Raw genomic sequence first — 140007 nt, forward strand, 5'->3', positions numbered from 1 at the left:
ATGCCCAAGAGTGGTATAGCTGGATCTTGGGCGAGATTGATTCCCAATTTTCTAAGTACAATGGACAAAGAAGCTGTGAAGGAAATCAGAGATACATCACCCTTTACAATAACCACAAATGACATAAAATACCTTGGGGTGACACTAACCAAGCAAGTGAAGGACCTATATGACAAGAACTTTAAGTGCCTGAAAAATATAATTGAAGAAGATGTCAGAAAATGGAAAGATCTCCCATGCTCATGGATAGGCAGGACTAACATAGAAAAAATGGCAATTCTACCAAAGGCAATCTACAGATTCAATGCAATCTCCATCAAAATACCAACACAATTCTTCACAGACCTGGAAAGAATAATACTCAACTTCACATGGAAAAACAAAAAACCCAGGGTAGCCAAAAGAATCCTGTACAATAAAACAACCTCTAGAGGCATCACGATCCCTTACTTCAAGCTCTACTATAGAGCTACAGTAATAAAAACAGCTTGGTATTGGCATAAAAACGGACATGTGGACCAATGGAATCGAATTGAAGACCCTGACATTAACCCGCACACCTGTGAACATACAATATTTGACAAAGAAGCCAAAAGTGTACAATGGAAAAAAGAAAGCATCTTCAACAAATGGTGCTTGCATAACTGGATGTCAATGTGTAGAAGGCTGCAAATAGATCCATATCTGTCACCGTGCACAAAACTTAAGTCCAAGTGGATCAAGGACCTCAACATAAATCCAGCTACTCTGAACCTGCTAGAAGAGAAAGTAGGAAGTAGTCTTGAATGCATTGGCATAGGAGATCACTTCCTAAATATAACACCAGTAGCACAGACACTGAGAGAAACAATCAATCAATGGGACCTCTTGACACTGAGAAGCTTTTGTAGAGCAAAGGATATGGTCAACAAGGCAAAGAGACAGCCTACAGAATGGGAAAAGGTCTTCACCAACCCCACATCTGACAGAGCACTGATTTTCAGAATATATAAGGAACTCAAGGAATTAGACATCCAAATGACCAACAGTCCAATTAAGAAATGGGCTATAGAACTAAACAGAGAATTCTCAACAGAGGAAACTCAAATGGCTGAAAGACATTTAAGGAATTGCTCAAAATCCCTAATCATCAGGGAGATGCAAATCCAAAGAACTCTGAGATACCACCTTACGCCTGTCAGAATGGCTAAGATCAAAAACACTGAAGACACCTTATGCTGCAAAGGATGTGGAGCTAGGGGAACTCTCCTCCACTGCTGGTGAGAATGCAAGCTTGTACAACCACATAAATAATTCTTAAATTTATGTGGATGAAGAAAGAGACATTGTATATCTTTGAAAAACTCAATATTCTGGTTCAAGAGTAATCTAGCTTGTTAAATTCTAAGGAGTATGGCAGAAGAATGCTCTTACATGGTTCTGTTTGGCTATTGTGGTAGCATCTTGAGGGATGGAGTGAATAATTCTCTTTTATTATTTTAAATATAGAGAATTGTCAAAAATTATGATTATAGATTTTTGTCTTCCATAATTTTCTATCTACATTTTGTGGTCTTAGTGGTCTATGGCCTCTAATACGAGATAATCACTAAAATTTTCCTATGGACAGTTTGGAGGAGAGGCTGCACAAGTCTTGACCAGGTTCTTCTTATTTTAATTTTTCCTAATCTATTTTATAAGAAAAAATACCCTGACGATTATTTTCCAAGAGCTTCTCCTATCCTGAGCCTTTCACATGACTAAATATAGTAGAGACTTCAAGAAAAGAACATAACTAATATCTAGAAGTTTAAAAAATTCAAAAAACCTATGTGAAAAGTTAAATGTTATTTATAAAGATAAACTCCAGAGCACATTACTGTTGATACAAGCAAGAATTCCCCTTGGTATGTCCAGAATTAGCATTTTTCTACAGAACATTCTGGTGAAACTGTATGAAGAAATATGCCTTGTCTCAGATATCATCATGAGCCAAAGCAGTCATGTTGGAACAGGCATACTGAAAACAGTGGAGAGTTTCTGAGTGAAACAGAGTGTGCTGCTAGAGAGAGTGAGCTCATGACTTTTGTACTGGACAGAACAGCAGTCTTCTTGTTTTCTCTGAATGGAGACTGATTTGATACTGAGAAGGGAAATTTCATCCTGAAGGAAACTAGCTGAAGCTCTGAAGACCAACCCTGATCTAGAGGAGGTGTTGGTGATTTGTTGTTTAGAAACTTTGCTGAACAACCTGAAGTCACTGAGAATATTTGAAGGGCCAGGAAAGAAATTCTCTCTAGATTCTCAAGCTCAAGTAAGTGATTTGGGTGTGGAGAATGGTTGGAGACAAGGGTATTTCCCTCCTTTGTAAGTCTAAACTTAGAGTTTCACAGCTTGACTATCTTCTCATTACAAAGTGATTATATGTTAGGACTAGAATTCTGAAAGGCAGTGAAGTTCTTCAAAAAGAGGATTTGCTTTCATATCTCATTATGCTGATAGGGTCCTTTGTGACCTGGGATTCAGGAACAATATCATATCCACAGTTTCCTTCCTCCTTCTTTTTGAAAGCTACTTCTCTGAGAATTCTACACAATGATCATATTTACTCCCTTCCCTCAACTGCTCCAGGATCCAGCCCATTTCCTGTCACCATTCAACTTGTGTCATTTTCCTTAAAAAAAAAAAACAACCCACCAAGTACAATGTGTGCTGCCTTCTACCAGAGCATCTTTAATCCACTGTGTAGGGGCCACACCATGAAAGGACTTCCAACAGTTATAAATTGCCAGCAGAACATAATACTGTTTTAGACTTGACAGTCACCAATGTAGGTGTTTCCAGTTTCTAAGATTCTACTCCTGAGATTGAAGTTATACAACTAAATAGCCACTAAAAGATCACAACCAGTATTTTATGTTTATCTTACAGTATTTATATGGAGAGATTTGTTGAGGGATAGCTGACATGCAACAAACTCTGCCAGATAATTAAGGGAAATAATCTGTAAAGTTTTAAATATATATACTGTCATGAAATTGTCACTGTATTTCATTTAATAAGTATGTATCTCTGATTCCCAAAACTGTCTTTGTGGGCTTTGGGGCCATTCCTTTTTCTCCCTTTCTCTGTCTCTAGAGACTTACTAATTTACTTGTGTAATTATTAGCATTTTTACAACCATATATTTGTGATCATAACATGTGAATCATCTTTATCTGACTCCTTTAATTCAGCCAAATCCTCTAGAGATCAATATCTGACATATATAAAATGGCTCATTAATTTTTTATTGATTTTATTTTTATTGATGCATATATTATTGGGCTAGCTATAACTTGTTTGTCCATTCTACTGTCAGTCATATTTTGAGTTATTTCCATCAACTTTTAATATACTATTATTACTAGATACAAGTCTTCTTGTACTTTTATTTCTCTTGTAGTTTGTTTTTAAGAATAGCATATTTAATAAATTCAATTTTGAGTTAATTGTTTTGAAAAAGTGGGTGGTATTGGAGGGAAATACCAGAATCATAGCAGTCATTTAGTGATTACAACTCCTATTATGTCTCTTTGTTGACTGTAACCTGCTTTTCCAGGTAGTAAGCCAATCAATACCTACCAACATCATGTGTGCAAACCATATGCTGGAACAGTGTTAGAGAAAATCGCTCATGTTATTTGTCAGATATGTAGAAGGCATGCCATAGCCTTTAAGTATTTTCACATTGGCTGAATAAAGACCAAGTAGGCCTCACACAGCAGGCCCATGTAGGAAAGTAGCAAGATGAGAAGAAAATCCTAGACACAACTTTCTTTTTTAATTAAGAATTTTTTTATTCATTCCACATACCATCCACAGATTCCCCCCTCATCCCTCCTCCTGATCCTCACCAGCCTCCCTACCCTGTGGGGACAACTTTCTTAGTGAAAATTTAGTTTTATCTATCTGGCCCATGAAATCCAGTTCATTCCTACAATGCCTAATCAGTCTCAGAAGAGCTTATCCAGGCTGTAGCTATATCCTGATTTCTTAAGAAACACAATATATACATTTTTTATGATTTTGTATTTTATCTTTTTATTGGTTCTGTTCCCTCTTTTACAGAGGAAAATGTATGAAATTTTCTAAATTTCAATTGCTTATTTTTCAAAAAATCATGCATTTTGCTTTAATTGTCATACCAAAGAGGCTTTGACTTGTCACATTTTTTGCAGATTTTGTTTTTTAATTATATAAATTTAAATTTATATCTTTGATACCTTTTGAGATATTAATGCTGGAAAGTTTATAATATAATATTTTTGCATATGAGTTCCTCACTACTTAGGCACCATATTTTTCAAAAGACAAATTTTCACTTGAATTTCTTTAGTACTGAAAAAATTGCTTAGGCTAATGTGCCTCCATTTCTGTGTTAATCTATTCCCTTGGAGGCCCATTACTCTTTTGCCAATTCCATAATATTTTCATCAGTGAAGTCTTGCATAAATCTTGAAATTGATAGCATGATCTCTGTATTTCATACTTAGAATTATTTAGATGCTGTCTAGCTTTAAAAAATTATTCTTTGCTTTTCTATACACATTGCATATAACTTTATGATATATAAAATCTTTTCTCATGTCTTAGAACATTTTAAACTGCTATAATAGAGTACTATAAACTGGGTAATATATGAAGAACAGAAATTTCTAGATGATGGAAAATCCAAAGTGAAAATACTATCATCTGTCAAGAACTTTTTTATGATGCTATCTGTGACTGAAAGGTAAAGGGTAAGAGATAGAAAACAATATGGGGATGGTTTTGTCCTGTTATAAAGATTTCACCCATGATCATAAATCCACTCTCATAATAATGACATTAGTTCATATATAAGAGCAAAGTCTCCATGCTCTAATCACCTGTTTAAACTATTTACACCTCCCTCCTTAATATTGCACCATCATGGCAATTAAACACCAACCTAGAAGTGAAAGGAGACATATAGGTCATCGCACCTGAGAACAAGATTTGTCTATACCATTTCAAGCTTATTTTCATTCAACATATAAAATATCCACATAATATGATAGAATTATACCCAATCATATAGTTCTAGTATCATCATAAATTGCATTGTTTTAAATTCAAATTCAAAAATCATCATGACTTATATACAGGGATGTAATTTACTTTTGAGTTTTAACGTAATTTATGAGTTTTCTAGACACATTCTTTCAGATTATTCATGGGTCTAACCATTCATACTGACAGTCACATAGATATCAATTCAGACAGCTTTCATTCTCAATGTCTTTTTTTTCAATTTTATCTTGTATTTTGTATTTTTTATTTATTTACTTATTTTTTATTTTATTTTAATATTTGTTTGGTGTAACTTTATTTATTTATTTATTTATTTATTTATTTATTTATTTATTGCTTTTTTAAAAATTTTACAATACAATTCAGTTCTACATATCAGCCACGGATTCCCTTATTCTCCCCCCTCCCGCCCCTCTCATCTTCCCCCCAGCACACCCCCCATTCCTACCTCCTCCAGGGCAAAGCCTCCTTCTAGGATTGAGATCAACCTGGTAGACTCAGTCCAGGCAGGTCCAGTCCCCTCCTCCCAGGCCGAGCCTAGCGACCCTGCATAAGCCCCAGGTTTCAAACAGCCAACTCATGCAATGAGCACAGGACCAGGTCCCACTGCCTAGATGCCTCCCAAACAGATCAAGCCAATCAATTGTCTCACCTATTCAGAGGGCCTGATCCAGTTGGGGGCCCCTCAGCCTTTGGTTCATAGTTCATGTGTTTCCATTCGTTTGGCTATTTGTCCCTGTGCTTTATCCATCCTTGATCTCAACAATTCTCGCTCATATAAACCCTCCTCTTTCTTGCTAACTAGACTCCTGGAGCTCCACCCGGGGCCTAGCCATGGATCTCTGCATCCAGATCCCTCAGTCCTTGGATGGGGTTTCTGGCATGACTATTAGGATGTTTGGCCACCCCATCACTAGAGTAGGTCATTTCGTGCTGTCTCTCGACCATTGCCAGCAGTCTATTGTGAGGGTATCTTTGTGGATTTCTGTGGGCCTCTCTAGCACTTTGCTTTTTCCTATTCTCATGTGGTTTTCATTTACCATGGTCTCCTATTCCTTATTCTCCCTCTCTGTTCTTGATCCAGCTGGGATCTCCCGCTTCTACAGGCTCTCTTTCCCTCGACCCTTGCCCTTCATTACTCCCACTCATGTCCAGGCTGTTCATATAGATTGCATCCATTTCTCCATCATTGGGAGATCCCAGTGTCTTTCCTGTTATGTTTTAACAATGTCGTTATTCTTGTGTGTTTGTGCATTTTTTTATATTTTATTTTGTTTTTTATTTTACAATACTATTCAGTTCTACATAATAGCCACAGATTCCATTGTTCTCTCCCTTTCTGCCCCCCTCCCCTTCCCCCCAGCCCACTCCCCATTCCCACCTCCTCCAGATCAAGGTCTCCCCTGAGGACTGGGATCAACCTGATAGACTCAGTCCAGGCAGTTCCAGTCCCTTCCTCCCAGATTCAGCCAAGCGTCCCTGCATAAGTCCCAGGTTTCAAACAGCCAACTCATGCAACGAGCCCAGGACCTGGTACCACTGCCTAGATGCCTCCCAAACAGATCAAACCAATCGACTGTCTCACCTATTCAGAGGGCCTGATCCAGTTGGGGGCCCCTCAGCCTTTGGTTCATAGTTCATGTGTTTCCATTCATTTGGTTATTTGTCCCTGTGCTTTATTCAACCTTGGTTTCAACAATTCACACTCATATAAACCCTCCTCTTATTCACTAATTAGACTCCCAGAGCTCCACCCGGGGCCTAGCCATGGATGTCTGCATCCAGATTCCTCAGTCCTTGGATGGGGTTTATGGCACAAACATTAGGGTGTTTGGCCATCTCATCACCAGTGTAGGTCAGTCCCGGCTGTCTCTCGACAATTGCCAGCAGTCTTTTGTGGGGGTATCTTTGTGGATTTCTGTGGGCCTCTTTAGCTCTTTGTTTCTTCCTTTTCTCATGTGGTCTTCATTTACCATGGTCTCCTACTCCTTGTTCTCCCTCTCTTTTCTTGATCCAGCTAGGATCTCTTGCTGTCTTTCCCTCGGCCCTCGCCCTTCATTGCTCCCACTCATGTCCAGGCTGTTCATGTACATCTCATCCATTTCTCCGTGTCTTTCTTGGGGTCCCATATTCCAAGTAGCCTCACTGGTGATGGGAGTAGCAGTCCAGTCATTCTTGTTCCACATCTAGCATCCTCCTATGAGTGAGTACATACCAAAAGTGTACAATGGAAAAAAGAAAGCATCTTCAACAAATGGTGCTGGCATAACTGGATATCAACATGTAGAAGGCTGCAAATAGATCCATATCTGTCACTGTGCACAAAACTTAAGTCCAAGTGGATCAAGGACCTCAACATAAATCCAGCTACTCTGAACCTGCTAGAAGAGAAAGTAGGAAGTAGTCTTGAATGCATTGGCATAGGAGATCACTTCCTAAATATAACACCAGTAGCACAGACACTGAGAGAAACAATCAATCAATGGGACCTCTTGAAACTGAGAAGCTTTTGTAGAGCAAAGGATATGGTCAACAAGGCAAAGAGACAGCCTACAGAATGGGGAAAGATCTTCACCAACCCCACATGTGACAGAGGACTGATATCCAGAATATATAAGGAACTCAAGAAATTAGACATCAAAACGACCAACAGTCCAATTGAGAAATGGGCTTTAGAACTAAACAGAGAATTCTCAACAGAGGAAACTCAAATGGCTGAAAGACATTTAAGGAATTGCTCAACATCCCTAATAATCAGGGAAATGCAAATCAAAACAACTCTGAGATACCACCTTATGCCTGTCAGAATGGCTAAGATCAAAAACACTGAAGACACTTTATGATGGAGAAGATGTGGAACTAGGGGAACCCTCCTCCACTGCTGGTGGGAATGCAAGCTTGTACAACCACTTTGGAAACCAATATGGCGCTTTCTTAGAAAATTGGGAATCAATCTCCCTCAAGATCCAGCTATACCACTCCTGGGCATATACCCAAGAAATGCTCAATCATACCACAAGAGCACTTGCTCAGCTATATTCATATCAGCATTGTTTGTAATAGCCAAAACCTGGAAACAACCTAGATGCCCTTCAACTGAAGAATGGATAAATAAATTGTGGCACATATACACAATGGAATACTACTCAGCAGAGAAAAACAATGACATCATGAGGTTTGCAGGCAAATAGATGGATCTAGAAAAAATCATCCTGAGTGAGGTAACCCAGACTCAGAAAGACAAATATGGTGTGTGTGCATTTGGATGTAGGTTTTTAACAGAAGTTTGTTTCCATATGACTTTTTGAAGGTTCCTTAATATTGTTTATTCCAATATTATCCTTCTTTGCCTTCCACCCCCACCTCAATTTAATACCCCCTGCTCTATTGACTTTTGATATCAATGCATTCTAGCTCCTCTCCCTTGAGTATCTTTCCCATGGCCCCTTAGTATTTTTCTGACTATTACAGATGTCCCAAATGAAATACAAATACCTAAAAATCCAAAACCAATATTCAAAAATAAGAGAAAACATGTGATCTTTATTTTCCTAGGTGTGGATTACCTCATTCAGAATATCTGTTTCTAGCATCATCTATTTACCTGTGCTTTATTTTTCTTAATAGCTGAATAATATTCCATTGTGTGAACATGCCATATTTGAATATGCCACATTTCATTATCTGTTCATTAGCTGATGAATACCCAGGCAGTTTTCATCTCCTGGCTATTGTGAATAGAGCAGAAATGAATATGGATAATCAAGTGTCTCTGAAGGAGGATGTAGAGGCCTTTGAGTACATGCCCCAGAGTAGTATAGCTGGATCATATGATAGCTCTACTTTTAGTTTTTTGAGGAGCCTCTACACTGATTTACAGAGTGATTTCAGTAGTTTTCAGTCCCACCAACAGAGAATAAGTGGTCCTTTTTCTGACACCCATGCCAACATTTGCTGTTGTTTGAGTTTTTATTTGTTCCTTTGTTTGTTTTGTTTTTATCTTTGCCATTCTGTCTTGGATGAGGTGAAATCTCAAAATGGTTTAAATTTGCATTTTCTGATAACTAAGTATGCTGAAGACTTTAAAAACATTTCTCAGTCATTTGCATTTTATCTTTTGAGAACTCTGTTCATATCTGTAGCCGATTTTTAAATTGAGTTGCTCATTTCATTGACTCCTTTTTATGTGTCTTGGGTCTTTATATACTGGTGCTGGGCTTTCTTTTAGGATTGCCAACTCTCCAATAATGACAGGATACTTTTTATTAATCATGAAAGCTTAGCCTTACCTTAGGCTTGTTACCAATTAGCTTTTATAACTTAAATTAATTTATCTATATTTATTTGCCTTCTGCTGTGTGGTTCATTACCTCTCTTCCATTATGTCTGTCTCCCTCCACATCTCACTGGGAAAATCTGCCTTCTACTCATTCCAGAGTTTCTATCTCTGCTCAGAAGTCCTGCCTATACTTTACTGCCTAGCTATTGGCCGTTCACCTCTTTATTCAACCAATCAGAATAAAAAGCATCATGTTTTCACACAGTGTGATCAACTATCCTACAACAATATACTCTAGAAAACAATTCTCAACCAAAGATTCTCTCTCACTCTGTGGACTTCTTTGTTTAATTGCTTTCTTTACAATACAGAGAATTTTAGTTTGATGAGGTCTTGGTTGTCAGCTCTTGGCATTAATTCCTGGATGAATGAACTCCTACTCAAAAGTCCCTTCCTACACCCAGATTTTATGAGGTACTGCTTGTGTTTTATTCTAGAAATTTCTGTGTTTCAGATTCACATTGAGGCACTCAGTCCATTTGGAGCTGATTTTTTTTCAGGGTGATAAATATGACTGTAATAACATTCTTCTACATCTTTCCTCCTTTGCACCATTTGTTACAGATTCTGTTTTTTATTCAGTGTGTATTCTTGGCATCTTTGTCAAACATCAAATGGCTGTAGTTACATGTACTTATTTGGTGGTTTCCTGTTTTGTTCCATTGTTCTATGCTTCTGTTTTTCTGCCAGCATCACATTGTTTTTATTACTATTGATCTGTAATACAGACTGAAACCTGGTATGGTAATCCCCAAAGCTTTTTGCTCGGGATTGTTTTGGTTTTGTAGGGTCTTTTGTGTTTTGTGGTTCTATATGAATTTTAGGATTTTTCCTTCTGTTTCAGTGAAGAACATCACATAAAATTATTTTTTCCTTCTCTTCTCTACAATGTGCCATGCATTTTTATAAGTCTCAATGACTAGATATCTGTTTCTCCTTCATCTGCATTTCAGTGACTGTTTTTTAATGTAGGGAACTTAGATGATTTAGGAGAAACCATAAAAAATGGTACATCTTCTAATCAGTAATAGAAGAAAAGTTGATTCTTCATGCTTTGCATCCTCATTTCTAATTTAGGGAAAAAAGAAAGTCAGATAATGCTAAGTTTTAATATCTGCCATCTTGAAGGCATATATATATATATATATATATATATATATATATATATATATAATTTAACAATTTGCTTACAAGTTGTAAGTGTGATTAATCTTATTACAAGTGTATGTGGCACTCTTCAGTGTTTTTCCAAGATTAGTAAATCTCAACTTTTGTTTCTTTATTTTTCCCAAATTTCAATTTAAGAAATTGTTCTTGATGTTTTTTTCTGATAGGTTTGAGAAAGTCATTAGTGTGTAATTCATGCAGATCTTTTCTTTTGTAAAGTTATGTCTTTGTTTTCAATTATCACAACATAGTCACAAAACATTTTCACATTTTAAAGTATAAAAGTTATCAGTAAAATTATTTTAACAGGTTTTAGCAATATTCTACAGATTAAAAATAATATATATAATTCTTAACAAATGACATTAGTTCATCCACTATTTGATCTCAATATATTTTTTTAGTCTCATGGATTAAAAATATTTTTTTCTTACATTTCATTCACATTTACACATGCATGCTTTTAGATTGTCTGTTTTTGTTCCATTAACTTGCTTCAAATATTTTTCTTATGCTGTTTGTTAAATACAACTCCTGGGGGTACTGCTCACTTAGAAAGTTTGGTCAAAAGGTTAAAGTAACCACAGAGTATAAACTAGAGTGATAAAGGAACTGAGAAGTCCTCCTCTGATCAGAACCATGTATTAAGATTGTCTCTTTATAAAATTATGAATCAATTTTGTGTATCTAGACAATCTATACTTCATATCTCATTGATTCTTACTGTGTTCTATTGTCCTTTTCAGATATGATGAAGTCTACATACTCCTATTTTTCTGGGTATCATATATGCTTCACTTTCCTGCAAGTGATAGTAGCATCAGCATCAACTTCTCGTAAGAATACTCACTTTTTTCTTATCCATTGTAATTATGAAAAGGATGCAAAATAGACTTCTACTGTCCAGTTTGTTATTGAAAGAGGTTAACAGCATCACTTCTTTGCAATATTAAGTTAAAAGGTAAAAAAGTTGTCAGCAACTCTTCTTAGGTTCAAGGAATGAAATTACAGAGTGCACTACTGTCCCACAGGGTAGAGAACCAAAAAGTAGCAGAAATCTACAAGGTAGAAATCTCTGAGGAGAGAAGAAAGATCTGAGAAAATAAGAGGTAAAGCAGGAAAATGTAAGCTGAAGCCACTGAGTTACTAGAGTCTCAATGTACAATGGTTTGAATCAGAACCACCACATAAGCCCCATCATTGGTAGGCACTGAGCGGTGCCTTTTACTTTCTACATTTCTACCAGTTTCTTGTGATGGGAATGGAGAAATGGAGAAAGCAAACATTCTGAAACAGGTTCACATTAATTAGTTCTGCCATCAAGATGTACTGTTTCCTCACAGTATCACTGTTGAGTGACCTGACTGACCTGACCTGGGAGAAGGAAGGGTAAAACTGAGCTCAAGCCACCTTTTTCTATCTTGTCCCACTTAGGAGACAGAGACATTGAGAACCCCTCAAGAAGGCCACAACTCAAAGGCACAGGTTCACTAAAAGGCTGAATCTAAATCATACAACTGCAGAATGCTCATTCTTTCTCCCCCTTACACATTAGCAATACATCACTAAAACATGACATCTGGGTACATTAATTGTAGTGTATTTGCCTTCCAACAAAACTTTCCAAGAAACATCGAGAATCAAAGCCAGAATCCATAGGGACAGAGCAAGTAAAACCACACAAATAATCTGGAATTGTCAGGCTAGAAATTTAATACAATCATAATTAATATTGTAAATGATCTAATGGCAAAAATGGAAAAGAAGGAAGAACAAATGGATACTATAAGAATATCTAGAAATTCTTATAAAGTAATGAAAGGAAATCTGATAGATATGAAACACCATAGTAGAAATAAAAATCTTCTTTTATGGGCTCATGAGTAGACAGACTGAAGGGACAAAACTTGAGAAAAAAAACACATTTGACTTTGAGCATTAATCATAGAAATGTATAAAGAGAAGAAAGACTAAAAAATTGGAGAGAAAATCAAAGAACTCTGAGACACTCTTAAAGATATGCAGACAATGGTAATACAAGGAGAAGAAAGGCAAAAAGGAAGAGCGATACAGACAAGGCAACCATGACTAAAATTCTCCACAGAGTCAGGAATCTCAGAGAACACCAAACAGGGTAAGAGACAAAGCAAACTGAAAAAAAAAAGTGCACCTCTGCACATAGTATTCAGAGTATAATGAAAATGGAAGATAAAACTTAAAATACCAGTAGTCATGGGGAGGAATCTGTCTACCCCCACAAAAAGAAGATAAAATTACCTTCAATTTTATAGAAACCACACAAGCAAGAAATAAACAAAATAAAATATTTAATGCATGGAGGGGGAAACCCACAATAACTTAGGATTATATATCACAATAGATTAATTATCTTGCAAATATAGAGGATAGAGAGACATTATCATAAACAAAAACAGAAGAGTCTTTGTGATTAGTATCTCTGAAAAATATGTTTAAGATTTGTTGGAGAGAAGGAAAGTGACAAACACAAATCATCAAACATTAGGGAAGGAAAATGTGATAGTAAACAAAGCCTAATTTTATTAAATGTTCTAACATAGGATGTGATTTTCAAAACACTAAAAGCATCTTATTTATCAATTATGAATTATGTAGCAAGGGAAAGAATGGCAGTACTAGATGGAAGGATAGGGATTCCAGTTCTCCCCATATACACAGTTGCTTTGGAATGCCCTCTTTCAAAAATAAAATAAAAATGATAAAAAAAACCTTGAAAACAATCTGGATGCTGCCATAGTTAGGAAAGGGTAAGGTTTTAACTTTAGGAGAAGCTACAGATATAACTAACTACCTTTTTGTCTACATTTATGTGACCAGAGGCAATAATCAAAGATCAGAGCATAGTGCTCCAGTCATTGGAAAATGGAGTTGGTTTTGCTCTTCCTAACTCTCAAAGGCTACCCAGTCTGCCCTGAACATGAACAACTTCTTATCAATAAACTAAAGGTTTTAGGGGGTAGTTGGTACTGTTGACTGTAAATGACAATTATCTAAACCTTCAGTTGAAGTTGTAGCTAATTACGAATTGATTTTAAAGTTTCTCCTTAAATGACACACATGTGCTAAAGGGTTGTATAATTGTGAGATTCAATAATTGAGAATTGATGAGACTGGATTCATGATATTATGGCATTATGAGAGGGGAGAGATGGTGCATAGTTGGAGAAACTGGACAAGTGGAGAACACCATGGAAAGACCCTATCCTTGTCCTTTCTACTCTCTGTGCTTTCTAGCAACAAAAAACCGTGCTTCATATTCTCCAAGTTGACACTGTTTCATCAGGGCTAAGAAACAGTGGAAAAACCTACCATGAAGTAAAGCTTCTGCCACCATGAGTTAAAATAGTATCTTCTCATTAAAACTATTTTTCTTAGGTATTTTGTTATAGATGGTGTCACAGAAACCAACAAACAGCCTTCAATAGATTCCAGAATTCCAAAATAGTTATGCCAGATAGATTTTTCCATACAGTTCTTAAGTAACAAGACTTAAGATTGGGGATTCCTACTTCACCAGAATCTATTTTAAAGATAAGAATAACTTAGCATTAGTTTCCAAAAAACATTGAAAGATGAAAAGGAATGTAGTTAGAGTTGAATATTTAGATAAGGTAGACCTTATGGGTAGGATTTGATATGTTCTTCTCAGCACTGAATGGCAGCAAAGTCTTGTTAATTTCAGATTTGTTTTCATTTTCAAATTTTCCCCACAGAGAATCTGATGGTGACAACTCCCACTAGACACATGGTGGCTAGAGTAGGAGGCCAGGCTGAGCTCAGCTGCCAGGTGTCCCCACCACGCAGTGTGGAGTCTATGGAGGTGCGCTGGCTCAGGAGTGACAATTCCAAACTTGTTTACAAGTACGGAGGTGGCCATGGAGTGAATGGAGAAGCTGCACCTGAGTATGTGAATCGTACAGAGTTTGTGAAAGAGGCCATTGGGAAGGGCAAAGTGGCCCTCAGAATTCATAATATCAGCATTTCTGATGATGGACTTTACCAATGTTCATTTAATGATAGTGGCTTCAGTGACGTGACCAGCATGAACCTCAGTGTGGCAGGTAAGTTGTTTAGGGAATATAGTATACCAGTGTCCTTGTGCCCAACAAACTGAAATACATGGAAATTATCTTGGTGGTTTTTTATGGCTTTTTCATATTTCAAGGTTTTAAAATAGCCAAGTAGTGATTACAAGTCACATATCTATCTCAAAAATACATATAGACATCACATAGCAATAAATTAGTCTAGCTTGAAAAGAAAGTATAGAAGTCAGTACACTCATGTTATTAGACTGTAGGGCACATGCTTGAGACTCCTTTTTTCCCAACCTGACAGTCCAAACTCAGTATAATTACTGTGCTTTTATTTCCTCATCATTTCCATCAGCATTTGGATTGAAGATGCAAATCCATGTTGAGAGTCCTGGTGATGATGGATTCATTGTGGTGTGCTTGTCAGAAGGGTGGTTCCCACAGCCCCGAATGGAGTGGAGAGGCAGCCAAGGGGAGGTAGTTCCATATTCTTCAATATCACACTCACAGGATGGAGATAGATTTTTCCACACGAAGATGACACTTCTCCTCAGAAACCAGTCTCAGGAAAGTATCACATGCTGTGTTCTTAACCCTCTAACTGGTGAAGAGAAGCAAACAAATCTCATCCTAGCAAGTGAGTACTCTGTCATGAGGGATTGTCAACTTGAAGCACAGAGAATAAAGCTGGGAACTAATAACTGTCAAAGGACTTATTGCATTGCAGAACATCCTTTGCCTGTGCCTTTTTATCACTGATACTGGTTTTGGTAAGACAGATGCTAAGTGTATAGTATGAGAGGAAAAGTGAACAATGGAAATTTATAATTAAGCATATCTTAGCGTTCTAGAGACATTTAATGTTATTGCAATAAATGTTTTATTTGTGTGAAGTTTGACAAGATGCTTTCTCAATAACATAAAAAATAACCATACTCCATGGGTTTTTATGAATTCTAAATCATTAGGACACATTGATTACTGTCATGTGGTATTCAGTGCTAGAACTAGCATTTTCAATTCCTACAAATTCAATATGTAGAAATTGTTATGACAGTGAAGTGTATAACAACAACAGATGAGAATATAAGTTCAAAATGATCAGTACCATTTTTATGTTATTGAGATAGCATCTTGTCAAACTTCACATAAATAAAACATTTATTGCGATAACATTAAATGTCTCCAGAACTCTTAACAACAGAGAGAGAGAGAGAGAGAGAGAGAGAGAGAGAGAGAGAGAGAGAGAGAGAGAGAGAACAGCAGTAAGAAAAATATGTAAGTAAAATGCAGATTGTGTGATTATTTGTTCATTCCTCACTCCTAGAAGACATGATGGATGAATGAAAAAAAATCAGGAAAAGGTTGTCATATGTTTAACAAAGCTACCCTGTGTGAACACTCATAGGGAGAAATTAAGTTTCTCATATGAACAGACTGTGTGTAGGTGGGAAGAGAAGGGTTTACACTCTTAGACACTAGTTCATGTTTTTCTACATTAACTAAAAGTACAGGTTTTCTCCCTCTTTTAAAAACCCTGCAGCACATGAGAATTAGGGAACTGACTGAAAAAAATGTGTTGCTGTGACTAAATAGGGCTCTCTAGCAATGGTTTTTGAATATCATAGTTCACAAGAATGAGTAGTAATCAGAAGTTATGAAGGATGGCACTTGAAAGGCTGAGGCAGGATGATGATGGAATTTGAGCTCAGCTTGTGCTACATATTAAGACATATCTCAAATAGAAAGTGAATAAGATACTACAAATATTTTTAAAGTAGAGATGAAGGGATGTACTCATACACTAAAGAAATGGTGAAAGACAGTCTTTGAAAAAAGAATAAATAATTCTAAGGTCATAGAACTGAGTCATGAAAGATGAATTTTCAGTCAAAAGAGGGGACTTTTTGGAGTGAGCATATCTTAGAAAAAAAGCTAGTAAGCCTCTTGAGTGAAATAGCTGTAAAAACTTCAGTTGCCATATGAACTCACAGTGGCTGGGAGTGCATCTGCAAGACGTCCATCATGCTCAAGCCATGCACAAGCTCAGGCCACACACAAGCTCAAGCCACACAAAACCCTAGTAAAGAGTGAAGGAGGTTCCCCTACCTGAGGAACTGTTGGCAAATAATAGCTGCTGAGAAGGGAGAGTTAACTTCTTTAATGGTGTTATTTGTGGTAGGTCAACCATGTTCCAGTGGAAGGTCCTAAGTCCAGGAATACATAGGGAACACAAATTGGACTTAAAGAGTTTATTTTGACAAGGGGGGCACAAAATTGTGTTGGTAAAGAGGGATATTAATGTGGGAGAAGTTGGAGGAACAAATTTTATCTCCACGATGAACTTTAGTGCTCAGACTTTCTTGTAGTTGACACAAAATCAGGTCTACCAATGTGCAGTTCTGAGCCAGATACAGGAAGTGGGAGAGGTAGGTAGGAAGAAAAGGAGAAAGGGAAGGGGAGAGAGGAAGGAGGAAACAAAGGAGAAAAGAAAGGAATGAAGAAAAGAAAGAGAGGAGAAAGGGAAAAGGGAGAGGGAGGAAGGGAGGGAGGGAGATGGGGTGGGAGGAAGATAGGGAGACAAGGAGGGATGGAGGGAGATGGGTGAGAGGAAGATAGGGAGGGAAGAAGGGAGGGAGATGGTTAAGGATAGGAGGAGTTGCAGAACCTGAAGGGGAAACCCGCTCTAACATCAGCTTCCTGGTCTGGTGTGGCTCTTTGATATGTGTATTTTAAAGATGTTCTCTTCTTTTTCCAGATGCCCTGTTTGATGAGAACAGCATGAAAAAAATAATTTTCTGTTTCTTCACAACATCAATTGTTTTATCTTTATTTTACCTTTTAACTTTAATCTTCAAGAAACAAGGTAACTGACCCAAGAAGGATAGAATTATTAAGGGATTTTCCCCCTAACTTTATTCTAAAGTCACATGTAGAGTTTAGTTAAAACTAAATGACACTCATTTCCCACTGCTATGCACAGCTTACTTCTTACTTTACAGATGTTGGATTTATACCTTTCAACTCTGAGATTTCTAAAGCAAATTTGGTTTTAGGGATGAAGGTCACTATGAATATTTTCTGGGCTTTTTCAGTTCTACAATTAATTGCTATATCCATTAAACACTACACACTAAAACACTAAGAGGAGCACTAATCAAAATACTGAAAATTAAAGGATGTCATTCTTTTTGTAAGAAATATTATTTCCATCAAAGTAAAGTAGAGTCACCTTCTGTCCCCTCAAACTGCTGAGTGATTGATGCATGTGAGTCTTATTCTAGGTTATATTTAATGTGATCACAAATTCCAGAATATAGTTGTTTGGGGACAATGTGTGTGTGTATATGTGCATATGGTATAGTGTGTGTGTGTGTGTGTGTGTGTGTGTGTGTGTGTGTGTGTGTATGGGATATGCACATCTGTGTGTGTGCAGGTGCTTGGACCTGTGCTTTCACTCTCACAGGCCAGAGATGAACTTTGGATTTCATACTCTATCACTATCAATTTTATTCTTTAAGAAAATGTCTTTCCCTGAATCTAGAGCTAGGCTGGCAGCAAGACTTTCCCTGAATCTAGAGCTAGGCTGGCAGCAAGAAAGCCCAAATGGTCCACATTTTTCTGCCACACACAGTGCTGGAGTTATAGTTGCATATGCAGACACACCTAGCGTTAGGGTTTTTTGTTTGTTTGTTTGTTTGTTTTTACATGGGTCCTGGGATTAGAACTCAGGTCCTCATGATTGCACAGCAAATGCTTACCCTCTGAGCCATCTCTTTAGCCCCTCAAGTATTTTTAATATTGCAGTTTCTTAAGTCTTAGTTTTGAATAAATTAATACGAAAAAGAGACACTTATATAAACCAATAATTCCTTTACTATTAAATTCTTTTCTTTCATTTTATGTAAACTAAATGAATGTACCATACTCTGTAATGATACAGGAATCCAGTAGCTAAAAGAACAATGGTTATTTATAAGAATAACCTTTGGGGCTAGAGAGATATTTCAGAAGTTAAGAGCACTCGCTGGTCACCCAGGGCCCTGAGGCCCTGAGTTCAATTCCCAGTACCCACATGGTGGCTCACAACTGTCTGTAACTCCAGTTCCTGGAGATCTAACACCACTTTCTAGCCAGGATGGGATCATGCATACAAATGATGCAAGACATACATATAGGCAAACACCTGCACACATAAAATTAAAGAAAGAGAAAAGGTCTTTTCCAACTCACAAAACAAAATTTATTATTTACTATAGAACAAAATAAAGCTGCAATATGGAGACACAAGAATTCATAGGCTGAGTTAATAATAAAGCAGAGAGTAGCAACTAGATAACTCACTAAGAAATCTAAGTCCAAAGTGATAGAAGGCTACAATTTAACATTAATTCAAAAATAATGTGACTCAAAGGAGAAGTTAAAATCTATTCATTCTATTAGTTTATCTAATCCATAGACTCCTAATTAATAAATCATATTTAGAGGGTACTTCCTTATGCCAAGAATTTTCATAATCACTTCATTGAGTTTATCTAAATTATTGCTAAAAGGTAGTTCTGTTACTGTCATCTTATTAGGGATGAGGATATAGTGGATTACACAGATTATAAAGGACATACCCAAGATGGACCTACAGGTATGTTTGGCTCCAAATTTCATGCCATATTTCTATGCTATTACTTTCAGTACTTGGTGTTATTTTAACGTTAGCACAGTGGCTGTGCCTTAATCTACTGCTATTTCAGTCAGCAATTGAGAATTCACAGTTACCAGCCTGATGCTCTGGCAGTGGCCTGGCGGGAATGCTTTTCCTGCAGGCACTGGCTCTGTGGCTGCCAATAAAGATAGCTTTAACTAAATCTTTATAGTTCTATTTATAAATTAGACTCAAGATTCAAAGGCTAGAATGCAATCATGTTATCTTTGAGAAGTTGATTAGCAACTACCTAACCTTTTTTCCTTGCTGGTTTCTCCCCAAAAGCACATCCTTCTGTTCCACCAAAACAAACAAACAAACAAACTAACTAACTAACTAACTAACTAACAAACAAACAAACAAACAAAAAACAAAAAACTCTTGCCACTCCAAATTTCTTCCTACTACTTCCAGTGCATCTCTATCTCTCCTGGATGCCCTCTGAGGCTCTGTGATTACTTTCTGTCAATTAGTTGCTAACTCAGCCTCCTGACACAAGGTTAATTTTATTTAGTTAATGCAAATACAAACTTGGGGTTCACAGTGTGATCAAATACCCCAACAACTTGGTTTCAAGTTTCTTCTTTTGCATCTTCTATACTATGGAGACCACTTAGTCATTGAAAGAGTCTATTGCAAGGTGATTGTGGCAAATTTATTCTTTTTTGATATCAGATAATTTTTACACGATATGTTCAATGGTGATTTTGGAAACACACACACACACACACACACACACACACACACACACACACACACACACACACACACACAAATAAGTAAATAAGTTCTGGTTCCCTGCCTTCCAGAGACTAAAAGTCAAAACTGTGCTATCTTGTCTAAAATATATTTCTAGTTACTTCAAAAATTTCGTTCATCTTTTTCTGAAAGATGACATAAACATTAACTATCCTATGGATACATATTCAGTAATCTATAGAGAAACACTTGTGTACTGTTTGTTTAGCTTAGGAAGTGAGTCTCTGAGCTGGGTCCTCGCAGGTCAAAGGTAACAGTGTTTATTGACACTGATGAAGGGGCCAGCCGTGTCTGTTCTCATAATCTGTGGATGGAACTCAGTCCCTTCACTGCAGCTACTGCTGTTCTCACAGCTACTCTTGTCCAAGATTGAATCTGATGAAGATTCCTATGAGCCGAGCTGCCTCCAGTCGCTACAGCTACTGATTTTGTGCTAGGTTAGGTTGTTAAGGTCTAAAAAGGAAATTTCTCTTAGCTCTGGTAGTTTGAGAAGTCTAACTGAGATGTCCTAGTCACAAAACAAGCCTGATGCTTCAGTTCTACTTAGAGATGATCATGAATGGGATAACAGTGCCTAGCTTTTCAGGTGGTTGTCTTTGGGCTGCTGTCTCATGTACTCCTAAGCTCCTTTTATTAACTCTAACTCTCTCTGTTCTAGATTGTGAATCTACATGTGAACCATGTTTCCATAAATTAGACATACTAGTGATGGCCTTACAATTCCTGTGTTTCATAGCCTTCTCTATAACAATCCTTCTTAAGTATCTGCAATTGCGGAACAAAGGTAAATAGCATTAATGGTGATAGCATATCTTTAATTCTCTTGTTGTCCTAGAGGTATCTCTCTTTGGAATTGTTTAGTTATGTAAAACTTACATCATCCCCAGGAGGATCTAAGTAAAGTATCCAGTGTTTTCAGCTTGTTGGGGACCAGATCTTTTTGCTTTGTCACAAGAAGAAAGAAACATAGCTTCAGGAAATATTGTTGAATCAACTCTCATTTACTTTAAATATTTTCTCACTGTTTAATAATAAATATACAGATATGATTATGGGTTAAAAATTTTAACAATTTGAGCCGGGCGGTGGTGGCCCACGCCTTTAATCCCAGCACTCGGGAGGCAGAGCCACGCAGATCTTTGTGAGTTCAAGGCCAGCCTGGGCTACCAAGTGAGTTCCAGGAAAGGCACAAAGCTACACAGAGAAACCCTGTCTCGAAAAACCAAAAAAAAAAAAAAATTTAACAATTTTTATCGTATCATAGAGTCTGTACTGAAAATATATGAAGTATAAAGAATTTCTATTTAATTTCAATACAGATATTTCACATATATGCAATTTCACGAGGCTTTTTAAACTATGGAATCTTTCTATGACTCTATTAAGTATGAAATATGGTAACTATGTAGTAGAGTCCACGGTGAGAATAACACTAAATAAATATGATTTTGACACTTGACAATATATTATTCTTTAAAAGCTTATAGGGGAAATGTGTATACAGAATTGTTAGTGGAAATCAGTGCAGAGCAAGATTGGGTATTAATATGCACATTTTTCCAAATCACAAAAGAGAACTTCAGAGTCACAGTGGTCTCCAGAGGAGATTTCTTTCTTCTATTTTTTTTTTCCATTTTTCAACCTCTTGCTAAATAGGCTTTGGCTCATAGAATCCAAAGACCTGTACACTTCTATGATTCCCAAGAAAAATTCTTCCTTAGAATTTATAGAACTGAGAAATCAATTTTCCTATGCTTTTTTCACCAAAGGCAAACAATTTGCATTTATATTTACAATCAACCCAGAAAGTAAAGCAACTAAGACCAAACTGTGAACACCTTTTCAAATATGTAGCTAAAAGTTTCTCTGGATCAATCTCTCCCACTTGTGGTCCTACAGATACTTATAAAATAGTCACCCAGAGGCTTAATATTAATTACAAGTTGTATGACCTATGACTCAGGTTTCTTGCTAGCTAGCTTTACAACTCAACTCAACCCATTCCTATCAATCCATGTTTTGCCACGTGGCTTCATGGCATTACCTGTTCTCTCATATCTTGCTTCTTCTGGCTGCAGCTCATAGCATCTCCCCTAACTCAGCCTTTCTTCTCTTTCTATATCACTTGAATTTCCCATGTGGCTTGATCCTACCCTGCCATATAGGCCAATGCAGCTTTATTTATTAACCCATGGGAGCAACATATTTTCACAGCATACAGAAAGACATCCCACAACACAAGTAACTTCTTGTTATAACTTCTGAAGATTCTGCAGGAGAAACATAGGTGGCAAAGACACGATACAGATCATCTCAGGCATTTCAAGAGCCACCAGTGTTCAATTCCTCTTTATTATAGGAAGTTGGACAGTTTTATTGACTACATAACTGTAGTCAGCTGTTGTGGATGGATTAATGAGTTGAGCTGGTTCATATGTTGGTACTCAGATACCTTTATAATCAACTGATCATCGTATCAATTTGCATATTCCTAACATTGAATAAGAAAACCCTTCCTATTGACTTATGTAAGTGTTTAAGTGTGTGTGTGTGTTATTACTTTTTTATCAGATCTATGGTTCATACTGGCATTCTGAAGGTCTTGGTGCCTTTACACTTTGTTGATCATTTTTATGTGTTGTGCACAAGTATTTTAGTTTCCTGCAGTTCTGCTTAATCTTTCTGCTGTCTACAGTGCCTTTGAGGTCATCTTTAGGAAGTCTTCACCCATCTTTGCTCCTATGTTTTCTTTTGGGAATCTTATCATCCTAGGTCTTAGTTTTACGTATTTAATATATTGAGTTGATTTTTGTATAGGTTACAAGACAAGGCTTTACTTTCACCTGTGTGGACACCCAGTTTTCCCAGAACTGTACACTTAAGAGACTCTCCTGTTCCATTGTGTGTTCTTAGTGCCTTGTCCACTTCAGTTGAAAATATATACCTGCATTCAATTCTGTTATCTCTACTTTTTCCCTATAGGTCTGTTTTAATGCCAGTTTCATTCTATTTCCATTGCTGTCACTTTGTATTTGGACATTTAAGAAGTGTGATTTTATTTAATTTAAATGCCTTAAAACTTGCTATTTGTTTACATAATTCTTTTGGCATTTGGAGTAAAGTCTCATAGATTGATGAAATTTTAGGATTGTTTCCCTCTAATATGGGGGCTTCATTTCACTACTGGGTATGATTATAATATAAGACTACAGCCTGTTGTACAAATGTGTTGGAATGTTTTTAGACTCAGACATGGAAATGCACTAGGACTTCTGTCCATGAAGAATATGAATTCTTAATGTTTATTCATTCTAAATAGTGCACTACAATGCACAAATATGGGGTCTAGGGCTTGTAGAAGAGATCATGTAAATTCCTGCTTTGAAGCAAAGCTCCTGAACAGAATCAAGGCTGCTACATAATTAAAATCCAGGACTATGGTGAATTCAGAGCACTCCCATAGTGGAGACTGACAGTGTTTATGATGGGTTTACTTTGACCATGATTTCTCTTTCCACTATTTCCTCAATACCTTTTATTGGGGAACCAGAATGTTCTGTACCTCTCTCTTTGCTGCTGTTTTCAGTCTTTGTGTCTTATGGGGTTCATGCTTTTGCTTCTTTAGTTCACATGTTCTCTTTTAGTTACTGTAGTACAAATCACCATTTCTTGCTTTGTTTCTTAATTTTAGAGGCACTGAGAACTGATTTTCTCTGTTCAGCCTTCTTTGACTGTCTCTTAAAATCATCATAATTATCATCATCGTCATCATCATGATTATTATTATTATTATTGATTTTTCAAGACAGGGCTTCTCTTTGTAGCCCTTGCTGTCCTGGAATTTGCTGTGTAGATCAGGCTGGCCTCGAACTCAGACATCTACCTGTCCCTGCCTCCTAAACATGGAGATTAAAGGCATGTAGTAGCACACTGGACTAACATTGGTTTTGTTTAATACTGACAATTCTATGATCACAGATATTCCTTGAATGTCATATTCTAAATTGTATATTTGTGTCTCCCAGAATTTTCTCCAGTTGTGTTTATTCACATCCTCTGTATGTACTGCATTCTGTGTTGTAGATTCATGACATAGTCATATTTTTTTCCTTAGGTAATATTACCTAGATCTATTAAGTGTTCACCATTTATTGATTAAAAATGTTATGACAGGTGCCTATTGTATGAATAGGTATTCTTTCATTTTTGACAATTTGTATATAGTATGTCCTGGTGACAGCTTCCTTGGGTTGAAAATCACTGGACTTCATTGAGCATTGTGTAGCCTGATGCTTCTATGTTTTCCTAGAGTTGTGAAGTTTTTATTCATTATTTCTTTAAATAATCTCTCTTTTCCTCCCATAATCCCTATTATGTAAAAATCCACCTGTCTGATTATGTCTCCCATGCAATATAGACTTTATAAATTCTTGTTATGTTTTATTTTTCTCCTCTGTTTTGATAATTCTAAATAATCTCTCCTTCCTCATGCCCCCTCTTAGTTTAAGGGTTGGTTACTGTGTTTGGTCAAGTTTCTTTTGTTGTTGATGCTCCATGTTGCTTTGTGGTTTCCTTCATTATGCTCTTCAGGCCAGGATTCCTGTTTGTCCCTCTTTTATGACTTCTCTCTACTGAACATCTCATTTTCTTCACAACCATTTCCCCACATATCAACATTCTTTTGTAGTTCACTTTGCCACCTTAAAAATTAATGTGAATTATTAACAGGAAATTCATATGTCCTCATTTCTACAGGCTGTATTTCTAGAATTCATTGTGTCCTTTCCATGGTACACTTTTTCTGACAAGCACAATAAATTGAACTAAACATAGTGTCAAATCTAAATATATTTGCTCATATAATTCTTGTCATCAGAACCCTGAAATGGGGCTCACTAGACTAAACACTGGGTTTTCTGAGAGTCTGGGAAGAATCGAGGTACTTGCCTTAGATAGCTTCTAATTGTATAGATTATACAATCCTATTGGTTATTTTTATTTATTTTCTCTAATACAATACATCCTGACCACAGCCTCCCTTCCATCCCCTCTTCTCAGTCCCCCTCCCACATACCTCCTCTCTCCCCCAGATCCACTGTTCCTCCATTTCCCTTCATAAAAGATTAGACCTCCCAGTGATATCAACCTCACATGGCATAACAAAATACAATAACACTAAGCATAAATTCTCATACCAAGCCTGGGTAAGGCAACCCAGTAGAAGGAAAAGTGTCCAATGAGCAGACAAAAGAGTCCAAGGCAAGATACCACCACTCCCATTGTTAGAAGGCCCACAAATACTCAAGCTAAACTACCACAGAATATATGCAAAGAGCCTAGCACAGACCAATGCAAGCTCTGTGGTTGCTGCTCCCATCTCTGTGAGCCTTTTTGAGTTTGCTTACTTGTTTTCCTAGTGCCATTGAACTTCTGACTTCTACACTACTTCATGCCTCCTTTTCTGCAGGCTTATCTGAGCTCCACCTAATGTTTGGCTGTGTATCTCTGTATCTGCTCCCATCAGCTACTGGAGGAAGTCTCTCTGATGATGAATGGGCAAAGCACCTATCTATGAGCATAGCAGAATATCATTAAGAATAATTTCATTGACTTTTTTGTTTTTTGGTCAGTCATGTATGATTCTATCCTAGTTAGAGCTTGGTTTGTGCATTCCCAAGTTTTTTAATATTGTTGGATAGTTTCTTACAACTGCGGTTATAGTGCCCTATTTTCCTGCTGTCATGTGGAACCTGAGTGAATTACATCATAGTCTTCCCATGAGACTTGGCAAACAATAATGGGTCAGATGTCTTTCCGTCTTACATCACTTTGTGTCTTCTTTCTGAATCTAGCTGATGAAAGTCTTTGCTTTTAAGAGTTTATTATATTATTATAGTGTTCACTAAAATAATCTTCTTATTTTAGGGTTTTTAGCTTTAATGACATCAGAAGACTCCTTTTTTTCCATTTAATATAACATGTTGCAAATTTTCAAGGAGTGGGTGTGAATATTTTGGAGAACAATTCTGCTTACTACAGTATAGCCTCTAAATATTTATATTTTTCTTAAACACAAAATTCATTCAACTCATTCTGAGGTTCCTCACATTTTCATATATTGCTGCATCAAATAGTAGATACTAATAATAGGATATAAAATATCTATTTCATATAGTTGTGAGAACTGGTTGAATCAGTCCATTTAAGCAGAAAAACAATGTCTCTATAGATTAAATTATTTTTCTCATCTTCCTTCTTTTCTTCCTTCTTCCTTCCTTCCTTCCTTCTTTCCTTCCTTCCTTCCTTCCTTCCTTCCTTCCTTCCTTCCTTCCTTCCTTCCTTCCTTCCTTCCTTCCTTCCTTCCTTCCTTTCCTTTCCTTTCCATTCTTTTTTTGATATAGTATTTCTCATGTAACAGAGGCTGGAATCAATCCTCTTGCCTCAGCCTCCTGAATGCTGATTAGGCATCTATCACCACATTCATCTCTGAAGAATCTTAAGATGTAGTAAAATGATATTAAATTATATCATTTAACTTCTCTTTGTCTAGTACACAGCTGTAGATGGAAGTTTCTGTCCTGTCTGGTCTTGCAGACTTTCAGTCCTAAATAAACACACAGAGGCTTATATTAATTATAAACTGTTTGGTCTATTGCTCAGGCTTATAACTAAGTAGATCTTATGCTTGAATTAACTCATAATTATTGTCTATGTTTAGCCACGTGGCTTGGTACCTTTTCTCAGTCCAGGATTTTCATCTTCCTTTCTCTGTGTCTGGTTGGTGACTCCATCTCTGCATTTTCTCTTTCCAGCCTTCTCCTGATCTGGTCACTCCACCTATACTTCTTGCCTGGTTACTGGTCAATTAGCATTTTATTAAACCAATAGGAGTGACAAATCTTTACAGTGTACAAGAGCATTATCCCACAGCACACAACCTCATTAATTTTCTAATTTTTTTAAACTTTCTTAGTTTCTATTTCAGATCCCCTGTTTTCTGTATACAATAGTTGGATGGCAAATATGGCAAATGTGGTAGGTTTTCTGGTGGTAATTTTCACTATTACAACCATCCCATTATCATGGATACATGTAAGAGGTAAGTAAACAAGAAGCATCATTATGTTAAGATCAACACAGACTTTTCTTCTCTTAAAGTTCCTGCTTTATAATTTATTATTAACCAAGATTCACTCAGTTTCTCAAGAGAAGAAAAATTAATTCCTAGGCTCAATTTTTACTATATTATACATTATTAGTATTTGAGGTCAATTTGTATTTTTTTTCTGCTTGAGTTTCTACTTCAAGTGTGCAATCAAAAAAGAAAGATGGCTCAGTGGTTAAGAGTACTGGCTACTCTTCCAGAGGACCTGAGTCTGATTCCCAGCATTCACATAGCAGCTGATACCTATCTGTCATGCCAGTTTCAGGAGATCTGATGCCTTCTTCTGACCTTCATAGGTCCCATGTGCTGCACAGACATATATGGAGCCAAGCACATACACATAGAATAATAAAATAAATTTGAAGACATTTTTAAAGTACTAAGCTTATTTTGTTATCTTACTTATAGCATGCAGAATCCTAATTGTATTGCTCAGATTTTATTACCTCATGCTTCAATAAGTGAACTAGTTTGTTTGATGACATTTTTATAATCTTCCAAAAATACAAAGTTTGCCTCTCCAAAGCTATTTGGATGACATTATTTTCTATACCGATCATTTTGCTCCACTGTTATATATTTCATGAATTTAAAATTACCACACTTTAATCTTCTTTGAACATTATCTAACTCTTTCACTATATATGTAAAGAGAGTTCACTGTTATCCATTTTTATTCAGCCACAAAATTTGAGGTAATAGTTATTAGTTAGAAGTGACACCGATTTTATCATCAAAATATTCCTGATATATTGAGATTCAGTGTGTTTTCATGTATGTTATTTTGCAATAGTTCTTGTATTCAGATGCCAATTAATTCATAGTGTCATATTTAATTTCACTGCTTATCTTACTAGAATATCTTTAAATGAGTATTGAATGACTGATGTGCATCAATGAATATTAGAAAAAATTAACAATGTATGAAATCCTGAAGTGTTTGAGCTTATAATTTTACCCATTCCAAATAGTTTCTCATAAGAGCAAAAATTAGCCAAAGATTTTAAAATACACTAACACAAGTGAATCTATGAAATCATTTGAGAAATATTTCTCTAAAGTGGGTATAAGGAAAGATAAAACTATGAATATGTAGAAAATATGCAAAAGTACATTATTGAAATGTTAATGTAAAAGTATATTGTAGTTGTAAATTAATGAGTATTTAAATGATAGGATGTGAAATCATAGTTGGGCCTCTGAATCTACATATTAGATTATACCAATGTAGATCAAAAATATTTTTAAAATATTGTACTTGACTAGAATAGCAACCAAGCCACAAACTCTTTCACCTACAATCTGTCCTGACTGCAAAATGTGCTAGGGCAATTGTGGCACAGAACTTGAAGGGGTGAGTAACCAATGACTGGTTTAACCAGAGTGCCAAACCATGAGAGGGAGCACATGCCCAACACTGCCTGGATCCCAAGAACCAGAGGCTGGATAGCCCAGAGACCTAGGATAGAACAAAAATGACTGGCAAAAACAGTTAATGAAATGGTTCATAATGGCAATCTCCTTTACTCATAGGTTGGTGCCGTAATGGGAGTGAGAGAAAGACCCAACACTGAAGATTCTCCTCCCTCCACAGCTCTCAATCCCCTCCCCACTGACCTTCCCTAAATTCTTAGCTCCAGCCAACCAGCATCAAGCCTTCCAGCAAAGCAAATTTTTGCTTTAGTATTTCTTGTATCTTGTTAATCACAGGTGATTCTTCAGCCCCCACTAACTAGAACCACAGAACCTTAATTCAAACTAATCGTCCTGGTAGAGTCTTCAATATTCCCCCTGAAATTTCACAAACCAGGCCTCAATCTTCTGTACTATTCTTAACATTCTTTCTTCCAAGTTCCACAGAATACCCCACTTAGCTCTTAAAACTCAATGGTTCTAGTTCAAAGCCCTTCCACAATCCTCCCCAAAACATGGCCAGGTCTGTCACAACAATACCCCACTCCTGATACCAATTTGTCTTAGTTAGGCTTTCTATTGCTGTGATAAAACACCATGATGAAAAATCAAATTGGGCTAGAAAGGGTTTATTAGGCTTACACTTCAGTATTGTTGTTTATCACTGAAAGAAATCAGGACAGGTACTCAAAGCAGGGTAGGATCCTGGAGGCAGGAGCTGATGCAGAATCCATGGAGGGGAGCTGCTTCCTGGCTTGCTTCCTATTGCATGCTCATCCTACCTTCTTATAAAGCCCAAGACCAACAGCCCAGGGATGGCACTACCCACCGTGGGCTGGGCCCTCCCCCATTGATCACAAAATGAGAAAATGTCTCACCGATGATCTCAAGGAAGTATTTCCTCAGCTGAGGCTCCTTTCTCTAATGACAATAGCTTGTGTCATGTTGATGCACAAAACTATCCAGTATGCATGCCTTGGTTTACTTTGGGACCTTAGGAGAGTGGGTAGATGTTGCTTATACCCCTCTCTATGAAGAAATTTATAGCAACATTCTATGGCTACCAGTAGGTAACTCTATTCATGACCTAGCCAATGAATATCAATAGTTGGTACTATCACAAAAACAAAGATTATGTTGTTAATGAAGATAAGATAACTAATCTACTTAGAATGGTATACTATTCTACTTATTATGGCTTCTGATAAGAGAACTTGAAAGAGAATGATTTATCCTGTTTTCTAACATCTGTTTATAGTAAAGAGAAAAAATAACATATGAAACAAAACAGCAGAGAAGCAACAAACAAAATTTAGGCTCATGTTCCAGATTCTTCAATGAGTTGTTCTAAGAAAACAGGTTAAGAGAAAAGTCTACGGTGTAAGACAGATGCAAAAGAATGTCCACTGTTGTTTAGATTTTAAGTACCTCCAAAAGTCCAAGTGATAAAAGCTTGGTCACCAGTACAGTAATATTGAAGGACAGTGAAATCTTTGAGAAGTGAAGACTAGCAGAGGATCTCTGGGTAATGTGGTCACACACTCAGGAGAATAATGGGAACTTGCCTCCATCTTATTTCTTTATTTTATTTTCTAAGCATTTTGTGAGTGGTTTCGCTTTGCCATTTACTCTTTCCATGATGTACTGCTTTCTGTCCAGAGTCCTAGAAACAATGGCCCCACCTATATATTAAGAGAAGAAATTTAACTGAGGTAGGGAAGTGGGGAGACCTGACCTCAAAGTGGGTGTTGCTTTTGGAGTCTGAAAAATAAATATTGTCACCTACCTGCCTTTGCAAATGTGTCTATGACTGCTGCTGCCACCATCCTCTGATGAGATACTCAAGCATCTTTGGCCTTCAAATGTGGACTAAGAATCAGTAATTTTCCATGGAACTTCCAGAACTTCCACACTGTATTGGAACTGCAAAGACATCCAGATTCATAGATTGAGAAATTAGTGGATTCTTTGCCTCTTTATATCCTGTTGCATAAAACAATTTAATACATTGTATTTTTATAATGTATACAACGTCTATTGGTTCTATTCTTATTGTATCTTATAGGTTTCATAACAGCCTGTAATGTTTGGGGTCTTGCCAGGGTTCTGACTCAGCTAGGTTCAGGTCCTCAGATGGGGAAGGGGTGTCAGCATAAAGAAGAGTCTGACCACCAGATGACTTTCATGCATGGCAGCTCCCAATAGCTCAAGCCAGCTTTATTCATACTTTAAAAACAAACATATTTTTATACCCAACCTAGAATTAACCTCTGATAAAAACATTTTTTAAACTTTTAAATCAAAACAACTTTTAAACGAAAAACAATGCTCCATATTTTGTTACTTGGCTAAATATTGAACCAAGTACATCCTGTCCTTACAAAGTTAAAAGGTGATAGACATAGGCACACATTCTCAAGAACAATAATATTATTTAAAACTTAACAAATCATATTTACAGAAACAGGGTTGATTTGTCATTAGCTATGGACATACAGTTAGCTTGTATTTTTCTGTTTCCTTGTTCTACAAAAGGGTCCTATACACCTAAGCCTCTCTATAAAGGGTAAACTTTGATAAGGTACTTGTCTTTTTTTATAATGCCACACCATTCTTAATGTATTTTTTTTCCAGAATGGGAAGACACAGTTAACATCACCTGTGTTGCTTCCTTTTAGTGCCCATTAACTTGATTGTTGCTGATCCTGTTACCACTGGAACAGAACATTTTCTAGGGTCTAGACTCACAGCAGGTGTTTTTAGATAAGAAACCTGAGAAGCAACAAATATTTAGGGGAAAATATTTGAGAAATAAAAGTGGGGATTCAGGAAATGATTACATTTGTCATATGCATGACTGACAAAGTGAAACTAAAGTCCACCAAGAGAATCATCATCATCATAAGGAAGAGAAGAGCATGTATGCCACACTATCCCAGCGGTATTATGTATTGTTCTGGGGTCCTCTGGTTCTTGCCTAGTGAGAGAATGTCTCCAAGGATCTTGCCTCTCAGAGACACATTGGACATGCATTCATATGTGTGGAAGTCCACAAAGCTTCCAATTGTGGTTTGACTCAAGGTCAGGGAGTCAGAGTTTATGTTGCTCTCCAAGGCTGCATAATAGGGTGCAAAGGCATGGTTATCAGGTGTCTTATACTTCAAGGCCTAATCACAAGATGCTTTGCCATGGGGTGTGTTACCAGGTGTTTTGTAGGGTCTACACTTGTTTGTACATTGTGCTTTGATCTTGAGAAAGGGAGGTCTTTTGCCAATCCCTTTGCTAATATATAAAAACTCTATTAGAAATAAACTCAAGGCTGCTGGATATTGACTCAGGGCCCTCCTGAAGCTATCCTGTGTCTCTGTATTTTTCTTCACCTGTATTTTTAAATATCATTTCTCAATTACTCACTCCCACGTTCAAGGGACCCTTCTATAGGTCAGGGTTGAACCCCAACCCTGGTCCCCTAACACATATACTGATCTAAAACTAGGCCACAAGGCTCCTAAAAGGGTCTGTTGAACCCCATTAGCCAACAACTCAAAAAATCATTACTCTGTACCACTATTGGGCATTGTATTTACCATCATAAAGTATCTAATGAGGAATTGCCCCTTTGTTATAGGATAACCCTATTTAAACACACACACACACACACACACACACACACACATACATGTATATATACATGTGTGTATATATACATACATATGTATATATTTTAGAAATTTTCTTCAGAGTTGGGTAATTAGCTTAGTTGTTCTCATGTGTCTTTTTCAGAAGGATTTCAGTATTAATTATCTCTCCCCATACTCCCTCCTCTACCCTGCCCTTCTATCACCCACTTCATGGAATCCTTCCTGTTCCATTATTATTCCCCTTTACATGGCTATTCTAGCTCCTCTCCTTTGAAAGATCTCCACTCTCCCATGGTCATTTATAAATTCCTAACATTGCAAAACAAACTTACATATCTGCAAAATGAAAGCTCCCATGCACATATGAGAGAAAACATGAAATGTTTATGTTTCTGTGTCCAGATTACCTCAATAAAGACAATTGTTTACAAATTCATCCATTTCTTCCAACATTCATGATTTTGTTTTTCTCATTTGTATTAGCTCTTTGAGATATTTCCTTGTTTTTTTCAAGACAGGGTTTCTCACTGTAGCCCTGGCTATCCTGGAACTCACTCTGAAGACCAGGTTGGGCTAGATATCACAGAGATCTTCATGCCTCTGCCTTTCAAGTGCTGGGATTAAAGATGTGCACCATCATTGAGGATGTTTCATACTATATTTTGATCATAATGATTCATTCTCCCTACTCCTTTCAGAGATACCCCCTTTGCTTCACACAACTTTGTGTCCTCTATTTTTGTTTTGTGTTTTTTTTTAACCTACAAAGTCCATATACTCATGGAGGTGTGATCATCCACTGGAACCTGGTATCCTACCAGGAAGTGCACCCTTAGAGAAAACTCCCTCTCCCTCTCCCTCTCCCAGAGGCTATCAATTGCCATACCTCCTTAACTAGGGGTGGAATATTGTGCCTCAGCTCCTCTCTCCATGCTAACATATTTCTGGCTTAAGCTTGTGAAGATCTTATACATATTATTTCAACTGCTATGGATTCTTATGTGCAACTGTCCTACTCTGTCTGAAAAATGTGGTTTTGTGTACTGATAAACCACCCCTGGCACTTACAGTCTTTCTGTTTCTTGATTCACAATGAGCCCTAAGCCTTTGGAAGATGGTGTGATATGTATATCTCATTTATGGATGAGCATTCAACAGTCTCTGTGATAATCATCATGTACTATAAAATAGAGGCTTCTATAGCTCTCTTTGAATTTTTGGCTAGGATGTCCAAGAGACTCCCCCAAACAACCTGTTGTTGTTGCCTTTGGTTACTCACCTAAAAGATGAAGGTAAGTCTCTCCTGCTGAAGATGCCATGCACTTGAGGACCAGGGCCTGGAGACCTGATCTTGAACTGACCTGAAAGCTTTCTCCCTGAGGACTACCTTTCATGGCATCAAAAGTATCCATGAAAGTTTCCTAAGGAGGGAGGAAACTAAGAGTCCTACACAGCTGTGACACCTATGAATCACATCAATAACCAGCAAAAATAATCATAACGGTGCAGTAGGGTACACATACCTTGGTGGTAGTCAATTACTCTCCAATTATACAACAAGAGATAGACCTTTCCTGGTACTAGAAACTTAGCTAACTACTTAGAGCTAGTGATGTCATGGTTATTGGAGGAGAATCTACAAGCACTGATTTAATAAAGCAGCATAATCACTAACAACAATCTCTAAAAATTTGTCCTCATATCTACAGATAAGTGTAGTCTTCATCCATAATCAAGGAAAGTTCTTTTTGTGGCAGATTGAGACCATTACAAAAAAAATCCCAAAGCAATCAAAATGCAGAGACATGGAGCTCCAGTCCCAGTGGACACCTACACAACACTCCCACATCTAAGGCTCAAGCAACATTTTGTAAGAGAGAGCAGAAGAACTGCTAAGAGCCAGAATGTCATTGAGATTGCATCTCTTAGTAATATCAGGAGATATACCCATAGAGTCTCACTTATGTGACTGCTCATGCTGAACATGTGAGCTATTCAAAGATGTGAGCAAAACAAAGATGCCATTAGTGAACATGCCAAGCTGTGTGGAGAAAATCCTGAGTCTTCAATAGTATACAAAGAACCATGAACAACTGAAGAAGGCTGGGAATGGGAAAGATGTTCTTCCCCAGGTAAGCAAATGCCAACTGGTGGTCCAGTGCCAAATTGTCACCCTAGAAACATACATACAGTTAGCATTATACAGATTCAATAGGTTATGTTTACATATGTATAAACATACAAAAACATTTACATATATGCATGCAATAAGAACTAGTAAAAAATAGGTCACTAATTTGAAGGAGAGTGGAGAGGTAGTATATGGGACATATTGGGTAGAGGAAATGGAAAGGAGAAATATAATTAAATGATAACTATGAAACAAAAGATACAGGGGAAAGAGCCTTCTATGATGACTTAGAGAGATGTATAAATTTATTCATGTAATTATGGGTCATTAGGAGTTAGTTTAATAATATATCTCATTAGCAAAGTAATTATAAGGTTTTTATAGAGTCTATGTCCTATCTAGTTACAGATTATTTGTCCCAATATCAACACCTGACATAAATACCACTATTGTACCAGTGGGCATGTATTGCCTGGCAGGTCACTGTTATAGCTCACAGGGATTACAGCTGGTAAAGATTTGATATTACTTTTCTTTTCCATAGAACCTCCCAGCTTGACCTTCTATGTGTTCTGTAACTCAAATATGTTATGTCTTCAGCTTTAAGACCTTATTCTTTTTTTATTTTCCTGGGAAAGGGAAATAGATGAGATCTCCATGAGTAAACTGGGGATGAGGGAAGAGCAATGGAGGGTAAGGGATAGGGGATGAGAACACAAGGGAATGGGATGATTGGAACAAGGATGGAGGGGGAAGCAATGAAAGAGATACCATGATAGAGAGAGATATCATGGGGATAGAGAAAAACCCAGTGTTGCCCCAGAGATCAGACTGATGAATACCCTAACTGTTATCACAGAGCTTTTCTCCAATGACTGATGGAAGCAGATGTAAAGATCCACAGCCAATCACCAGGCTCCAGGAAGCCTTACTCTTAAGTTCTGGAAGATAACCAAGTGCATTGAATGTTTGAGGATTTGGAGGAACTCACTGGCCAACAAATCCAAAAGAGGCAATCCATTCCTAGTATTGGGCTTTGAATTTGTTAGTCTGTGGTGTCTAGTAAGGGTATGGGCATTGTTGCTCCATTATAGGGTAACTCCATATAAATTCTTTATATATGTTTGTGTATATATTTTAGGAAGCTTCTAGAGTAGTATGCTTCCTTATGGCTATGTGGAATGGGAAGAAAGGTCAGAATGAAGGATGGAATGCTAGGAGGAAAAACTAACAATAAATACAAATTCATTTTTCATAACAGCTGAATAATATTCCATTGTATAAATATACCACACTTATTTTTACCTTCACCTTATTTTTAATATATTTTTTCTTTTTTATTTTACATACCAACTACAGTTTCCCTTTCCTCCTCTTTTCCTGTTCCCTCCCCCACCTCCCTTCTATTCCCTCCCATCCACTCCTCTCTCTCCATTCAGATGGGATAAGTTCTTCCTTGGGAATCAACAAAGCAGAACATATCAAGTTGCAGCAGTACCAAGCTCCTCCCTACTGCATCAAGGCTGAACAAGGCATCCCAACACAGGGAAGAGGTTTCAAAGAGGCAGCTCATGCATCAGGGACAGGTCCTGACCTATTTCTTGACTGTCATGAATATAACAATGAACTTGAATGAGCAATTAACCCTTTAGTAGGATATCAAGTCCTTTGAGTATATGCCTAAAAGTGGTACAGCTAGATCTTGCAGCAAATCTATTTCTAGCTTCTTTAGCAACCTCCACACTGGTTTCTACAATGCCTGTACCAGTTTCCAATACCGCCAGCAGAGAATCAATATTTCCCTTTTCATCACATTCACATTAATGTTTATTACCATTTATTCTGCTAACCTTAGTCATTGATTGCCTGTAGCAATGAATCTTACATGAGAGCCTAAGAAATGTTCCATATCCTCAATAGCATGTTATACCAGTCTTATTTAGTCAGTCATATTATTTCATGGGTACAGTGTAGTGGGTAGCCATTTCAGCTTGGATCTGGAAGTTCCAACCCCCACTGAGACTCTGACAACTGTCATGCTGGGGCCAGGGGAGGTGCCTGGAGACCTGAGAGCTGGATGGGCGAGTGCTCTCTCTGTGCCGGGACCCTAAACAGTGAAGATGGACCAAGAAGAGCTCCAGAGAACACCGCTGGACTGCGATACACCTTCCCCAGACCCTGCGACCTACCTTTCCCTTTCTGTAAGTTGCCCACTAAATAAATCTTCCTTTTAACTAAGTGGAGTGACCTTAATAATTTCACCAATAGTACAGCTTCCCTGACATGTATAGGAAGCACTCTCTCACAGCAGGTGTCCTGGACCTTCTACTCTTACTGTCATATTAACTGCCACAGTCACTTATTCTCTGCATCTTGACTAGTTCTGGATCTTTACAGTAGTCATCTGCTACAAAAAGAAGCTTCTTTGATGAGTGGTAGGAGCCACACTCATCTGTGGGAGTGAGGACAAGCATGTACAACACAGAGATTACATTGGTTTTATAAAGTGACCGTTCTAGGTTCTCCTCTTGGGTTATTGACTCACTAGGTAGGGGTAGTTGGCTATGTTTATAGTACCTGGCATGAATTCTCTCCTATTTTGAGTGGTCCTTAAGTCCAATTAGGTTGATGTGGTTTACTTCCACAATAAAGGTGTCACTGTGCTCAAGTCAGTTCTATACCTCCCTCTTCCTGGGGCCTGCTGATCCAGAAGTAGACCTCTCAGCTACCTCTCCAGCTCTGTGTCTGCCTGTGTGGTACCATGCTTCTACCATGATGATGATGGACTAGACCTCTGAACCTGTAAGCCAGGCCCAGTTAAAAGTTTTCCTTTGTAAGGTTTTCCATGATCATGGTGTCTCTTCACAGCAATAGAAACTCCAACTAGCCGGGCAGTGGTGGCACCTGCCTTTAATCCCAGCATGAGACAGTCAGAGGCATGCAGATCTCCGTGAGTTTGAAGCCAGCCTGCTGCTATAGTGTTAGTTCTAGGACAACCAAGGAAACACAAAGAAACCCTGTCTCAAAAAAAAAACCCACAAAAAACAAAACAAAACAAAAACCCTAAACAACAACAACAAAAAACAGTTTTGTGGGGTTCCATTTGTCTGATCTTATGCTGGAATTACTGGGGTCCTGTTCAAATAGTCCTTTCCTGTGCATACAAACTGAAGCATATTCCATACTTTCTCCTCTAGTAAATATGTGGCATCTGGTCATAATGTTGAAGTCCTTGATTCTTTTGGAGTTGAGTTTTGTGCAGGCTGAAAGATAAACATCTAGTTTCATTATTCTACATGTAGCTATGCAATATGACCAGTACCATTTGTTAAAGATGCTATCTCTTCTCCATTTTTTATCTCTGTTAGAAATCAGATGGCTGTAGGAGTGTGGGTCAATGCCTGGGTCCTTAATTCTACTCAGTTATCAGTATGTATATTTTTATTCCTGTACCATGCTGTTTTTATTATGGTATCTCTTTAGTATAACTTCAAAACAGGGATGGTGATACCTCCAACATTTTTATTCAAGATTATTTTGCTATTCTTGGTACTTTGTGTTTCCACTGGAATTTTGATATTTTGTTTTCAATTTCTGTGAAGAATTACAATGGAATTTTAATCAGGATCATGCTGAATGAGTACACTGCTTTTGCTAAGTCAGCCATTTTCACAATATTTGTCCTACCATTCTATGAACATGGGAGCTATTTTTCTGTATTTTCTTCAGTTTCTTTCTTCAGGTTTTAATTGTACAAATATTTCACTTTCTTTGGATAAATACATTCTATGACTTTTTTTGTAACTGTTGTTTGCCTGATTTCTGACTTAGTTTGCTTGCCATTGGTACAGTGAAATGATACCTTTTGGTGGTACGTTTGTGCCCTGCTCCCTTGGTGAATTTTTCTTCAGCTTTGGCACATTTCTAATATGTCTTTAGTGTCTTTTATGGATAGAATTAAGTATTCTCCATCTTCTCCTTTTACTTTTTTTGTCCACTTGCTCTCCATTTTTATCTTATTATTGTAGCTAACACTTTAAGTTCTATGTTAAATAGTTGTGAGAGTGGATATCCTTGTCTTGTTTCTGATTTTAGTGGAAATGTATTGAGTTTTTCTCCTTTGGCATGATATTGGATGTGGGCTTGTTATATATTTCCATTATTATGTTAAGCTGTATCCCTGTATCCCTAGGTTCAACAAGACTTTTTTCATAAATGAATGTTTCATTTTGCTCAAGGCCTTTTCTGCATCTAATGATATGATCATTTGGTTTCTATCTATTTGTTCTACTTAAATGTTGAATTACTGTTATTGATTTACACATATTGAACCTTCCTGCATTTCTGGAATAAAGCAAACCTGTATGTGGTGGATCATCTTTTTATGTGTTCTTAACTTCAGATTACAGATTGTTCATTGAGAATTTTTCATCTATGTTCATGAAGGAGATTGATCTACAATTCTCCTTTTTTGGTTGGATGTTTGTATTGTTTAGTTATTAAGGTAATACTAGCTTCATATAAAGAATTTTGGCAGTTAAGAGTGCTGCTTGCTCTTACAAAGGTCCTGAGTTCAATTCCCAGCAACCACCTGGTGGCTCCCAACCATCTGTAATGGGATCAGATTCCTTCTTGCCAGGCAGTGGTGGTGCACACCTTTAATTCCAGCATTTGGGAGGCAGCAGCAGGTGGATCTCTCTGAATTCGAGGCCAGTCTCATCTACAAAGCGAGTTCCATGAAAGGTGCAAAGCTACACAGAGAAACCCTGTCTCAAAAAAAAAAGAATTTTGATGTTCTTTTTCCTATTTTATATAATAATTTGAGGAGTATTGGTGTTATTTGAGTGAAGGTCTGGCACAATTCTGTGCTAAGTCCTTATGGCCATGGGTTGTATATCTTTTTTTTTAATTGGGAGATCTTTAACAACTGCTACTATCTTGTTGTGGTTATAAATCAGTTTAAATTATTTAGTTCCCTTTGATTTAACATTGGTAAATCACACATATCTAGAAACTAAGCCATTTCTTTTCTATTTTTCAGGTGAGAGATTTTTAAGTCAGTGCTTCTATCTCACGGATTTTATGCATGCTTAAATTATTTACATCACCTCTATTCATCTTTGCATTTAGACATTCATCTATCTCTTCTATAGTTTTTATTTTAGTGGGATAAAAAAATTCATGCATCTCTCAACACTTATCAAAGAAGCTTCTTTTTGCAATAGATGATGATTAATACAGAGACCCCAAATCAGGTGATGTGAAGATAATAAGAGATGGTGAAGTGCTCTGATATAAATGGGACATTTCTATCACACTTTCTTTCCCAGTACTCAGTGATCAAAATGCAAGAGAATGCAAAAAGAACATAAGAGCCAGAGGGAGTGGATTATTAAAGTAAAACACTACTTTACATACACACAACACATTACACACACAAACTCACACCATTTGGGACTGTATACAGAAGACTGTACAAGATCAAGCAAGCCAAAATTTCATCATGGATGAGTTGGGGGATGCTGAAGTCCCACCTTTAATTAAATGACTATTGGCAACTGATGGCTACTGTGTGTGTGGTAACTGGTGAGAGCTAGTTTCTTTATTAATGTGACCCCAAAGAGGCATCCTATGCTCCCATACCTTACACATACAGTTATCACTAAATGGACTCAGTGATCATGAGAGAAAGAGAAGAGAAAGAAGAGAAGAGAAGAGAAGAGAAGAGAAGAGAGAGAGAGAGAGAGAGAGAGAGAGAGAGAGAGAGAGAGAGAATATGAAGTTGGGAGGAAATTATTATGAGATATTAGATTATAGTGGATAATCTGTGTAATATGTTCTTAAATTCAGTTTGCAAGTAATAAAATTTTTGCCTCTCTGTTCTTCAAAAATATTGTGTTATAATATTTTCTTTGTTGTATCTTTGTCTGGTATGGGTACTACAGAAACAGTGACTTCAAAAAAGAAGTTTGATTTTTTTTCCTTTTCTAGGTGTAAAATAGATTGATAGTCATATTAGTTCTTTGGAGGCCTGGTGGGATTCTGTACTGATTCTGTTTGGTCCTGGGATTTCTTTTTTTAAGTAGGAGATTTTTAATTACTGCTTCTGTCTCATTGAATGTTATAGGTCTGTTTGGGTTATTTATTCTATCTTGCTTTAACTCTTTTTGGAGATATATGTATATATATCCATTCATTTATTTTAGATTTTCCAGTTTGGTGGATCCCATACATGGCACAATTATTGGTTTACAACTTCTGGCTAGATAGGTCATATTACCTATCTAGAAGAGAACCTAATGCTATTATCTTGATAAATGAAATGCCACAGTGATAAACTAACTCTTGATGACATATGTCTATAATCATAAATTGATGCTTATCTCAACCCCCAGGAGAGAAGCTTCTATTTGCAGTAGATAGTGATTAACACATAGACTCCCACCTGACCAAGATGTAAAGAATAAGAGACTGAGGAATATTCAACTTTAAATGACACATCTAAACCATCCCCCCTCAAAGCTTAGTGATCATTGTGGAAGAAATGGAGGAGTACAAGAGCCAGAGATGTTACATTAACACAAGGAAACAGAGTCTTCTGGACACTGCAGGACAGTTGCACATATGAACTCACAGTGGTCACAACAGCATGTACAAAACCTATTCAAGTTCAAGTCAGACCAAATCCCTGCATGGAGAAAGATATTTGTTATGAATTGTCTCCCACAGTTGAGCAGTCATTGACAACTGATAGCTGCTGAGAGAGAGAGAGAGAGAGAGAGAGAGAGAGAGAGAGAGAGAGAGAGAGAGAGAGAGAGAGAGAGAGAGAGTTCTCTAAGAGTGTAGTCCCTGGTAAGTCAATTGTACTAGGGTGGAAAACTGTACATATGAAAATATTGGAATGGCACAAATTGGTCTTGATGGTTGTATTGGTTAGATTTTGCAAACTTGACACAAACTAAGACATATCAGGGAAAAGGGAATTCTAACTGTGAGCAAAATCTGTTCATAAGATTGGTTTGTAGACAAGACTATGGTATTTTCTTGATAATTATTGATGTGAGAGAAACCAGAACACTCCGTGTTGTGCCAACTCTGGGCATGTGGTAAGAAATCAAGGTGAACAAGCCATAAAGATCAAGCGAGGAAACAGTTTTCCCTCCAGGGTTTCTGCTTTAGTTCCTGCCTCCAGGTTTCCACACTGAGTGAGTTCCTGGTTTTGTTTCCATCATTGATGGCCTGGATTATAACTGAAATAAGCTCTTTCCTCCTCATGTTGCTTTGTTCATGGTGTTTTAAAGTTTAAAAAACTTTAAATCTTTTACATGTGTACATTTATAATAATTTACACATGCATGATAAATTTACTGTGAGTTATATGACTTACTTGTGGAGGTAAAATTACATATTTTCTAAAATATACTTTTATATATGTGTGCATACATGTATAAATATATGCAATATTTTATTAAAAATATTTAGGTAAATAAGTTTCTATATGCATTCATAATCATAACTAGTCTGTACTTATATATGAATGCTATCTATATTAAATATTAATATACATTTATATATTAAAAACTTGACTGCATATATATAAACATACATATAAATAATATGTTTCCTAAATTTTCATAACTTCCCTTATTTCTTCCTGAAGTTCACCTCTCCTTTTTCCTTATAATCCTTTGTCCCAGTAGCTATTGCAAATTACCGGTAATATTTTGAATTGACTACTTTCTTTTGTGTCTTCAAGACAGAGTTGCTCTGACCACCTGGAAAACTAATGTGTTCCTTTGCTTAACTGGACTAACTGGTCATTTTTACTTCAAGGTTATTGTTATTTGTTGTTAACTGAATAAAGTTTCATGGAATGCTTTATCTGAACTTAAAGTCATTTACTTGTGTTTCTACAATACCCTCTCCTTACTATGTATAGGTCCATCATTCAAAATACATTCACTGTAGCTTTTCATTTGGCACTTGGTATATGATAGATGTGGGTCCATTTTTGCTTTGCTTCTTACCTGGGTGAGGTGAGTCTTGTTAGTACTTGAGTAATACCAGATGTAGACACTGAGCTAAACATAGAGTTCTTTTGCAGGTTGATATACCAGTTCTGTAGGAAGTTCCCTGCCAAAGAAACCTAAGTATCAGACTTGCAGAATCATGGGACCAGACTTTCAGGTTAGGAGAGAGGCATTGGTAGCTAGTTTACCTGATCTCCATCTAAATCTGGCATGCTTGGTGGCTTCAGTAAAATGCTGGAGCATTACCAAAAACTCACACGAGTCAACTGATGCTTTTGTAGGGACAATAAAGAGCCAACTTGGGATCGTCAGGCTCAGGTAAGTAAGGGGATTTAGTAATCTTTTAAGGATATGGTTCTGTCTTCACAGATAATTTCTCTTCTACTTTTTCTTCTTCCTTGTGTCTCCTGGAAGGAATACTGTATGCCTAGAAACAAGTTCCAAAGATTTAAACAGAAGTACATTTAAGGACTAGTAAACCTTGGGGTTCAGAAGAATGGTTAGTACCTTCTGGGGAAGAAAACTCCTAAGTTTTCTTTATGGAACAATTGAAAATTACTCTGTAACACTGAATCTTAGTGGATACTGAGATCAGCTTCTGGAGTGTCATTTGATAGAGGCTAAAGATAATATATTCCGATGATTATTATTTCTCAGCCACATAAAATGAGGCATGTGCCCATCCCATGTTCTTCTTAACCAGAATAATTTCTCTACTGTATCTAGTAATAATTAACGAAGTCAGAAAGGAATAGAATATGTGAGATGTCCCTGTTGAGTTTTTACAATATGTCTTTAAAAACTCAATTTCTAAAATAGGCTAGCACAAAAAGACAAATATTTCATGTTCTCAGTTATACATGAAGATTTAAAAAGTTGATTTATTAGAAATAGCTACATAAACATGACTGAAACAGTGGAATTAATTGACATGTCAACATAAAATGGGAAATTTTTCCAAGGGTTCTACATCTATATAAGGAACTACAGACAACTAACAACTCCTGGGAGGGAGAAAGAGATTTAGACTCTCCCAGAAATGAGCCCCAGTATGTTTGTCCAATGCGAGTGGTCAGCCTTGAAACCATACACATACAAACCAGAAAAAATAACTCAGTATGCTGTGTTTATATATATTTCTACATATACACATGCACATACATACACATATATATGCATGTATATATACATTTTCTTTATTAATTTTGTTATGATAATGTTGTTATTGTTTATTGCAATGTAATGATGTTGTTATATACATATATACATTTGTATATATATGCATGTTCATATGTATATGTGTGTATGTGTATAACAATAATAAAGAAATAGAGGCTATTGGTTTGAGAGTGGTGATGTGAGAGAAGGTGGAGGGAGGGAAGGGTGAGGGAAAGTAATGTAATTCTATTTCAAATCCAAAATATTTTTTTAAACTTGATATAGTAGAGAAAAGAATCATTATCATTAAAATTTGGAAAGAAGAAGAAGATGGAAAGATATGTGTTCTTTTAAAAATATGTGACTTTTTTTGGTCCATCTGTTTGGGGAGGCCCTAGCAGTGGGACCAGGACTGGGTGCATGAAATGGCTGTTTTGGAACACATTCCCTAGGGTAGGATACCTTGCTCAGCCTTAACACAATGGGGAGGGGCTTGGTCCTGCCTCAACTTAGTGTGCCAGACTTTATTGACTCCCCAAGGGAGGTCTTACCTCTGAGGAGAGGGAAAGGACTGAGGGATGTCGGGGGTCGGGAGAAGGGGAGGAAGGGGGAACTGGTATTGGTATGTAAAATGAAAAAAAAAAGCTTTTAAAAAATAAATTAATTAAAAGAAAGAAAGAAAATAAAAAGGTATGAAAATACAATTATCTAGGAGAGATAGTGGGGCCACTGTGATTGCCTGCACAAGACTTGAACAGGATTAGTGCCACCATTTCTATTGTGGAAAAGTGAGGAACTCACAAGACCTCATCCCACTCTGAGGCTCAATAGGAAGCTAATAATTGCTGGGGAGGGGAGGATACACTTTTTCAGTGGTGTAGCCACTGGTGATCCATGTTCCTGTAAACAGAACTTTACCATGGTCCTGTAAAATATCCTAATTAAACTCAAAGGATTATCCTAAAAATTAAAAAGACATGAAAGTATAAGGGAAAGTATTTGGAAAGAGGAAGATTAGTGGGACTGGGAGGCCACAAGAGAGGGCAATGGCAGTGAATACAAAGTACATACATGTATGAAAATGTCATAATGACATGCATTATGTATAATAGTATATATTAATAAAATATATAAAAAAGACAGATGGAGAAATGTATCAGTAGTTAAGAGTACTTTTTGCTCTTTCAGAGGACCCAGATTTAGTTCTGGCATCCATATACTGGTTCACAAGCATGGTTAACTCCAGTTCTAGGAGATAAAACAACCTCTTCTGACATCAGTAGGCACCAGGAATACAAATGGTCCATACATATATGCAGATAAAACACACATGTGCGCGCGTGTGCGCGCACACACACAAACACACACACACACACACACACACACACACACACGTCATTTTATTTTATTCATTCAAAATTCAAGAAGGATATATCATAAACATTTAGATTTTTCTTTCTTTTTTTTTTTTTTTTTGGTTTTTCGAGACAGGGTTTCTCTGTGTAGCTTTGCGCCTTTCCTGGAACTCACTTGGTAGTCCAGGCTGGCCTCGAACTCACAGAGATCCGCCTGGCTCTGCCTCCCGAGTGCTGGGATTAAAGGTGTGCGCCACCACCGCCCGGCGCTAGATTTTTCTTAAAATAAGTTATTTAGTATTTTGGTCTTTGATCCAGGAGTCAAATGTGATAGATTTTTCATATCTATCATACACACATCAGGCAAGATATTAGGGTTATAGAGAAATTGGGAATTGAGCGGACAGTTAAAATAAATATAATCTATACTTTCATCTAATGTGTTTCCTTATAGGTGTAATGGGAACTACAGGAGTACTTCTTGTCACAAACTGTGTTGTCTTGTACCTCCTTCTGATAGTGGCACTGAGTTCAGGTATGACTCTCACTTGCCCTTATGAATCTTAGCAATGTCAAGCATGCCAGCAAAATCAAGGTACAGTACAAAGAACAGAGTGTTGAAATCATTGTCCCTAAAGTTTGAATGTAGCAATGAGTTGAAGACAATCACAAGAGTTTCCAGCTTAGAGGAGGAAGTAATTATGTCTAATCAGCAAATAATCTTTACTTGGGTTTGTTTCAGCTTCCAGGAAGGAAGTGCAATGAAAGAGATAGAATACTTGCCTTGAGGACTCAATATTCAAACTGAATGTACAGGACTTACATATCACCTTTACACTGAGGAACTGGTACAAAAGATGCAGATTAAAATCCATCAAAGCTAAGAATACAGTGCAGCGGGGGTGGGGGGATGTGAGATGAGGGAAGATGAAATGGGCTAGGATAATGAGATTTGCAGGAACATCTGTGTAAACCACAAATAAATGCAGATTAGTTGAAGACATTTAAAAGAAAAGACTTAGACAATGGATGATATAATAGATGTAGAATATTCTAGCAAAAGCTGATTTTCCAATGATAAATTTCACTGATGCACATTTGCTTGGGTTTCACCTGAATTAGACTCCTTTCTGGTACTGAAAGTTTCCTTTGGTGACAAGAAATATCCAGTTGTGGCTTTGTCTCCCCCATTATTGGGTTATTTCATTTGGATTGCCTTTGTATATATGTATGAAACAACTTTAGTAATCTCCTATTTTTCTGGGTTTCCATTCGGCCCCAGAAATGGGCCTCAGTTTTGGCTGTCTCTGTATTTCCTTCCATTTCCTTCCTCTTCACTCCCCATCCCCTTTTGGTCCTCCCATTACATCCCTGTCCACCCACAGCTACATATTTTATTTTCCCTTCTTAGGAAAGTCCATCCCTCCTCACCCCTCAGTTTATACCTAGCCTCTGTGGTTATATAGATTGTAGCTTTCTTATTGAAGACTTAAAGCTAACATCCACATATAAGTCAATACATACTATATTTATCATTCTTGGTCTGGATTACCTCACTCATAATGATTTTTCTTTTTAGCTCCATCTATTAACCTGTGAACTTCATTTCACATTTTTAAATGGATGAATAATAATATTCCACTGTATGGATGTACAACATTTTCTTTATCCATTCATTCATTGAAAAATACCTAGGCTTTTTTCAATTTTTTAATATAATGAATAAAGGTGCAATTAAGATGATTGAGCAAGTGCCTTTGTAGTTAGGATAAAGCATCCTCTGGGTATATGCTCAAGAGTAGAATAGCTAGATCTTCAGGTAGATCTAGTCTCAGCTTTCTGAGAAATGACCACACTGATTTCTTACGTGACTATACAATTTTGAATTCCCACTAGCAATGGATGCTTGTGCCTCTCACTTCACATCTCACCAGCATGAGCTGTCATTTCTTTTATTGACAAATGTAACTAAAGGGTATAAGATGAAATCTCAAAGTACTTTTAGTTTGCATATCCCTGGTGGCTAATTATGGTGAACACTTCTTTAAGTGTTTCACAGCCATTTCGGTGTTCTCTTTGAGAATTCTCTGTTTAGATCTTTACCCCATTTTTGCTTGGGTTATTTATTTTCTTGGTGACTAGATTTTTACATTGTTTATGTATTTTATATATTAGCCCTCTATCAAATATGTAGTTGGCAAACATCTTTGTTCAACTTTGCTTGCATAGTTTTTCAGTTTCATGAGGTCCCATTTCTTTGTTGTTCTTAGACCCTGTGCTAATGGTGTTCTGTTCAGAAAGTCTTTCCTGTGCTGACTTCAAGGATTGGAGGATTTACGACAAAGTGCCAGCTACAATCCTTTTGCATGCATCACAATACACACTGGCTGTTTATTCTCTACTGTCCCTGGAGCCTGAGTTCAGCAAAATTTCCACTACATGACATAATCTCATATTACAATTTCCCCTGACCCAGACTTGCACATTGCCTTAATTTATCTTGAATCCAGCCTGTCTTGAAGTGACTCAACATCTCCAATAGTACCTTAAAATCATCTTGAACCATTTGTAGTAACACTTTCTGCTTTAGTATCTATTAAGTAATTAGTAATTTAAATGCCTTCAGGATAAACAAAGTGACCTTCCATAAAGTATGTGTGGATATTTGAGAAAGTGTGTGGGGGGGGAGAAGATAGAAGAGGGTTAACAGAGAGAATGATTTCAACAAAAGGTATGAATATATTTACTAATTCACATTCTTGTCTTTTGATTATTCTCCTTCACAGAAGAATTCACAGTGACTGGATTGTCTAGGCCAGTCTTGGCTTCATTGGGTGGAACCCTTGAACTCAGTTGTCAATTGTCTCCACCACAAAATGCACAGCACATGGAGATTCGCTGGTTCAGGAACCATTATACGCAGCCAGTGCACCTGTACAGGGATGGTAAAGACCTGCATGGAGAAACTATCTCCATGTATGTGGAGAGGACAGAACTCCTGAAAGATGCCATTGGAGAAGGGAAAGTGACCCTCACGATCTTTAATGTGACTATTGATGATGATGGACCATACCACTGCATCTTCAAAGATGGTGAATTCTATGAAGAGCACATCACAGAGGTCAAGGTCACAGGTAGGCATGGATTCCTACCTGAGACTGTTGTGTACCCATGATTCAAAGCCTATGAGGGTTTAGTGGTTGGAAAACTATCAGTGTTTGACTCTTTTTGCATGGTTTGATTAGCAAGATGACTTCTTTACTATTAATTTTTTAGTTGGATGTCATGAAAGATCAAAAATGAAAATTACTACAATGCAGAGAGTGGTTCTATCAGTAAACACTTTCTTATTATTCCTATATACACTGTTAGGTTTCTAACATATAATCAGCTTCCTTTTAGATTATTTTATTACCCTTTCAAATATCTCTAACAACACTTTACTAATTTTCCAAATGAACTGAATTTTTAAAACATGCTTTTTACTATAAAGTTGGGAGGGTATGGAGGTGGAGAGGACATGGGAGGAATTTCAGGGAAAAAACATAATCACAAAACATTGTGTGAAAATTTTTAATGAAAGAAAGAAAAATATTCTTTTTACTAATAATACTTATTTCCATTTCAATTCCAAATCAATTCACTGACTACTTAGTACTTGATTAATTTTTCTGAACCTTTATCAAAAGTTTTTAGCTACAATCATCACTATCCTCACATACAATGTTATATATGAAATAAAGGCAACTATATAGCATTTATGCTACTTTCCTTACTCTGAATTATTTTGGATTAAAAATAAAAGGAGAGAAGGTTATGGGTTTAAAAGAAACTGAAAAAATTATATAAATGTGAGCACATACATGTAGGACTCTAGACTCAGATGAATAATCTTTACTGGCTGTCACGTGACACCTCTGTAACATAGAGCAGAATTATACAGTGTAGCTCGTTGCAACATTTATTGGTCTAATGGGACAAAAAGCTAATCATTGCCATTTTCAATAGTCTAATGAGGCAAAAAGCAACTGTGTTAGCACAGATATATAATATTTTTGTTATTCCAGGGACACTTTACTAGACAGAGCAGGTTTGGTACAGTGCTTTAAATCTCCATTCATTTTCTTTTGTCCTATACATTAGGCATGTTTTAGGCCTCATAAATATGCTGGAAAAATTTCATACATGTTCATTTTCTCTAAATTAACATGTACTTCACACTATTAATGTATTATCTATTTTATATTAAACACATTTTTAATATAATTTTTTTTTCTGATTCTTTGGGAATTTCACATCATCCACCTCAATCTCACTCACCTCCCAGTCCCTCTGTATTGCCCCTTTATCCTTGTAGCTAGCGCCCCACCCTCACCCCTGCAAAGAAAAATTAAAAAAAATAAAGAACTGAAATATTAATTGAAAAAAATGATAACAGCAAGAAAAGCAAAACAATAACAAACGAATACTTTGCTCCTCCATCTTTCCCACTCTTCCATCATCCCTTCATTGGTTTTAGTGGCAATGGGAGCTACCTTGTGCCACACAGTATATCCTTTTCTCCTAGTAGTTTTACTTTCAAATGTTCCCAAATTATAAAATTACCTGTTATAGACATACACAAAGATTCAAGTAGAGTTCCACAGTTGTGCTATAATGAAATTCATTCTTATAATCTATTTACAGTGGCTCAAAATAACTAGTGACTTTGATCAAAAAAAATTTAAATTATAAATTCTATAAGATTCAAAATCTTGATTTCTGTTCACCATAATCCAAAGACATAGATTAATTTCTTAGACTCAGTAAATAACCTAAAAATATGCTTTAAATAAATGAATAAACAAGTGAAATGGGCCTTTTCTCAGCTGATCTAGTTTGGACAGATTGGTGACTGTGAACTATAGCCTTTCCATCTGGCTCTTGTCATTTTCATGAGGCAACCAGAAACGTATAGAGTTTTATTATCTATGTGTCTTTTGAAACTGGGATTAAAACTGAAAAGAGCATTTATTTTTCTGTCATTTCCTCTTCCATTTGTACCTAACAATATTGTTTTCCTCTTTTGTTGTCAACTAGTCACAAGCTCAGACATACAGATTCTTATGCATTCCCCTAATACCAAAGGTGTGATGTTGGAGTGTCATTCGGGAGGTTGGTTCCCACAGCCTCGTATGGAATGGAGAGATAGCAAAGGAGAAGTCATTCCAGCAACATCAAAATCCCATTCACAGGACAGAAACAAATTGTTCAACATGACAATGGCCCTTTTTATTGAAGCAAGTTCCCACAAGAATGTTACTTGCTATCTTCAAAACCATCTAACTCACCAAGAAGAAAGCATAAATATTGTTCTATCAGGTAAAACGTGTTTGTTTTTAAGTGACATCCATTGCCACACATATTTATGTATCACTTCTTCCTTGATTTGGTTACTAAGGGCTTGCATTCTCTTGGCCTTACTCATCATCTAGTTTGTTGTCTCTCTTTCTCTGATGTGTTTATTTTCTCAGTCTATAGTCTGGACTATTGTAGATTCCCTTTCTGTTACTGTCATAAAACATCATGATCATAAACAAATTGGAGTGGGAGAAGAGTCTATTTGGATCACACTTTTACATCTTTGTGTTTCATCAAGGGAAGCCAGAGCAGGAGCTCAAAAGGAACTTGGAGGCAGGAACTGAAGTGGAGACCACAGAGGAACACTTTTCACTGGCTTGTTCACAATGGCTTTCTCTGCTTTCCTATAAAACTCAAGAATAGCTGATGAAGGATGGCACCATCCACCTCCAGGGGCCTGGATCCTGCCACATTAATCATCAGTCAAGAAAATGCCTGCACTCACGGCCTAAGTCCAATCAGAAGGATGAAATGCCTTAATTGGGGTTTCTCCTTCCCAGTTGACTCTAGTTTGTGTGAAGTCAACAAAACTAATTGGCATATTGATATCCAAGGCTCTAAGGCATAGCTTTTGAGGCCTTACTCTCTTCTGACTTCCTTTATCTCATGGCTTTAAGTAACACCAGAACTCTCACTCTTCCATAACTTATATCTCCTCCTTTTTTCTGCTCTCATCTGAAAACTTATAAGTCAACCCAAAAGTTTAATAAATATAAAATGAGCACAATAAGAACTAAACTCGTGGTTACTCTAAAGTTTGCTTAATTTAGTGCTCTGAAGTAGCATTTCATATTTTCAGTTTCTCAGAACTAAATCACTAAAGTCACCCGTGGCTTCCATTTTCTATCACATTCACATATACTAGTTCTACTATTAAAATATACCAGAGTCTCATTATTACTGGAGTCTCAAGACAACTGTCTGACTCAGGATCCCAGACTGTGGCGGTTCTAATGATACAGATTTAGTCACATATCCTAAAAAGAAAAATGTGTGTAAAACCTGATGATAAAATAAAAAAGGCAATTTAATTTCACTCTGGTCACACTTATAGAACAAGTCTAAGGATGGCCTCACAGTGACAATATAGGCCTTGAGATTATACAGACATGAACAAACAAAAGCTAGAGTTGAGAGGTTTTGAACAGAGCACTGAATATTCTTCATATCAAAAAGGTTCATGTCTATAAGGAATTTGGTGAGGGGTGACTCTATATTTGGTGTAGACCTGGAGTCGGGAATTTAAAATGAAATTAGGAATCCAGCAAGTCAGAAAGAATGAATCAGAGAGAAAAAATCAGATTAATAATTAGATCCTTCTTCATCACTTCTCACCATTATCTAAGTCTGAATTATAGATTATGATTTAGAAATAGCATACTAAAACTCTCCTATTTTTTATCTAGTATGTGATGGTATATCCTGAACATAGGACATAGAACAAATTACTTAAAAATACCATTTTGGTTAAGTACCCTGAAATTGCTCCCTGTTTAGTTATAGGTAACTATCTCCAAATTTTTTTAGTTACCTGTGCCCCTGTTACCTTCATAGTCTCATCTCCTAATGTTCTCCTTCTCCATCTCATCTATTTACACATCCATATAAATGAGTTCAGCCTTCAGATTTTTCCTCTAGTTGTTTCTTCTTACAGAATAATGTAAATTCAACTAACTTTCCTTATCTCCTTCAATTCTACATTCAAATCTCACTTCCTCATAAGTATTACCTTGATAATCAACCTGAAACATACAACCTGCCTGCCTCACGCAACTGGGGGTCACTATTTCCCTACCTGTTTAACTTTGCTTCCTTTCTTATTAGTCTCATGTTTACCTATTGTGCAACTGTATTACTATGCTGTTCTGTATCTCTATATCTGTATCATGGCATGATCTTTACCCAACCCATTATAACTGCTTTTCCACACCTGTGTAGGCCTACTATTCCAGGGAGGTAGACTCTTAAATTGTAACAAGCTTCAGATGAGTCAGCATTGCTAACTAGGTATGTACAATCCAAGTTTTCTCAGTGATAAGATTTGTAACTCGTGTTTCAGGTGAACTATTCTCATGGAAATGTGTTTGGATGTGGATTATGACTATGATAGCATCCGTTCTGATAGCCTTCATTGTGACTTACTGTGTTCAGCAATATCTCATATATGGTAAGTAGGTTTGTGTTGTGGAACGAAAGTAGAAGAAGGGGAATTAGCTAAAGCTATTCAGTCATTGCTTCCCAAGTCAGACTGCCAAGGAAATCCTAAACTCTCTAGTCACATGTTATATAGAATCTTACCCACTTCTTAGTCCTATATTCTCTGCTTCTGCTGGTAGAGTTTCTCACAATACTGTTTACAAAAGCTGGTGCTGCCTTTACTTTCATCAAGTTGAAACACCTTTTACCTGTGTTGATTGATTTCCAAGCTGACCAGGGAGATGTAAAGATGTAACTAGTGTATGTCCCATGCTGGAGTAAGCCACTCAGTAGTATCCATTTTTTGATTATTTGGACTCTAGCAATTAACTGTCTACCCATGATCTTGTGAGTAATCCTGAATAAACTCATTTGTTCACTAATCACTTATGTGGAATCTTCTTTCTGTCATGAGTGGCCTGTTCAAGTGAATAAATTTTTGTTTTTTGTCTGCTCAGAAATTGTTGGGGAGGAGTTGCTGCCTAGTGCATACAGTGTACAATTTAAGGTTGATTTATCTAATTGTGATCAGTCTGAGGGTAAGGCATCTGTGCAGGTCAATCTCAATATCAATAACATCACCCATGTGATATGGAATGATGAGCTTCTTTTCTGTAGTGAAAGTTGTGTGTTCACTATGAAGAGTTATAAATCATGAAACCAAGACTGAGATATCTGAGAGCATTTTGGGGGAAGGATGTTCTTACATGTGGAAATCTCCTTTTACATGGCACCAGGTGGAATGCTTCATTGATGAATGGGATCTGCTTCATGTTGAGTATTGAGAAGCACCCCAAATGCCTGGTGGACTATATATTGCAGTCTCTGAAAGTGACATATACTTCTTTCATAAGAAAGCTCTGTCAGCATTCATATGCCTTTTCTGTGAGTGATAAGACATTAAACTGAGGCTCATCTGTCTGCCCAGAAGTAATTTTCTCACATGAGTGAGATATGACTATACAAAAAGATATAAGGATGTTGCTCTCCTCCACACAAGTCTTTGATTTGACAAGAAAAGAGAAACAAAGGGAGGATGAGAAGATATCAATATGCAATTTCCTACAGCTGGAAGCAGGGAATGAGTTAGATCTTTGCTGAGGAGCTCTCCCTCAGAACAAAAAACTTAGAAGTCACTGTAAAAAATCAAAAGATGAGGAAAAAAGTCATGAGGTAACAGTGATAGAATATATGCATTAAGTATGATTTCAATATCATGGAAAGGAAAGGCAACAAAATTATGATCAGCTGAAATCTGTATGGCTTAAAATTGGGAAGACTTTAAAACATACAAACAAAAACTGAGTTTCTCAGAACCTGGATTGTGAAACTGCAGGATATGGAAGCAGATGGGACTAATATAAGTTTCACAGTACTAGAGAAACAGTAATGTAACTATCCATCCCGCATAACATGAGGTGATATAAGGACATCAGTCTGGATGGATTGACTCACAGGAGACACTGGAAACACTTAACAGTCTTAAGACAAGATTCCCTTAACTATCAAGGATTCATGTAGTCAGAAGTTTTCTTTGGTCCCTCCCAGCCCTGCAGCCTTGTAGCTGCTTATAAAATAATCACTCAGAGGCTTAATGTTATTTACAAATGCTATGGCCTATGATAGGCCTCTTGCTAGCTAGCCCTTATATCTTAAATTAACCCATTTATATTAATCTATATTTTGCCATGTGTTCCAAGGCTTTACTGGTCTGCTGGCATGTTGCTCCTTGGGTGGCAGGCTGGTATCTCTCCCACCTCTGCCTTTCTTCTTCCTGTCTTTCTCTTGGATTTTCTGCCTAGCTATAACCTAACTTGCCATAAACCAGAGCAGCTTCTTTATTAACAAATCATATTTGTTAATCATATTAACAAAACACATATTCACAGCATACAGAAAGACATCCCACAGCACTTCCCCTTTTCAGTCTAATTAAAAAGGAAGATTTTAACTTTAACATAGTAAAATTACATATAAGAGAACAGTTATCAAGTAAAAATTATAGTTACATTATCTTGTCTATTTGTATTTGAAAAAATTAAATACTCTATCATCTATCCTATATTGGTGAGTCTAAAGTTTCATAAATAATTTATCTTTTGTCATAACCAAGGAAAATTATAATAATAATTATCTAGTCTTCAACTACATCAAAGACCCCAGAAAGATACAATATTACCTAAGTAAACAGGAAGAACATTGTAAGCAACTTCCAAAAATCTAGAATGACAGAGACAGCTAGCTGCCTGGACAGTCGCCCACAGGTCCTCTGCAAGGTTGGGGCATCCATCTTGAGACAATAGGCCTACAGTCTCTTGTAGACATTTTAGTGAAGCAGGAAATTTTAAGGACTATTCCATCCATTCTGGCAAAGTTCATCAGTCGCTTCTCCCTGTGTCCTGTAGAATGTCTGGCAACTTCTTTTACAAAGTAGGAACCTTAAGGACCATGTCACCCTGTTTTGGCAAAGTTTAGTGGTCATTTTGCCATGGGTCCTGCATGTCCAGGTTATACAACATACTGTCAAGCAATCCAGGCAAGAGCAGTTTCTGGCCCAAATGACTAACTTTTGCCATAAAAAAAGCAAAATCCATACGGAGTTTCTTAGATCCTCATCATCTTCTCTGAAGTAGATGAAGTAGATTGATGCTGCCAGGAGCAGATATATCTCAAATGTCCAGAAAAGTCAAATCTCTTACAACATTTTAAATGCCATGTTCTGTAGGTCTTTGAAGTATTTGAAGATTACATGCCTAATTGAAATGTATCTATGTATACCTAGAAAACTTAACCAACAAGACTGTAAATTTGATTATCATAGATGACAAATTATTAATCTGTAGTTCTCAATTATACATTACAATTTTAAATGAGTTTCATAAACATAATACCTTAAACAAGAGTAGAAATATATATAGTATGACAAAATTAACTAAATTTGTATCAATAAACCAAAATCCATAGCAATGTAAAACATTTTAAATAAGTTGTTGCTTTTTCAAAGTAGATTCAGTGATCTACTCTTCCATCCTATCATATCTATATCCTACATCTATATTATCTATAATATCCCCTTTCTTTTTTTAGAAAGAGATTGACTATGACCAACAACAATTTGTAACCAAAACCCAAGTAAGGACAAGCATCCATAATCCATTCTTGGGAATTTGGGTGTAGTGTTCTAGGCTACTCTCTGCTGATTGGTGGTGCTGGTAGTCCTATGAAGACAGAAAGAATATTTTAGAGTTATGATCAAGTCCTGACTTGAATAGTCTATGAGGCTGTATTCTCTAAACCAGTTGCCTTGAATCTGTTCTGGATGCAGGATCATCTGGAGACCTCTAAGGGGTTTTTCCTTGATAGAACCATATTAATCTGGTAGGAATTCACAGCTTCTCATCTTCTGTGGAAACAAAAGCAGAACCTCTTTTCCAAAGCAACATATCCTTAGACAAATTTTGAAGTCAAAATACCTTTAAAGTACATATATTTGTTTAATTCAGCAGCCTTTACAATCACATGTCTTTCTGCAGTTAAAAATCCCAAAGACCTGCCTCAAATGAATGTACCAGGCTGGGCTGACTCCCCAGGGGAGACCTTGCCTTGGAGGAGGTGGGAATGGGGGGTGGTTTGGGGGAGGGGGAAGGTTGGGAAGTGGGAGGAGGGAGGACAGGGGAATCTGTGGTTGATATGTAAAATGACTAGAAAAACTATTATATAAAATAAAATGAAAAAATCCCAAAGACAATATAATCCAGATTCTCTGTGTGATTTCCATCTTTACATGGCTTATTATGTTATTTTACTGTCCCTTTAAAGACTTGATTTTTAAAACTATTTCTTTATATAACTGCATATACTCCTTTTCCTCTCTCTTCCAAGACTACATACATTTTTATTTACACTGTAAACCATTTAGAGTTTTATTCTACCTGAATCTGTCTTATTGTGAATCTATAATCCTTCTCTGACAAGGAGAGATTTTAAACTGCTAAACTGCATGGCTAGGACTAACAGCAGGCTTGGCTGCTGACTGCACCCATATCAGCTTCCCAACATGGTGGAGGTATGCCTACCACCAACTCCAGGAAGCAGTGGGTCTATACTTCCAACTAGCAGCATGTCATTCCTTACATTTTTTGGAAGTTGTTTGTTTGCACTTTCTGTTTAACTAAGTAATATTATTTCTTTCTTGGTTCTCTGAGTCAGTTGAAGATAAGATAGTTATAGTTTTCTTTGTTAATAAATTCAGAAAAGAAACTCACTAAAGAGGTGTAAAGTGTATAAGTTTGAAAGACATCAAAAGATAGTTTTTGGTTGGTAATACAAGTTAGGATAGAAAGTGAATTAGGTACATTTTGGACTCACCAAAATAGGATAGATAATGGAATATTTTTGCTGAATTTCTCAAATACAAATGGACTAGACATCGTTGATGTATTTATTGCCTGTATGTATTATATAAAGTTATTGTACTTATTGTATATAGTTTTTCTTATATTAGTTGTAACCTTCTTTAGAAAAAAAGGGAAAATGTGATGATATTTTATTTGTGCTCTAACAAATAAAGCTTGTTTAGGGACCAGAGGAAAAATCCAGCCACTATAATAAATATAGAGGTCAGGCAATGGTAGCACATGTCTTTAATCCTAACATTCGAGAGGCAGAGATTCATCTGGATCTCTGTGAGTTCAAGGCTACACTGGAACAGAGCCAGGTGTAGTGACACATGCCTTGAATCCTAGCACTAGTTAAACATAGAGGTCTGGAGGTCTGTACAGACAGACAGGAAGTGATAGAGCTAGGCATAAAGAGAAAGTGATGTAGCTGGGTAGAGAGAGGAAGTAAGATGGCAGGACACAGAAAGGTATATAAGGCATGAGTATACAGGAACTATCTCTCTTGGGTGGATGATTTCCTAGTGGTACGAACTTGTGGCTGGCTTGTTCTGTCCCTCTGATCTTTCAGGTTTCACCCCATTATCTTAATCCAGGTTAATAAAACCATTTAGCAATTTGTGTTACAGATTGGAAGACAATAGAAGAAGGATAGGTATCACCAAGGGAATTTGGAATATAGGAGGTGGTATCAGTACCCTGTTTACCAGGCTGGTTAGAATCTGGTTGCAGAAAACTCAAGGAAAAAGTTAACTCTGCTTCTGGTATGGAACTTCAACAGCTTGGCTGAGCCCCATAGTGGGATGTGATCTTTGTGAGGTAGAAGAGGTTTTGATAGATTTAGATGACTTAAATTGGTAATTAAATTGGGTTGTTAAAGGGCTAATGCAATGCAGATGTGATAAACACATGAAGTTGTATACAAAAAGGTCTGCTATGTTCACTCAAAGTCAAATGTGACAACTGGAATGCTTAGGGAAATTTTCATCAAAATATCAAATGCTGTATACCTGTGAGTTTCTAGAAGGCTTAAAAGCCCGAGAAAAAGTTCATTCAAGGCATAGATGATAAAGCAGCAGATGAAAATTATTGAGGTTGTTATAGAGAAGGGCAATTATTCTCTGCCTCAATATGTAATGTATGTTTATCCCATGAAATAAGTAAACTACAAGTGAAGATTCTCATCAACTATTTTTCAATAACCAGATATGGTTGATGAAGAAATGGGTTTATGTTGCTGGTTAAGAACTAGTCAGAGGCAGGGAGCCAGCTGCAGCATAGGAGGCTACATATTACCCTGTTTGTTCTTCCTTAAGCATGAACCATGATGAGCAGCACAAAATGGCACAGGTTGGGGACTACCTTGAGTAGAAAGATCCACAGGATCCCTGCAAAAACAGCAACCCAGGATGTGGGGACAGATGGCTTATGGGATATGATTGGATTGTTTAGGGCTGGATGGGTAGTCTCTCCTGTATATGTATTTGTACCAACATTACTTCTTGTAATGAAATAATTAATACAAACGATGGGATCTTTCATGCAGTATTTCATCCCAGCTCATGTTCTCTATGTGTTCTTTTAGCTCACTAGAAGCAATTGACTTTTGCTTGAAGTGGACAGTAGTGAGCCTTTAAAGAACCTGTCTACCCTCTGTAAAAGAAATTTGATTTTGTAAGGCTAACTCACAAGTGTCTCACAGATGTTTGGAAAAACATCTGTGAAAACAACAGTTAAGGAACTTTTTGCAAATCCCCATGTGTAAGTAAAAACCAGTAAGAGGACACTGCTAGGAACCAAAATGATATATTGTCATAGGAGAAATAACTCTTTAGGAAGCTGCTGGAGCCAATGAAGTCCAAAGTCCTCACAAATGACAAAGGCTATTTATACTGCTGTTGATTATGTCAAAACTATATGATAATGCTTGTTGCTAAAGACACTACACCCTTTGACTATCTAACATAAAAATCAGAAGAGGACATAGATGGAAGCTCCCCTCCCTGACTTCTGGGTTTCATAGCACCAAACAATGCTATGTCAACTACTACTGTTTTGATAAACAGTTGTGAAGTGCCTACTAAATTGTATTCTAAACATGAGTGTTTCTACCCATAGAGTACTTATGCTATTAGAATGTAGAGGAAATTTCTCTTTTGCATTCCCCATGTAGACTTGTAAGTAGCCAAGCTCTAAGAATAAGTGACTTTTGCTATAACATAGTGGCCCAAATTTCAGCCATAATGAAAAAATAATAGACATTTATACAACTTTCTCCAAAGTTTAGAAAATGTCATAAGAGTGCATCAAAAGAATATAAGGACTGAAAGAAGGAGTGGAGTGTTCTATGGATATTTCCTTCAATTAGAAACCTTTTTTTTCTGGAGAGTGAAGGAAGGCTCATAACACTTAGGAAGACAAGGAAATTTAAAAGGATCAGGAATCTCAGACAACTTACAAATTTCACAATTCTCATCCTCATTATTGGTTATAAAATTAGTAAACAAATTCTGGGGAGAAGATATTTTCAGTGGAAATTGCTTATAAGTTAAGCAAAGAGCTCCAGGGAAGCAACTTTCATGACTTGCCATTCATACTGGGAAAGATCTTTTAGTTATACCCTGAGTCAACCATGTTCCTGCAAGTAATCCCAGGAAACTCACTAGTCCATCAAACTGGACCTGGTGAAATACTTTCTTTGTTCTGTTGTAGATGTCATATCTGTGATTGTTATTTGTCACTTCTCTCCATGACAAATCATACAGTAATATACCTCAGAAACCTAAATTAGAACTTTATATGCCCCAGTATTACTGGTACTGGGTGTTACACCCAGAGACTCCAAGTCACCATACAACTGAGATAACTTGTGCGTCTCAATTTATTGTAGCCCTACTCACAATTGCCTAGTATGAAATCAGTTTTAATGTCTGTGAACAAAAGAGCAGGTAAAAATATATGAGAATGTGGTATTCATTCATATTGGAGTTTTATTCTGTTATAAATAACAGAATTGTCAGTGAATAAACCAGGAAACTGATATTTTTAACTGACATAATTCAGAAATCATACATATATCACAATTTTCCTCATTTGTGGATTGTAGAGTTTACATAGATACAAGAAACATTTTAAATATGTGCAAGGTGAATGGAAAAGCAAAATTGTCTGGGAAGGAGATCCTAAATTGAAGCAGAGGCAAAAATTGGGGGGGGGGGTGACAATATGATCACTTTCCTGTGGTTCTGTTTAGTCTCAATCCCAATGATGCCCCACCTTAAAAAAGCTATCCCTTTACTCCTGTCATCTTATATTCTATTTCTGAAACTTTCCCTCTTATAATGAATACAAGGAGAAAGCATTAAAAATAGCCCTTATACTTATACCCTGATATTCCCCTCTATATTGATTTCCACATTATCCTGGAAATAGTTCATCTTAAAGGGAAGGGGGAAGTTATATAATTATATTATAATCTCAAAAATTAAAAGAAAAAAATTTAAATTGAAACTTTAAAACACACACACACACACACACACACATAACCCACAATAACTCTTGCTTTCTTGATACATTTTTTTCAAATGTAGCATGTCTCCATACAAATGTCAAATGATAATAACATTTTTTTTTCTTTAGGTATCTGCTCTGAGAGATTTTCTTATTTGTTAAAGGGCTCAGTGCTACTCATAACTTCAGTGCTTGCAATTATGGGAGTAATGCTCATTTTACATCGAGAACAAAGAGGTATGTAAGCAAGAGGCTGGTCCCATCCTGTAAAAGTCTTCTTCAAATAGTACATTAAAACATTTAACAAAAGAGGAGTAATTGTTACTTGAATTTAAATAGGGTCAATAAATAGGCCATGAGAACACATGTCAAAATATCTAGATTCCAGAGTTTAAATTTAATACACTTTAATAGCAGATGCAGTTGTTTATTCTGTTCTAAGATAAAGCATTTCTTTCAAATTCACAGTGGATTTTTTCCTGAAAAGCTCTAACTTCCACATCTTTTTTAAAGAGCTTGCCAGGCAAAGATTCTCCTTCCTGTCTTTAGCATTAGGCCATAAGAACTTCATCTGGGAAAATATCCATTCTATATCTGGGAGGAAAAAAGAGAAGTTCTAAAGAACCCAAACTGGCATACACTGTTGGCTCTGTACTTCTGTCCAATCATATTTCCACAGATCTGCCCATGCTTCATCAAACAGAAACATAAAAATGGATATTCATCCTGAGTCATGGATCTTCATTCTAAAGGCTGTTCTTTCATATAGAAATTAGGTGAAATAAATCTGTTATTCTTTTCTCCTACGAATCTGTCTCTTTTGATTTCCTTTCAGGGCTAGCCAGAAACTTGGGGAGGGACAAGGAAACTATTCTCACTTGAAGTTTTTTAGAAGGATGCATTGAATGAATCTCTGTGTCCTACACTGGAGGGTACATGTGTGGGTGGATGGGGAGGAACCAAACTTCCTTCTTCACAAGGATCTAGACTGTCAATGAGTTGGTGGGTCTTGAGTAGATAGTCTGGTAAGGGAGGAAATAGTATAGACATTATCAGGGAAGATATATAGTAGCTAGGATATGAAGACAGAAAGATGAGGATAGAGAGAGCATGCTTCCAAGGGAATATAATGTTTGACCATTGTAAGATCTCTTCCATTTCACAGATCCTGATCATCTAAGCATGTTCTGTTTTATTATTCTCTGTATGATCCAGAACTCTTGAAGAGCCTCTGCACTAAATAAAACATAAAAACATGATCTATCCATGTGCTCTTCAGACAGACTATTAAGAGCAAGAGCCAGGCTACTTGAGGGGAATGGGTACCTGTCTCCTCTTAACCTCTCCTAGGCTTGACACAAACTTGCTCATCTCCAAAATCAAGTAGGCCAAATTTCTTCTAGATTGTTCTTGTACATGTGGGAGGCATGGAGCAACAGGAACCTGAAAAGCAAAGCTATCTTTCATGTGTAATCTAGCCTTGCTCTCAGCTGCAACTGTCCTGACTCTTTCCTTTTTTTCCAGTCACAGTTTCAGATCCTCGTTTTGAATTGGACACTTTGTGGTTAGAAGATATTAGTGTGATCCTGTGTATGCTGATAGGGTACATCATCAAGCTTCTTTCATTTATTTACTTCAGACTATAAGGTAAATAGGATGGGAATGGTGGAAACTCAGAAAATTTGATTTATGTGACTGATACTCAGATGTCTAGAAGGTGAACATTCCACGTCTTGTATCTTAGTAACTATAAGAAAAGCCTTAAATAGAAGCATGGAGGGGGAGTTTGGTCCTCTCACCAAAGGGGTTGCAACCACAACTCAGAGAGTCAAATAAACATGGTTTTTCTCAGTCCTTTGACACAAAGCATTTGATACAATTATTGAAATCTTTGTTAAGACTCAAAGGGACAAAATAATCAAAACAACAGTTCTGCAACTTTGTAAAATTCAATCCTTGGTTTCCTACACAAACATCCATAGATATTGTTAATTAGAAGCACATAGGAGCTAATGTGAAGAGAGCCAATGAAGGGTAAGATAAAATACTTGTCTGTAACATGAATTGCTAAAAGGTTTTTAAAATAAAAACCCCAGGCCAGATATTGGGGTAAAAGCTGAAAGATCAGAGGAATAGAACAAACCAACCACAAGTTCTTACTGCTAGGAAATCCTTAGGTCAAGAGAGCTACTTCCTGTGTACTCACACCTTATATACCTTTCTGTGCCCTGCCATCTTACTTCCTCTCTCCACCCAGCTATATCACTTCCTCTTTCTGCCCAGTTTTATCACGTTTTTTTTGTCTGTCTGTATAGACCTCTAGACCTCTATGGTTAACTAGCACTGGGATTAAAGATGTGTGCCACCAGGCCTGGCTCTGTTCCCAGTATAGCCTTGAACTCACAAAGATCCAGATGAATCTCTACCTCCCCAGTGCTAGAATTAAAGGTGTGTGCTACCACTGCCTGACCTCTATGTTTAAAATGGTGGCTGGCTTTGTCCTCTGGTCCCCAGGCAAGCTTTATTTGTTAGAATACAAATAAAATATCACCACATTTCCCCCTTTTTTTTTGTCTAAAAAGAGGTTATAACTAATATAAGAAAAAACATATACAATAAGTACAATACCTATATACAATACATACAGGCAATAAATTCATCAACAATGTCTAGTCCATTTGCTTTTGACAAATTCAGAGAAAATACCCCATTATCTATCCTATCTTTGTGAATTCAAAAGATTGTATCTAATTCACCTTCTGTCCTAATTTGCATTACCAACTGAACATTATCTTTTGATGTCTTTCAAACTTATACACTTTACACCTTTTTAGTGATTTTCCTTTCTGAATTTGCTAACATAGAAAACTATAACTATCTAATCTTCAACTCCCTCAGAGACCCAAGAAGGAAATACTATTAACTGAGTAAGCTGCAAGTGCAAACAAGAGACTTCCAAAAAATGTGAGAAATGACAGAAACAGCTTGCTGCCTGGACAGTCACCCAAGATTCCTCTACAATGTTGGGGTATCCATTTTCGGCCTACAGGCATAACATATCTGACAGACTCATCTGTGAAGCAGGATTTTCTAAAGAACCTTCCTAGTTTGTTGTGGCAAGGATCAGCAGTCCTTTCTTTTGTATCCTGTTTGTCAATTTTGGACAGCATACTACCAGCAGTCAAGGCAAGAGCATCTTCTTGCCCAGTGGCTAATTTGCCACAAAAAGGTAAATTCCATATGAAATTTCTTCACACCCATCATATTCTTTGAAGTAGGTTGGTGCTGCTAGCAGCAGACATGTCTCATTGTCATACCAAAAGAAAATATCTATATTATTAAAACATCTTAAATACCATAATCTGCAGATCTCTGAAATGTTTGAGGATAACCTGTCTCTAAAATATATCTTTTTGACCTTGAAAACATACCTAATATGACGATAAGTTTGATTGTAATGACTATTAACTTGCATTTCTTTTATCCTAATTAGTTGGTAATAATAACTTTCAAGGACTAGCAATTTGCATTACATTGTTAAATGAACTGTAGAGGTAAAATACTTTGAACAAAATTAGAAATATATGTACAATATTTTCTACCAAAATCAATCTCAATTTGTATCAATATACATATTTGTATATAATACACAAAAATCCAATCCAATATAAAATATTTAAAACTAGTACTTGCTATTAAAAGTAGATTCAATAATCTACCTTTTTATCTTATTATATCTATATCCTTTCTCTTTTCTTTCCAGAGTAGATTCAATAATTTAACCTTTATCCTATCATTTATATATCTTTTTTTCAGAATAAATTTAATAATCTACATCTTGCCAAGCATGGTGGCACATGCCTTTAATCCCAGCACTTGGGAGGCAGAGGCAGGCAGATCTCTGTGAGTTTGAGGCTGGCCTGGGCTACAGAGTGAGTTCCAGGAAAGGCAAAAAGCTACACAGAGAAACCCTGTCTTGAAAAACAAAAGAAAACAAAAAAAATATACCTCTTATCTATATCTTCTTTTTTTCCAAACAAGAATCCCCAATCTAATTTCTTTTGTTTAGCTTTTGTCCTGATCTTTATCAATTAACAACTTATAATCAACCATCATAAACAATAACAGTTATTCATAACCCATTAAATGACCAAAAACTCAACCACCCCACCTCTTGGGAATGTGGCCATTGTGATCATAAAATTATTTCCTGCTGATTGGGGGCAAAGACATCTGTAGGAGATTCTGAAAACAAAAAAAAATGGGTTCATTGTCAAGTCCTGGAAGAGGTAACTGTATCATTTGTTGTCCAGTAGCTGCATGATGTGAAAATGCAGGGCTTTTCTTGCTTGAGTGGTCTGTGAGGATGGATCATCCCATCTAGCTACCTCATAATTGTCCTGAGCAGTTTGTAATCAAAAGCTGATCTTTAGGTGGTGTTTGTCATCTTAGTGATGTTATCCTTGTCCTGATAGAATTGTCATTGTGGAGCCTCATCATCTTTTTGGAGACTTCAAAGTTGCTGTTAGGCACAGTCATGGTTTCTTGCAGAAAACTGAAACAACTCAAACTCAAAATCATGTACAGGAAGCTAGATGAATCCTTTTATCTAGGATTAGTGACTACTCTCTATGACCATTAATATCATGACAAAAGTTTAATATATATTAAAATTTTTGATATAAAATTGATACCTTAAAAAAGTTTTAAAGAGTCAAAATAGAACCAAAGAATTATGAGGTTAGTGGCAATAGAATAGTCCCTGAATTTTGGTTTTTCTTCTGTCCCATATCAGGTGGCTCTTCTGACATGATACAGAGATTTTACATTTACTTTTTAATAAGTATGCTTGGGTTTACAGAAGAAGAGAACCAAAACTCCAACTCCAAAGCCAGCTTTATTTTTAATTGAACTGGGACTACATAAAGACAGTTTGCATCATGTGTCTACAAAAAACATCAGAAACAAACATTTAGGAAGAATTATGAAATTTATTCCTGTTAGATAAATGATATACCAATAAGCTAATTTACTCATTTTCTTGGGACATTTTTTTCCTGGATGATTTGTCCTTTTTCTTCAGATGTCTCATTTGTCCAGTCTTCTTCAGCTTCCTTAGATTCATTCTCCTGAAAGACAAAAACAACCTCCCCCAATCCCAACTTTGGGGAGGTTTTCATTTGTCAAGTTATATCTGATTAAATGAAAAGCATTTGTAAGTGGTATAAGCTACTTTAAGTTGAATGTTCATACTGGTCAACGGACCATCACCTCTTCTAATTAAGAGGCCTCTCTTGTTCAAATTGAATCCTTATCAATTTTGATGGCATCCATAGCTTTTCTTCTCCTGTAGAAACAAAAGCAAAACCCTGTCCCCAACATAATACAAATCCCGATTTCTAGTCTGAGATCAGCCCATCTTTAAAGTATACAAGCTGATTTAATTCTGTAGTGTTTTATATTATCTAGTGTCTTTCATAGCTGGTGTTCCTTTCTCATTAGGACAGAGAAAATTCAAAGTTAACAGAGCATTATGTAATCTATTTCTGGGAATTGTTGCTACCCCTCTCTGTTTATTTAGCATATCCTTCAGAGTTTTATTTGATCTTTCTATGACTGCTTGGTCTGTATAGTTGTGTGATATACCTGTAATATGCTTTATATTGTAATAAGCAAAAAAACTGTTTCACTTTATCAGAGATATATGCTGGAGCATTGTCAATTTTAATTTGTACAGGTGTATTTAGTGATGGCCATAACTTATAGCAAATGTGTGATTATAGAATCAGCTTTCTCAGAACTCAGAGCAGTTCCCATTGAAATCCTGTGTAGGTATCAATGGCGTGGTGTACATATTTCAATTTTCCAAATTCGACAAAATAAAACACATTTATCTGCCATATTTCATTCCTCTGAGTACCCTTTGGGTTACATCCTGCTGGTAGTGGAGTTTGATTGTAAAAAGAACAAAGGACATTTCCTTACAATTGCCTTGGCTTGTTGCCAGATTATAGAAAAATCCTTTCCTAATCCTTACTATTGACATGATTTTTTAAATGAAATTCTGAGGCCTCCAGCACATTTCCTATCAATAGTTTATCAGTCTTGACATTACCTTGTGCTAGAGGTCCTGGCAGACCTATACAAAGAATCAATGAAACAAAGAGTTCGATCTTTGAGCAAAATCAGCAAGATTGACAAATCCTTATTCGAACTAACTAAAAGACACAGGAAGAACATCTAAATTAGCAAAATCAGAAACAAAAAGGAGATATAACAACAGACACTGAGTAAATCCAAAGAATCATTAGGTCATACTTTAAAAATCTATACTTTACAAAATTGGAAAACCTAAAAGTAGACTTCTTGATAGACATTTTCTTGATAGATCCCAGTTAACAAAGTTAAATCAAGATCAAATAAACACTTTAAACAGACCTACAACCCCCAAGGAAATAAAAGCAGTAATTAAATGTCTCCTCTCCCTCTCCCCCCAAAAAATAAGTCCAGGACCAGACAGTTTTAGTGCAGAATTCTACATGACTTTCAAAGAAGAGCTAATACCAATACTCTTCAAATGATTCTACCAAATAGATACAGAAGGAGCATTGCCAAATTCAGTTTTTGAGGTCATAGTCACCTTGATACTGGAAACATACAAAGATTAAAAAAAGAATAGAATTACAGATCAGGTTTCTTTATGAGCATAAATGAAAAATACTCAATGAAATACTTGCAAACTGAATCCAAGAACATATTAAAAGGATTGTCCACCATGACCAAGTAGACTTCATGCTAGTGATGCAGGGATAGTTTAACCAAAATAAAAATTAATCAATGTAATGCACTATATAAACAAATTGAAGAAAAAACACATTATTCATCTCATTACATGCTGAAAAAGTCTTTGACAAAATACAATACCTCTTCATGCTTTGTAGCCTCTTTATATCTGTTACTGATCTGCTAAGAACCTCAGAATTTTACTGACTCTGTTAGCCACATCCTCTACGAGTGGCTCATTTCTCCTCTGTTTCTGTAAGAGATGGGTTACACTTTATTTTGGGACAAAGTTATTGAAACCAGACATTTTGCCTCTGAATAGTACCATAAGCTGCTACTCTTGATAAACATCCTACCTACCTTAGTTACAGAGTCTAATTGGCACTTTTAGATGAATCCTCTTGATGTCATGTGTTGTTTTTCTGTTACATATAACTCGAATGGTTCTTTAAGGAGGCAATTTTTATGACTGAGACAAGCAATAACTCCTTTGGTTTCAGGGCACCATTTTCAATATTGCTTGATGCTCAAATTGTTTAGAAATGAGTTCTAGATTAATTAATCACTAGAACAGATAAAATTAATATTTTAACCTGCTGTATTAAGAGTTTTAAGAATCCCCTCCCTGGGGCTCCACACAAGGTCCCATAGCTTAGGCAGCTGTACTAGAAGCCAGGGTGGTCCTAGATAACCCAGGGAAGATGCTACCCACCACCACCTGCTAAATCCCTTAAAGCCTGTCTAACAATCCCAGACTGTACTCTTACCCCTGGACCCCATATCCTGGCCTACTACTTTGGAAGAAGTTTTGGGCATTATAAAATGCCAGGCTATAACTAGGGAACCTAAGAAAAAATCCACTGCCTACTATCACTCCTTAAAACCTGCACAATAATGCCAGACTGTACCCTCCCACCCCTGGATCCATGTTAGTGTCCACAGCACTGGCAAACATATGGAAGCCATGCTGGTCCTAGGATTCCAGGTAAGACACTGCTCACAACCCACAAAATTCTTTAAAGCCTGCCCAACAACCCCAGACTTCACACACAACCCTGCCTCCTTAACCCCCCACTACTGGCTCCATATTCTTGTCTAGAGCTTCAGAATAAGACTTCTGCTTCGCCACAGGCCATATTTTGGACCCCAGGTCTACAATTTCAGAAGATGACTGTAGTTTTACTGGAACACAGGCCATCAGTTTTAATGGGGCACAGACTGGATCTAGGGACTCCAGCACTGATAGCTGTGCTGGAGGCCAGGCTGGTCTTAGGGACCCCAGAGACATAATGGGATCTAGGGAACACAGTCTGAACCCATTCTCCTTGATTCCATATCCTAGTCAACAATTTCACAAGAAGACTCTGGTTTTATCAGAGACCAGGCCAGATCTAAAGACCCCTAGGCCCAAAACACCAGAGGGGATGCCCTACTGGACCTGAAGACTCACTAGTTACAAGAACACTTGGCCATTTCAGTCAGAAGACCAGAGAGGAAAGAGAAACCAAGGAATAAAACACCTATCTAACAAAGAAAACCTCAGAAATCAACACCTAGACCTATATTCATTCCAAATCCAGATCCTTAATGGCAATGTAAGAACACAATCAAGAGAAAAGGAATTATGGCATTATCAGTGCCCAACTAACATACAGCAGCAAGACCTGTTTTCTCCATTTATGGTGGTTAACAATTTGCTGGATGCATTAGTCTTGGCTGGCATCCGTGATCTCTTAGAGTCTGCAAGACATCAGTCCAGGCCCTTCTCCATTGAGAAGTCAGGTATGATTCTAATAGGTTTGCCTTTATATGTTAAACATATAAACACAGATGAAGCACAAGAAAACAACCTTAAAAATTATTTTATGAAGTTGATAGAGGTTCTTAAAAAGGATATGAACAAATCCCTTAAAGAAATTGAGGATAAGACTGTAGTGGATAGCCATTCCAACTTTGATCTGGAAGTTCCAAGCCCCATTGAGACTTTGGCAACTGTCACACCTATGAGGCAGGGCAAGGGGAGGCACCTGGAGACCCGAGATCTGGATGGGCCAAGGCTCTCTCTGTTCTGGGACCCTGAACAGTGGAGGTGGACCGAGCAGAGCTCCAGAGAAGCTCTGTTCCAGGTCTCCAGGTGCTTCTCCTGGCCCCGCCTCATAGGCGTGACAGTTGCCAAAATCTCAATGGGGGTTGAAACTTCCAGATCAAAGCTGGAATGGTTACTCACTACATCTCCCCCTTTTTGTCTAAATAAGAAGGTTCTAAACTAATATAAGACTATATACAAAGGAATGGTTATCAAATATTGTCCAGGAATAAGGAGGGATAATGACCTAGATAAGATGTAACTACAACCAATGCAAACAATATCAAGCAAGAAACACATACTAAAATCCAGAGAAGTATAGAGCACAGGTAAATGGCATGTTATAAAGATCATTCCAAAAGTTGTCCTATCCTAAAGAACCTGAATTTAATACTTAATATGTTCTATCTAAGATATTATATATACTAAGTTGTAACTATAACTGCTAGTCTTCAATCCCATCAAAGACCTGAGAAGGAACATAATGGTACCTGAGAAATGGTAGATGGATGCAAGCAACTTTCAGGAATCTTGCAAGAGTAGGCCAAGATAGCTGGCAGCCTGGACAGTCACCTAATGTTTCTCAGCATTGTTGGTGCATTCAAATTGGCTACAGGCCTAGAGTATCTGACAGACCATTTTCAGAAGCAGGAATTCTGAAAGACCATCTTACCCTGTCTTGGCAGAGTACAGTGGTTTCTTTCCTTGTGTCCTGCTTGTCCAGAAAGGACAGCATTGCATTTGTACTGTCAGCCGTCAAGGCAAGGGCAGTTTTTTGCCCAGTAGGCCATTTTGTGCCAAGAAGACAAACTTCCAAATGGAAATGTCTTAGAAGCCCAACATTCTCTCAGGATCAAATTGGTGCTGCCAGGAGCAACTGTGTCTCTCACATCAACCGAATTCTAAGTTATTTAAATGCCATATTCTCTAGGTCTATGAAGTGTTTGAAGATTACCTGTCCATCTGACCTATGTATCTGTAAATCTGGATAACCTAACTAATGTAACTATAGAGATGACAGGCATAGGTGACTACAAATCTATAAGTCTTATCTACCAAAATAACCTAAGGACTAAGGCTTCATGTAAACAAACAGTCTATAAGCAAATGTATGGTAAAGATGACTTCAAAATTGTGACAATACACAGGATATTTATAACATAGGTAGGAATAAATAGTGCAATATGAAATATGACAATAATCTTAAATATATATCAATATACCAAATATCCTAAACAGAAGTAGAACATACATAAAGTATGACAGATATAAATTTATATTTGTATCAATATAAAAATATTTCAAATAAGAGTAGAAATATATGTACATTATAACAAATATAGTTCTGTATTTGTATCAATATACAAATTATCTTAAACAGGAATATAAAAATAGTTTACATTTGTATCAACATATAAGAATCTATAACAGTACAAATTACAGTGCAAATTATCTAAGGTTGCTATTTTACTAAATTTGTTTACTAGTATATATAATGATCTACCGTAATATCTTATACCGATCCACTCTATTTCTTCTTCCCCCTTTTGTTTTTAGAATACTGAGTCTAATATTTTCTTCCACCCCCAATCCTATAACCATCATCAATAACCCTGAGAATTATGAAACCTAAGGGAGAAGGGGCGTCATTTTCTTGAAATTTCTTCCTGCCATTTAGAGGGTGATGTTATCTCTGTTGGGTACTGTGAGAAAGCTCAGATAGTTAAATCTCAGTTAGACTAACTGTAGGTTCTGCAGCAAGATTTAGAGTAATGAGTGAGATTGTCTGAAATTCTGGCAAGAAGTGCAGTATGATGATGATTACCATGGCATCATTCTGGATTGGGTAGAGTTGTTGTTGTTGGGGCCCCATCTTCCTTCTGGAGACTTCTGAGATTGCTATTGGAAAAACTTATTTGTTATCAAAAAGTCGAGGTTTGGATTTAAAGAGGACATAGCATGTAAGAAAGGATTCTGAGAAATCAAGAGTAAGCATTAAGAGAATTAGAATTTAGAAGACCATGGTCCCTTTTTATTGGTTTCCTTCTGTCCCACATCAGAGGGCTCTTTTGATATGGGACTGAAGAATCTCTCAAACTTTTCTTTTAGCAATATGCTTGGGTTTAGAGAAGGAGTAAGCCAATTCCATCTCCAAAGCCAGCTTGGCTTATAATTGAATTGGAACCACAACTTTTCTAGATTGATAGAGAGATAGATGTTAGACAGTGAGATTTTACCATGTGTAGATTGATTCTTTCTGCTATAAACATCTGGATATGCAAGGCCTTATGATTTTTGGAAGATGTGTATTTCCATTATCCTGGAAAGACAAAAACAGAACCCTACACCAACCTTTGATTGTTAAATTTTTCTTACAACTTTTAGAGATGTCACATTGGTGGATGATCTTTTACTACTCTTCATCAAGGGGTTTTTTCCTGTTTGAATCGAATTTTTATTAATTTTGTTGGTATCCATAGCTTTTCTTCTCCTGCAGAAACAAAGGCAAAACCCCGTCCCCAATGTAGAACATATCCAGGTTTCCATTCTGAGGTCAGCACATCCTTGAAATAAACCAGTTGGTTTAGCTCAGGAGTTTTGTCTGTCGTCCAATGTCTCTCCTCAGCTGTTGTTGCTTTCTCATCAGCACTGAGAAAATTCAAGGTTAATAAAGCACTATGCAGTCTATTTCTAGGAGTCATTGTTACCTGTTGCTGTTTATTTAGCATATCCTTTAAAGTTCGATTGGATCTTTCTATGACTGTGGGATTGTGTGGTATACCTGTAACATGCTTTATATTGTAATAAGCAAAGAATTGTCTCATTTTATTGGAGACATATGCTGGGACATTGTCTGTCTTAATTTGTACAGGTATTCCCATGATGGCCATAACTTCTAATAGGTGTGTAATCACAGAATCAACCTTTTTAGAACTCATAGGAGTTGCCCATTGAGATCCTGAATAGGTAGGTGTCAATGGTATGAAGTACATACTTTAATTTTCCAGATTCTGCAAAATGTAACACATCCATCTGCCAAATTTCATTTCTTTGTATATCTTTTGGATTGCTCCCTGCAGGTAATAGAGTTTGGTTATAGATGGAAGAAGTAGGACATTTTTTCACAATATCCCTAGCCTGTTGCCAAGTGATGGAGAAATCCTTCTTCAAACCTTTGCTATTTACATGGTATTTCTTGTGACATTCTGAGGCTTCTAGCACATTTCCTATTAGTAACTGATCAGTCTCATCATTACCTTGTGTTAGAGGTTCTGGCAGGCCTGTATGGGATCTGATATGTGATGTATATATCGGATGTTCCCTTTTTCTGATGATTTCCTGCAATTGTATGAATAATGAAGTTAATTCTGTATTATCAGGAATAAATTCAGCAGTTTCAATATGTAAAACAACTCTCTCTGCATATTGAGGGTCAGTGACTATATTGAGTGGTTCTGTAAAGTCCATCAGTACCACAAGAATGGCATACAGTTCTGCCTTTTGTATAGAGCTGTATGGACTTTGTACCATTTTACTTAAGTCTCCTGATTTATATCCTGCTTTCGCTGATTTATTTGCATCAGTATAGAATGTGAGGACTCCAGAAGTTGGCTTTTGTCATGCAATGTGAGGAAGGACCCATTTCAGTCTTCTTTATGAATTCTATTCTCTTGCTTTTGGGATAATGGTTGTTAATCTCTCCCAAATAGTTACTGCAGGCTCTCTGCCAGTATTCATTATCTTTTCATAGTGATGAAATTTCCTCATTAGTTAAAGGTACTACAATTTCTGCTGGGTCCATTCCTGTCAACTGGCGAAGTCTTAATTTACCCTTTTGAATCAAATCAGAGATCTTTTCTATATAAGTCTTTAATTTCTTATTTGGTTTACACGATAGGATTATCCATTCCAATATAATATCTTCCCTCTGCATCAAAATACCTGTTGGGGAATATCTGGAAGTAAGTATGACCAGAGTGCATTTAAGTTCTGGATCCACGCGATCTACATGTGCTTCTCGAATTGTCTTTTCTACTAGAGCCAATTCCTTCTCAGCTTCGGCTGATAATTCTCTTGGACTATCTAATTCTTTGTCCCCTTCTAGAGTGTTAGCCAAATTTTGTAGTCCATCTTGGGGTATTTCCATGATACCCAGTAAGTTGGAAATGCTTCCTAATAACTTTTGAAAATCATTAAAAGTCTTCAATCTATCTCTCCTTAGTTGTACCTTTTGGGGTCAAATTTTTTGTAGCTCTAGCTTATATCCTAAGTAATTAATAGAATCTCCTCTTTGTATTTTTTCAGGAGCAATTTGCAGTCCCCAGCGAGGCAAAACTTTTTTTACTTCTTCAAACATGCTTTCTAAAGTATCTAACTTTGGATCAGCTAATAGGATATCATCCATATAGTGATAAATTATGGATTGTAGAAACTTTACACGAATTATCTCCAATGGTTTCTGCACAAAGTATTGGCACAACATAGGGCTGTATAACATTCCCTGTGGGAGGACCTTCCATTGATATCTCTTGACTGGCTGAGAATTATTATAATTAGGTACTGTGAAGGCAAATTTTTCTCTATCATTTTCTTGTAAGGGTATGGTAAAGAAACCGTCTTTTAAGTCAATAACTATTATAGGCCATTCTTTGGGTAGCAGAGAGGGCAATGGCATCCCAGTCTGTAGGGAGCCCATTGGCTGAATTACTTTATTAATAGCTCTCAGATCTGTCAACATTCTCCAATTACCAGACTTTTTTTTAAATAACAAATACAGGAGAATTCCAAGGGCTGGTAGATTCTTCAGTGTGTTGAGCATTTAACTGCTCTTGAACCAGCTGTTCTAAAGCTTGTAGCTTCTCTTTTGTCAAAGGCCATTGTCCAACCCAGACAGGTTTATTAGTTAGCCATTTTAAATGTAAGGCAGTTGGTACTTCTGAGAGTTCCACAACAGTCGTGCTCTGTTTGTGAGCAGCCTGAATGGTTGGTGACTGATTTTTATAGCATGTCATGATATTATTCCTAGAAACATGCATTGGTCTGTATTCCTTTTCTGAAAGTGTAGGAATTTTAATCTGGGTATTCCACTGTTGTAACAAATCTCGGCCCCAAAGATTACCGCTACATTTGCTACATATGGCTTCAGCCATCCTCTCTGGCCTTCTGATCCTATGCATTCAACCCATCTCAAACTCTGTTTTATCTGAGATAGGGTGCCAATCCCTAAAAGTTGGACATCTACCTCTTGAAGAGTCCAATTCGGATGCCACGATTTTGGTGTAATTAAAGTCACATCTGCACCTGTGTCTACCATGCCCTCCAGAACCAGGCCATTAACTTGAATTCTAAGCTTTGGTCTTTGTTCATTTATGGAAGTCTGCCAAAATATTTGTTTTATAGTGTTCTTTGTAAACTGTGATCCATCTATCAAAGCTGTTTTATCATCCATTGCAGTATCGGTTTTTACATTAGGCATTGGTTTATTCAGTTGTCCTGGTGAGGAATTTCTTCTACAGTGGCTCGGAATGTTCATACTACGTTTGATTTGGGGGTCTGCAAGAGGCCCCCTGAGGTGTTTCCCGCCAGTAAAGGGTTGCCTTGTATATCTAGTTTTGATCTGCACTCACTGGTCCAATGTTGGCCTTTGCCACATCTTCTACATACTCCTGGAGGTGGTTGGGGTCTCCTGTTTAGGCTATTCCTAGAAGTAGTATTACTTCTAGGAGTACCCCATGTACAGTTTTTACTTATATGACCTGGTGTACCACACACTTAAAATATTTGGTACTACAGGGCCTTTTTTTTTTTTTTTTTGGTTTTTCGAGACAGGGTTTCTCTGTGTAGCTTTGCTCCTTTCCTGGAACTCGCTCTGTAGACCAGGCTGGCCTCGAACTCACAGAGATCCGCCTGCCTCTGCCTCCCGACTGCTGGGATTAAAGACATGTGCCACCACTGCCCAGCGACAGGGCCTTCTTTCACCTCTGGGATTTGTCTCTCCTATCCAAGCCTCATTACTGTAGTTAAGAGACTGAACACCATTAGTATATTGAATCCATTCTTCCAAAGGAGCTGATCTGATCTTTAATGGTGTAAGTATTCTTCTGCATTCTGCATTAGCATTGTTGAACACCAAGGACTCAGTTAATACTTTTCTTAATTCTTTATCTGACACAGCTCTTGTTATAGCTGTGTTCAGTCTTTGTAAAAAAATCAGTGAAGGGTTCATGTGGTCCATGAAATATCTTTGTGTATATCTCAGTTGATTTTCCAGGTTCTGGAATTTTTCCCAAACATTTAGAGCTGCTGTGTGGCATAGGGATATTGTATGCTCATCATAAGTGGCTTGTACATTCCTGTCAGTGAAACATCCCTCACCAAGTATTTGATCATGGGAGATCACAAAGCCTCTGATTTTACCTTGTTGTTCTAAATTTTTTTCCTCTTCTCTCAACCAGCTTTTCCACTGTAACTGCTGGCTATATTCTAGAACAGCTGAAATTAACTGATGCCAGTCATCTGAAATGATTCTATGTGAGGTAGACCACGAATTTAACATCTGTCTTACATATGTGATGTGTATCCCATATGTAACTACTGCTTCCTTTATATTTTTTAAAGTCCCTTGTTGAAATTAGTTGTAATGTATATGTATTATATGGCTCAGGGTGTGTGTCATCTGCTGGCTTCTCATGGATGATAACAGGATAAGCCATTGTATGGGAGTCATTTGGAGATGTTACAACCTCTACGGTCTTGCCCTTCTGCTTATTAGGTCCCTTGTCATGTTTACTGAGAGTTTCTTCTAGGGCTTGCAAACGAGCACCTAGGGTCTGTTCTAGGTAGTGAACCTCCTCTCTGGCAAGGGACTCCAGATTTCTCATGGAATCATAGAAGTTTTTATGTTCCTCAGAAACACATGATTCCATGGACCTTATCTTATCAATTAATGATAATCTTCTTCCTTATATAGTGTCTGGAGAGTTAGTGTTCTGTCCATTAAATATTCACATTTATTATCAATAAGATCAACTTTCAGTACAAGCCTGTTTTGTAAATCCTGATCAGCAGATTCCAGAGAGAGAATCTTTTTTTGTAAGTCTTCATTGCTATCTTTTAAAGCAGATTCCAGAGAGAGAATCTTTTTCTGTAAGCCTTCATTGCTATCTTTTAAATCAGATTCCAGAGAAAGAGTCTTTTTTTGTAAGCCCTCATTGCTATCTTTTAAAGCCTGTATCAGTCCCAATAATGACTCATCTTTGTTCTTGTTATTAAACCAGTGTTTGAACACTGTGTGAATTATTACAATGAATGCCAAAATGGTACAGGCCAAATATGCCTTAGGAATGTCGTATATTTCCAGGAAGATGTCATTCATCATACAGGCAAAAAGGTTTTTAAATTCTTGTGAGGTAATGTTGTCGGCTATATTACAAGAATTACTCAAAATTTTAGTCAATTTTAAGGTGTAAAATTATCAAGTACCTTTACTTGAAACAATATGCTTACCTTTCATGGTTTGGGGGCATGTAGTAGCACTTTTTAACCAGCAGGTGGCATTGGTACAGCTCTAAAGCAGGGCCTGCTGGTGATTTTGGCTGGAGTTGAGACAGCGGAAACCTGAACCAGCACTGAAGGAGCAGAGGAGTGCCTCTTTTGCTGGTCTCAGGCTAAGCTAGGGAACTGAGACCAGACTAGCTGCTGCCATTTTCAGGAATGGAACCATGTAGGCATTCCCTGGTTATTTGGAACTTTGCAGGCATGTTTAGGTACCTACCAGCCAGGAAGGAGCCAGCCAGGTCTTTGGAATTTGCCCAACGTGAGCGCTAGATATTGGTGAAATTATTAAGGCCACTCCACATAGTTAAAAGGATATTTATTTAATGGTGTAACTTACAAATTAAGGGATAGGTAGGTCGCAGGGTCTGGAAAAGGTGTATTGCAGTACAGCAGTGCTCTCTGGACCTCTGCTCAGTTCTCTTCCACTGTTCATGGTCCTGGAACAGAGAAAGCGCTGGCCCATCCAGATCTCAGGTCTCCAGGCACCTTCCCTAGCCCCGCCTCATAGGCATGACAGTTGCCAAAGTCTCAATGGGGCTTGGAACTTCCAGATCAAAGCTGGAATGGCTACCCACTACAAAAGACAAACCAGAAAAATGGAGAAGTGCTGTGGGATGGTCTGTATGTCAAATTGCTCTGATTGGTCAATAAATAAAACACTGATTGGCCAGTGGCTAGGCAGGAAGTAGGTGGGACAAGGAGAGAGGAGAATTCTGGGAAGCGGAAGGCTGAGGCAGAGAGACACTGCCAGCTGCCACCATGACCAGCAGCATGTGAAGACACCGGTAAGCCACCAGCCATGTGGCAAGGTATAGATTCATAGAAATGGGTTAATTTAAGCTATAAGAACAGTTAGCAAGAAGCCTGCCACGGCCATACAGTTTGAAAGCAATATAAGTCTCTGTGTTTACTTGGTTGGGTCTGAGCAGCTGTGGGACTGGCAGGTGACAAAGATTTGTCCAGACTGTGGGCAAGGCAGGAAAACTCAAGCTACAGAGAAGATAATTAATAAATTCCTAAAAGAAAATCAAGAATCAACAACAACAACAAAAAAATAAAGGAATTGGTTCAAGACCTGAAAACAGGAATAGAGGCAATAAAGAAAATAAAAAACTGAGAGAATCCTAGAAATGGAAAATCTAGGTAAGTGGACAGGAGCTACAAATTCAAGCATCACCAACAGAATATAAGAGATGGAAGAGAGAATCTCAGGTGTTGAAGGCACAATAGAGGAAAAGTATTAATCAGTCAAAGAAAATGTTAAATCTAAAAAATTCCTAACACAAATCATCCAGAAAATCTGGGACACTATGAAATGACCAAATATAAGAATAATAGTGGTAGAAGAAGGAGAAGAAACATATCTCAAAAACCCAGAGAATATATTTAACAAAATCATAGGAGACAAATTTTCCCAACCTAAATAAGGACATGCCTATAAAGGTACAAGAAGCTTAAAGAACACCAAATAGAATGGATCAGAAAACAAAATCCCCTCACCATATAATAATCAAAATACTAAACATACAGAACAAAGAAAGAATATTCAAAACAGCAAGGGAAAAAATGGTTAAGTAATGTATAAAGGCAGACCTATTAGAATCACACCAACTTCTCAGTAGAGACCCTGAAGTTCAAAAGGGCCAGGATTGATGTCTAGCAGACTCTGAGAGACCACAGATAGTAACCCAGACTACTATACCCAACAATATTGTCAATCACCATAGATGGAGAAAACAAGATATTTTATGTCAATATCAAATTTAAACAATACCTATCCACAAATTTATCACTAAAGAGGTACTAGAAGGAAAACTCCAACCCTAGGAAATAAAGTATACTCACAAAATCATGGGCAATAGATAATCTCACAACAGCATAACCTGAAGAAGGTAAACACACACACACACACACACACACACACACACACACACACACACTACCACCACCACCAAGAAAGTAACAGGAATTAATAATCATTGGTCATTAATATTCTACAATATCAGTGGAGTCAATTCACCAATAAAAAGACAGAGGCTAACAGATTGGATATGAATGTGGGATCCATCATTCTTTCGCATACATGAAACATACCTCAATATCAAAAACAGGAATTACTCAAAGTAAAGGGTTGGAAAAAAAGTTGGAGACTTTAAAACCCAACTCTCATCTTTGGACAGGTCATCCATACAGAAACAAAATAATCAGAGAAATAACAAAATTAATATGACTCAAATGGACCTAACAGATATCTACAGAATGTTTCACTCAAGCACAAAAGTATTTACCTTCTTCTCAGCACCACATGGATTTGAACCTTCTCCAAAATTGACTACATATTCAACCACAAAGCAAGTCCCAACAAATATAAAAGTGGATGGGGGCTGGGTTGCGGAGAAGGCTGGGGGAAGCAGGAGGAGGGATGAAAGGGGGATCTGTGGTTGGTATGTAAAATTGATAAAACATTTCTTACATAAAAGAATACAATAAAAAGAGTAAAAAAATTGAAATAACCCCCTGTATCTTACATACCACCATGGATTAAACTGGACTTCAACAATAGAAAGCCTGCAAACTCATGGAAACTGAATAGCTCTCTACTAAGTTACTACTGGTTGGAGAAAGAAATAAAGAAAGAAGTTAAAGACTTCCTAGAGATCAGTGAAAACCAATGCACAACATACTCAAACTTATGGAAAACAATAAAAACACTGCCAAGAGGAAATTTTATAGCACTAAGGGCCTTGATGAAGAATTTGGAGATCTCATACTAGCAACTTAACAACACAAATGAAAGCTCTAGAACAAAAAAGAGGTGGACATACCTAAAAGGAGTAAATGGCAGAAGATAAACTGAGGGCTGAAACCAATGAAATACAAACAAAGAAAACAATACAAAGAATCAATGAAATAAATAATTGGTTCAAGAAAATTAAAAAAAAAACCTTATCCAAATTAACTAAAAGGCAGAGAGAAAATATCCAAATCAATGAAGTCAAACAAAAAAGGGGACATAACAATGGACTCTGAGGAAATTCAGAGAATCATCAGGTAATACTTCAAAAATCTGTACTTCACAAAACTTTAAAATCTAAAAGAAATGAACAAATCTCTTGATAGATACCACTTACCTAAGTTAAATAAAGATGAGATAAACAATTTAAATAGACTAATATCCCATAAGAATTAGAAGTAGTCATTACAATTCTTACAACAACAACAAAAACCCAGAGCTACATGGTTTCAATGTAAAATTCTACCAAACTTTCAAAGAAGTGCTAATACCAATACTTTTCAAATTATTTCACAAGATAGAAATAGAAGGAACATTACAAAATTCTTTTTATAAGGCCATAATCATCCTGATCCCCAAACCACAAAAAGACTCAACAAAGAAAAAGAATTACAGAGGAATTTCAATAGTGAACATTGATACAAAATAATCAATAAAATAATGGCAAACTGAATCCAAGAACACATCAAAATGATCATTCATTTACCATGACCAAGTTTGCTTTGTCCCAGAGATGCAGGAATGGTTCAACATACAAAAATCTGTCTATGTAATCTACCATATAAATAAACTGAGAGAGAAAAAAAAACATGATTATCTTGTAGGATGCTGAAAAAGCCTTTTACAAAATCCAACACCCTTTAATGATAAAAGTCTTGGAGATATCAGAGATACAAGCAACATACCTAAGCATAATAAAGGCAATATACAGCAAGCTGATTGCCAACATCAAATTAAATAGAGAGAAAATCAAAGCAATTCAACTAAAAACAAGAAATCTAGGCTTTCCACTCTCTCCATATCTCTTCAATATAGTACTCAAAGTTCTTGCTAGAGCAATAAAACAACTGAAGAAAATTTGTAAGACAATTTGCTAAACAGTGTTAGTAATAAAAACCAAGAGCCAGGTATTGGGTAAAAAACAGAGATCAGAAAAGCAGAAAGAAGCCAGCCACATTCTTACCACTTGGAGATCCTCAGCCTAAGAGACCTACTTCCTTTATACACACACACACCTATATGCCTTTCTGTTTTGCATCTCACTTTCTTTCTCTGCCCAGCTACATCACTTCTTGTCTGTCCATACAGACTTCCAGACCCCTCCTAGGGTTAGTGCTGAGATTAAAGGAAAGTGCCACTCTGTTCCCAGTGTGGCCTTGAACTCACAGAGATCCAGACAGATATCTGCCTTCTGACTGATAGAACTAAAGGAGTGTGCTACCATTGCCTGACCTCTATGTATAGTCAGAATGTTTCTCTGGTCCCACCAGGCCCCTGCAGCCCTGGGGCCCATTTATGAAAGAATCACTTGGAAGCTTAACATTATTTATAACTGCTTGGCCATTGGCTCCGGCTTATTACTGACTAGCTCTTACACTTAAATTAACCCATAATTCTTATATATCTTTAGCCACATGGCTTGGTAACTTTTCTCAGTTCTGTCTTGTCATCTCTGTGTCTGGCTGGTGACTCTTGACTCTACCCTTCCTCTTCCCAGGATTCTTTTAGTCTGCTCATCCCATCTATACTTCCTGCCTGGCTACTGGCCAATAAGCATTTTACTAAACCAATGTACAAGAGCTTTATCCCACAGCATGTATGTTTACCATAGTGGATGGATTTTTCCTCTGATCTTCAGATAAACTTTATTGGGGTGTACAATATATTGGGGGACACAATATATCACCACAGAATTCAAAGGGATAGAAATTAGAAAAAAAGAAGTTAAGGTATCATTATTTACAGATTATATGATAGTATACATAAGCAACCCAAAAAACTCTACCAGGGAACTCCTACAACTGTTAACAGCTTTAGACAATGGCTGGATACAAGATTAATTTAAAAAATTAGCTGGGGCCTGGTGGTGGTGGCCCACGCCTTTAATCCCAGCACTCGGGAGGCAGAGCCAGCCGGATCTCTGTGAGTTCTAGGCCAGCCTGGGCTACCAAGTGAGCTCCAGGAAAGGTGCAAAGCTACACAAAGAAACCCTGTCTCGAAAAACCAAAAAAAAAAAAATTAGCTGGGTGGTGGTGGCTTGTGCCTTTAAACCCAGCATTTGTAAGGCAGAGGCAGGCAGATCTCTGTGAGTTTGAGGCCTGCCTGATTTACAGAGTGACTTTCAGGAGAGGCTCTAAAGCTACACAGAGAAACTCTGTCTCAAAAAAAAAAAAAGAAAGAAAGAAAAGAAAAAAATCAGTAACCCTCCTATATACAAAGGATAAGATGTCTGAGAAACAAATCAGAGAATCAACAAACTTTACAACAGCCTCAAATAATATAAAATATCTTGGTGGAACTCTATCCAAGCAAGTGAAAGACTTGTATGACAAGAACGTCACATCTTCAAAGGAAGAAATTGGAGAAGATATCAGAAAATGAAAAGATCTCTCATGCTCATGAATCTGTATGATAAACATACTACAAATAGCCATTTTACCAAAAGCAATGTACAGATTCAATGCAACCCCCCATTAAAATCCCAACACAATTCTTTACACTCCTTGAAATACCAATAATCAACTTCATATGGAAAAGCAAAAAATCTAGGACAGCTAAAACAATCCTGTACAATAAAAGAACTTCTGGAGGGATCACCATCACTGATTTTAAGCTCTACTACAGAGTCATACTAATAAAAACTGCATGATATTGGCATAAAAACAGACAAATGACTCAATTGAATTTAATTGAAGACTCAGACATAAATCCACACACTTATGGCTACTGGCCAATCAGCATTTTATTAAACTAGTGTACAAAAGCATTATCTCACAGCACTAGTTTACCATGGAGGTCTGGAGGTCTGTACAGACAGACAGAAAATGACAGAGCTGGGCAGGAAGAGGAAGTGAGAAAGTGAAGAGATAGAGAAGTGAGTAGCTTGGCTAAGAGAGCCAATGAAAGAACAGAACAGCAAAGCATATAGACATGGTAGACAGGAAACAACTCACATTTGGAAGCTGCAGAGTTGGTGAGGTAAGATTGGCTGGTGGTTTTCCCTATTTCTCGAATCTCTCTAAGCCTTTCACCCCTATGTTTGGCTTTGTGCTTTTCATTTAATAAGACTATTTAGAAATTCATCTACATTAGGCGGTACCATCACTCTGAAGATGGAGATGAAGAAGGGCAATGTCAGAGCAGACAATGGCCAACCTCACATGATACAAGATGCCAGAGAAATGGTAAGTGACAAGCCATGGGGTGATGTATAGATTAATGGATATGGGTTAATTTAAATGTAAGAGCTAGTTAGTAATAAACCTGAACCATCAGCCAAGCATTTATAATTAACATTAGCATCTGTGTGGTAATTTGGGAAGTGACCTCCAGGTATAATCGGGCATATGGGACAGAAAGCTCCACTTCATGTTACACTACCTAGATGTCCCTAAATGGAGGAATGGATAAAGAAAATGTGGTACATTTATACAATGGAGTATTATTCAATTGTTAGAAACAAGTATACCAAGAAATTTGAAGGCAAATGAATGGAACTAGAAAAAAATCATCCTGAGTGTGCTAATCCACACAAAGAAAACAAACATAGTATGTACTCACTAGTAAGTGGATATTAGCTGTAAAGTTAAGGAGAACTATGCTATAATCTACAGACCCAGAGAGACTAGGTAACAAGGACAGTTCATGAGGAGACACCCAGATCTCCCTAGGAAGTGAGAAATAGAAGAGACTTCATGAGTGTACTGAGAGTGAGTGGTATAGATGTAATTCTAAATGGTCTTATTAAATTAGAAACATAGAGCCAAATAAAGAGTTAAAAGCCCAGAGATTGAGCAGTAGCCAAGAGCTGAGACCACCTCATCTTACCACTTGCTGCTCTCCTTCCCCAGAGAGACCTTCTTCCTGTGTCCTGTCTTTTTATTGTCTTTCTGTTCTGCCTTTTCATTGGTTCTAAATCCACCCACATGACTTCCTCATCACTGCCTGTTTATACAGACCTCCAGGTCTCTATGGTTGGTACCATGATGAAAAGTCACCTTGCTGGCTGTGTCCTTGAACACACAGAGACATTGCCTACCATGTGATCAGATTAAGGGCATGTACTACCACTACCAGACTCTTTTTAATGGCTTGCTCTTAGCTCTGATCCGTAGTCAACTTTATTAACATACCAATAAAATCACATTTCAGCACAAATAAAATATCACCGTATTTCCCCCTTCTATTCTAGTAAAAAGGAAAAAGGAAAAATGTTATAACTAATAAAAGAAAAACTACATACAATAAGTACAATAACTATATACAATATATACTTAAATAATGTCTAGTCCATTTGCATTTGACAAACTCAGAGAAATTAATTCCATTATCTATCCTATTTTGGTAAGTCCAAAATGTACCTTATTTACTTTCTATCCTAACTTACATTACTAACAGAACTATCTTATAATGTCTTTCGTATTTATACACCTACACCTCTTTAGTGAGTTTCTTTTCTAAAAATCTTAACAAGGAAAATTATAACTCTAACTACCTAATCTTTAATAACTATAATTAAAATCATAACTATCTAATCTTCAACTCCTTCAGAGACCCAAGAAGGAAGTAATATTAACTAAAAAACCAGGAAGTGCAAACAAGTGACTTCCAAAAAAATGTGAGTTGACAGAAACAGCCAGCTGCCTGGACAGTCACCCGATGTGTCTCCACAGCATTGGGGCATCATCTTCAGCCTATAGGCTTAGCATATCTGACAGACTCATTTGTGAAGTAAGATGTTCATAAGGCCAACAGTTCGACCTCACATTTGGTGAGAGTAGTCCATGTACCAAAAACACCTGAATTCCACTAGTGTCCTGTCATGATTCAGGATTTTAAATTCTGGAAATTGTTGATTTTTTTTAATTCAGTTGTCCATTCTTCTTGGCTTGTGGGTGGCTTCATCTCTTTTATTAAATGCCAGTCTACTATTGAGAGGTTAGACTCCATCAACTTAGTTACTCTTTCAAGAATAACTGTTTCAGCTGCTGTTCTACTGCACATCAGAAGCCATCAGTCCACTGCCTGTACAGATGCCGTTGAAGAAAGGTGCACTGTACCTTTTCCAGATTGCAAAGGTCACTTCAGGGATGGTGGCATTTTGTCCTGGCCTCAGAGGATGCCTGTTGCTAAAGCCACAACCACACTTGTCTTGGCAAGAATTGGTAGTCTTTTGTTTCATGTCATGTCTGTCCATTTTGTCCTGTTTGTCAGCAGTTGATTTGAGGATACTTTGTTGTCCAGTAGTTAACTTTTGCCACAATGAAAGTTAACTCCATATACAGTTTCTTCAATGCCCATATTTTCTCTGAAGTAGATTGGTACTGCCAGGAGCCAACATGTCTCATAGTCATTAAAACAGAAAAAATTTTCTAAGTTATTAAAACATCTTAAATGCCATATTCTGTAGATCTCTGAAGGGTTTTAAGATGACCTATCTAAAATATATATCCTCGATCTTGAAAACATACCTAATATGACTACCAGTTAGATTGTAATGTCTAACTATTAACTTTCATTTTTTTATATCCTAAGTTGGTAATAATAACATTCAAAGATCAGCAAATTGCATTACATTGTTAAATGAACGGTATAAGTACAATATGTTGAACAAGATTAGAAATAGACGTATAGAATTTTCTAACAATATTAATCTCAATATACACATTTTGTATACAATATACAAAAATCCAATCCAATGTAAACTATTTAAAACTAGTAATTGTCTTTTAAAAGTAGATTCAATAGTCTATCTTTTTATCTATATTTTTACTATATCTTCTCTGTAGTTTCAGAGTAGATTCAATAATTGACCCTCTATTCTATCATTTCTATATATCTCTTTTTATAAGAATAAAAAAACACGAACCTTAATCTAATCTCCTTTGCTTAATCCTTTTCCTAACCCTTAACAACAACTTGTAAAAAAGCCTCCTAAACAATGAAAATTATCCCAGATCCAAAACCCATGAAGAGAGCAAAAACCACCTGCCCCATACCACCTCTTTGGGAATGTGGGCATTTTATTCTTAAAATTACTTCCTGTTGGATATGTGTGAAGGCATCTTTATTCTGAAAAGAAAAAATTTGGGTTAATTTTCAAATTCTAGGAAAGGTAGCTATACCCTTTGTTGTCCAACTCTGTGCATAATGCTGTTCAGGGCTTATTTCAAGTCCTTATCCAAGTAGTCTGTGAAACTGGATCATCTCAGCTAGCTATCTCAAAATTGCTCTGAGCAGTTTGCAGTCCAAAGTTCATTTGTAGATGATGTTAGTCAGCTTAGTTGTATTATTATTTCCACGTGGAATTGTTGTTGTTGTTGTGGAGCCTCATCTTCTTCCTGGAGATTTCAAATCTGATGTTAGGCCTGGCCGTGATTTCTTGTGGAAAACTGATAGAGACACAAACACAAAGACATGTATAGACAGCTAATTGAAGGCTTTTTTATAGAATTAGTTAGTGCTCTATATGAACATTAATATCTTAACAAAGTTATATATATATCTTGTAAATTTTGATATAAAATTCATACTTTAAGAAAAGTTTAAAGGATTAGAATAGAATCAAAGAACTGAGATTAGTAGTAATAGAATAGTCCCTTAATTTTTTTTGTTTGTTTTCTCCTGTCCAATATCAGAATATGACTCTTTCTTCTGGCATGATACAGGGAGTTTGCATTTCCTTTTAACAACATGCTTGATTTTAAAGAAGGAGAGAGCCATTCTCCAGCTCCAAAGCCAGCTTTAAATTTTAATTGAACTGGGACTACAAAAAGACCATTTGTGTTAAATATCTTTAGAGAAAAGCAGAAACAAACATTTAGGAAGACTTATAAAATTTTTTAGATGATATACAAATAGGTCATTTTACTCTTTTTCTTGGGACATTTTTTAGATGATTTGTCCTTTTTCTTCAGTTGTCTTATTTGTCGAGTGTTCTTCAGATTCCTTAGCCTTCATTCTCCTAAAAGACAAAAACAAAAACCTTTTACCAAGACTAACTTTGGGGAGGTTCCCTTTTGGTAAGTTATATCTGATTAAATGAAAAGGCATATGTTAATGGTATAAGTTAGTTTAAATTGGATGGTCACGCTGGTTGATGAACTATCACCTCTTCTAATTAAGAGGTCTCTCTTGTGCAAATTGAACCTTTATCAATTTTGATGGTATCCATCGCTTATCTTCTCCTGTAGGGAAAAAAAAGCAAAACCTCATCCTCAATGTACCACATACCCTGGTTTTCATTCTGAGGTCAGCACATCCTTAAAGTATATAGGCTGATTTAATTCTGTAGTTTTTTTTCTAGGATCCAATGTCTGTCTGCAGCTGCTGTTCCTTTCTCATTAGCATTGAGAAAATTCAAAGTTAATAGAGCATTATGCAGTCTATTTCTGGGGGTTTTTGTTACCCCTTTCTGTTTATTTAGCATATACTTTGGAGTTCTGTTTGATCTTGCTATAATTGCTTGACCTATAGAATTATATGGTATACCTGTGCTTTATATTGTAATAAGCAAAAAACTGTTTCATTTTAACAGAGATATATGATGGAGTATTCTCAATTTTAATTTGTGTAGGTAACCCATGATGGCCATAACTTCTAGCAAGTGAGTAATTACAGAGTCAGCTTTTTCAGAACTCAAAGCAGTTGCCCATTGAAATCCTGAATAAGTACCAATGGTATGGTGCACATATTTCAGTTTTCCAAATTCTGTAAAGTGAATCACATCCATCTGCCAGATTTCATTCCTCTGAATACCTTTTGGATTATATCCTGCTGGTAATGGCGTCTGATTGTGAAAGGAACAAGTAGGACATTTCCTTACAATTTCTTTGACTTGTTGCCAGGTTATAGAAAATCCTTTTTTTACGGGTTTCTTTACTATTGACATATGTTTTTTATGACATTCTGAGGCACCCAGCACATTTCCTATCAATAATTTATCAATTTCATCATTACCTTGTGCTACAGGGCCTGGCAGACGCGTATGGGATTGGATGTGAGTTATATATAAAGGATGACTCCTGTTCCTGATTATATCTTGTAACTGAATAAATAGTGAAGTTAATTATGACTCATCAGTGATAAATTCTGCATTCTTGATCTGTAATACCATACTTTCAGCATACTGAGAGTCAGTAACTATGTTGAGAGTTTCTGAAAAATCCATTAATACCAACAGAAGAGCATACACTTCTGATTTTTGAACTGAATTATAAGGACTTTGAACCACTTTACTTAAGTTTTCTGATTTCTAACCTGCCTTTTCTTGTTTGTTTGCATCTGTATAAAAGGTATGGGTTCCAGATATGGGTGTTTCCTGTACAATTCAAGGAAAACTATAAGATCAATTCTATCACATTTGGGATATTTCCTGTTAATCTCTCCCAAAAAATTATTGCAAGCTCTTTGCCAAGGTTCACTTACTGCCCATAATTTTTCAGTGTCCTCCTTAGTTAAAGGTAAGACAATTTCTGCTCAGTCTATTCCTGCTAACTGATGAAGTTTCAATTTTCCTTTCAAAATCAAGTCAGAGATTTTTTCCACATAAGTTTTTAATTTTTGACTCTATTTATTCGGTAAAAATATCCATTCCAATATAATATCTTCCCTCTGTATTAAAATTCCTGTAGGAGAATGCCTAGAGAATAAAATAACCAAAATGCAATCCAGCTTTGGATCAATATGATCCACGTGCCCTTCATGTACTTTCTTTTCTACCAAGGCCAATTCTTTCTCAGCTTCAGGTGATAATTCTCTTGGACTATTTAAGTCCTTGTCACCTTCTAAGGTTTTGAACAAATTATTCAGTTCATCATTTTTTACCCCAACAACAGTTCGTAGATGAGAAATGTCTCCAAATAATCTTTGAAAGTCATTAATAGTCCGCAATAGATCTCTCCTAATTTGCACCTTATGGGGTCTAATTTTTTGTAGACCTGTTTTATAAGTAATTAATAGATTCTCCTCCCTTTATCTTTTCAGGAGCAATTTGTAATCCCCAGCAAGGCAAAATTTTCTTTACTTCTTCAAACATTCTTTCTAAATGTCTGCATTTGAGTCAGCTAGTAAAATATCATCCATATGATAAATTATAGATTTAGGAAATTTTTTACATATAATTTCCAATGGCTGTTGTACAAAATATTGGCAAAGGATTGGGCTATTCAACATTCCCTGTGGGAGGACCCTCCATTGATATCTCTTAACCGGTTGAGAATTATTATAAGTAGGCACTGTGAAGGCAAATCTTTCTTTGTCTTTTTCTTGTAGGGATATTGAAAAGAAACAGTTATGGTGGTATTTTATTTGTACTGAAATGTGATTTTAATTGTATGTTAATAAATCAAGTTTCCCGGAGGGTCAGAGCTATTAGAGCCATAGCAAGAGCGTGGTGGTGGTGGTGGTGGTGGCGGTGGCGGCGGCGGCGGCGGCGGCGGCGGCTCACGCCTTTAATCCCAGCACTTTGTAGAAGAGCTAGTTAGATCTCTGTGTGTTCAGGGATACAGACAACATTGGAGACATATGCCTTTAAGACCTGGAGGCCGGTACTTACAGGCAGTGATGAGTCAGTCATGTGTTTGGGTTTACAACCAGTGAGAAGACAGAGCAGAAAGACTACTTAAAGACAGACATACAGGAAGTTGCTCTCTTTCAGGGAAGCTAGGAGCACTACAGGAGGTAAGATTTTAGCTCTGAGCTCTGACCTCTTGGCTTTCTCTTTTACATTGGTTCTGTTTTAATAAGACAGTTGGTTACATCAACAAACAGTCTTATAAATCAATAACTATAAGAGGCCATCCTTTAGGTATCAGAGTAGGCAAAGGAATTATGGACTCTAGAGAGCCCATTGGATGAATTACTTTGTTAATTTCTCTAAGGTCTGTTACCATTCTCCATTTACCAGATTTCCTTTTAATAACAGATACAGAATTCCAAGGGCTGGTTGATTCTTCAATATGCTGAGCATTTAACTGCTCTTGTACCAGCTCTTCTAAAGCCTGCAGTTTCTCTGTTGTTAAAGGCAATTGCTGAGCCCATACAGGCTTGTCTGTTAAAGGTAGAGCTATTGGTATCTTTAGGAGATCATCAGTTGTTGTGCCCTATTCTTGTACAATCTGGATGGCTGGTGACCACTCATTAGAATAATACCTTCTAATATTTCTCTCAGAAACATGTTTTAGTTTATGATTTGTTTTTGAGGTTGGAGGGATGAGTATTGCATTGTTGTAACAGTTCTCAACCCCATAAGTTCACAGCTATGTTAGCCACATATGGTTTTCATTTTCCTCTCTGCCCTTCTGGACCTATACATTCGAGCCATCTTGCACTTTGTTTCACTGGAGATAATGTTCCAATCCCTAACAGCTCAACGTTTACCACCTTAAGAGGTCAGGTTGGATGCCAAAATTCTGGTGCAATTATGGTCACGTCAGCACCTGTGTCTATCAGACCAGACAAGAAAATATTATTTATTCTTATTGTTAATTTTGGCCTTTGTTCATTTATAGAAGTTTGCCAAAAAAACTTTCTTTATGGTTTCCCCTGAATTTTCTGTTCTCTCTGACTCAGCTGTTCCATCACCCCAAGCAGCCTGGTTTATTCCAATAGGCATTTGGTTATTTAATTGCTTTGAGTAGGTGTTTCTTCTATGATGGCAGGAAAGGTCTGAACTGGATTTGCTGTGGGGGCCTGCCTGAGGCCACTCTGGGAGTTTCCTGTTGGAGACAAAGGATTACCTTTTCTGTCCCTTGTTGATCCACATTTGTTGGTCCAATATTTACCCTTACCATACCTTTTGCATACTCCAGAAGGAAGGGGCATTCTGTTGCCATTGTTCCTTGAAGAAACATTATTTCTAGGAATGACCTGTTTACAGTCCCTTTTCAAATGTCCTTGCTTTCCACATCCAAAACATCTAACATTCCCCAAACCTCTTGAAATTGCTTCTCCTATCCACATATCATCATAGCCATGAGATTCAACATTAATAATGTCTCTAATCCAATCTTCCAAGGGTGCAGATCTTGCCTTTAATGGCCTGATTATTCTCTTGCATGCTGCATTCACATTCTCAAAAGCCAAAGATTCTATTATTATCTGGCTAGCTTCTGAATTCAGGACCATTCTGTTTACTGCTAAAGACAGTCTTTGTAAGAAATCTGTGAAGGATTCTTTTGGGCCCTGTATAACTTTTGTGAATGACTCAGTTTAATTTCCTGCTTCCTCAATTCTGTCCCCTGACTTCAAAGCTGCCATTCAACATAGAATTAGGGTTTGGTTATCATATAAACCTTGTCTTTGTATTTCAGCATATTGGCCTTCTCCAAGAAGCTGATCCTGGGAGATTTTCACATCTCTAGCCCTCCCCTGACTTTCTATGGTTTTAGCCTTTTCTCTGAACTACATTCACCACTGCAGTTGTGCTCTGGGTTCTAGGACAGCATTTACCAGCTCTTTCCAGTCCTGAGGAATAATCCTATTACAAGTTGACCAGGAGTTTAGCATTTGCTTTACAAATGGGGAATGCATGCCATAAGATACTATTGCCTCCTTAAACCTTCTTAAATCTAACATGTCAATAGGAGTCCAATTATTTTGTACATTCACTTGACCAGGTAGCTGCTGTACAGTTACTAGATAAATTAAGTTTGATTGCTTGGAAACAGGCTTTCTTTCCATAACCTTATAATCCAATCATGAAATAATTTCACCCTTAAATTCTTCTGTCTGAGTCTGAATTTCTTTATAATTTATTTTGATGGGTTTTTCTAAATCTTTTATCCTAGCCCTTAAATTTACTATCTTTTTAAATTGTAAAATAAGGATAACTAAAGTAATAATATGCATAATTGGTATAATGTACATCCCATCAACATTAATCTTCTCATATAATTGTTCCATTTTCAGACTGCCTAAAGTTTTTATCAAACAAAGACTAATTACCTTCTATTGTACATATAATATCCATTTTTTAATGTGGAAAAAATTTGTTTTCTTTTAAGTAATTTTTCCCTTTAAAATATCTGATATTTTAATTGACTTACCAAGTCTGCATAGAACAGTAGAAATCTGAGGGAATTTCAAAACAGCTACCTAGTGTGGTTGCTCAGAGAGAGAGAGAGAGAGAGAGAGAGAGAGAGAGAGAGAGAGAGAGAAAGAGAGAGAGAAAGAGTAGCCACACATTCTGGCTAAAAGCTGAAATCCAGCCATGAGTTCCCACTTGAACCAATTTGGCCTGAGCTCCAGCTACCTTAAGTTCTGACCACGTGAGTTAGTGATTCAGCCACAAGCAGCTATGGTTGAGTGCAGCTCTAACTGCACGCAGCCAGACTGGTAGCCCCGGCTGGGCCTAGGGCCTGTAAACTCTGGTCGAGTTGGGGCCAAGCTAGGCTGAACTGGACTGAGTTGTGCCCATAACTACCAAAGGTTTTTAATGAATTCTTGCCCCACATTGGGCGCCAAACATAGATGTAATTCTAAATGGTCTTATTAAATAAGAAACACAGAGCCAAATAAAGAGTTAAAAGCCCAGAATTTGAGCAGTAGTCAAGAGCTAAGACCACCTTGTCTTACCACTTGCTGCTGTCCTTCCCCTGAGAGCGAGATCTTCTTCCTGTGTCCTGTCTTTTTACTGCCTTTCTGTTCTGCCTTCTCATTGGTTCTAAACCCAACCACATGACTTCTTTGTCACAGTCTGTCTATACAGACCTCCAGATCTCTATGGTTGGTACTGGGATTAAAGACATGTGTCACCATGCTGGCTGTGTCCTTGAACACACAGAGACTTTGCCTACCATGTGATCAGATTAAGGGCGTGTGCTACAACTACCAGACTTCTGCTTAATGGCTTGCTCTTAGCTCTGATCTGCAGTCAACTTTATTAACATACCAATAAAATCACATGTCAGCACAAATAAAATATCATGATAGAGTGGGGATATAAACGTGAAATATGAAGTTATGGGGGGACAAATGAGAATAATGAAAGAGACTACTGAAAATGGCTACATTTTGGGGTCAGGCAAAAACCTGGCACAAGGGAATGTCCCAGGAATCTGCAAGGAAGAGCCCAGCTTAGACTCCTAGTAATAGCAAATACATAAACTGAACTGTTTTTCTCTTAAATTAATAAAATTGCACCACAGTTTTCCTTCTTGTCTGTGTTTAAATTACTTTATTGATGAAACTAAGAACCCAAAGAATAAAAGCAAGATTCTTTCTATTTTAATAGGCTTAAATCACTTTGGATGTCTATTTTCTTTCTTGGCACTCCTGGAGACCTTTTCTAAGTCTGCTTTACTGAATGTCCTTGTAAGAGTTCAAAGAGAGTTAGATATAGTAGGTGGATAAATGAAAAATCTGTGGGGTTAATTTTGTCTTGGTAAGTTATAGAAGATGCTTCCTTAAAACAGCTTTCAGTGAGAATCCAGCATTAAAAGTGAGAAATTAGACTTTATCAGGGGGCAATGCTCAACATGGTAACATGGCACTGTGGTGGAGATGGCTGATAGAGCCCCTCATATTTGAGGTTAATATCACAGAAAGTATGAAAGGAGAAACAGTGAATGCTATAAGGAAGCCCTCAGTTAAGGTCTCAATCTTCCCATCTCAACTAACCTAATAAAGATGGTCTCCCACAGGCAAGCCTACATGCTAAACTAATGAACAGTTAGCAAGGCCTATGTGAATTCTAAAATACACCCCCCAATCTGCTTATGGAAGTAAAGAAAGATAGCAATAATCTAAGCCTCTATTTTCCTCTTGTTTTACCAAGTGAAGATTAGATTTATGGGGATTCATGTAGAGAGACAGGAGACTCATCCTTGGTGTTCCCACTCCCACTGCTTCACTTACTTATGGTTTAGGGTCCCAAGTAGAAGCAAAATGAGCCCAGTGAAAAATACCATCATCACAACCAAGATTATGCATACATCCCACAGCCAATTACTGTACAGTGAGTATGCATTGTCCAAAATAGAAGCTGAAAAAAAAAGAGAAAGAAATATTAAGCCTAGTTTAAAATAAGTAAAACAGAGACAGGTAAATATGCATAAATTAAGAAGCCAGATCACAGGGTCTTAGTCAACAAGAAAGAAGAAAAAGAGGCTTTGAGTAGACTTCAATTGGGAGACAAAGGTTAGGCCACCAATGCAAGGTTTTATGACATAACTTTACAGTTTTAAGGGTGTCAAAGGTTTTGTGTAGTTTAGTTTGAGCCATGCATATAAATTGTAAGATGTTGTTATTCTTACTCATTTATCCACAGATAGTTGAGAACATCCTCTTGTTTATTTTTATTCTTTGGGTTCAGAGTTTCCAAAGCAAGATGTTGCATGAAAAGCACAAAGAAATACATTGGTCTAATGAGCAGTTGGTTAAGTCAACATTGTCTGCCATTGCAGCTCAGTAGAATAGCAGATTCTAGTATGCAGCATACCAAGAATATGATCGTAACATTTGAGAGCTCAAAGTCCATCCATGTAAGTAATAAATGGATAGGTATATTGAAATGTGATACGTGAAATTAAGAATGCAAAGGATAGGTTATTATAGTTGTAATTACTACATTTGAGTTTGTGTTAGAAATTCTTAACAAGCCAAGGTGGAAAATACAGTAAGAAGTAGAAATTAGATTAGAAAGCTGAGATCAGTAGTCATCAAAAAATATAAAAGAAGAATTAAACAAAGGAGAAAAGGAAGCATTTGATGCAATAATAAGAATATTTCAGACCGCTGAGACTTAGAGACCGGCTCCCAGCTCCCAGCCTGCCCCCGACAACTTCCCTTCTGGACCAGAGGTGAGTGCCTGGGTCCAGCCCGGACCCCATCCCTGGCCACCAGCCACCCCGGGAGGACCTGCCCAGCTTGGCGCCGGGTTCTGGCCACCGGGCAGCTCCCCTTCTAGCCCCACCGGGAGGGATACCCATTTCCAAGCCCCCGGCAGCCCCTGCAGTCTCCGCGCCCTGCCCCCACGCCCATCTGCCCAAGACCCCACCCACTTCCTGAGACTTAGAGACCGGCCCCCAGCTCCCAGCCTGTCCCCGACTGCCATTCTGGACCAGAGCTTGCCCCTGACTTCCCTTCTGGACCAAAGAGTTGGACAAGAGAACTCCCTTTTGGACAAGAGAGAGAGTCCTCCTGAGTCTGTCAGATCTTTGTGAAGCAAGTCCACTGATAAGACCAAGAAGGAATCACAAGGAGATGGGCAGACGTCAAAGCAGAAGTACATACAGCAAAATGAAGAGCAATACAGCATCACCAGAACCTAGCTCGCCTCCAACATCTAGACCTGAACACCAAAAATTGGAAGAAGCAGAAGAAAGTAGCCTTATGAGTAACTTCATGAAGAAGGTAGAGGCGTGTGTAGAGGAAAAGACAAGAAAATTGGAAGAACGCTGTAAACAACTAGAGGAAAGGGCAAACAAATTAGAAGAAAACAATAAAGCCCTCCAAGAAAACAATAAAGTCCTGGAAGAAAACATTAAAATCCTGGAAGAAAACAATAAAGCACTGAAAGAAAATCATGAAAAAGCAATGAAACAAACAAAGGAAACAGTCCAAGATCTGAAAAGGGAAATTGAAAAAATGAAAAAGACACAAACAGAGGGAATGCTGGAAATAGAAAACCTGAGTAAAAGATCAGGAACTTCGGATGCAAGTATAACCAACAGAATGCAAGAGATGGAAGAGAGGATTTCTGGCATTGAAGATACAGTAGAAGAAATAGTTCCATCAGTCGAAGGAAACACTAAAGCCAACAAAGTCATGAACCAAAATGTCCAAGAAATCTGGGACACCATAAAAAGACCAAACTTACGAATTATAGGGATAGAAGAAGGTGAAGAATACCAACTCAAAGGCACAGAAAATATATTCAACAAAATTATAGAAGAAAACTTTCCCAACTTAAAGAAGGAAATGCCTATGAAGATACAAGAAGCCTATAGAACACCAAACAGACTAGACCCCCAAAAAAAGTCCCCTCGACACATAATAATTAAACAACTAAATGTACAGAATAAAGAAAGAATATTAAGAGCAGCCAAGGAAAAAGGCCAAGTGACCTATAAAGGTAAACCCATCAGAATAACACCCGATTTCTCAATGGAGACTTTGAAAGCCAGAAGGACCTGGACAGATGTAATGCAGACACTAAGAGACCATGGATGTCAGCCCAGACTAATATACCCAGCAAAACTTTCAATCATCATAGACGGAAGGAACAAGACATTCGAAGACAAAACCAGATTTAAACAATACCTATCCACAAACCCAGCCCTACAGAAAGCACTAGAAGGAAAATTCCAACCGAGGGAAGTCAGATACACACTTGAAAACACAGGCAATAGATAAAGCCACAACAGTAAACCCCAAAGAAGAGAAGTACACACACACTACCACCAAAAATAACAGAGATGAAGAATCACTGGTCATTAATATCCCTTAATATCAACGGACTTAATTCACCTATAAAAAGACATAGACTTACAGAATGGATACGAAAGCAGGACCCATCCTTCTGCTGCATACAAGAAACACATCTCAAATTCAAAGATAGACACTACCTAAGAATAAAAGGCTGGGAAAAGACTTTTCAATCAAATGGCCTTAAGAAACAAGCAGGGGTAGCCATCCTGATATCCAACAAAATAGACTTCAAACTAAAATCAATCAAAAGAGATCAAGAAGGACATTACATCCTCGTCACAGGAAAGATCGACCAAGATGAAGTTTCAATTCTGAACATATATGCCCCAAACATAAGAGCACCCACATATGTAAAAGAAACATTACTAAAGCTTAAACCACATATAAAACCCCACACATTAATAGTGGGAGATCTCAACACCCCACTTTCACCACTGGACAGATCTCCCAAATCGAAACTTAACAGAGAAATAAAGGACTTAACTGATGTCATGACCCAATTGGACCTAATAGATATCTACAGAACATTCCATCCTAACAAGAAAGAATATACTTTCTTCTCAGCACCCCATGGAACTTTCTCTAAAATCGACCACATACTTGGCCACAAAGCAAATCTCAACAGATACAAAACAATCAGAATAACCTCCTGTGTTCTATCAGATCACCATGGTTTAAAGCTAGATTTCAACAACAACAAAAACTACAGAAAACCTACAACCTCATGGAAACTGAATAATGCTCAACTGAATCACCAATGGGTTAAGGAAGAAATAAAGAAAGAAATTAAAGACTTCCTAGAGATCAATGAAAATGAAGACACCACATACCCAAACTTATGGGACACTATGAAAGCAGTGCTAAGAGGGAAATTCATAGCACTAAATGCCCACATAAAGAAGTTGGAGAAATCGCACACTAGTGAATTAACAGCACATCTGAAAGCTCTAGAACAAGAAGAAGCAAAGTCTCCCAGGAAGAATAGACGCCAGGAAATTATCAAAGTGAGAGGTGAAATTAATAAATTAGAAACTAAGAGAATAATACAAAAAATTAATGAAACAAAGAGTTGGTTCTTTGAGAAAATCAACAAGATAGACAAGCCCTTATCCAAACTAACCAAAAGACAGAGAGAGAGAATCCAAATCAACAAAATCAGAAATGAAAAGGGGGACATAACAACAGACATTGAGGAAATCCAGAGAATTATAAGGTCATATTTCAAAAACCTCTACTCCACAAAACTGGAAAACCTAAAAGAAATGGACATTTTTCTGGATAGATACCACATACCTAAGTTTAATCAAGACCAGATAAACTATTTAAATAGTCCAATAACCCCTAAGGAAATAGAAACAGTCATTAAAGGTCTCCCAACCAAAAAAAGCCCAGGACCAGATGGTTTCAGCGCAGAATTCTACCAGATCTTCAAAGAAGAGTTAATACCAATACTCTCTAAATTGTTCCACATAATAGAAACAGAAGGAACATTACCAAACTCCTTCTATGAGGCTACAATTACCCTGATTCCTAAACCAAACAAGGATGCAACAAAGAAAGAGAACTACAGACCGATCTCCCTCATGAACATTGATGCAAAAATACTCAATAAAATACTGGCAAACAGACTCCAAGAACACATCAGAACGATTATCCACCATGATCAAGTAGGCTTCATCCCAGGGATGCAAGGGTGGTTCAACATACGAAAGTCCATTAATGTAATACACCATATAAACAAACTCAAAGAAAAAAACCACATGATCATCTCACTAGATGCAGAAAAGGCATTTGACAAAATCCAACACCCCTTCATGATAAAAGTCTTGGAGCGATCAGGAATACAGGGAACATACCTAAACATAATAAAGGCAATATATAGCAAACCAACAGCCAACATCAAATTAAATGGAGAGAAACTCAAAGCAATTCCACTAAAATCAGGAACGAGACAAGGCTGTCCACTCTCCCCATACTTATTCAATATAGTACTTGAAGTTCTAGCCAGAGCAATAAGACAACATAAGGAGATTAAGGGGATTCAAATTGGAAAGGAAGAAGTCAAGCTTTCCCTATTTGCAGACGACATGATAGTATACTTGAGTGACCCCAAAGATTCCACCCAGGAATTGATAAAGCTTATAAACACCTTCAGCAACATAGCAGGATACAAAATCAACTCAAAAAAATCAGTAGCCCTCCTATATACAATGGACAAAGAAGCTGAGAAGGCAATTAGAGATACATCACCCTTCACAATAGCCAAAAATGACATAAAATACCTTGGGGTAACACTAACCAAGCAAGTGAAGGACCTATATGACAAGAACTTTAAGTCCCTGAAAAAAGAAATTGAAGAAGATCTCAGAAAATGGAAAGATCTTCCATGCTCATGGATAGGCAGGGTTAACATAGTAAAAATGGCAATCTTACCAAAAGCAATTTACAGATTCAATGCAATCCCCATCAAAATACCAACACAATTCTTCACAGATCTGGAAAGAACAATACTCAACTTCATATGGAAAAACAAAAAACCCAGGATAGCTAAAAGAAACCTGTACAATAAAACAACTTCTGGAGGCATCACAATCCCCGACTTCAAGCTCTACTATAGAGCTACAGTAATAAAAACAGCCTGGTATTGGCATAAAAACCGACATGTGGACCAATGGAATCGAATTGAAGACCCTGACATTAACCCACACACCTATGGACATATAATTTTTGACAAAGAAGCCAAAAGTGTACAATGGAAAAAAGAAAGCATCTTCAACAAATGGTGCTGGCATAACTGGATATCAGCGTGTAGAAGGCTGCAAATAGATCCATATCTGTCACCATGCACAAAACTTAAGTCCAAGTGGATCAAAGACCTCAACATAAATCCAGCTACTCTGAACCTGCTAGAAGAAAAAGTAGGAAATAGTCTTGAACGCCTTGGCATAGGAGATCACTTCCTAAATATAACACCAGTAGCGCAGACACTGAGACAAACAATCAATCAATGGGACCTCTTGAAACTGAGAAGCTTTTGTAGAGCAAAGGATACGGTCAACAAGGCAAAGCGACAGCCTACAGAATGGGAAAAGATCTTCACCAACCCCACATCTGACAGAGGACTGATATCCAGAATATATAAGGAACTCAAGAAATTAGACATCAAAAGGACCAACAGTCCAATTGAGAAATGGGCTTTAGAACTAAACAGAGAATTCTCAACAGAGGAATCCCAAATGGCTGAAAGACATTTAAGGAATTGCTCAACTTCCCTAATCATCAGGGAAATGCAAATCAAGACAACTCTGAGATACCACCTTACGCCTGTCAGAGTGGCTAAGATCAAAAACACTGAAGACACTTTATGCTGGAGAGGATGTGGAACTAGGGGAACTCTCCTCCACTGCTGGTGGGAATGCAAGCTTGTACAACCACTTTGGAAATCAATATGGCGCTTTCTTAGAAAATTGGGAATCAATCTCCCCCAAGATCCAGCTATACCACTCCTGGGCATATACCCAAGAAATGCTCAATCATACCACAAGAGCACTTGCTCAGCTATGTTCATATCAGCATTGTTTGTAATAGCCAAAACCTGGAAACAACCTAGATGCCCTTCAACTGAAGAATGGATAAATAAATTGTGGCACATATACACAATGGAATACTACTCAGCAGAGAAAAACAACGACATCACACGGTTTGCAGGCAAATGGATGGATCTAGAAAAAATCATCCTGAGTGAGGTAACCCAGACTCAGAAAGACAAATATGGTATGTACTCACTCATAGGAAGATGCTAGATGTGGAACAAGGATGACTAGACTGCTACTCACATCACCAGTGAGGCTACCTGGAAAACGGGACCCCAAAAAAGACACGGAGAAATGGACAAGATCTACATGAATAGCCTGGTCATGAGTGGGAACAATGAAGGGCGACAGTCGAGGGAAAGAGTGGGAGATCCTAGCTGGATCAAGAAAAGAGAGGGAGAACAAGGAATAGGAGACCATGGTAAATGAAGACCACATGGGAAGGTGAGAAGGGGAGGAAGCAGAGAGCTAGGGAGGCCCACGGAGATCCACAAAGATACCCCCTCAAAAGACTGCTGGCAATGGTCGCGAGATGGCAGGAACTGACCTACTCTGGTGATGGAATGGCCAGACACCCAAATAGTGATGCCATAAACCCCATCCAAGGACTGAGGAATCTGAAGGCAGACATCCACGGCTGGGCCCCTGGTGGAGCACTGGGAGTCTAATTAGTGAGTATGAAGAGGATTTATATGAGCGAGAATTGTTGAAGCCAAGGTTGGATAAAGCACCGGGATAAATAACCAAATGAATGGAAGCACAGGATCTATGAACCAAAGGCTGAGGGGCCCCCAACTGGATCAGGCCACCTGAACGGGTGAGACAGTCAGTTGGCTTGATCTGTTTGGGAGGCAGCTGTGCATTGGTGCCAGGTCCTGGGCTCGTTGCATGAGTTGGCTGTTTGAATCCTGGGACTTATGCAGGGACACTTGGCTCGGTCTGGGAGGGGGGAATGGACCTGCCTGGACTGAGTCTACCAGGTCAACCCCGGTCCTCGGGGGAGACCCTGATCTGGAGGAGGTGGGAATGGGGGGTGGGCTGGGGGGAGGGGTGGGCGAGAGGGGGAGAACAGGGGATTCTGTGGCTATTATGTTGAACTGAATGGTGTTGTAAAATAATAATAATAATAATAATAATAAAAAAAAAAAAGAATATTTCAGACCATAAGGAACATTCTAACAGAGGACATTATGGTGTCTAACAGATATTTATTATGAAAAACTAAAGTACTTTCACAGAGAGATGTATGTGCACATGTGAATGCATGCATACACACACACACACACACACACACACACACACACACACACACACCACATGTACAGCTTGTGCTGCCTTTGTATTACTGGATGTGTGTCCTTCATTGGAGGCAGTCAGTATACCAGAAGCCACAGCCTTAACGAAAATTGATTCTCCCTCTCCCAGAAGTTATCAGCTACCAATACCTCTGTAACTAGGGGTGTGATTTCATGCACAACCTGTCTATACATGATGGAGTTGTCTGGCCTGAGTCTGCACAGGTCTTGTGCATGTCATCTCAAGTGCTATGAGTTCATATGTCTAATTGCCCTGCTGCATATGGAAAATACTGTTTCCTTGTAGTCATCCACCACCTTTTTTCTTGTCTTCTGCAATGATCCATGAGCCTTTGGAGGAAGGCGGGATTTAATAACTAGCTTAGGAATGGCCATCCAGATGTCTTTTATGCTCTGTACCTTGAGCTCTGTATGGATTGTCATCTACTAAATATAGGAGAGTCTCTGATGAGGACCAACTGATGCACAATCTGGGCCCATGCCACATGTGATAGATATGTACACACTGCATTTTACCTGATATACGTAGTCCAGTTCTTTTTCATTATGTTTGTTCTCCTGTTTAATGTCTCCACTGAGTTGTTGCTTAAATTTCAACTATGATTAAACCTATATAGATGTTCTACTTGGTCTTTTGAAATATTATCATATTTTATTACAGTTTTTCATTGTCTGTTGACCTTTTAAGTTCACTCTTCTATTTTTAGATGCAAAACATATATTTCATATGCTTAATATATATAAAGAAAGTCCAGACAATCATTGCTAATTTTGATATCTCTGACAACTACCCCTCAATATGCCTGGGGAGAGCCCATCAATTGCCTTTGTCTTCAAATTTTGCATGGAATTCATACAGCTGCAATCTTGCTAAGGAGAAGCAATTTCTAAATTCGATCCATTATTGCAAAAATTTTCCTATTTTTTATTTCATGTGTATAAATGCTAGAGACCATAAGAGGTCTTCAGAACTCCTAAAATTGTAATTATAGTGAGTTTGGGGCTGCCATATAGATGCTGAAGTAGAATCCAGATCCTTTTCAAGTGAAGCAAGTGCTCTTAACCAATGAGCCATCTCTCCAGTCCCTGAATTCTACTCTTCATAGTATTCCATGGGACATACTGTTTTACTTGGTAATTTTTTTTTTACAGACTATTTCAATGTTCACTACTTTGGGCTCCTCAGATGAATGTGGATATCTCTATTATACTCTTCCTTTATGAGGGTTCTAAGAATTAGAATTAGTCCATTTAATCCTGATGTGGACTTTAAAACCAGGGTATCAAGATCCCAACAAAACCATAAAAATAGATGGATGAGGGGAGGGAGATAGGGAGAAAATATTCATATATATTTATATTTTCTATTATGCAAAGTATTGTTCTTGCTTTCTTGGTGGCCAAAATAACTTTAAAATTACATAGTTGTGTAAGTGTTGGATGGGAAGATGTATTATAATCAGAAATACTGGTTTAGGACATTCAGTGTATTTCATAGTGATAGGTAAATCTAATTATGTTATTAATTAAAAACCAGGCATCACATAGTAGGGTAAAAACCTGACAGATCAGAGAAGCAGGGGAGCAGCCACCGGGGATGTCCTACTTCTTCTGTTCCTCTGACCAAAAGGGCTGAGATCCTGTCTCAGTCCCAACTTACCACTTCCTGTACCTCTCTCTACAGTTCTCCAAACCTCTATAGTTAACTAATGGCTAACTCCACCCTCTGACTCCAAGCAAGCTTTATCTGTCAGAACACAAACAAAATATCACACAACACTCTAATACTGGAAGTTAATTATACCTTTCGTATCTTTATACACTTTGCTATTTTTTCATTGACTCTTTGAGAAATTTCCTTTGAGTTAATTTGTTTAGTAGTTGTTTTTATGATTTTTAGTGAAATAGATGGAATGAGTTGTATTGACAGCCATTCTGAAATATATGTTAAATCAGAAGAGGTATATCTATATCTGATGTCTGATTTAATTTAGTCTTATGGATGAGTGAAAATCCCTTATAGTAATTAATTCTTTCAGCTTGATTAATGTTTTTTTATAAAATACTTTTTCCCAATATCCACAAGGAAATGAAGTTCTTATCTAAATTCTCAGATATTATCCAATATACAGTGTATATTGCAGTATGTCCATACTTTCAAATACCTTGTAAATACACACCAAAGAGGATCAAACATTTGCTTTCAGCAGTCTCAGAAAAGGAACATGAAACAAAAAAATATTGTACTTTTTTTCCCATTAATTATCAGAGGGAATCTCTAAACCAAAAGTTTTTTTTAACTATTTATGAATTGTTGGCTGAGTGTAAATGACATAAGTGATAGGTAACATTAAAAATGTGCTTTGTAAAAGAATGCCTGTGCATGTAGGACTAAATGGAAGCCAGACTTGGAGAAATAAATCTTTTCATTGCTAGACAAGCAGCAGTAACTATGTGTATGAAAATATCAGCAGCCATGAGAGAAGCCTAAAATTTGAGAAAATTATACTTCTAAGGACAGCATGTGAAGCCACCGAGATGTCACTGAAACTCTGCCTGCTACTTCTGCAACAAAGACTACTCAGCTTTGTCTACATAGTGCCAAGATGAGAAGGCACTGGGCAAAGGCAAGGTGAAATGACAGATCCCAGTCTAGTTGCACTCACCTCTGCTCCTGAAATTCAAATAGAGAGGGAGGAAGCCAATATACAAAACTAATGGTAGACACTCCCAGGTAAGCTCATAGGAAAACCTCATTTTATTCAAACCTGAAAAAGAGTCAGTAAGAAGATTTAGGTGGCTAGGACTTTGAGAATGCATTGGAATAACAAGAGAAATACTGAATATAGGTAGTGTCTTGAAAGTCTCAGTGCCGTATCCATTTGTTCATTTAACCTATGTCAGGGCTAAAGCTTCATAAGCAAGGTTTTTAGGGCTAGGGTTAGGATTACAGTTGGGAATTTTTAGTGAAGACAGAATTTAGGATTGGGTGAAGCTAAGATTTATGGTCATTTAGGATGAAGACAGAGCAGGTTTAAAAAAAATCAAATAATAAATATCTTCTCACTTTTCTTGTGACTGTGCAGCCTGAAAATATGACTTGGATGCTGTAGAACCTAATTAACTACAGCCTTGTCTAAATTCTTAAGTGCCTAAAGGTTGTAGGATTTGCAGGTGGAGCCTGTGTCCCTGAGTGGCTCTTCCTCCAATTGGTGCAGGTGGAGCCAGTGCCTCCAGGGGTTGCTGATGCCCCGGGGGGGTGTGGGGTGTGGGGGTGATTGGAAGGGGAGAATGCTGCTGACAGGCTGCTGTGGGTGTAATGGGTGGGGGAGTGTCAGGGATGTGCCCCAGGGCCTAGGGCCTACACAGCAAGGCTATCCAGGCCTGAGCTCCAGTCACTCATCTCTTTCTCCAATCTGGTGCCTGACAGTTTCCAGCAATATCTCTAAAAGCTGAAAGGACTCGTGGAAGAGAAAAGGTCTATTATGATTCCGATTCCACAAACACCACAGTGAAAGGAAATCATTAATAATGCCTCTGAAGCAATCCTGAGACCTTGAGAGGAATGGTGATGATAGCTCTCCCTAGCTAGCCCTGAAGAACCACACAAGGAGGAAGGGTGGCAGCTTAACCTGAGGATCTCTGAAGACTTTGAAACCTCCTTTGACAAAGAGTATTGGGATGCACTAAAGTTCTGGGGTAAATAATTTTGTATGCATCACATCTGAGTATTAGATTTCAAAAAGAAATGATTTCAGAACTCTTTACCTTTTACAATTTTTTTTCTCCATCTGAGACAACAAAAAACAAGAATTCCTCTGAGACAATGAAGAACAAATATAATGCTTAAATATATGACAGGACATGAAGGTCTGTTTGACATCAATGACATATACTCTGGTTTGAAGAGGACATCTGAAAGAGAACAGAAGCACTTGGTGTTATAAATTGGATATGCATTTCCAATTAAGAGATTCACATTCAGGCTTAGTCCTCAGTTGGCAGATCCATTCACTGAGAAGTGTCTGGATCATGAGGGCTCCGACTTTGTCAGTGGATTAATCCATTGATGGACTCATAATTTGATGGAATTTTTTGAAAACAACAAAAATATTAATTAATGGGACTGAGCAGATAAAGTAGGTAGTAAGGACATGCTTTTGAAGAATATATCTGGCCCCTGTCCCACCTCCAACTTCTCTTTCTTGGCCATCTTGTGAGTTGGTTATTATTTGAAACTGAGATAATCTAGGTACCTAAAGTGAAGGAAGATTAAATATTCAAGAAGTCTGGGGACCCTTGCTACAGTGCCTGGGAAGAAGGCCACTGAAGCAGCTATGAAGAGGAGAAAGGTCAAATATGGAAACACTGAGGCAGAAGGAAATTCTGAATTGAGCATCATGATGGTCAGAGCCCATTCAAGAATAGGAACTGAGGATTGCTGATTTCTCAGCATCTGGACCTATCTTTCTGCCACATGTGGTTTGTTGCTGCAAAGTAGAGAGAGAGAAATCCCTGAGATGAGGTGTAGTGGATTGCTTGATTTCTTCAGTCTCTTCTCTGCAAAGTAGGTTACTTGAGCAGGGCCTGAGAATACCAGGACCAGCATACAAAGTGCTAGGATCACTATATTCTCCCTGTCTAGTTCAGATTCCAGTGCTCTGTTTATGTCTACCAATCCCCAAATATGTGGGTAACACTATTTGGCTTAGATGTACCACTTGTGGTTGAGCACTCCACAAACACCTATTCTTTACATTTTGTCCAATTGTAAGTTCCTGTGTTAACCAATATCCAATGCACAGAAACTTCCCTGAAATGATCTTAAAGCTGCACTAGTCTGTGGGTAGAGAAATTCTGATTCAAAAGGCAGTTTGATACTATGTCCATTTAGAAAAATAATAGTAGTTTCAATTCTGGGGCCCTTATGACTTACCAATACCAGGTACATAGTTCTTCCTGCGGAGCAAGCTTTAAATCAAATTAGAAAGTGATTGGTTTCCCATAACATTCATGCTACTGTTATACCTATGGCACATCATGCCCTGCTGGTTTCTATTGCAGTTCACAGAATGCACAGGTGGGTAAGACAATTAATCAAATTTTTCCCCCAAATATTCTTACTTTTTAGAGACATTTGTGTCTCTCAATCTGACTATCAGACTTTTGAAACAATGTACCCCCAAAGAAATGAGAATGTCTTCTGGAATTTCATACAGGGAGAAGGAAAAGATTCTAGTACAAGGGGAAACTTGTCTCCCCTACATAGATATTTCACACAGATCTAGCAACTTGTCAGACTCCCTTGTAGGATAAAACTGAAATCCAAACAATGATGGGTCAGTGGTGGTAGTGGGCTACAACACCTTGACCAGGAATTCTTAGCTTTTACCTGGGGCTTATTTTAGCCAAAATGGTGTGCTCTTACTTGCAGGGTTCTTATTAGCACGGAAGAAATTGTACAACTGGAAATTTTGTGCACAGTACCTCATATTAAATTCCAAAAACTGTCCATGGGACACTCTGCATGCTATTTGTTTGGAAGGATGCAAATTGCATACCAGGAACCCTCACACAAAGATACTCACCAAAACTGAATGGACATATCTTTGACTATCAGCTAAAACTGTAATCTCACTTTAGGTTCCCGAAGATTGATTTGAGGAATCACAGGGTCTCTTTGCCTCTTTTCCCAATGTTTTTCTCTATTAACTTAGATGTTTTAAGTGGTTCCTTGGCACAGAGTTTGACCCCAGTTTTAGTATCAGGTTCTTCTTCCTTCGACCATATGAGTCTCAAGAACTGAATTAATGTTCAAAGGTTTTCTTTTTCTTTTTTTTTTTTTTTGAGACAGGGTTTCTCTGTGTAGCCTTGCAACCTTTCCTGTAACTGACTTTGTGGATCAAGCTGGCCTCAAACTCACAGAGATCAGCCTGCCTCTGTTTCCCGAGTGCTGGGATTAAAGGCGACTGTCCAAAGGTTTTCTAACTGCTTATCCATCTTGCTTCACTTGCTAACAAGGTAAAATATCATGATTATTCTTTCATCCAATTCTGTCCGATTATGGGACTAATAACTTCCAAATCTTGTTCTTCCCCTGAGTCCAGTTTTATTAACTAACAGCCTTCATCAACATCTATAGTACAAAGAACAGAATGAAGTGCAGCCTTTAAGCACACATTTCCTTCTTCAGCAGCACTCTTGCATGGATAATTAGGTTTTATAATCCTGCCTCTCTACTTACAGGTTGCATTAGGCACTTTTATTACTATAACAAATGTCTTTGAAAAATGTTTAAAGGATGAATGCCTTATTTTGGCTCATGATTTCAGATGGTTTATTCCAAGGTTGCCTTGGTCCTTGGTTTCAGGGGCACTGATAAGGCAAACACCATGGAGGGTAACACAGGAAAGGTAGAACTGCTAGCTCAGAGTCCATGTACACTGCTCTGAGATACAGAGGATTTTTTTTGCCAATACTGTTTTGTCATGCAAGAGGAGTCACTATTACATCAAATCCCCTGCAACTGGACTCATGAGAACATACAGGCATATTCACCAGACTGTCATAAGGCTGCCAGGCTTGATTGTGGTTGAAGCTTTATCTTTACTTCTCTTTCCAAAATCTGGGATGGGACTGGAGGTTGTTTCCTGGTTCTCACTTTGTAATCTTCTTGTTTCGATGCCTTTCATACCCCTATCATCTCTTTCATGCTTCCTGGTACTTTGTTTTTGTATTTAGACTATGTCCTTTCCCTGTTGTCTTGACTCCTATTATCTACAAAGGCACCTACAGAAAGATGTTAACCTTCCTTTCACCTCAGAAGTTATATATGCTATTTTTCCAGAGGAGACAAAACAATAATTTTAAAGGAAAAATAATATTCAAGGGCACAAATCTAGAAATAGAAATCTAGAAATTTATGTGGAAGTCATATAGCTTTTGAATCCTTAACATGCAACCCAGAATGGGAGCTCATTTTCAAATTATTTCAATATCTCATTTAAGATTTATTTTCATTGTATGAGTGAGAGTGGATGTCTGTGAGTGTGCATGTGCACATGCCTGCAGGAAAATGTGGTGTATAGAAAAGGGCACTGGATCCCATAGAGCTGGAGTTACAGGTGGTTGTGAGCCATCCAGTATAGGTGCTAGGACTCAAACAAGCCCTCAAGGACAACAAGTGCTCTTAATCTCTGAGACTTCTCTCCAGCCCCAATACCTTCCTTTAAAATATTCTCCATAACATTCAGTATTTTTCTGATTTCCAGATACTCAAATAGGGCAGCTCTACAGCAGTTTGTAGCTTGTAACATAACCTCGAAGTTATTATTTCATTCAATTCTCTTCTTAATTTGAATTCTTGAATAAAACAATTCATCTTTGATAGAACCAATTCATAAGAACTTACCTGAGAGGACAATGCTTCTCTTTTTCTCTTGATTAGTAGTTAGATCGTAAATGGAACAAGTAATTGGACCATGTGTTCTGTTCTTCAGAAGAATGCTGCTCTTCAAATACAATAATCCATCCTGAGAGTCAAATTTTGGTGAGTGTGGAATTACATTCCCCTTGCTGTCTCTCCATATCATCTCAGCAGGTGGGATCAAACTTCCTGAAGTACACTCCACCAGTACCCCTTCTGCATCTGGAACCTGAATGTTAATCTGTATATCCAAGCTCATACCTAGGAAGAAGAGAAAGATGATATTATGATCGGTAGTGTGGATTCAAGAAAGGAGAAGTTTGTGGAAGGGCTCATTCTCAATATTATGCTACCTGTGTCCCATGTGTGGGTAGTCACAATTAGGGCAAAAGCAACACTTCTATGTAAACACAAGCTAGAAAGAGACAAAAACACAATCAGAAAAAAACTGATAAATCAGATGTCATGAAATTTAGTAATTTCTGTACATCATTATGGGCAAAAAGAGAAAGCCACAAACTAGAAGATATCAATAAATTCAAGACAAAACCAAATTTAATTAGGTATTCCCATCTCTACACTAGCTACTTTGCCATTTATACCACCATATTTTGAGCATAGACACTGAAACAAGTTCTTTAGAAGGTTAGACTACTATGCAAATAGCAAATAAACATAGTTTTTAAAACAAATTTTTAAAAATAATATATTAATACATTTAGAGCTCTTGCTGTGAAAACTCTAAGTGATGTGGTAATGAAGAATTATGTGAAAACTGAAACAACTTCCTTGCTGAAGACCAACTCTAAGAGTGGATAAACTATAAAATTACTTCCCAAAATAATTAAAAACCCAATAAAATAAGCATTCACTGGCTGTTCAAAACGGGGAACCAACTAGGTGCAGAGAGATACTCAATGCACCTGCTTCTATAACATTTACTTATTGTGGGAAGGAACTAATTATTTTATCCCCTTTAATAATTTAAGGTGATGATTGATGATCAGAATTCTCAGCCCAAGTTGCTAAAGATGAGGTTGGGTCAAACCATCTCATATCAGGATGAGTACAAGAAGAGAGAAAAGAAGCATTGAGCAGTTTGGAGGCCTGTAGGAGCTGGGGGAGCTCTTTAAGAAGGGAGCTTATCATCTGCCTTTGCAACAACTGTACTACAGAAGGGGATGCTGTGGATTGTGCTACTGTGAGGGCCAAATCAAAGTAAAGGGAAGTTTTCTAGGTACACACAGAGGTGTCAGCACTCTCTAGAAAGCTCAATCAATTCAATTATGTGCAATCAAATTACAAGGGATGATGCAGAGTTACATGTGACCTGATAGATCAATACTAAAATTTTCATATACACATTATACCTATGTGAAGTTTCATATGTAATAATTTAAATTATAGTATTGAAATTATGTACAATATCTTGAAATAATAAATCTTTCATTATTATTTTAATGGTATATGTTTCTTCAACATATCTTTCATTATTATTTATGGTTCACCATAATAGTTCAGTAGATCTATATGCAAGAACACAGGTAAAGTGATTTTGAGTGATCATAAGACAGAATTCTCCACAAATATAAAAGTAATAGCAAAATATTCATATACAATTACTTAAAACTCATATTTTAAAAGTAATTTGCAAAACATGTACATGGTTCATTTGAAAGTATTGAGAAGAATACTTGGATGCATAAGTGGTTTCATACACATATCCCTGCATGCATTTCTGTACATATACACACATATGTGCATATTTGTTTTATACTTGGTGTGTATATGTGTATTTCTCTGTATATAATCTCAGGTATTGATATATAAATTGCAAATTATTTTAGCTTCATTTGGGATATTAATTCATGATTTCATAACTATGTAAAGGATGACATTTCACAATGGATCTATTAGATCTTTTAAAATTTATGTCCTCAGGTGAAGCTACTACCCTCTCATCTAACAAATACCCCTTTACAGAAGATGGAGACCATCCCAGAAACTGTGGCTAGACATATGTATGGATCAAACGATTGTGGGGAGCCCAACCCAGAAGCTACATTTATATTATAGTTTCTGCTCTACAGCTCAGGGAACATAGCAGAAGCAGAAGGTGGAAAGATTGTAAGAGCCAGAAAGCCAGGTCTGGACTGAGACAGTCTCTCCTAGAGATGACTAGTAAACAAGACTGGAACAGTGGTAATATCAACAGGCATATTAATGTTGAAGGAGGAAATTTTTGAGTGATCCAACCCCAGACAAAGAAGTACAAGCAACTAATGATTGCTGTGAGAAGGTGCCCCTTCATTGGTTGTCCAATGCAGAATGATCAGCTCTGAGACAATATGCATACAAATAGCAGAAAAAAATCAACAGATTATATTTATACATTTGTGCATGACAATAATAATTAAAGAAAAAGAAGCTATCAACTTGAGATTAGGGGAAGGACATAAGAAGAATTGAACACAGGATACCCGAGAGCACCTGGAGGGGAGAAAGTGATGCAATTCTCTCCTCATTAAAAACATATTGCAGATAATATTGCTACTTATGACATTATAGTCATGTAATTTCTTTCATTTCTTCTCCCTCTAACCCCTCTCATGCACCCCTTGCTCTCCAATTTCTGGTCTCTTTTTCTTGAATTGTTGTTACAAATATTCCCTTTTTTGTTGTTTTGTTTTGTTTAGTTGTTTTGTTTTTGAGATGGGGGTCTCCTGATGTAGTTTTGATTGGCCTGGAACTCTTGATGTACACCAAGGAAGCATTTAACTCACAGAGATCCACCTGTCTCTGCCTTCCAGCCTTTAGAATTAAAGGCTGCTCCTTCATTTTATTGATAATTTCCTTTGCTAACAAACTATTTAATTTCATGAAGTCCCATTAGCCTATTGTTGGCCTTCCTATGCTACTGTATTGTGAATACAGAGACTTGTGGATGCTCAAGATACAGTAAATGATAGTAAAAGGCCAGGGAACAATGGGGAAGAGGAAGCAGAGAAAATGCAAGAGCCAGGTGATAGGGAAAACTGCTACAAAATGCTGTCTTAAAGAATGACACAACCATTGTAAACACAATCTCGCAGCAGCTTCAGTAGCCTGCAATGGACCTTCATAAGACTGAGCCTGATATTATCATCATTCAGAAAATTACTCATACCCATGAGTGGTGGTCTTATATTTCCATCAACACTGAACTATTGGTTACTGATGGATTTTAAGGCAGAGACGGTCATTGACTTCTATTGTTTGTGTCCACCATGCACCAAAAGATAGTCTCAAACTTGTGGACACACAAACAATCCTGATTAGAATCAGTGGGTTATAAAACAAACAAAAAGCATGATTCTGAGGAGGGGACATGTCATCGGGAAAAGAGATGACAAGAGTGAAATGGGAATTAGAGAGGTTTGTGGGGAGAATATGCAGAATGCCTTGTAAGCTTGTGTGAAATTGTCAAAGAACAAATTTAGTCAATAAAATGGGGAGGATGTTTCTACCTTGGGTGAGTACGGTGATCTGTAAGAGAAGAAAGGCCATGAAGAATCCAGCTAAACACGAAGCTGCAGGCTGCATCACACCTGGGAAATGAAATTGTAATCATGATATCAATATTGGGGCAGTAAGAATCATGACAACACAGAGAAACACAAGAGACCATTCTGAAAATCTGTCTTGTGAGAAAATTCCCCTTGCAAGGAAGTCTTAATGACTACTGTCAACCCCTTGAGGCGATCTCTTCTAGCATCCTATCTTGTTTTGTACTTGGCTCTATGCCTTCCAGAGATTAATCTCACTGAAGGGAGCATTATTCACCCATAAATAAGAATGAAATCCTGTCATTTTTAGCAAAATGGATAGAACTGGAGGACATTATATTTCACAAAACAAGTCAGACACAGAAACCTAATTACATTGTGCATGTGTGGAACCAAAGTCAACCTAGAAAATTACTTCTGAACAAAATCTGCCAAAATAGTTCCTTCAGAAAACCAAGACACACAATCACCATATTACATCACATGTAAATATGACCGATACAAATCAATAATATAAACGTCAATGATAAGACTAAAGAGATGTTACATTGTCTTATAATGATACATTTAATGAAATTAGGGCAAGAACAAATATATTAAACTATGAGTAAAATAGCAAAAGAAAATGTTCAGTACAACTCCATTAATGTATTCATGTCCTATTTTTCCTTATTGATGTGTTACTGACAAATACACACACACACATACACACACACAAACACACACACACAGAGTAATTGTATGCAACACAATGTCCTGATACACCCTGATCTTGTGAAATGATTTCTATAGTCAAATTATTAAGATATCTATCAGCTAAAATTCTTACCTTTGTGTGGGTGATGAGAAAATTTAAAATCTACTGTCTTAGAAATTGTCAAGTACTCTATACACTATTATTAAGTATAGTCACCGTGCTATGCAACAGGTTCCAAAACTCACTCATCTTGATTAGCTGAAAATTTGGTCATATGCTTTGCCCAGTATTGCCCAACCCACACAGTATCACTTAACGTACACTATTCTACATTCTGCCTATATGAGTTCAGCTTTTATACATTATATGTGTAAGGAAGATCATGTATGTTTCTCTGTGTTGGATTATTCCACTTAGCATAATGTCATCGAGGTTCATTAGTGTATCACAAATGCTGGGATTTTCTGCTTTTGAAAGATAGGACTTTATTTCAGTACACATATATGACATATTTCCTCATTTATCAACCCTCAGTGGATGTTTAGGTGTTTTCCATTTCTTGTCAACTTGTGAACTGATTCATGGACATTGAACGTGGGTATCTCAACATATTGATTTTACTTCTTCTGGATCCCAGAATCTCTTGATTTTCAAGCACACACACATCCATGTGTTTAGAACCAGCAAAGTTATATGTGGCAGATTATAGTCATGATCTTTAAAAATTATTTTTGTTACTAAGGAAAATTTTGGCTTCTACTCTCCCTGTAAAATACACAAATTAGCTTTCTCTTATTTTAGCTATACTTTAAAACAGAATGATTACATTCTTCATCATTATCAGAATCACATTCTTCATTATTATCAGGCACTCAAAATGATGAACAGTATGTATTTGCCATGGTGGTCCTCAGTACACTTCTATCTGTTTCTCTTTACTAATTTTAAGCTAATGAAAATTAATGGGAATATACTATCTGAAGTAATAAAGATCTACAATATATTTCTTTGCTTAAGTACTTAAAAATATCAAAGAAATCAAAGGGAAATAAAAACAAAATATCTTGACAGAATAAAATGACTCTGAAGTCAAGAATAAAGAGAAGCATACTGTGCAGAGCATATGACCAAGCAAATGAGCAATGACCATGATGGACCATTTAAAAACTGCTTTAAAGTTTCTCACATCCTTCACCAAAGAAAGTAGAGGACATATAAATAAAGACAACCAATGTAGAAAGACTATCATCTGACTAAATAGGGTATCTGAGCATCAATCAGCTGTGTCCCTTTTATTAAAACAGTCCCTATGAGATGTGCTATGGACAGATGACAGTCAGTAGGGCTTTCTGTGAGAACTCTGGGGAATGGATGCACCCAACAGCTTATTTTTCCACTCTGACACGTACATTCCATTTCAAGAGAAATCTGAAGGCAGCACCCCACCTCTATGTAGGATTGTTTGTTTAAACTCATCTTTAACATTAGGGTTCCACCAATAATGCTCAAGTAATTATGAGTTTTAGGTTGACTTGACCCTCCCTGAAAATAAAACATGAAGCAATATTGTTATTTATTTTATGATCTGGGAAATTTAAAATGGCTACAGTGAAGAAATCCCCAAAGGTGTCATAATGATATGACATAGGGAAATGCTGCGGACTATGTTCTGAGTCTTTGAAACTAGAAACTAAGGGACCTTACTTATCTTGATATAGTTTTAAAAACTTGTCTTAAAATTATTATAAATATCATTTGTATAAGAAAAAAGTCTTTGAAATCTTAGTCTTTAATTCTTGGGAACTAAATATTTTTATCCATCACCATGAGAAAACAAAGGTATCAGTGGCACATAAATACTGTAAAATGTAGATGTAACAGTCTTATTAAATAAGAAACACAAAGCCAAATGCAGAGTTAAAAGCCCAAGAGGTCAGAGTAGTAGCTAAGAGCTGATACTAAAAACCCTTTCTTACCCTTCACTGCTGCTGCCGTCCTTCCCCTCCAAAAGAGGCCTACTTCCTGTGTGTCTGTCTTTCTATTGACTTTCTGTTAAAACATTGTTATGGATTTTAGTTTATTGATACAAATTTAAAGTTAATTTTGTTATACTGTATGTGTACTTTTACTCTTGTTTAAGGTATTATGTTTATACAACTCATTTAAATTGTAATAGAACAATTAATCTTCTATGATAGTCAAACTTATAGTCATGTTCAGTTTTCTAGGTATACATAGATATATTTCAGATAGATAGGTAATCTTCAAACACTTCAAAGACCTACAGAATATGGTATTTAAAATGTTTAAAATTTAGACTTTCTGGACAGTGAGACATGTCTGCTCCTGGCAGCACCGGATTTACTTCAGAGAGGAGGATAGACATCAAAGACACTCTATATGAAGTTTATCTTCTTCTTGACAAAAATAGCCATTTGGGCAAGAAACAGTTCTTGCCTGGACTGCTTAATTGACTGGACATGCAGGATTCATAGGAAGGTGACCACTGAACTTTGCTTGGCAAAATGGTCCTTCAGGTTCCTGCTTTGCAGAGGAAACTGCTAGACATTCTACTGGACACAGAGAAAAGTGACTGCGAGATTCTAGGTCTGTGGGCTGAAGACAGATGCCCCAACTTTACAAAAGAACTTTGGATGACTGTCCAGGCTGCCAGCTGTCTCTGTCTACTCTTGCAAGACTCTCAAAAGTTGCTTGTGTCCTTCTCCCATTTCTCAGGTAATATTATATCCTTCTGAGGCCTTTGATGTAGTTGAAAACTAGATAGTTATAATTTTCCTTACTTATGGTAAAAGGTAAGTTAGATATGAAACCTTGGGCTCACAAATATATGATAGATAAGATATTTTCTTTAATTTTGCAAATACAAATAGACTAGTTATTATAAATAGACTAGATATTGTAACTGTAATTCTTGCTTGATAATTGTTTTGTTATATGTAATTTTACTATGTGAAAGTTAAAACCTTCCTTTTTGAAAAAAAAAAAGAAAAGAAGAAGTGCTGTGGGATGTTCTGTATGTTAAATGTGTTGCTCTAATTGGTTAATAAATAAAACACTGTTTTCCCAATAGCCAGGCAGGAAGTATAGGCAGGACAAGGAGAGAGGAGAATTCTGGGAAGTGGAAGGCTGAGTGAGAGAGATGCTGCCAGCCGCTGACATGACAAGCAAGATGTAAGGTACCGGTAAGCCACGAGCCACATGGCAACTCATAGATTAATAGAAATGGGTTAATTTAAGATAGAAGAACTAGATAGCAAGAAGCCTACCATGGCCATGCATTTTTTAAGCAATATAAGTCTCTGTGTGTTTACTTGGTTGGGTCTGAGCGGCTGCGGGACTGGAGGGTGAGAGATTTGTCCTGGCCATGACCCAGGCAGTACTGGAGAAAACCTCAGCTATAGTAAAAGAAAGAGGAAATTAAATAAATATAGAGAATATTATAGTATATATAGAAATCAATAGGAAAACTGCTTAATATAAATGGGCACAAAATGGTATTCTTCCAGGTTCAATAAAATTAAAAATGCATTAGATATTTTCAGAGTTTAAAGATATTATGTCGGTATAGCTGAGTAAATATATGGTAGTCACAGATAGTATAATACTAGTGATTCAATTTACAGATACAAATTACCTTTATATTAAATTATATATTCAATAAAATTCTTACATAAAGTAATCAAAAGATTTTAACCTTTATTTTTATTTTATATGTATGAATGTTTTGCCTACATGTATGTCTGTGCACCTCATGATTACAGTGCCTTTTGGGGCCAGAATAAGGGGTTAGATTCACTGGGACTGTAGCTACAGACAGTAGTGCTCCACCATGTATGCTGGGAATTAAACATGGGCTCTCCAGAAGAACAGCAAGTGCTCTTAAACATTAAGCCATCTCTATAGTCCCATGCTGTCAGAATGTTAAGAGCAATAGAGCAGCTTAATCTCAAAATTATTTGAAAAAAAAGGAAGTAAATCTTGACCTATACAACACAAATGAAATTTTGGTTTACTCTTCCAGAAATAAAGGCGATGTGCCAGAGGGGAGCTGTGGAGTTCAACCAAATAATCACTTTGAAACACTTTAAGTTGCAGCATTAAAAGGTGACATTGGTATTGAGTTATAATGGAACAATGCCACATATCTTCTTCTAGCCTATAATGAAGCTTCAATTAAACCAAGTAACACTTGAAAACCTGTAAAAATAATTCAGAATGTTTTTAAACACATTACATAGATATATAGTACATACAGCATATACATATATGTCAGGAGTTTTATCTTTTAATATTTTTAAGTTATAAACTAGAAAAAGTTCAGGATATAATGGTTTCAAGGTTGGAGATTTGGGGGTTTTGAGCATATTTAGAAATGATATAAAGATAAAAATAAAGATAATTAAAACAAAAAGAAGGGAAGAGAGATCTCTAAGATGACTGTGGAACTGGAAACCACCCCTACCTCTAATTCTCTACCTACTGGAGAGAAAAAAAACCACTAATCAGAAAGTTACTAACCCAGAGAACCGTATTAAATATTTAAATAAATTAAAAAAATGATAAAAAGCCAAACTCAGCAAGCAAGCCTTCAACTGATCTCTAAGTTTGACACTGTGGAAGACTTTAGGACCCTGTACAAACTTATTCAGTTGTATAGTAATTAATTGCCTTACTGTGACTAATGATTTTTTAATGATAATATGGAGCCTGTGTGGAAAGATGAGATATAAACACAGACACAAAATGAGCTTGATCACTTTTGGCTAGACTACGCTATACCTTATTAGAGAATCTTCTGATGACTCTAGTGATGATGTATGTGAAGCTCTTGTTAATGGCAGAGCTAATGATGATAAGATAGCAATATGGAGTCCTGAGTGTAAAAACAGAGAAGCAAGCGCACACATATAAAGTGTATAAAACGAAAGCTTAGGACTTGCTTCAAAGATAATGGTTAGCTATCAGTTCCAATAAGACACTATAAAGTGTGGTTATTATTTATTTATTTATTTACTTCTGGATGTTTTTGAGACAGGCTTTCTCTATGCAGTTTTGGTGCCTGTCCTGGATCTCACTCTGTAGACCAGGCTGGCCTCAAACTCACAGAGATCCATCTGGCTCTGCCTCTTGAGTGCTGGGATTAGAGGTGTGTGCCATTACCACCCGGCATGTGGCAATATTTTATTTGTGCTCTGACAAAGCTTGCCTGGGGATCAGAGGACAAAACCAGCAACTATTTTAAATGTAGAGGTCAGGCAGTGGTAGCACACACCTTTAATCCTAGCATTCAGTAGGCAGAGATTCATCTGGATCTCTGTGAGTTCAAGGCCATACTGGAAACAGAGCCAGGCATGGTGGCACATACCTTTAATCCCAGTACTAGTTAACAACAGAGGTCTATAGGTCTGTACAGACAAACAGTAGGTGATAGAGCTGGGCAGAAAGAGGAAGTGATGTAGCTAGTTGGAGAGAGGAAATAAGATGGCAGGGCACAGAAAGTTATCTAAAGTGTGAGTACACAGGAAGTAGCTCTCTTGGGCTGAGGATTTCCTAATGGTAAGAACATGTGGCTGGCTTGTTATATTCCTCTGATCTTTCAGCTTTCATCCCAATATCTGTGTCCGGTCTGTTGTTTTTTTTTTTCTAATGAGACTATTTAGCAATTTGTGCTACAATGAAGAGCAGCTCCATCATTAAAAATAGGTTTTCTGTCGAAGAAGACACCCTCTAAGTATCCTCACAGGAGAGTATTGTCACAAGCAATTGAGATTGGGGGCTGAAGCAAAGCCTCATCAGAGCAGAATAACTACACTGAAGTTTCATTCCATGTAAATGTTGCTAAGATATAAGAGAAATTTCATTCACCTTTGTCTTTTACTTCTGTGTTCATTTTTTTTTCTAGAGTGTCCACTATCTCTCAATCAAAGAATTACAGTATATGTCATCTCTAGAGTCCACAAATGTGCTCCTGGCATGCTCTGTAACAGCTGATAGGAATTACCATTACAATCACATTTACCTTTCCACAGCACTAAAAAAAGAATGTGTATTTATATTACCTTAGCAGGAAAAAAGATCTGTTTCTGTTCCACTCCATGCAGTAACATATTTTTGCTGATATAAGAGCCTCAGTACAGTTTTCTAGGAATCTTTGATTTCTTTTCATATTTTCCTTGCTGTACTCTTGCTGATGGCTGTAGATTTTAATTTATTTCCCTATTTGATAACATTTAGTGATTCTGATTTCAGTTTTTTATTTGTTTTGCTTTTCTTTTTTCTTTATGGAACATTGGTGAAAGATCCAGAAATATGACAGAAAGGTGGAATAAACACTGAATTTGTGCAAAAAAAGGACTGGAGAATGAACAAGTTTAAAATTACTGGCATTTATTCAGCTGACTTTATATTTTAAGACACAAGCATGAAACGGATAATGGAACATATACCTCAAATATACACACAGAGGGAAGATGAGAACATGGAAGGGGGAGGATGTTGAGCTGTAAATTGAATGGGTTGACCCACACATGGAACCATAGAACTTTGATGATTGAGGAAGGAGAATTGCTAAGAGTGTGAGCCCATCCTGGGATACATAGTGAATTCGAAAGCAATCTAGACTATCTAGTAAATGCCTATCTCAATAACAACAAAACAATTTCTTTAAAGAATAAAAATGAAGTCATTCAATACCTGGCCAGAATGGTTAGATGATACAGAAATGTAAGATATAGATATGATATTATAAAAGGGTAGATTATTAAATCTACTTTTAAAGAGCAACAACTTGTTTAAAATGTTTTATGTTGCTATGGATTTTAGTTTATTGATACAAATTTAAAGTTAATTTTGTTATACTGTATGTATACTTCTCTTGTTTAAGGTATTATGTTTATGCAGCTCATTTAAAATTATAATATATAATAAAGAAATACAGATTAATAGTTATATAGGATAATCAAATTTATAGTCATGTTAGTTAAGGTTTTTAGGTATATAAAGGTATATTTCAATTAGGTAGGTAATCTTTAAACACTTCAAAGACTTACAGAATATGGCATTTAAAATGTTTTTAAAAACTTTGACTTTTCTGGACAGTGAGACAAGTCTGCTCCTGGCAGCACCAATCTATTTCAAAAAGGAAGATGGGAATTGAAAATGCTCTATGTGGAATTTGGTTTCTTTTTGGCAAAATTTAGCCATTTGGGCAAGAAAATATTCTTGCCTGGACTGCTTGACAAAATGTTGTATCAACTGAACATGCAGGACCAATGGAAAAATGACTATTAAATTTTGCCAAAACAAGGTAAGATAGTCCTTCAAGTTCATGCTTCACAGAGGAGACTGCCAGATATTCTGCAGGACACAGGGAGAAGCAACTAAAAAACTCTAGGCCTATAGGCTGAGGATGTATGCCCCAACGTTGAAGAGAAACTTTGGGTGACTGTCCAGGCAGCCAGCTGTCTCTGTCATTCTAGATTTTTGGAAGTTGCTTACAATGCTCTTCCTGTTTACTTAGGTAATATTATATCCTTCTGGGATCTTTGATGTAGTTGAATACTAGATAGTTATTCCCCTTGGTTTTGATAAAAGATAAATTATTTATGAAACTTTAGGCTCACAAATATAGGATAGATGATAAAATATTTTCTTTAATTTTGCCAAATGCAAATAGTCTAGATATTGTAACTGCAATTCTTGCTTGATAACTGTTTGATGTATATAATTTTACTATATTAAAGCTAAAACCTTCCTTTTTGATTAGATAGAAAAGGGGGGAAATGCTGAGGGGTGTCTTTCTGTATGCTGTGAATATACGTTGTTCCCTTTGGTTAATAAATAAGCTGATTTGGTCTATGGCAAGGCAGCTTAGAGGTAGGCAGAAAAATCTAAGAGATACAGGAAAGAGAAAGGCAGAGTTTGCGCAGAGCCGCCACCAGAAGAAGCAAGATGTAAAAGTACCAGTAAACCGTGAAGCTATGTGGCAATGCATAAGTTAATAGAAATGGGTTAATTTAAGATACAAGAGCTAGCTAGCAGGAAGCCTGACCCATAGGCCATACAGTCTGTAAATAATATAAGCCTCTATGTGTTTCCTTGGGACCAAGCAACTGCAGGAAGAGGGAGGGAGAGATTTGTCCCTACTTCAGGGCAGGGCAGGATCAGGGAAACCTTCTGCTACAGTTTGATGCCATTACAATAAGCAGTTTATAAAAAGTAAACCATCCCCTTTTAATTTCCTCTCATGTTCTAGCATTACACAACTAGAGCTGTTTATCTAGTCAAAAAGGCAGTCTTCAGTAAGCAACACAAACATTGGCTTCAATGAAGTCATTACAAAGACCTTTTGGGGCTGGAGAAATACCCCGTAATGAAAAACACTCACTGCTCTTCCAGAAGACTGGAGTTCAGTTCCCAGCACCCATTTCTAGTGCTCACAACCCCGTACTCACTACAGCTCCATCTGAGGGAACCTGATTCCCTCTTCTGGCTTCTGCAGGTACTAGCATTTGCATGGCATACACAAACACAGACAGATACGCACATAAATAAATCAATTATTTTTTAAAGAATTGTTTTTAAAAAAAGTCCCTTCTCCATGGTGAACTCTTTTCTCTCATTACTCCTGGACTGGATCATATCTGTATCTGAATCTCTAACAAATGGTTTCCATGAATAGAGCATGGTTTATGTTACAACATAGTTATCTTGTACTTCACTAACTAATTCTGGTCAAGACTTCACAGGAAAGAAAAAAAATGTGTATTCTTCCCTTTTAAAACAAATTATAATCCTCTACTTAAGTGAAAGATTTGTTTGCAAAAGTGACTTTAATACTAAATGTTTATTTTACCACTGTGTTGAGTGTAAATGTGAACACTTCTGTTCATGTTGTGAGTTGTGTTCTGACTTATTGAGAAATTTTACATATATTTATTATAGTCATGTATAACTAGCATGGTTGATCAAGGTTTGCTACTGGTGCCGGGCGGTGGTGGCGCACGCCTTTAATCCCAGCACTCGGGAGGCAGAGGCAGGCGGATCTCTGTGAGTTCGAGGCCAGCCTGGGCTACCAAGTGAGTTCCAGGAAAGGCGCAAAGCTACACAGAGAAACCCTGTCTCGAAAAACCAAAAAAAAAAAAAAAAAAAGGTTTGCTACTGGTAAGGAAGCCTCAATAATCAAGTGAACAAGGTGCTCTATCCTATGGATGTCAACCAGCCTTTATTTAGAACAACTCTATTATTTGTTTAATGAGCCAGCCATGATGAAGACAGGAAAGTTTATGAGCTAGAAATGGATATGCCCCCCTCCATCCTGTCTTTCTCCTGAAACCACTGGTTGCACAGCTTCCATTAGTAAGGAATAAATATCCACAGATTTTTCCACTATTACTTATTATGTTGGAGCACTTCTGCCACACTGAGAAGAGCAGCTTGTCTTCACTGAGTTAGATAATTAACATAAAACCATATCTTGTTGAAGAAGTATTATAGGCATGCTCCCCGTGATCACTTCATGGTACACTAAATTAAAAATCTATAGTTAAAATTATCACAGCTGATAAAAAAGAATGCTGTTATAAGGAACATGCTCCTGTTTATAATACAGATGTATGTCTACATGTAAGGCTGGAATGTGTCCTTTCTGTCATCATCAGATTTGTCCATCACTGACTGCAGCATCTTGGATTTCTAAGAAAGTAAAACATTGAACCCAAGGGAGGCTGGTTTAAAGAGTTTGGATGATGTGGGAAAATAAGAATAAATCATTGTCTTAAAGAGGAGCAAGCATCTGAGTTTTCTGTTTTCATTAGTGCTGTAATAACCAAAAGAAGAGAAAGCAACATGTATTCTGAAACTATCTTTGTTAGCATCTATTTGCATTTGAGCTGTGAAACGAAAAGTATTGATATTCACAAGCTTTCCCCAACTGCGTTCCCCAAACTTTTCTTATTATTGAACAATACACATTAGAAGCCAATTACTAGGAAAATTAGAAATAAAAAAAATTACAGACTAGACCCTACAAATAGTCACTATCACACTGTAAGCAAAGTATTAGATTACTCACCCAAACGTGATTTAATCAATTCAAAATGTCAGCATGTCCTTACTTCCTCCAGGTTCCCAGAAATAATACCATGGAAGCCAATGCTTCTGTGTGATGAGAAATGAGAAGGGCAGAGCTAAACTAGCAGCCAGCTCAGTCACAGTACATAATTCAAATTAATAAACCTGAGCCAAGCCAAGGCAAGTTGGCACCAGAAACAGGAAGTCTTTATGAAGTCAGTCTAGCAGCTCTACTCCTTTGTGAAGGAAATTCCCTCACTTAACATTGCACAAAACCAATTTATTTTCTTTCCTTTCAGCTTTATTGAAGTAATATTAGTAAACTAAAACTGCCTGTGTTTAATGTATGCAAGTTAATATTTTGACATATAAAACCTGAATTGCTGCAACCGAGCTAGTTTGCATATGTATTAACTCAAATATGATGCATATGATTTTTTGTCATAAGTATTCATGAGAACTACCTACTAGGCATGTTTAAGACAGTATGTTAACTGAAACCAGCTTGTATATTATATCTCTAAAGTTTAATCATCTTGCACAGCTAAAATGTTGATTTGTTATCACCTCATTTCTGCTTTTTCCTAGTTCTTTCCAAACAGGGCAAACACTGTTCTCTCTTTTTACTATGCAAATATGTGAAAGAATATTTGTCTTTCTATGTCTGTTGTTTACATCACATGAGATGCATTAGATGCTACACATAGAACTACAGGATTTAAAATCTTCCTCTGTGTTTTGTCTTTCTTCAGTCCCATCACACCTTGTTATTATGGTATTTTCCTTTTTCATCTTGAGAATATTTACTCTGTGCCAAATGAGCATAATCACAGCTTAAGTTCCTTTGAGTCTTAGAAGAGACTTTGAATTCAGAATTTTTAAAGAATATTAGTACAGATAAGAACTTGGAGAGTCTGGAGAGTGACTAAATGCATTCTGTATTATGGGGTAGTCTTGAACCTTTGGGGTCCAAGGGTGGGGTGTTATAGTTAAATATGAAATGCCTCTCACAGAGTCATGTGTTGAACACATGATCACCAAGTCATGTCTGTCTTGGAAGCCTCTGAAAAGTTCTGGAGCTGAAGGAAATATATCTCATGATGCTTCTTGTCCTCATCACCTCCCTGTCCCACACTGCTTCCCAGACAAGGTAGGATAAAGAAAGTCCTCAGCAACCATGATGTTTTGCCTCACAATGGCCAGAAACAGAGACTGGAAACCATTGCCTGACTCCTCTGATGCTATCAGTTAAAATAAATATTTTCTCATTTAAGCTATTCAGTTAGGTATTTTGGTCATAGCAATAATAAATACCTAGGGATAATTAATGAAAATTGATAAGTAGGATATACCTACCTCCTACCAGGACAAAAAAATTAAAACCATGTTATTATCTTGATAGACTAATAAATAAACATTTGACAAGATTCATCCATGTCTTTTTTATTTAAAAGTTTTTTTTCCATTGTAAATACCAAGAACAGTTCTCCCCCACCCATCCCCTATCCACTCCTCAGAGAGGGTAAGTACATACCATGTTTGATTTTCCAGGTATGGGTTATTTCACTCAGGAAAGTTTATTCCAGTTCCATCTGTTTGCCTGCAAATTTCATGATAACCTTGTTTTTTACAGAAATATTTCACTGTGTAAATATACCAAATTTTCTTTATCCATTCTTTGGTTGAGGGACTTATAGGTTGTTTCTAGGTTCTGGCTATTAGAAATAATGCTGCTATGAACATATTTGAGCAAGTGTCTTGTGGTATGAATGTGCATCCTTTGGGTACATGCCCAAGAGTTGTATTGCTGGATTATGAGGTAGATGATTACCAGTTTTCTGAGAAACCACCATACTGATTTCCAAAGTGGCTGTACAAGTTTGCACTCCTACCAGCAAGGGAGGAGTGTTCCCCTTACTCCACATGCTCTCCAACATAGGCTGTCATCAGGGTTTTTGATTTTAGCCATTCTGACAGGTGTAAGATGGTATTGTAGAGTTGTTTTTATTTGCATTTTTCCTGATAGCTAAGGATATTAAGCAATTCTTTAACTGTCTTTCAGCCATTTGAGATTCTTCTGTTGAAAATATTCTGTTTAGATCTGTAACCCAAATTTAATTTGGATTATTTGGTATTTTGATGTCTAGTTTCTTGAGTTCTTTATATATTTTAGAGATAAGCCCTCTGTCAGAAGTAGGGTTGGTGAAGATCTTTTCCTGCAGGAAAAAGATATTTCTGTAGTCTGTCATTTTGTCTTATTTACAATGTCCTTTGCCTTAAAGAAGCTTCTCAGTTTCAGGAAGTCCCATTTATTAATTGTTGCTCTCAGTGTCTATGCTACCAGTATTATGTTTAGAAAGTGATCTCCTGTGCCAATACATTCAAGGCTACTTCCCACTTTCTCTTCTCCATGAAAACACAGGCAATAGATAATCTCACTATGGTAAAACCCAAAGAAGGGAAACATACACTACCATCACCACTACCATGACAAAAAATAACAGGAATTAACAATAACATCTTTTAATATCAATGGACTCAATTTCCTAAGAAAAAAGATACAGGCTAACAGAATGGATATGAAAAGAGAACCTATCCTTCTGCTGCATACAAGAAATACATCTCAACTTCAAAGACAGACATTACCTCAGAGTAAAGGGTCAGGAAAATGTTTTCCTAAGAAGCAAACTGGTGTAGCTATTCTTATATCTAACAAAATAGACTTCAAATTCAAAGTAATTAAAAGAGATGGAGAAGGATATTTCATATTAATCAAATGAAAAATCCATCAAGATGAAGTCTCAATTCTGCACATCTATGTCCCCAACACAAGGGCACTCACATGTTTAAAAGAAACATTTGTAAAGCTTAAATCATACATCAAAACATACATTAATAGTAGGAGAATTCAACACCATGCTCTCAGCAATGGACAGGTCTGCCAGTCACAAACTTAACAAAGACACAAGGAAAATAACAGATATTTGTAGCTGGAGGGCTTCTCTCCAGGTTCCCCAAGCCCCGAAGTCCCACAATCCACTTATAAAATAATCACTCAGACGCTTATACCACTTATAAACTGTATGGCCGTGGCAGGCTTCCTGCTAACTGTTCTTTTATCTTAAATTAACCCATTTTTATAAATCTATACCTTGCCACGTGGCTGGTGGCTTACCGGCGTCTTTACATGCTCTTCTCCTGGCCGTGGCTGCAGTGTCTCTCCCTCCTTCTTCCTGTTTCCCCAATTCTCCTCTCTCTTTGTCCTGCCTATACTTCCTGCCTGGTCACTGGCCATCAGTGTTTTATTTACATAGAGTAATATCCACAGCAGATGTTATGACTCAAATAGACTTAATAGACATCTACAGAATATTTCACCCAAACACCAAAGAATATACCTTCTTCTTGGCACCTCATGGAACCTTCTCTAATACTGACCACATAATTGGTCATAAAGCAAATATCAATAGAGACAAAATAATTGGAATAACCTTTTGTATCTTATCAGACCATCATGCACTAAAGTTAGAGTTCAACAACAACACAAACTACAGAAAGCCTATAAACTCTTGGAAACTGAACAACTCTCAACTGAACCACCTCTGGGTCAAGAAAGAAATGAAGAAAGAAATTAAAGACTTTCTAGGATTCAATGAAAAAAAATCCACAATATACCCAAACTTATGGGACACTATGAAAGCAGTGCTAAGGTGAAAGTTCATAGCACTAAATGCCCACAGAAAGAATTTGGAAAAAAATCTCACATAAGTGACTTAACAGCATAACTGAAAGCTCTAGAAGAAAAAGAAGCAAACTCATCCAGAAGGGGTAGATGACAGAAAATAATCAAAGTCAGGACTGAAATCAATAAAATCAAAACAAAGAGAACAATACAAAGAATCATTGAAACAGAGTTGGTTCTTTGAGAAAATCAATAAGATAAACAAACCTTATCCAAACTCAACAAAAGGCAGAGAGAGAATATCCAAATTAACACAATCAGAAATGAAAAAGGGGACATAACAACAGACACTGAGGAAATCCATAGAATCATTAGGTCATACTTCAAAAAGTCAACATTTCTTAATGTTAAAGAATATCATTGTAAATATTACACAAGGAACTTATCATGAATGTCATATGCAAAGTTGTTTTCTGTTTTGTTTCTCACAAAAAGAAAGGGTTTCCTCTGGAGTAGGAAATTTGTAGATCTAGTTATCACTTCTTCCTGAAATATATTCATCCCTCTGTTTCCATAAGATGTTAGTCCTAGGAATTCCATGTCTACTCAGAGATATTCAAATTCCTTTATAAAATAATACATTATTGGCATCTAACTCATTAAAATCTTCCCAGTGATTTAACTTACCTTTGATTAGTTGTGGTAGCCTATACAATGCAAATCTATAAAACAGTTGTTATACCATATTATGAGAAATAATACAGTTCTCATAAAACCTCAGCTAGCTCCCCTTAGGAATATATTGTTAACAAAGTAGAAGAATAGACCCATTATAACTCATGGTGCTACATTTTGTCTTCTACAAACAAGAAAATAATATCAGTACATTTTCATATGTGTACCACAGTTTTGTAATAATATTTGGTTAAATGCTGTTTACACCCAGAAATGTCCAAGTGTAGAGTCAAGGAGTATAAAAAGCTGCCTCTATTTATGAGTTTAAAACAGCCCTTATATCTTAGATAAAGAAAAGAAAAAACTCAGGGAAGGGGCAGACTCTGACTCCCCAGCCACGATAGTAAAAACTGGGAGAGATTAGGAATTTCACAAATTAGATTCCAGGGTGAGGATGTAATGTCTCATCAACCATTGAGAATGGGTTCTTTACCAGCAGGGACTCACAGGACTCATGCTTAGATAGTATCTCAGTTCATAAATGTAGTTACTCCCAAACTGAGGACTTATTGATTTACCCATTTGTAGTGTGAACCAATATCTTACTTGTGCTCCTCAAGTACTTCCCAGGTTAACTAGTAATTAATGAAGAAACTTCTAATAGACATATCTGCAAACCCTAAGCCACAGTCTCCATCAGTTCCAGACAGAAATGACCAGAACCCTGGAGGGACTAAAAACAATTCAGCTTTGGTGTTATTTGCAAATGCACAAGAATAGTTAAGTCTTTAAAGTCTTGTGAAACAGAGAAGTGGCTATGCAGGAAACTATGTGGTAAAACCTGTGAGTATAAAATTATGATAAAAGAGTGGTATCTTGTTTAACATTTCAGACTGGTGTTGTAGTTTTTACTGATAACAGCTGAGATTAAATTGTAGATTATCAGCAGTTTGCTTCACTGTGCATATACATATATTGATTGGTTGTAAAACCAAATGGAATCCTTCACTCTCTCTTCTTTTCATCCACCCTACTTGACTAACCAATCACCCTGTGACCACCTCCAAGTCAATTTCTGTTAGAACAAGTATGCATGACATCTGGAATTTTAAACAGATTTCCAGTAATTTAAACAGGAACTGAATCTCCACAGCAGCTGATTTTTGATAAATTATTCCCAAACAGTTTGAAAAATATACCTAATAATATCAACACACTATAATGCCTTTCCCCTTTTGATGGTTCTATGGTTTGGCTATAGTATAAATGTCCCTTCAAAGTCTGTGTGCTGGAGGTTGCTGAGGCAGAGACTCCTTATGAGTTGGGGTATGGTAGAAGATAATTAGGTCATTCAGTGTGCCACCCACAGAAAGGTTGGATTCCCACAGAAATGAGTTGTTTTGAAAAGCAAGCTGGCCTCATCCCAGTCTCATCACGTGATCTCTCACAAGTACTCCCTTATTGGTGATGACACACCTTATAGAGCCCTTGCCAGAACTGAACAGATAGAGATGCAGATCGCTGATTTATAATTACCAGCTTCCAAAGCTGTGAATTAAATAAACCCCTTTGCAAAGTACCGAGACTCACTCATGCATTCTGCTCTTTCAACAGAAAATAGACTAGGAAGACAAGAAAAGTGTAGTGATGTATCAAGAGGCCAGTGGCAGTTGGGGAATTTTTTTTCTCTCCTAGTAACAACGGGGATTTTCTTAAGTAAGCCATTTTTCTACCTGAAATACATAAAGTGGTTTAGTGGCAAGTAAGTATGGTTTTAAGGAGAGTGCACCACTCTTAAAATGACAAGTTGGAAACCATTGCTGCATCAGTGGATGGCCAAAGAGGAGTTCACATGAAAGTTTTTGGGGTTTAGGTGTATCCTTCAGTCATTTATGTCTCATATGATTATACAGTAATTATGCTGAATATGATCATAATGATCACCAATAATGTGTACTGTGTCTACTCATCATCTGACAGTGCCAAGTACTGTATATACTTTGAAGACTCTCCTGAGGTATATTACACTGTCCTAACAGCTAACCCAGATGTTGTTATAGAGGGAACACAATGTTGGGAGTATTTGTAAATAACAAAACCAACAATTATAAAAATAATATTGTGTTGGCTGGGTAGTGTCAATAACAAAGAAAGATGAGGTTTTTTTTTTTCTTGATCTGACTTCTGAGAAAGTATATGGGTTTCAAAATCTTGACCCTGCCTCCTGGCTCTTTGCTCTGATGCAGGAGAGGAAAAGCAGTAGTACTTAGTGACACACCCACAAAGGAGGTTATTTCCAACTGAGTCAAATTATCTTTAAGGGAGTTTATTAGAAAGCCTCTCCACAGAAATTAAATTATGATTGTGGCCCAAGGTGCCCAAGATAAGGTATGTGGAGGAATAGTTAGGATCAAGGTATGGCCCATCTCAGAGAAAATGGAATTCCATTTTAAAAGTAGGAACTTCCACTGAAAAGAAAGTACAGAGGACCTAGGAAAGTATCTGGGCCAGACCTGGGTGGTGCTGTAGTGAGTGGGAGGAAAGCAGAAGTGATCATTGACAATAATATCTTGTCATTTAGATGGTAAATGTCACTCTCAAAAACATGTATGTTAAACATTTGATCACTAACTTGTAATGCTATTAAGAAACAGTGAAACCTTTATGGGTGGTGTCAAGTTGAAGAAAGTTGAATTATTTAGGTCATGCCCATAAAGAGGATATTGTGATAATATTTCACTTTTATTTTGGCCCCCTTCTCCTCTACATCTGCAGCTTCTTATCTTCTTTCTCTTTCTTTCTTAATCTCTTTCTTTTTTTTACTTCTCAATGGCCATAAATTTATAAGTTTCACTCAGTATTAAATGTTCTATCCACACATCCCACCCACTGCCTCAACAAAGGGACTAAATCATGAGAACTAACTGACAACAAACTGAAATCTCGGAAACTTTGAGCTAAAGTAAATATTTCTTCCTTCTTAGGATTGAATTTCTCATCTCAAATTTTCTATAAACAGAAAGTTAACAAATATCTCCATTCTATTTTCACATATTCTCCCTTATTCTTTCAATTTACACTTTCCTTGGACTAGTCACTACCTAGTTTAATTGGTCCTGATGAGACCAGGAGGGCAGGAAGGGAAAGCAACTGGACTGTGAAGTAATTACTTTTTAATATTGCTGTAGCAAAAACCTTGCAAGAGGCAACTTAAGGAAGGAATAATTTTACTTTAGCTCACAGTTAGATGCAGTCCATCATGGTGGAAAGACACAGCAGTGGGGGTGTGTAGCTAGTTCTCCTCACCTCCATACATCTTGGAAGAAGAGAAAGCCAGATGAGGTAGGACATAGGGGTGGGTTATTAAGCATCCACAACCCAGCAAACTCACCTCCTTCTAATACAGCTGTCACCAGTTAAGAACTAAATATTCCAATACAAGGGCCTAGAGGGAATGTTTTTTTATAGGTGTAAACATCTGGTTTTTATAACAAATAACAAAGTTAACAGCAATAAAATCAAATCATTTAGTACAGCATATAATGTGTTATATTAAATTTACACAATGATATATATATAAAAACACATACTTTTTATATCATACAGTAATCCAACAACAGGAATATCAAAACAGGAATCCAAACAACTACTACTCATGCACAGAACATGCATGTATTGGTATTTTTAAAAGGCTATTTTACACAATATTGTTTACCAAAAATTTCTTAAAAAATTTAAAGCCCTTCTAAATAAGTCAGTGGCCCAATGAGGATTGGAATGCACTACTGTTTAGGCCAGAGCTTAGGTGGCACAGTGCTCAGTGAGCAGTTTTGGGCTTGGAGTCATGCCCATTAAGGGTGAATGTCTTTGCACCAAAGGACCAACATTTTATCTCCAAGGCAAGCCCTCTAAGGGACAATAATACAGCTGAAGCCTAAATTCATCAATTTTAAAAATTGGAGCAATCTCAACAAAATTAGGAAAATTTATTCTTTGATTTTAAAGAATGCAATACTTGAGTAAAGAAAGGTTAGCTGCTCTTGTAGAGAACTAATGTTCAGTTCCCAACACTACTTCCAGCAGTTAACAACCACTTCTAACTCTAGATCCAGGTTATTCAGTGTATACACACACACACACACACACACACACACACACACACACACACACACACTACACACTAAATAAAATTAAAATAAGTTAAAAATATTTTGTATGGTAGGGAAATTTTATACTTTTAGTTAAAATCCAACTAAGAATCAAAAGTTTGAGGGGAATGTTTTCTCCAGGAATTATGAAGAATATAGTTTATTGCTGAGCACAAAGCAGAAAGCAAGTGGCAATCTTCCATGGTAATTCTAGATTGTGGAACACTGCCAGTTTGGAAGCTCCTGAAAGATTATTAATTAGAATCTGGAAACACAAAATAAGCATAAAATGCTTACAGTAGCTTGAGACATAGAGCTGAATATTACAGAATTGTGCAGGAAACTCATTGTTGATATGGCTACTTGTGGCTTGGATATTTCCTCTTCCTCAGTGTCCTTCTCAAAGTGTGTTGAACCCTAACTGGTTCTGTATTTGGAGAATGTATAAAACCCTCCTTCAAATTTCTCTGCAGGTTTGCAAAAGAGAGACCAACAATCTGTCAATAAACCCATCAACCTCTAATCTGTGCTGCTTGTAAGATGTGCTGGGGCAATGGTGGCATCCCAATATGGAACTTGTAGGAGTAGTCAACAAATGTTGCTTTAACTTGAGGGCCACACCATGAGAGGAAGATCATACCCTACATTGCCGGATGGCCAGGAAATGGAGCCTAGATAGCCGAGAGACCTAGTGTAGAACCAAATATGACTGGCTAAAAGCAACAAACAAAAAAACAGTGAAGTGACTATTAATGATATTCTGCTATATCATAAATCTGGGCCTTGTCAAATTGTCATCAGAGATCATCCTTTAGGTAATAAAGAAGGCACAGGAATTCCAGGCTATAAAGAGCTCATTGGTTGAGTCACCTTATTAATAGCTCTAACATTTGTTAACATTCTCCATTTTCCAGATTCCTTTTTAATGGCACCTAGAGGAGAATTCCAAGGACTGGTCAATCCTTCAATGTGTTGAGCATTTATCTGCTGCTGGACCAACTGTTCAAATGCCTGTAATTTTTTTGATGTTAAAGGTTGTTGTTTCACCCACAGAGGTTTGTCAGTTAACCATTTTAAAAGTAGAGCTGTTGGTACATTGGAAAAACCAACAGTTGTTGTGCCCTGCTTATGTACAACCTAAATGGTGGATGACTGTTCTTGATAATACTTTAAATATTTCTCTCAGAAGCATTGTTTATCTTATGCTTTGTTTCTGATATTGGAGTAATGTTAATCTGTGTTTTCCATTGCTGCAACAAATCATGTCCTCATAAATTCATTGCTATCTTACGTATCACTTTACATTTTTGTATCTGTCCATCTGGCCCTATACACTTGACTCACCTTGTACTATGAGATAAAGTTCCAATCCCTAAAAGCTGTATATTTACCACCTGAAGTGGACAATCTTGGTGACAATTTTTGTTGAAATTATTGTTACATCTGTAACTGTGTTCAATAAACATACAATTTCAATGTCATGTATTTGTATTTTAACTTTGGTCTTTAATCATTTATAGAACTTTGCCAAAATACTTGTTTTATCTACTGAATCTATTCTGTCCTTGATTAAATCCAGAGCTGTATGGTTTTTAACAACAGGCATGAAGTCTTTTAATTGCTATTTGGATGAGTTTCTCCAATGCTGATAGTGAATAACTGAACTAAATTTAGTATTGGGGCCTGTGAGAGGCTCCCTAAGACATTTCCCAAAGGCAAAGGGTTAAATTGCCTGAATACTGTTGATCTGCATTTATTAGTACAATGTCAGCCTTTGCTGCACCTTCTGCTTGGATTATCTCTTCAAAAAAACTTTGTTTCTGGGAGTACCTTGCCTACATCCCTTGTCTATTTTTTAATATTTTTTTGAGACAGCATCTGGCTCACAAAAGGTGAATACATATCATATGAAACTTTTGCTTCCTTGAATCTCTTCAAATCTAACATTCCTATAGGATCACAGTTAATTTTTGAATAGCCTTGGGTATGTCTATCATGTAGTGGTTGTTCCTGAATGGTAATTGAAAAAATTAAAGTTGGTTTTCTAATAACCTTGAGCTGTTCCTCTTCAGTTTCATAATGCAATGGTGTGGTAACTTCTGCTCTAAACTCCTCTGTACATTTCTGAGTGTTTTTTTTTTCTTATTTTCATTTGTAGGTCTTTCTAAGTCTTATATCTTATCAATAGTAAATCTTTTTAAAGCTTGTATCTTATCAATCACATTTTCATATTTGGCAGTTATCAAACCACTTTTTTAAGTAAAAAAATATGAATTACTAAACTGATAATCATTATAATCAGAATTATGTCAATCCCAGCTAAATCATTTAACCCTTTATTTATTATTTTTTCCATTTTCAAGACATATATTGGAGCACGATTCAAAGTCCTAACTCCCTGCATTGTGATCTTTCCCATTCTTAATGTGGGACATATTTTTTCTTTTTTAAAATATTACTTAACTCTCTCCTTAAAATTTCCTTGTTGTCTCACCAAGTCTGCTGACTTCTCAATTTGTCTATAGCAGTCATTGATGAGCTTGGAGTCCCTTCCACAATTCTTGAGCATGAGCACACCCTCTGGAGTCCTCTGAGGAGTCCCTGTGAGCAGCTTCAGTGCCTTGAGCAAAGCCTTGTGAGAGCAGTAGCCAACTGCTGCAGTGATAGTTGGCATCATGGCTTCTCTGTTTGTGTGGTTGTGCCCCATGTTGGGCATCAAATGTTATTTTTCTGTCAATTTCACAGCTGCACCTGGATCCACTAACATTTTAACTATCGTCTGTACCCCAAGGCTCCATAGTCAGCACCCCACTGCTCAAATCATAGCCTGGCAGAATTTCTGGCCCAGCTAGAAGCAGCTCAACTGTGTCTGACAAATATAAGTTTTAACTAAATCTCTATCATTCTATTTACCAATAAAGACTCAGGAGTTAGATGTTAGAGTGTAAAACTGCTAGCTCAGAGAGGCCAAGAAGCAACCAGGTGATCTTCCATTTTAGCCAGAGACCCAGCAAGAGAAGAGTCTCTTCATTCATCCCAAACCAAAATCACAGTGAATCTCTAAGTCATCCATTTCTAATTCCTGTGTGCCTCTCTATCCTTTTTCCTGACTCCTCTATCCTTTCTGTGACTAATTCTTGTCAACTAGTTGCTAGCTCCACCCCCTAATAAAAAGATAATTTTATTAATGCAGACTTAGAGTTTCACAGTATGACCAAATATCCCACAACACAACATCTAAGATTTGACCCATGATTTACATGTTTTGGTGTGAGTTCTTTTGTCACAGGCACCTTAATCATCTCTGTATTTCCAAATCCACAAACTGGTCATATCTTTTTATTTATTTATTTTTTATTTCTTTATTTTTTATTTTTTGGTTTTTCGAGACGGGGTTTCTCTGTGTAGCTTTGTGCCTTTCCTGGAACTTGCTTTGGAGACCAGACTGACCTTGAACTCACAGAGATCCACCTGCCTCTGCCTTCCAAGAGCTGGGATTAAAGGCGTTCTTAATATACACAAGCCGAATTTCCAACTCATCTCTTTATAACTGGTCAATTTTGTCAAACTGTTTACCCCTGTACTCCATGACTCAGTCAGTGTTGGTTGAATGACTAGACAAAAGACAAAAATATGTGAAGATCCAGCAATAGCCATGCCAAATCTAATTCCATCAGGATTTGAGATGAGAAGTTCTGACAAAAGCGACTATCATCCAGTCTATATATGTTTGTATTCAAGAGAGAGAGACAGAAATGGAAAAGATAAAAGGGACATCCTGGCTGAAGACCCTGTTACCAAGCAAGACAGAAACAGTCCTTTTGTGAGAGCTATTTCTAGAGTAATTTTTTTTTCAGAAAGATAGACTTCCACTGTTTACTTTATGCCTTGTGTTTTTCTTTTTCCACTCATTGCTTGGCAAGCCAAGATTCAGAACTCATTTAAGGAAGGCCAGCTCCTAAATCTCTGTGCTACAGTGTTAGGCAGCAGACCCAGGAACAGGGGCTTGGGGTTGTTTGAGTAGCTTTATATTCCAATGCAATTTAAATCCTCCCCAAGAATTGCAAATTTCTTAGTTCCTGGGATGAAACAGAAAATGATTTTTTTATCCCAGTGTGGTATATTTGTTCACTCACAAGACAATTATTTTATTGACAATAGATATTTTTATTCCCTTGGCATCCAGGCCACTCTGGCCAAGGAAGTAGGTAGATAAAATGCCAATCTTCACCTCTTCCTTCTCCAAATTCATTCCCCCTCTCTCATCCCCAGATCTGAAGCAGACCACCTGTGACACATCACCCTCCTCCCATCCCCATCTCTAGTGAATCACATAGACCTCCCATTCCAAATTTCCTTTTCTCAAACTCATCCCATTATCCCAGCTCCAAACTCTAGAAGACATTCCACTCAGGTCAGAGAAGCAGGTAGGATAAATATGGATGTTCACTTTTCCCTCTATTCCTCCAAATCTAATCCCCCTGTCTCAATCTCACTCTGTAGCAAATTAACTACTACAACCTCCCTCTCCCCTCAGGCCCCATCTTCAGTAGATGAAATAGGCTTTCTCCAAACTTCCTTACCCCATTCATCCCAGTATTCCAGCACCCAACACCAGCAGGCATTCCCTGAGAACCCAAAAGTCAAGCTTGCTGTAAAAGCATGTAGACCAGTGTAGCATGTAGGCAAGCTTCAAACGTTCATATTTTTCTCCTCTCCACCAAATCCAATACCCGAGTCTCATCCCCATCTCTGTACCAGATTATCTGCTATGGATTCTCTTCACTCTCTGCCCCCATACCCAGGAGACTAACAGATCCTGGTGGAACATCTTGCTTTTCTTCCTCCCATGGACACCCTCAGCACCCCTACTCCATCCTCATTCCTAAGGATCAGCTCCTAATGCTTAGAAACACACATTTTACCTAAAAACCACAATGGCCACACCTTGAAGGATCCTAGAAGAATTCCCTAGCAGGCAACATATAGCCACTATATTCTCCTGTGAATGAGAGATGGCAACAGAAACAAAAGAACAAAACAGCCGGGCGGTGGTGGCGCATGCCTTTAATCCCAGCACTCGGGAGGCAGAGGCAGGCGGATCTCTGTGAGTTCGAGGCCAGCCTGGTCTACCAAGTGAGTTCCAGGAAAGGCGCAAAGCTACACAGAGAAACCCTGTCTCGAAAAAACCAAAAAAAAAAAACAAAAAAAAAAAAACAAAAAAAAAAAACACCTACCCAACAAAGGCAAGACCAGATAGAAACACTTAGAACTATAATTTTCCTAAACCCAAATGCCTTAAGTCTGACATTAAAACACATCAAAATAGCCAGGACAATATATCTCCACTAGAGCCCAGAAACCCTAAAATAGTAATCCCTGAGAATTCCAACATAGCTGAAGCATAAGACAAAGACCTTAAGATATCTTTTATGAATATGATAGAGAACCTTAAGAAGAAATTAATAGATCACTTAAAGGTGTCTGTGAAAACACAAACAATGGAAAGAAATGAATAATTATAATCAACGTATGAAAGTGGAAATAGAATCAATAAAGAAAACCTAAACCTATGGAAATCTGGAGTAAAAACTATGGCAACTCAAACAGGAACCTCAAAGGCAAGCCTCACCAACAAAACACAAGATATGAAAGACAAAATTTTAGACATTGAAGACACAATAGAATAAATGGGTACTTCCATCAAAGGAAATGTTAAATCTAAAAATATCCTGAGACAAAACATCCAGGAAATAGGGATACTATGAAAAGATCAAATCTAAGAATGGTAAAAATAGAGGAAGAAAATTAAAAGTCAAAGGCATAGAAAATATTTTTAACAAAAGCATAGAAGAAATATTTCCAAACCTAAAGAAGGACATGCCTGTCAAGGTACAAGAAGAATATAGAGCAACATATAGACTGGACCAGAGAAGAAAGCACCCTCAGCACATAATAGTCAAACACTAAACATACAAAACAAAGAAAGGCTATTCAAATCTGTAAGGGAAAAAGATCAAGTAATATATAAAGGTAGACCTATTGGATTAACACCTGACATCTCAATGGAGACTCTAAAAGCCAGAAAGGCCTGGGCAGATGTTCTAGAATCTAAGAAACCACAGGTGACAGCCCAGACAACAATACCCAGCAAAACTATCAAATCACTATAGTGGAGAAAATAAGATATTCCATCATAAAACCAAATTTAAGTAATATCTATCTACAAATCCAGCCCTACAGAAGGCGCTAAAAGGGAAACTCTAACATAAAGAGGTTAACTATACCCAATAAAACAAAATGAATGAAGAATTCTAGACCATCAAATCAAAAGAGAGAACACACACATACACACACACACACACACACACACACACACACACACACACACCACAGCAAAATAGGAATTAACAAGCACTGCTTATTGATAATATGTCAACATCAATGGTCCTAATTCCTCTATTAAAAGATATAAAATAATAGAGAATAAATGTGAACATAAGTTCCATCTTATTGCTTCATCCAAGTAACATACCTTAACATCAATGATAGGTATCACCTCAGAGTTAAAGGATAGAAAAAGATATCAAGCAAATGTACTTAAGATTTCTGATGTAGCCATCTTAATATCTGATGAAACCAAACCAAAACTTATCAGGATAGGGAAGGACATTGAAGGAAAAATCTACCAAGAGGACATTACAGTTCTTTTTTAACATTTTTTTTAATTGATTCTTTGGGAATTTCACATCATGCACCAAAATCCCACTCATCTCCCACTTCCTTCATATCAACCCTTCACCCTTGAAGGAAAATTAAAAAAGAAATAATAAAAATAAGATGAAGATTAAAAGAAAGAAAAATATTTTTAATTAAATATTAACAATACAAATAAGTCTATCACTTTCAATTAAAAAGCAAACAAACACAAAACAAAAACAAGCATTGAAGGTAAATAGATAGAACTGGAAAAAGTCATCCTGAGTGAGGTAACTCAGACCTAGAAAGACAAACATGGTGTGTAATCATTCATAAGTAGATATTAGCTGTAAAATAAAGGATAATTATGCTACAATCTGTTATCAAAAGTTTTCCTGTGTCCTGCCCAGTCCCGCAGTTGCTTGGTTCCAAGTAAATACACAGAGGCTTATGTTAATTACAAACTGTATGGCCATGACTATACAGTTGCTAGCTAGCTCTTACAACTTAACTCAACCCATTCCTATTAATCTATGTGTTGCCACAAGGCCATGGTGTTACTGGCCTGCTGGCATCTTGTTACTCCTTGTGTGGCAAGCTCTCATCTCTCTGACTCTGCCTTTCTCCTCCCTGTATCTCTGCTGGGATTTCCCATTGGCCTCTAAGCTGGCCTGCCATAGATAAAAGCAGCTTATTTATTAGCCAGTGGGAGCAAAACATATTCATAGCATACAGAAAGACATCTCACAGTACTTCCCCTTTTCTGTCTAATCAGAAAGGAAGGCTTTCATTTTAATATAGTAAAATTACAAATAGATTAGATATTGTACCTATAATTCTTTCTTGAAAAACTGTTTTTTACATGTATTTAGCAAAATTAAAGAAATCAATCATCTATATTATTTTTGTGAGTCAAAGTTCCATATCTAATTTATCTTTTATCATAACTAAGGAAGACTATAATTATAACTACCAAGTCTTCAACTTCATCAAAGACCCCAGAAGGATAAAATATTGCCTAAGTAAACAGGAAGTGCATTGTATGCAACTTCCAAAGCTCTAGAAATGACAGAGATATCTGGCTGCCTAGACAGTCACCCAAAGTTCCTCTGCAACATTGGGACATCCATCTTCAGCTTACAGGCCTAGAGTCTCTGGCAGATGTTTTGGTGAAGCAGGAAATTTGAAGGATTGTATCACCTATTGGCAAAGTTCATCAGTCACTTCTCCCCATGTCCTATAAAATGTCTGGCAGTTTCTTTTGTGAAGCAGAAACCTAAAGGACAATCTCACCTGGCAAAATTCAGTGTTCACCTTCCTATGGGTTCTACATGTCCAGTTTATACAACACATATCAACCAGTCCAGGCAAAAGCAGTTTCTTGCACAAAATGGCTTTTTGCCATAAAGAAAGCAAACTCCATATGGAGTTTCTTTGATGCCCATCATCTTCTCTGAAGTAGATTGGTGCTGCCAGGAGCAGACATGTCTCAAGGTCCAGAAAATTCTAAGTTATTAAAACATTTTAAATGCTATATTCTGTATGTTTTCAAAGTGTTTGAAGAATATCTACCTAATTGAAATATATCTATGTATACCTGGAAAACTTAACTAACATGACTATATGTTTGATTATCATAGATGACTAATTATTAATCTGTATTTCTTAATTATACATTACAATTTTAACTGTTTTGCATAAACATAATACCTTAAACAAGAATAGAAATATATTTACAGTATAACAAAACTAACTTTA

The 140007-nt window shown here is 37.1% G+C and overlaps 3 protein-coding genes across 7 annotated transcripts; 2 read left to right on the top strand and 1 right to left on the bottom strand.

Annotated features, from left to right (window-relative positions):
- The first annotated feature begins 2021 nt into the window (after nucleotides 1–2021).
- Nucleotides 2022–32188, top strand: LOC102904939 (selection and upkeep of intraepithelial T-cells protein 8-like). Its single transcript, XM_076564776.1, has 8 exons — nucleotides 2022–2293; nucleotides 11326–11415; nucleotides 14332–14679; nucleotides 15008–15289; nucleotides 17411–17518; nucleotides 20769–20894; nucleotides 27084–27209; nucleotides 28809–32188. The coding sequence occupies exons 2-8, from the start codon at nucleotides 11328–11330 to the stop codon at nucleotides 28847–28849; spliced, it is 1119 nt and encodes a 372-aa protein (XP_076420891.1). The 5' UTR covers nucleotides 2022–2293; nucleotides 11326–11327; the 3' UTR covers nucleotides 28850–32188.
- Nucleotides 32189–42676: 10488 nt separating this feature from the next.
- On the top strand, nucleotides 42677–66400 carry LOC102926811 (selection and upkeep of intraepithelial T-cells protein 2-like). Of its 2 annotated transcripts, none has more exons than XM_076564778.1 (8): nucleotides 42677–42808; nucleotides 45458–45538; nucleotides 47793–48137; nucleotides 50083–50364; nucleotides 52463–52570; nucleotides 60636–60743; nucleotides 62031–62153; nucleotides 63405–66400. In XM_076564778.1, exons 2-7 carry the CDS (start codon nucleotides 45463–45465, stop codon nucleotides 62150–62152), a joined length of 1041 nt encoding a protein of 346 aa, XP_076420893.1. In that variant the 5' UTR covers nucleotides 42677–42808; nucleotides 45458–45462; the 3' UTR covers nucleotide 62153; nucleotides 63405–66400. The 2 variants fall into 2 exon arrangements, with proteins under 2 accessions (XP_076420893.1, XP_076420892.1); XM_076564777.1 differs by having other exon boundaries at nucleotides 42678–42808; nucleotides 47790–48137.
- Nucleotides 66401–78974: 12574 nt separating this feature from the next.
- Nucleotides 78975–123230, bottom strand: LOC102905253 (selection and upkeep of intraepithelial T-cells protein 10-like). 4 transcript variants are annotated; one of them, XM_076564783.1, is made up of 9 exons: nucleotides 123047–123229; nucleotides 114930–115002; nucleotides 112218–112298; nucleotides 108697–108972; nucleotides 105054–105200; nucleotides 103952–104053; nucleotides 93803–93929; nucleotides 86801–86909; nucleotides 78975–86337 (listed from the first exon to the last, which is right to left on the bottom strand). In XM_076564783.1, exons 3-8 carry the CDS (start codon nucleotides 112291–112293, stop codon nucleotides 86837–86839), a joined length of 801 nt encoding a protein of 266 aa, XP_076420898.1. In that variant the 5' UTR covers nucleotides 112294–112298; nucleotides 114930–115002; nucleotides 123047–123229; the 3' UTR covers nucleotides 78975–86337; nucleotides 86801–86836. The 4 variants fall into 4 exon arrangements, with proteins under 4 accessions (XP_076420898.1, XP_076420900.1, XP_076420899.1 ...); XM_076564785.1 differs by lacking the exon at nucleotides 114930–115002 and having other exon boundaries at nucleotides 78975–86286; nucleotides 86817–86909; nucleotides 123047–123230; XM_076564784.1 differs by lacking the exon at nucleotides 114930–115002 and having other exon boundaries at nucleotides 86817–86909.
- Between the last annotated feature and the right edge of the window lie 16777 nt (nucleotides 123231–140007).

The sequence above is a fragment of the Peromyscus maniculatus genome, chromosome 2 (assembly GCF_049852395.1).
Source record: "Peromyscus maniculatus bairdii isolate BWxNUB_F1_BW_parent chromosome 2, HU_Pman_BW_mat_3.1, whole genome shotgun sequence".
Taxonomy (NCBI): Eukaryota; Metazoa; Chordata; class Mammalia; order Rodentia; family Cricetidae; genus Peromyscus; species Peromyscus maniculatus.

Bases quoted from the DNA above. Each gene is read 5' to 3' on its own strand.
- LOC102905253 (XM_076564785.1), bottom strand. From the start codon at position 112,293: ATGCAGCCTGCAGCTTCGTGTTTAGCTGGATTCTTCATGGCCTTTCTT. The intron at 105,201-108,696 runs GTAAGTTCTTAT...GTTCTCTTTCAG, and splicing joins GAGAAGCATTGTCCTCTCAG to ATGTCCTCTTCAAACCAGAG. The intron at 104,054-105,053 runs GTAAAGAGTTCT...ACTCTTTTTCAG, and splicing joins GAGAAAAAAAATTGTAAAAG to GTTTGAATAAAATGAGGTTT.
- LOC102904939 (XM_076564776.1), top strand. From the start codon at position 11,328: ATGATGAAGTCTACATACTCCTATTTTTCTGGGTATCATATATGCTTC. The intron at 15,290-17,410 runs GTGAGTACTCTG...TTCTTTTTCCAG, and splicing joins AACAAATCTCATCCTAGCAA to ATGCCCTGTTTGATGAGAAC. The intron at 27,210-28,808 runs GTAAGTAAACAA...CTTTACTCATAG, and splicing joins ATCATGGATACATGTAAGAG to GTTGGTGCCGTAATGGGAGT.
- LOC102926811 (XM_076564777.1), top strand. From the start codon at position 45,463: ATGGGAACTACAGGAGTACTTCTTGTCACAAACTGTGTTGTCTTGTAC. The intron at 50,365-52,462 runs GTAAAACGTGTT...CTCGTGTTTCAG, and splicing joins CATAAATATTGTTCTATCAG to GTGAACTATTCTCATGGAAA. The intron at 60,744-62,030 runs GTATGTAAGCAA...CTTTTTTTCCAG, and splicing joins TTTACATCGAGAACAAAGAG to TCACAGTTTCAGATCCTCGT.